The following is a 142,714-nucleotide window of genomic DNA, read 5'->3' as shown; positions in this document are numbered from 1 at the left end:
CATTTTGACTTAGAGCAATGTCTGAAGTCAGTCATTTAGCTAATATGAGTAAACTTCCTCTTTACTTCCTTTATTTGTTCTACGGCTGTGGATTCCAAACTGTTCCTGGACAATTTCAAATATTAGCAAACAAGACTATATTTATTTTCTTTGAGTGTGTACCTATATATATGCATGCTAAAGGTGTTTGGGACACACACAGTTTACATTCACTGCCCAGAGAATGAAACTGAGTCCTAGAACATGCCTCAACATCTTTTAAGTTCAGAGACCCTGGCAGATGCTGAAAGAAACAACACTAAAACTTGAGATCTGACTAAGAGCCCAAAGCTGGATTTATAGTTCTGTATTGAGACATTACGGTTACTCCATTTTCCGTGCAACTGTGGATGACTTCAACTTTCAGCAAAGCAATGTGGAGCCGATTTTCTGATTTAAGACATAAAATTACTTCATAGAAAGAATTGACCCATTTATTCCTTTATCTAACCCTATCCTTTCTTGAACTAATTATTCTTTAGGGCAGGAAGGATTCTTCAGAGCAGATGCCTGGTGGTTGGGGGGTGGGGGTGGAGAGGAGCCTGGACTCCTCACCCTGACATTATTCCACCAATAAAGGAGAATATTTGTAGTTGAAGATTGAAATGAGGGGTCCTTGTTGTTCTCTGAGCTTGGTCGTTTTCTTGTCAACATTTAATTACCCGAACTAGGTAACATCATCAGTGCTAGTCTGATCACTAGCACTGAGAATCTTATCTAGTTTGGGTAATGAAATGTACAGTCAAATTTAAATTTCCCCTTAGCTGCTTTAAATATTTCCAACAATGAGAACAATGACATTGGGAGATCTAATTACGAAGCGGGCATCTTTTGCAAAATGGCTTCTTTTGTCTACCAAACTTAAACGTGACTCTTACATAATTCAATCTTTTACAATATATGATTTCAGTGGCATCGATTTCTGTATTATTTCCATATTTAAAGGAGTTTAAACTGTCTGTAATTAATGATGTGTCCTGTTTTTCATTCCTTCCTAGTCCCATTGCTTTATAGTGTTCATAGTGGTTTCTAAGTTTTCATAGTGGTTTCTTTTCCTGGCTCTTCTAAAAACATATTCGACTTTTGATGATTCAACATATTCTCTTTTAAGTATTAAAAAAAATGACTTTGCATTATCTGTACTCAAGATCTATGTTCTGTTTTAAAGAAGATGCTAATTAATATTGTAAGCAGGACTGGGCGGGAAGACTTGCATATGCTACAAACAATGGACAAAATGCAGAGCTTATGTAGACAGCCAGGCACAGACAAGCATAGTACAAGTAATTAGGAACACATTAGACTAAGAAAGAGTTCCTTCTTGATAGACTCAACATTAGCCAGAGGAAGAAGACAGGGCTTGCATACCATTGGCAGTTAATCCTAAATGATTCCAATGCAAATTGTATGGAAGTAGAGTGGGGGGAGGGATAACTAATCCTACCCTCTTGTGGTTTTCACAGATATGTACATTCAGGCTGAAGGGACCATATTTTTTGGCTGCACTTTTTAGCAAAAGATTCAAGAAGCGCTAAATGGTGTCCATGGATGTTTGAGAAATGAGGCTGACTTAGGCAGACACAAAGCAGAACAGTCCGAGTGCCAGCATGGCATCTGGCCTGAAAACTAATGTTACAGAACAAGAGCTTTAAGCTTTTGAAGTAGTAGCCCTGGTGCAAATAAAGTCATTAGAGGAGGGGGGCGGTTTCTGATAGGCTGTGGCTCTTCCATAGAACAAACTATAAGCTACAAGGTGAACTTGCTTCATTTTGTCCCCATAATAGCAATTATGTGGAGTAGATTGGACTGAGAGAGTGTCTGGCTGAGAGTCACCTCAGGCAACTTCTGTGGCTGAAGAAGAACCTCATTCTGGGACTCCTGGACCAGCATCTTAACCACAACATCACACCGGTTTTACCCTTATTGGCTACTGTTTCCTCTCTAGGATATATACAATTTTTGAGTGGGGTGCGGGACATGTCCAAAATGCTTCAGTGTTCTCAAATAACCCACGTCAAGAAGACAGACAAGACAGAACTGAAGGGAAAGGTTTCCCCGCCCCCCCCCCCATGGTGCATTTAGCTATATCTTTTTCTTTTCCTTGTCCTTTCAAATACACCTGAATCCCTAGTCTCTCAACTCATTAAAAGACATTCCATCCTAACTCAATTATTTAGAGTCAGGGATTTAACTCTAATCTATCATATATGGGTTGCAAAAATCTGGATGAACATTAGATGGCAGCAAAGGGTCATAAAAACTAATATTTTGCTACTGGTACTTAGTGGTAGTGAGGTCTGAATTTCGGCATCACTTTTGATTTCACAGCCTACTTCACCAGAACTCATCATTCTTGGCCCCACCAAATTACATCTCCCCAGAATGGCAACTCTTGTTTAATCATGCATGCTAGGACCCAAACTTTCCATGACATACAATAAATTAACTGCCTCAGACCCCAGATGTTAAAAAGATAGGAACTGTAGCAGCAGATAGCACAACTCTTCCTACATGGCCCTTCCTCCTGAGACCTCAGCCCTCACCCGTTCTTCTGAACAGATGCCCCAACCACAAAAAAACTGGATCGGCTGTCTGGAAAGTCTCCTTTAATGGCTTTATCAGCTAACTTGTGGCTCTCAAGAGCAGAGAGGCTGTTTTTCCACCATTGGACCTAAAATAACATTGGACTGTCAGGTCAAAATAAAATTGGGCTGCCAGATTGACTTCTGGGCAGAGAGCAGGAAGAAACTTTTTCTGTCCTGCATTTCAGAAAATAAAACACCCCAAGGAGTCAGATTTTAAAATCAACTCAACTGCTATGCCTCACTCTACTCTACCTCCACTTCCTGTGGTGTGATTTAAGTTCATTTATCATACTTTTAATTGGCCTAACTTGCTGGATTTTGACAAAGATGATTTAGATAGCACTTGTGAAGAATATATATAAATTTGTCGATTTGTTTGACTGAAGAAAATACAAATCTATATTTATTGCTGACTCCAATCGCCTTATGGACTTTTTGTGTGAAATAGAAATAAGTGAACTTATGATTTGGTAAGGCCACATTTGGAATACTGTATTTGGTTTTGGTCACCACGATGTAGAAAAGATGTGGAGACTCTAGAAAGAGTGCGGAGAAGAGCAACAAAGATGATTAGGGGACTGGAGACTAAAACATAAGAAGAATGGTTGCAGGGACTGGGTATGCCTAGTTTAATAGAAAGAAAGACTAGGGGAGACATGATAGCAGTGTTCCAATATCTCAGGGGTTGCCACAAAGAAGAGGGAGTCAAACTATTCTCCAAGGCACCTGAGGGTAGAACAAGAAGCAATGGGTGGAAACTAATCAAGGAGGGAAGCAACTTAAAACTGAGGAGAAATTTCCTGACAGTTAGAACAATCAGTGGAACAGCTTGCCTCCAGAAGTTGTGAATGCCCCAACACTGCAAGTCTTTAAGAAGATGTTGGATAGCCATCTATCTGAAACGGTATAGGGTTCCCTGCCTAGGCAGGGGGTTGGACTAGAAGACCTCCAAGGTCCCTTCCAACTCTGCTATTGTATTGCATTGTATTGCATTGTATTGCATTGTATTGCATTGTATTGCATTGTATTGCATTGTATTGCATTGAATTGCATTGAATTGCATTGAATTGCATTGTATTGATTTATGGTTTTTGTGATTAGGTAGGATAGATTATAGAAAGAAGAGTCGCAATATATTTTTAGAGAAGGAGGTAAATCTGTAATTGTACTTATAATTGCAATAAAGAAAAACAGAAAACACTTCTTTATATCTTCTTTTCTTCCTTTTCTGCCTTTTTTCTTTTTGCACTCAAGCTTTCTTCTTTCTTACTCTTATTTTAGTTTGCATAATTTTTTACTTGTTTTTAAAACTTTCAATAAAATTATATATTAAAAAAAAGAATATACTCTATAGGGCATTTGCATTATTGAAATATGCTAAGGATATTTCTTTTAGGGCTGTCAGGAAGACTTCTGGACAACATTCCAGATAGTTATTTCATAATTTACTGAAATCCATGAAGGTCACAGTGCATATTATAATTAAAATAACAATTTTATGGTGGTGCTCAGAGTGTCTTATCTGGACTCAATGTTTTGGTACGTGTGGTCTAAACATCCCGTGCTGGTGGTCCTCTTTAACATGCTTTTTGAAATGCTGCAAGACTTAATCAAGTGAAGCCTTGGGGTCATTTTGTGACCTCCAGAGTTGGGAATAAAAGCATGTGTCCTCAGTTCCTCCTTTGCAGTGCTGGTAGACAGAGTCTGCCTATTTCTCAGACATTCTCTACTTATTTTTCTTTCTTGCCCTGACATTTGTTGTCATTGGCAGTGATTTAACCATTAACTTGAGCCTTAAGGAACAAATATTAGCATATGATTTTTTTTGTTTTTCCTCTGATGAAACAAATAGGTTTTATGCTTATTTTCATATATCCAAATAAGGGCATGGATGCATGAAGTTCCTTTTCAAAATGCTTTCTAAAATGATACCTGTTAAAATAAATCTGTTTACCCAACTCCATTTAAGAAGCAAGCAACCTCAGTTATCTTGGCCCAGGCGAGATGTGAAATGGGCAATGATTCCAATTTATTTTTATCTCTCTAGCTCTCCGGGGCAGATTTAATACAAATGTGGCATAAAGGAGGGAGGAAGAAAACAATACAGGGAATAGAAATATTTATGAACATTTTGCTCTACATAAAATTATCAAGATTGCTGAACTAGAGATGATTCACCTGAGCAATAAACCATGAATAAAAGTTGCAATAATACCATATAACTATAATTTTGGAGAAAAATACAAAACTAAATTTCAGAGGCCTCATAGCCAATATGCAACTGGAATGACTTCAAGTCTCATAAATCCTAACATGGTAGCAGCCTGGGATAGTTGATAGTCAGGTTGCTTCTTTGTTTCCAATCTAATCTTACTTCCAGAAACATCCAAGTTCAGATGACATTTCATATATCGGCTACCAATTGCTCCCTTTCTGAGCTCTTGTGACTCATTAATTTATGTGGAAAATCAATGCTTCTGTAGCTATAAAAAGAACAGCTAAAATAGCTATGTTCATGGGAAAGTAAACCAGGGAAAATACTTTATTCATGCATCATCCATTATGTTCACAAACCCCAGGCACATTGTTGGTTAGTTCTGCATTAGTGTTATGTGCTGCATCTGTAACATGCCCAAGAATCTGTGGGAGATGGGCAGCTTAGAAATTGAATGAATGAATCAATGAATGAATCAACCAATCAATAAAATCAGCTAACAGCTAATTGAGCCAAATGAGCTTCAACTATAGGCAGTCAATGAAGACAATCCAAACTGAATGCACATAATGCTTGTATTAATTACAGTGTGATAGACAACCTGACTTTATGCACATTTGCCCAAAAGCAACGTTCAGTGATTTCAACCAAAGTTAGTTCAGTAAATACACATACTTGTAGTATCAAAGCCTCAAAAGGGTTTAGCCTTGTTTGGATTGTGCACATGAGGTCTGTTCCTGTAGCTTTCCCCAACCTGGTGCGTTCTAGGGGTTGGGACCACTGCATGCCTGCAAATGTCTAGCAGCTCTAGCTCATGCTGTAAAGGATCAGTAAAGGAATTACAAACTCAACATGTCTAGAGAATATTATGTAGATGGGAGAAAATTACATTATAGGATACTTTTTATTAAGTAAGCTGTAATTCAACATGACATCCAGGGGACTGGAATAAAAACTATCAGGATTTGTCAATTACTTTAGCACTAGATCATTTGGCTTCCAAAGAATTATTTCAGAAATAAGATGAGCAAAAACACTTTTCTTCTAATCTCTCAGTTCTCCTTTCTCAACTCCCAGAATCTGAGAAGGTGATCTCTTTCATCAAAGGAGCTGTAAGCAAAAAAGAAAGAAAGAAAATCTGCATCCACTTTCAGCATCAGCCTACTTTGAAATCAGATTCTTCATCTTGTATTTCTGACTCCCACTTCTCTTCTATGGAGATGGAGGAGGAGGAGGAGGAGGAGGAGGAGGAGGAGGAGGAGGAGGAGGGGGAGGAGGAAGGTATCTATTTAAGTACAAACTTTTTTTAAAAAATGAGGACCCAGGGATTTAAGTTTCCATCCTGTTTGTTCCAAAGGTACTTTTTCCCCCTGGTACTGAACATTTTTGTATGTTGTATGGGTTGCACTATTGCAGACAGACTGTGCACAGTCTCAGGTCTTTCCTAGACTCACACCTCCTACTTGAAGAGTAGGTGGCATTCATGACCAGGACAATCTTTGGGCAGCAATGTGTTGTGCACCAGTAGCACCCATTCTTGACCAGAAGGTTCTACTCTCAGTAATTCATGCCCTGGTCTCCTCCCAACAGGATCACTGGAACTATGCTCTGCATGGAGCTGGCCCTGGAGACTGTTTAACAGCTTCAGCTGGTGCAAAATGCAGCACAAGGGGCAGTAACATGTGCTCCAAGATAAGCACACATCACACCTCTGCTCCATGATTTCCTTTGATTGCTAGTTTGCTTCCAGATTCAATACATTTTGCAAGTAATAACTCAGAAGTCCTACATGGGCTTAGCTTATTTGAGGCACTGTCTCTGACAAGGAAGAGGGGGGAAATAAAACCCTGAGCAAACCAGGTACAGCTAGATTGGTCCCTAACCTTCATGCCTTTCAAAGGGTGAAACACGGGGTAGTGTAAGGTGACCAGACGTCCCGGATTTGGCGGGACAGCCACGCTTTTTGATACATTTTCCCGCGTCCCGCACGCTTTTTTAAAAGGCACGCTTTTTTGGGCGCTCGCAGCTCCCGCCCATCAGCTGCTAGCTTGCTGGGCTGGCTCATCGTTCTGTTCTATCTGCTACCTACAAATTTAAGCCAGCCCAGCCTGCTGCTCACTGATTTAATTGGCCAGGACTCCAGCCAATCAGTGAGCTGGCTGGGATGGAAAATTTTCCATCCCAACCAGCTCACTGATTGGCTGGACTCCTTAGCCTGAGGACGCCTGCACGAGTCTCCATTTTCCTTTCGTCTTTTGGGGTTGCAGCTGCGCTTGTTGGTGAGTAATCTAATCTAATTCTAATCAGAGAATTTTCCGCTCGCCGCGGCAGGAGGAGAGGGTGGGGCAGCGGCAGCCACCCGCACAGAACTTCCTCTTGCTTCCGGGGCTCCCGCCGCCCGGCAGAAGCCCCTGAAGCGCGTAGAAGTTCTGTGCGGGCGGCTGCTGCTGGCCCCACCTCTCCTCCTGCCTCTTCGTGAATGGGATCGCCGCCTCCGAGTGTGTGGGGGCAGCGGCAGCCGCCCGCACAGAACTTCCTCTTGCTTCCGGGGCTCCCGCCACCCGGCAGAAGCCCCTGAAGCGCGTGGAAGTTCTGTGCGGGCGGCTGCTGCTGGCCCCACCTCTCCTCCTGCCTCTTTGTGAATGGGATCGCTGCCTCTGAGAGCGTGGGGGCAGCGGCAGCTGCCCGCACAGAACTTCCTCTCGCTTCCGGGGCTCCCGCCGCCCGGCAGAAGCCCCTGAAGCACGTGGAAGTTCTGTGCGGGCGGCTGCTGCTGGCCCCACCTCTCCTCCTGCCTCTTCGTGAATGGGATCGCCGCCTCCGAGAGCGTGGGGGCAGCGGCAGCCGCCCGCACAGAACTTCCTCTCGCTTCCAGGGCTCCCGCCGCCCGGCAGAAGCCCCTGAAGCGCGTGGAAGTTCTGTGCGGGCGGCTGCCGCTGGCCCCACCTCTCCTCCTGCCTCTTCGTGAATGGGATCGCCGCCTCCGAGAGTGTGGGGGCAGCGGCAGCCGCCCGCACAGAACTTCCTCTCGCTTCCGGGGCTCCCGCCGCCCGGCAGAAGCCCCTGAAGCGCGTGGAAGTTCTGTGCGGGCGGCTGCCACTGGCCCCACCTCTCCTCCTGCCTCTTCGTGAATGGGATCGCCGCCTCCGAGAGCGTCGGGGCAGCGGCAGCTGCCCGCAGAGAACTTCCTCTCGCTTCCGGGGCTCCCGCCGCCCGGCAGAAGCCCCTGAAGCACGTGGAAGTTCTGTGCAGGCGGCTGCCGCTGCCCCCACCTCTCCTCCTGCCTCTTCGTGAATGGGATCGCCGCCTCCGAGAGCGTGGAGGCAGTGGCAGCCGCCTGCAGAGAACTTCCTCTCGCTTCCGGGGCTCCCTCCGCCCGGCAGAAGCCCCTGAAGTGCGTGGAAGTTCTGTGCAGGCGGCTGCCGCTGCCCCCACCCTCTCGTTCGTGCAGAGAATTAGCCTCGGCTGCTGAAGGGATCGGGCCGCCACTTTAACTTTCTCCTCCTCCTCCTCCCCTTCTGCCCTCAGCAAGAGAAACGGCAGCCGGGCCGGGGAACGGACACTTTGGCAGGGCTTCCATAGCGCTGTGGAAGCCCTGTCAAAACGCACGTTTCCCGCCTCGGCTGCTGAAGGGATCGGGCCGCCACTTTAACTTTCTCCTCCTCCTCCTCCCCTTCCGCCCTCAGCAAGAGAAACGGCAGCCGTGTCGGGGAACGGACACTTTGGCAGGACTTCCGCCACGCCCCCAAGGACCGCTGACCTCGCGCCGCCGCTTTTTCTTCTTCCCCGGCCTTCCCAGTTAGCTTACTTGAAGCTCCAAGGAGGCGGGAGGAGGGTCGCAGGAGTGGAAGTGGGGGGAGGTCTCCCCGGCCGGGAACAGCTGAGAGGCTGCCGGCCCCTTTCGCAGAAAAGTTAACTTTTCTTGGCGAAATCCTGCCCCCCCCCCCCCCGCGTGGTTGAGTGGTCGGCTGTCCTCTTCCCGTAAGCCGCCCGGAGTTACCTGTGTGTGAGGTGGGCTGCCCTATGCATTTGCGTGTGTGCGCTGGAGAGAGAGTGAAAAAGAGAGGGAGAAATAATTATATTAATTAGATAGATCAGTCTTTCTCCACCTTGGAGACTTGAAAGTGTGTGGACTTCAACTCCCAGAAAGGGAGTTGGGAGAAAGGGTGAAAGGAGGAGAGAATGAAAGGAAGATGGGAAGAAGAAAGAGGTAAGGAGAGGAGGATGGAAAGGAGAGAAAGAGGGGGAGAGAGGGTAGAAAGGGGAAGAGGAAGAGCAGGAGTAGGAGAAAGGTAAGGGAAGAAGGAAGGGAAAGGAGAGCAGGAAGGAAGAAAGTAGAGAAGGGAGGAAGGGAGAAAAGAAAGGGAAAATAAGTTGGTGTTATAACAGGAGGAAGGGATGGTAAACAAAGCAACCCAAACTGTATATTATAACCTATTAAATGAAATAATAAATGTATAAGAATGATAAATGTTAAAACACTTGTAACCAAATGACATGCTATATGTGATGATGGGTTTTTTTCTTTTTGTTTTGTTTTGTTTTTATTGTTGTGGGTATGTGTCGTCTATGTAACAAAAAAAATAAAAAAAGTTGATAGGCAAGAGGAAGGAGGAAGGAAGGAAAAAAGAAAAAGAGGGAGAGAGGAAAGAAGAAAAGGTGGAACTAGAAAGGAAAGAAGGGAGGGAGGGAGGGAGGAAAGGGGAAGACAGGGAAAGAGCAGAAAGACAGAGAAGGTGAAGGTAGATAGACAGAAGGAAGGAAGAAATAGGAAAGGAGGGAAGGAGGAAGGAACAGAAGCGAAGAAATGGAAAGAGCAGAAAGACAGAGAAGGTAGATAGGCAAAAGAAATGAAGCTGAAAGAATGGAAGGAGGAAGGAAGAGAAAAAAGGAGGAAGGGAGTGAGTGAGGAAAGAAGAGAGGATGGAAGGAGAAAGGAAGGAAGAGAGGGAAAGAGCAGAAGACAGATAAGGTGAAGGTAGATAAGCAAGAGGAATGAAGGAAGAAGTGAGGAGTCTCGAGGAGGGGGAAAACATTTAGTGACCAAAGTTACAATGGCATTGAAAAAAGTGACTGATGACCATTTTTCACACTTAGCGACCGTTGCGACCATTTTTCACACTTAGCGACCATTGCAGCATCCTCATGGTCACGTGATCAAAATTTTGTTTGGCAACAGATTCGTATTTATGCTGGTTTCAGTGTCCTGGGGTGACCTTTTGACAAAAAAATTTTTTTTAATCAAGCCCCCCCCCCCCCCGTCAAGGGCGTCCCTCTTTTCCAATCTGAAAATCTGGTCACCTTAGGGTAGTGGGAACATGACTGGAGATCCAGTTATGGTCTGGAATCTGCCAGATGACTATACTGATTGATCCACAACTTTTACTTGTCTGCTTTTTACATTTTTCCTTTTTAACTGGGGTTTTTAATTGGGTTTTAAAGAGGGTTAGCATATTTGTTATTGTTTTATATATATTGTCTATTTGTTTTGCTATATGACTGTTTTTAATAATGTGAGCCACCCAGGGAGTTATGAGATAATAGTGTGAGATGGGCAGCCATATAAATTAAATAAATAAATATTCCTTAACAGAATTTCCCAAATTCTTGTCTGTGCCTGTTCTTTGCTCTCATTTTGGCCTTCTGGGAAGAATCCTGACAGAGCACAGCCTCTCAGGCCAAACCACACATTCTTTTCCTGTAAATTAGGTGTGTGTGTGTGTGTGTGTGTGTGTGTGTGTGTTGTATTTGTGCTGATAAATAAATAAAGGGAGACTAGTATAGATCTATTTCAAGCTATTTAGCTCTCATCAGCTAGCCATACCCTTACTGGGATTCAAACCTGGGCTGTATTACATATTAGGCAGATGTATTAACCACTAAGCCACAGGCTGTCCTCCATTATCAGCTGAGCCAGGGAGAAAGGTATATATTTAAAGTCACAACCCCTGGTATGACCAAATATGGGAGGAAGTTCACTACTTCCATTCTCTGTCCATCAGCTCGTCATAAGAGACTATCCAGACAGAAACCCAGTATTTTTTTTACTGTTGCCTTTGTTACACATTTGTGTTGTATTTGTGCTGATAAATAAATAAAGGGAGACTAGTATAGATTGTAGCACAAATACAACACAAATGTGTAACAAAGGCAACAGTAAAAAAAATATTGGGTTTCTGTCTGTCTGGTCTCTTATGACGAGCCGATGGACAGAGAATGGAAGTAGTGAACTTCCTCCCATATTTGGGCATACCAGGGATTGTGACATATATATATATATATATATATATATATATATATATATATATATATGTATGTATGTATGTATGTATGTATGTATGTATGTATGTATGTATGTATGTATGTATGTATGTATGTATATATATATGCGTATATATGCGTATATATGCGTATATATGCGTATATATGCGTATATATGCGTATATATGCGTATATATATATATATATATATATATATATATATATATATATATATATATATATATATATATATATATATATATATATATATATATATATATATATATATATATATATATATATATATATATATATATATATATATATATATATATATATATATATATATATATACACATTTACATTTATATATAATCACCAGACCAGGCAGTCATAATTAGTCCTCAGATAACAGGAGCTGTGCAAAAACTGGCTATTTTTGAGCGATGGCATCTTCAGTGTTCTTTAGTATATCTGTATTATGATGTTTTAGAAACCAGAGTGCCAGTTTATACGAAGAGAAACAGCTGGCCAGTCCAGTGCAAATCTTAACATTAGTAAAATATAGATGTCTTATTTTCCCCCTGGAGTAGCTTGCCTCTGACAAGGAAGAGGGGAAAAATAAAACCTTGAGCAAACCAGAAGATGAATGTTTCACAAAGCCTTCCTCCCACCTACCCACCCACCCACTCACCCACTCTGTTACATCCGTGTTGAAACTGGCAAGCAATAACAGTAGAAATCCAAACACTGTGACGAAGATCATCCCCCCTCTGGGATATTTGCTTCCTTGCAAATCTAATACTCTTTCCTCAGTCACATCTGGAGTACATTTCTCCTTTCATGCGTAAGACCGTCAACAGTGATTAGGCCTGTTGGTTGTTCTGCCAGATTATAAGCATCAGCAATGGTTGAAGTGGAAATAATGTTGCCTCTCTGTCATATCTTTATTAAAATGTATATATCCATCACTTATTAAATCAGTCTTTGTGATGACATGCTTTTTTTGGGGGGGGGGGGATCTCTTGGGATTGGATCTTGTGGAGGAAGCTTGAAAATACTTATCACTCTATATTCCTTTTATACAGCTAAGTTGGTGAAAACTGATCTGTTGATAGATGCCTTTGATATGAAGATGGTTACTAAGAGTAGTATAAACTTCAAGGGAGGGGAAAAAAGGAATCCAACAGCCGTATAAAGGCTGACTGCTCCTTTGAGGCAAAGATTAGGAAGCAGAAATTCACATAATTTGGGCATGTGGTGTGAATGAATTATGTACTAGGGAAAATGATTATGCTGACAAAGTTGAGAGAAGTTAAAGTCAAAGCCAACAAATAGAATGGATCAGTGGGTTCAAGAGAATCAATGGCAAATTCCTGGAGAAGCTGCCGATATTTTCTGGAGACAATTCAGGATGGTAAGTCATGAAATCATTAAGAGTTAAATGGTATAAATGGTGATTATTGTCTATATATCCATGGATAGCAAATACAGATAGTCCTCAATTTACAATTCAGTTAGTGACTTTCAGAGTTACAAACAGCACTGAAAAAAGTGAGTTATGACCACTTTTCACATTTACAACCATTGTAGCATCTCCAAAGTGCTTGGCAACTGACTCATAATTATGGCGGCTACAGTGTCCTGGGGCCATGTGATAATCTTTTGTGACCTTCTGACAAGCAAAGTCAATGGGGAAACCAGATTCACTGAACAGCCATGTCACTAATTTAACAACTGCAGGGATTCACTTAACAATTGTAGCAAGAAAGGTCATAAGATGGGGCAAAACTCACTTAACAAATGTCTTGCTTAGCAGCATAAATGTTGGGCTCAATTGTGGTCGTAAGTCAAGGACTACCTGTAGACAATATTGTTATTACATTTTATCCCATCTTTTTATGTGTGAGCCAAGGCAACGAGCATAGCTAACAACTCCTGTCTCTTATTTTCCCCACAACAAAACAACAACCCTTTGAGTTGGATTGAGTTGTCCAACAGCATCCACAAAGTCACCAATAGTTTTGTAACCCTTGAAAACCCTGTTTTCATGTCTAAAGCACACCTAGAAATCACCATTGCATAATTTCTAGGTCAGCACCTTCAACACTACAAAATAATAAGTCAATATTTAATATTGATGATGAGCATCGTACCAGAATAAACTGCCCTACATCTCTTAAAGGGTCTCTTAGTAACGCCTTAAGATGTACTTACCTCATTGCACATTGTATGATAGAAGAATCTGATTCTGTATCTATTTTTCTCCGCTTAGTATGGCAAGCAGGACCTCCATGTGTGAGGCCATATAATCTTTATTATTTCTGGCCATAATTGCTTCCATATATCCACATAGTTGGAAGAAGTGCAGCCTGCCATGTGGAATCATCTAAAGTGCTGGGATATGAAGAAAAAAAATAAACAGTTTTTTTTTAATATCCGGGCTTTGTATCTTCCCCAATTTTGTTTATGCAAGTTAATGAAAAGAAGGAAAAGTGGGAGAGGTAAAACTATTTGAAAATCGTGGTGCTAATGGAAAGTATGAGTTACCCTTTATTTAAGAAAATTGAAATGCAATCTGGAAATACTTTCTTCCACTTTCCCACCCCTCAATTTACTAACTGCTGGTGTGGTCTGCTGTTAAAGGTGAAGCTTTGCAGTGCGATAGAAACGCTATGCTCAGCCCACAGCTTGGTCCCAAAGAGCTATCTAAAAAGGTTTCAAAGAAAAGTGTGGTGTGGTGTAGTGTGTGTGTATGTGTACACACACACACACACACACACACAAACAAACACACACTCATCCCAAATCTCTTCCTCTACAGCTTTTTCATTTAATGAGCATATAATACTCTGACCCTGTAGGCCTGTACCAAACTGTTCACAAATGTCAACTGCAGAAATAACAATAGGGATGAGAGCAGAGCTGGGGACAATAATTCTTTTCCTAACCTCAGCTAAAGCTAGAAACAATGTGGGGCTCCAGGAAACCCTATCAATTGAATTTTAAAAGATACAACTTCCCAAAAGCAGTGGTTTCCTATTGTTTTGAGGCAGAAAGCCCACAAATATATATAATAAGATTAACACATAAGATTACAGTATTAACATTTTTAAAAGGGAGGTAGGAGTTGCATCACCCCGCTTTAGAAAATCCTGGCCTTGCCCATGTAGTTCATGTGGTTTTCCCAACTTTATCCACCCTCCCATTGTACTTCCCCACATAAAAATCCTCTGCATTCAGAAATATGCATACAGAAGTTTACTCAAACTTTATTGGTTTGTATTCCAATAAAGTCCAATGTTTTAGCCCCACAGACAATAAAACACTGAAAAATTTAAAGGCATTAAGTATTATAAACTGGCTAGAGTCATTCGTAAGATATGTGATTAGGAGCACTCTGTCCAGCAGCTCAAATGATAAACAAGTTCCCAATTCCGCAGAATACATCCATTTAAATATAGCTACTCTTTCTGAGCCCATAGGACTCTTATATTAAGATTAAACTTACATAAGATGCTGATGCATTTTTTGTTAAATTGAGCTCTTTACTGTCTGGATTTTAAGAGACAGATGATTTAGAAATAATACTGTGTGATGAAATGCATTACTGTGTATTTTTCCAGGCCAGAAACATATCAGTTTCTTTGAATGCACTATGGGAAAGTTGAGATACAATCCTGATTTCATTTTGGTCCATTGGTTGCAGCAAAAGAAGGTTCACGTGCAAACTATGCCCTTTTGAACTTATACATACATGAACTTATAGCTAGGACCATATTATCTAGGGAAAATGTGATCAGGGCAGGGATGGGCCTTAGTATTCAGCAGTTTTATAAGTAAATTAGTTTTGTTGAAAGCAACATCCTCTACAAGTTACTATGTTGTACAACATTCTGTCTAACTCTTCTCCAAGGCAAAGTTACCCATGAAATTCATGCAATTATCTCCATATTTCCTTTGGTCTAACAAATATGTGAACTGCCTAATGCAGTTCTTTATATTGTATAGAAATCAGTTGGCTGATGCCTGAGGTCTGTCCCGAGCGGAAACATACTTCTGATAAATTCAAATCCAGTAACAAATATCAGATATCCTCTTACATAACCATAAAAATGTATGGCTCTCCACAACAGATGGTATCTGTTCAGTATCCAAGCTGATCTTGGCTGATCTCAGAAAGCTAAGCACAGGCAGGGTAAGTGCTTGGGTGGGAGACTATCAGGAGCTGCAGGCTGAACTGGGAAGTCAAAAAGGCTTCATCCCTAAGCAGAACTGTAGTACTCCTGTTAGAACAGCTAAAAACTTTGGAGAATACCCAATTTGGCAATGAGTAAACTAAATTGACAAACAAACAGATGTCTGCGGAAACTGGATCTCATATATTTTGACGTACGCAATCTAAATTTCAAATTAGTAATGAATACTTGGCCTCTAGCCATTATTAAAAATGTCAACAAATATGGGTGCTCTTAAGAATCACAGACCCGACTGGACTAAATTGGAATTTTCATTGCAGGAGAGAATAAAGCTATGCTAAACAGTCGATTGCCCACTGTCGCAATGAGAAGATGTAAATTATTTATATACTCTTGGGAGAAGATTCATAGCTTGTTCTCCTGCCCTTCTGAATTAACAGATACTTGGTGCAGTGCTTGGTAGTCTTGATAATAAACATTCATCATATGTTTACATAACAGCCATCTCAGGCCTGGGAACTGCTGATTCCTGCCTTAGCCCTGATGCAAATTGCTTCTTGACCATCCTTCCTTTTGCAGCTATCCCCACCTCCCATGGTTTAGGGTCAGTTGTTTAGAGATTCAGCCTCAGAAAACACAGATTTTCTGCTATTTCTGTTTTCTTTTGTTTCTTCTGTTGTCCAAGAAGAAACTTTTGCATAAGTTTGCTCCTTGTCAAGTGAGGACAATAGCTTAGTAGTATGGAAGTTCTATTGTTCAACAATTTTATGTTATAGGAAAAATGACAGTATAGGCAGAAGGAGCTGGGGAGAAAGTTAAACTGCTAACAATCAAGAAAATCGTCTGGAACTAAACCTGTTTCATATTTCGTATATAATTTTATGTGGATACATTTTGCACAAATGGTCTGGCTTTTAGTAACACTTGGAATCATCATCTTGATTAATATGAGCTGCTATTAATTGCTTAAGCAAAAATATACTGTTATCGAAGTATGTAATATTAACCCTCAAAATTGGTACTGATTTACAGATACATAAAGAAACTTCCATTAAGCAACATATTATAGTCTATTATATATCATCCTTGAACCATAACTTCTAACAATTGATCCATAGCAATGCTAGATATAGTTCACATTTAATTTAGGGTTATTATTCTGAATTGTACTCATGCTTGTATTTGATTGGTTATTATATTAAATTGTACTCATGCTTAATTTCTTCTGATGCCTTCTATTATTAAGTGGTATTACATTAAGATAACATGGAAGAAAGAAATGTATTCTAAGTAAAAAGTTTCAGCTGTGAATACCATAAACACATTGTCTATGCATTGGCTCTATACAAATGGAATGGCTCTAAAGACCTCTCTCCATGTGTGATATTTGTGGCTGGGCTCATGGGTTTGATTAGACCAAGACTTGATGTTGTGTTATAGTATTCTCATGACATTACTGATCTTTCACTGCTCTTCCACAGCTGAGCTGATTAATTTCTAGTTCAATTGCAGTGAAAGAACACATATTGCAAGAAGTGTTCTGCTACAAGGCAGATTTTCCTTTTGATGACAGCTTTCATCTCATTCAACCACTCCATTCTGAAGTCAAGGCATTGCTGCCTCTTGCTATTATTCACTGCACTTTTTAAACTGAGTACGTTTCCTCCTCTCTAGTATAGTCAAGGCATCATGATGGCCAGCCAGCACTGCATCACATTTTTGAAGCTATGTAATAATTACACACACACACACACACACACACACACCAAAATAGTGAGACTATGAGGAAGGAATGGGAATGGGAAGTTGACTTTGCAATCTTTTGAAGGTCATTGTAAAACACATGGGGAATACTGAGGGCTGGGCAGACAACACTTTTTAAACTGAGTACTTTTCTTCCTCTCTAGTATAGTCAAGGCATCATGATGGCCAGCCAGCACTGCATCACATTTTTGAAGCTATGTAATAATTACACACACACACACACACACACACACACACACACACACACACACACACACACACCAAAATAGTGAGACTATGAGGAAGGAATGGGAATGGGAAGTTGACTTTGCAATCTTTTACTGGTCATTGTAAAACACATGGGGAATACTGAGTGCTGGGCAGACAACTATCAAGATGCCTATGGAGCAGTGGAAGTGTGATTTTCAGGATTGATGGACAAGCTGGTGGCTATGTATAGATGTTTTAACCAAGAAGGGTCAGGCTTTAACCAGCTGTGGATCTTGGGCTCTCTGGAACCTTCTTGAGGAATTGCCTTGCTGAGCAGAAGCCTCATGGATACAGTTCCCAATGGTCTTGGAAGACATTTTATTGCTGAAGATATACAGTATATCTAGCTCATTCTTGCATCAGCACCAGTGGTGGGTTGCAGGCAATACACCCAGTTCGGGCGTACTAGAGCCTGCCCAGGGCACTGGATACCATTCCGGTATGGTGCTCCGGAGGGCCCATGTGCCCACCGGAGCTCACCAGTCTTTTAAGTCTTTGGTGCTTCCGCGCATGTGCACAGCACATACAGCGCCTGCGCAACGCTTCTCTGAGCAGCTAGAGCATTGTGCAGGCTCACAGAGGCGCTAAGATATATGTATGCGCTGCGCACTGCGCACGCCCATGTGGACACCACCAGGCTTGTACTTCTCATCTACATATTTCTCTGCACCAACAGAATTCATAGCCATTGAGGTAGTTGTCCATGTGGCCAAAAAAAAAAAACCACTCTAGTGAGAGGAGTCCAAGGCCAAGAGCACTGATAACCACAGTACAGGTAGTCCTTGACTTACAATCACAATTGAGCCCAAATTTTACGCTGCTGAGTGAGACATTAAAGTGAGTTTTGCCCAATTTTGCGACTTTTGTTGCCACAGTTGTTAAGTGAATCATTGCAGTTGTTAAGTTAGGAACTCAATTCTTAAGTGAATTGGGCTCATTGACTTTGCTTGTCAGAAGGTTGATCACATTGTTGGAAGAAATGTCCTTCTGGGTTCAGTTCCAAGTGGGGAAAAAGACACTGGAAACATGGAGGCTGCTTGGAAAGATGGTTTAATGGCGGACAGGATCGCATGGCTTGAGGTCCTGGAGAAAAAGGTGATCACATGCTTCCAGATGTTGAGTGAAGAAGAAAAGAGAGAGAAGGGATGAAAGTTCTTGGCTTTATACTCTCTGTTTGGCCCCACCTCCCTGTTTACTGTTCCTCTGTAAGAAATGTATTCTGATTGGTTGTCAGACTCCGATGGGGCAATGCAGGAACAACTCTTTAGGTTGTGCTTTGAGTCCAGGTTTGGTTGAGCATTGCTTCTTCCCAGGTGCCCTGTGGTGAGATGGGTAAAGGGCTAATACTATCATGCCTTCATCCCATCACCCTGGAGCTGAAGGGGAGGGATCTTTGTTATGTAGAATAGACCAACCCAGGCTTTTTAAATGGCCCATTAACAAAGGTGGGGGCTATTAAGGGTGAGTCTCTTTCCTGCCTAAAACATGTTTCCTCATTTCTTATCCAGGGAAATATAATATTCCTCCTTTTCAATATTTCCCAGGATATTTCATTTTTCTAGGAGAGGGTGGGTGCTAGCTTCCTACAACATGACTCTGGGACATCGTAACTACCATAAATATGAACCAAGCATCTAAATTTTGATCGCATGAGTATGGGGATGCTGCAACACACGGTCACAAGTGTGAAAAGCAGTCATAAATTCACTTGTAACTGTGAACGGCCATTAAATGAACTGTTGTAAGTCGATGATTACCTGTAAAAGCATCAGAGAATTAGTGAAGGAAATGTTCAGTTCTGGCTACACAAGGAATGGCATTTGAGGTATTGCCATTAACAGTTTTCATGTGAAAATTCTAACAATATATAACGACGAATGCTTAAATTCAAGTCAGCCATGCTTCCTTTCAAACAGCTTGCATTACACCCACCCACATGGCTGCAAAGACTAAGTACTGTCATCTGTCTTGGATACATCATCTTCACCCACCAAATGGTTTCTTTCAGGATAGAGAAAGGAGGAAGGAACATTTGGTGCCCTCCTTCCCATCCCTATCCCATTCATAAAAAGATTAAGTTTGGAATAACCAACCAAAGACTTCGGGACTGCCCATGTGAGTGACCCACAGAATTGTCTTCAATGGCTCTGGAAAATTCAGCCTCTTTGGATGTCAGTTCTTGCTTCACTTCATGTCTCTTACCTTGCTTTTGTCTGCTTTTTATCGTGCTTTGCCAATTAAATGTTTTGATCTTAGTGATTGTTTAATCAACATCACCTTAGATCTTTGTTAGGTGATTTGAGTGGTGTCTGTACTTGCTCTGATCTGGATATAGGCATTGTATAGACATGAGCAGCATGCTGATCAAACTGGAAACTACAGTACCTGCATTAATTTTCCAATATTCTGTAGCCATTAAATATGTTTAATCTTTATTTGGTTACCAGGGGAATTGCTTTTTGGGTTCCCTTTCATCCACTTTTAAGTAACAAGATAACCCTACATAGGAGCTTTTTTAGAAAAGTAAGAATTTTAGGTAACTTCTTTGTGAGAAAATTGTGTGGAATGTTTAGTAAAAGGCAGTTGGGATTAATACAAGAAGTTCTCAAGTGTAATTATCCTAAATCCCCCTAATTAAAGGAATGACCTGTCAGCAAATTATTCAACCCTTTGGGCAATATTCAGATCTACTCCATTTGTAACTGGCTCCGAGTATGTAAATATTTGCTGCTATTTGCAGGAAGCAGTTGTGGCAATGGGAGTTGTTAAATTTGAAACAGTTCCAGTGTAAACATCTTCCCCTAATATTCCATTAATCATAACCATGCTATTGTTTGTTGGTTACTGGTAGTCCTGCAACTTACAACAGTTTGTTTAGTGACTGTTCAAAGTTACAACATCACTGAAAAAAGTGACTCGTGGCCATTTTTCACACTGAAGACCGTTGCAGCAACCCCCTGGTCACGTGATCAAAATTCAAATGCTTGACATCTGATTTATATTTATGACGGTTGAACTGTCCTGGGATCATGTGATCCCCTTCCACAAGAGCCGAGGTGGCGCAGTGGTTAGGGTGCAGTACTGCAGGCCACTTCAGTTGACTGTTATCTTCAGTTCAGCGGTTCTAATCTCACCGGCTCAAGGTTGACTCAGCCTTCCATCCTTCCGAGGTAGATGAAATGAGGACCCAGACTGTGGGGGCGATATGCTGACTCTGTAAACCGCTTAGAGAGGGCTGAAAGCCCTATGAAGCGGTATATAAGTCTAACTGCTATTGCTATTGCTAACCTTTTGACAAGCAAAGTCGATGGGTAAACCAGACTCACTTAACAACCGTGTTACTAACCTAACAATTGCAATGATTCACTTAAGAAATGTGGCAAGAAAAGTCGTAAAATGGGGCAAAACTCAGTTAACAACTGTCTCGCTTAGCAATGTAAATTTTGAGCCCAAGTGCAGTCGTAAGTTGAGAACTACCTCTTCTGTATATCCAGCTTTTCCTTTAGAAGTTCAAGGTAGTATCTCTTTCCTCCTATCTTTTCCCATACCAGCCCTGTGAAGTAGGCTGAGCTGAGAGGCAGTCTGTGGCCTTAAAAGTGAGCTTCATGGTTTAGAAGTGTCTTTTCCCTGGGCCTTTCTGGACTTTAACCTTCCATTGTATAGTGCAGTGTTTCTCAACCTTGCCACTTGAAGATGTCTGGACTTCAACTCCCAGAATTCCCCAGCCAGCATTCGCTGGCTGGGGATTTCTGGGAGTTGAAGTCCAGACATCTTCAAGTGGCCAAGGTTGAGAAACACTGGTATAGTGACAGTGCGACTAACCAGGAAGAAAAAACTACAGGAAGTCCTTGAATTACTATCATAATTGAGCCCAGCATTTATATTGCTAAGTGAGACATTTGTTACCTCAGTTTTGCCCCATTTTTCAACTTTTCTTGCCACGGTTGTTAAGTGAATCGCTTCAGTTGTTAAGTTAGTAACACGGCTGTTAAGTGAATCTGGCTTCCCTACTGACTTTGCTTGTCAGAAGGTCACAACATGGGACCACATGGCCCCAGGACCCTGTAAGCATCATAACTCTGAGTCGGTTGCCAAGTATTTGAATTTTGGTCACATGACCATGGGGATGATGCAATGATCGTGTGAAAAATGGCCCTAACTCACTTTTTTCTGTGCCATTGTAACTTTGAACGGTCACTAAACGAACGGTTGTAAGTCGAGGACTACCTGTACCTTTTTCAATTCTGGAAAAATCTATTCTTAGCCAAGCTTTCATCTGTCATACAAGAAAATACAAAACTATTTGACTTCTTTTGATTCCCTCAACCAATTATTTGGCAATTATTTATTTAGCATGTCAGTCTGGCCCCTTAACCTAAGAATCTTTATTGGAGGAAGCAGAACGTGATCCTCAAAACTCCCTCTGCTTCATTTCCCAAACAACTTTCCAGGCCCACATCTATCGCACCTGACTGGCACACCGCAACACCATTTTGTTCTGTTTAGACCAGTGTTTCTCAACCTTGGTGACTTTAAGTCCTGTAGACTTCAACTCCCAGAATTCCCCAGCCAGTCTGGGGGATTCTGGGAGTTGAAGTCCACAAGACTTAAAGTCGCCAAGGTTGAGAAACACTGGTTTAGACAAAAACAAGTGGAGGAAATTGAGTTGGGTTCAAAAAAATGATTTTACTTGTAAGAACAAGCATAGAAAACTATAGCATAATTATAAATAAATTGTTATCGGTACCATATAAATTACCTGGAAACATACACTAAAAAAGATGACCGCCTTTCTAAAAAAAATTTCCATTTAAAAAGATGATATTCCAGCAGTTGATCAGTGATAACCACAGCAAAAGACAAATGCTTCAGAAGAAAATCAGTGCAATGGCATTTTTTTTATTCCTGATATGCAGCCGCTGTTGATTTAGAAAGAGAGGGAGAGAGGGAGTGGGAGAGAGAGAGAGAAATATACTTTGAAAAGAATTCCTTTCTGGAGACAGAAGCTGGTTCTGTCATTCCCTCCAATAACCTTGAAAGGGCCCATCCCTTGCACTCGGAAAGAACTTCATGCTTGGAATTAAGCAGTGCATTTTTGAATCTAGCCCAGGCAGGGGCACTTCCACTCCTGACCTATGCAGACTTCCTCATTCCAGAAGACCAGCCTGCGGGAGGCTAACAGGTTTTACTCTTTTTTTTTGGTGTGGTGGGGGTGGTGGAGGGCAATGCAAGTAGGAAAAGTGAACTGCTCTTTGTAGTATCACCTCCTCCGACACTACAAAATTTCAGGCTGCTCAACTGGAAGGAAGTCCCTAGTTTTCTAAACTGTGTTCTAGGGAACCTTGAGAGACTTTGTGAGAGGCTAAGATCAAACAAAAAGTTAACTCAAATGCAGCCAATTTTCTTAATTAGCTTTAACTCTTGGTCAGAAATTTGTAATTTTTTTTAAACCTAACAAGTTCCCTGGCCTTAACAGGTTTGAAAACGCTTGTCTAAAGCAACAGCGCCATCTATTGAATGCATTTTTATAAACATTACTGATAGAACTGGAAAGAACGAACCTTGGTATTTATCGGTGAGTTTAGATTGTTGTATTTAGTAACATTTCACAAGAGAATTCTTTCATGGATAGTCTTCTGTACTGATTAGAAATAGTTATGTTTATACAGGAAGCAAAAAAGTTGCAGATCTATCTCTCAACAGAACAGTTTAAATTCTAGTTGCGTTTGTCTGCTGGACTAGTCTTCTTTTGCACTGTTTGGGTCCCAAAAGCTTCCTAAATTTTACCTTACTACACAAACTGATAAAACTATGGTTTACTGTTTCAGTTTACAGAATAGGCCCCGGGTTCACATACCATGCTAGGTCAGGTAACTCAATACAAGTTGCTCCCAACTAGTGCGAATTCAGCTTCTGCTTTGAAGCGCAAGAGATTAGGACTCCTCATGAAACAGCTAATTGGGGCAATCATCTTAAGAGAACCAAATGGCAAGAATATACACAGTCTCTTTAGAACAACAACCCCCCCCCAACCTATTGACATAATTCTGAAAATCCTCTATCCAAATTTCATGCTAAGTGGACAAATTAAGCTGTCCATGTTAAAAATCATGAAGAGAAGATTCTGTCCTAAAGAGAGGCATCTACCATACCATTGTTTAGTTGTCTAATGTTCATAGAGCCGAGGTGGTGCAGTGGTTAGAGTGCAGTACTGCAAGCCACTTCAGCTGACTGCTATCTGCAGTTCAGTGGTTCAAATCTCATTGGCTCAGGGTTGACTCAGCCTTCCATCCTTCCGAGGTGGGTAAAATGAGAACCCAGATTGTGGGGGCAATATGTTGACTCTGTAAACTGCTTAGAGAGGGCTGAAAGCCCTATGAAGTGGTATATAAGTCTAACTGCTATTGCTATTGCTATAAGGGAAGGCTCTGCACGCAGATATTGCCACAAAGTATCAGCCAGGTTTTAACCAAACAACTGAAGCAGGGCCTGCCACAAGCCCTCTAGAAATGCACGACCTGTCCTGACACACGGACAAAAGGGGTGGGGCTTTTGGGACCTTACAGTTTTGCCCTGCCCTGCAGACAGTGCTGGGCATCCACATACAGACTGTTTTGGGACTGCAGTGCAATCATCTACTAGGGAGGCCTATTTGTGGAGACTTCCCCTGGCCATGTTTCTACTCTCAGTGCATAGATGGGACCTCAGGGCATTTATTTATTAAACAAATTTAGATTTAATAGCACATTTTTATTGTCTCTTTTTAGGCAAGACTCTCCTCTTTCCATATTCAGCATAGGGAAATTGCTGGTGGCCTGGTTACTGTAAAACAAGACTGCCCATCTCATACACTCATTCTTTTTTTCCCCAAGCCACATTGTTTATAATCAATCAGTTTCTGTATCTTAAACTGCAACATCCTTTCAGGCCTATAGTCTTCCATCGTTTTATTTATAGGCTGCCACTGAACTCAACAACATTCTGTTCAAGGATACTAACATTTTTGGTGTGAACCTCTATCCAGAAATGTGCATCTTCTCCGTAATTCCTACCATCAACTCTGAATTGTTGTTACACCAAATAAATATTTGAACCAGTTTAATTCCAATTATATCATTGTCCACTACGTGTTGGGAGAAGGCTAAGGTGAAATCAGCATATTGTTCCCTGTGTATGAAAGCACACACACAAACAGCAGAATTCAGATTGCCATACAACCAACAAAGTTTTACCAATTCACAAGTGTCTTGTAAGATGCCTTGTTCTACAAGATGTGCCATAGCCCTAATGAGAATTATGTTTTCTTAAAGTAACAATATGTGATTCATGCTCCTATTTTAGGGAGTAGGAAGGGCAGACTAAAAATGTTCCATATCTCAAAAAACTAGGAACTGATTAGACTCCCTATATTCCAAACAATCTCAGGTTTATTCTGATTTAACAACATACTTAAATACTATTTCTTGTACACAACTTTTATATGTATGTATGTTTCTTGAAATGCAAATTTTGTTAAATCAGCACAATGATAAGAAAATAGTGGAGATGTAAAAGAAATAGGAATCAATATTCATTTCACAAATTTGTATTCTAACCTGGATCGCTGACACATTATTTGGGTACCTTAAAGGCCAGTGCTTTTTTTGGCAAATGTTCCTTTTATCATCCATTTATGCAGTTATTGCCATTACAAAACAAGCAAACCTAAAATGCAGGTCTACGATCTCTTTGAGAATAAAACCTATGTTTCATTTTTACTACATATATACCTGCCAAAACAGAAACCTGCATAAGGTTTCGAGTGTCCTTGTTTATTCAGGTAACGTCAGTGAACTAGATAGATGTTTCATCATTGCTTTTTGTAATAATGTAATAGTAGTGTTCTGAGGTAGTGAGCTGGAGAGATAAACGGTTTTCTTCTTGTTATTCAGAACTGAGCTGACCAGAGTTTTGAAGATTCTTATGACAAAGAAAAGGAGCAGCACTTGGCTGATGAGATCATCAATTCTATAAAGTCCTTCGACAAATGTGGAAAACAGAAAAGATCTTAAGAGATCCAAGTGTGAATTTGAGTCAAAAGTCAGTGCCGAGTCCGACCCAAGACATGAGTCCGCATGCAATATTTTCCTGGTGCAAGCAATTCCAGAGTCAGCTCTGTTATGATTGCTGTAAGACCCCATACACGGTGAGGACCATGCAAGAAGACAGGCAATGTGTAGTGGTAGATACCATCACGGCAGAAGTGGGTGTAGCCCTGGTTCTTTTCTTGTAGCAAGTGGGAGAAAGACAGTGTGAAGACAGCCTCAACCTGTAAATTGAACAACAAAGATTGAGTGGAAGCATAACTTGTCCAATTTAGTTATGAGCAGGGACGTGCAGTCAGGGGAGGCAGAGCCTCACCACTGTCATCATGAAAAGGAAAAAAAATGTAAAAGGAAAAGGGCAAGAGCTGAGGTCAGGCTGAGCTAGTTGCTGCCAGAGTCACCGTGGATGACTCTGCTTAACTGTTTAAAAAAGCCTCTACAGGAGGAGGCAGGAGAACGACGTGCCTCATCTAGTCTGACTTTAGGCGTTTTATGATCTCTCGAGCAGAGTTAAGCAAGGGTTAAAAGCCTAAAACTTCCTGACATAGGTGAGGCACATCGTTCTCCTGCCTCCTCTTGTAGAGGGCGCTTTTTTAGAGGCTTTTTTAAATAGTTAAGCAGAGTCATCCACGGTGACTCTGGCAGCAACTAGCTCAGCCTGACCTCAGCTCTTGCTTTTTTCATTTTACATTTTTTTTCTTTTCATGATGACAGGCAAGAGCAGAGTTGAAATCCTCTCTGAAACAGCTGGAAAAGGTATGTGTGGGTCAGAGGGAGGGGAATTCAAACTTCATCTTCAAGTGTAGATCCCTCCCCAAGTGTAGTTTGATTGCAGGCAGAGCCACGTTGCCTTTTCAAACACAAACACACACACACACACACACACACACACACACACAGAGCTGGATAAAACTATATAAGCCCAGCTTCACTGATTACAAGTTTGAAAAGGCAACGTGGCTCCGCCTGCAATCAAAGGCTCGGATCGGAAGGCAGCAGGGGAATGGGGGGGGGTATGGCAGAGGAGCTGCTTTCAAGCCATTGGAAAATATATCCAATCCAACTTCTGTATTTCTGTTTGTTTGAGAGAGTGAGTGGGAAGGGGGTAGGAGAGATAGTCCAATCCAACTTCTCTGTGTGTGTGCGTTTGAGAGAGGGGGGAGGGAGGAGGGAGGGGGAGGGAGAATAAAAAGAATGAAGGAAACCTTTTAGCAAAGGAGAAAAACAAATGCTGTTGCTTTAAATGACTGAGCATGCCTGGCTGTGGAATTCTGGGAGTTGAAGTCCACAAGTCTAAAAAAATTTGAAACCCACCACTGTGTTAGTGCCTCACCAGCCATAAACCTCACCGCACGTCACTGGTTATGAGATAACTTCTCTTTCTTCAAAATCCTTTGGATGTAATTAGTTCAACTCTCAAATTGTAATATTGGGGAAAAAGAGGATCAGAAATAAACAGAAGCAAAAAAGTGGGGGAGGCTCAGAAATAGAAACATCTGGTATCAAAAAGAAAGAAAATGCTGCATCCCACCCATAAGATTCCGACCACAGGCCACTTATGCTCCACTCAAGAGATTACTTCCAAGGGAATTAGTGCTTAACACAGGAAGAAATTGCCACTAGAATATCACTAATTGTCTGAGAATTTTCTTTCACACCCATCTTTCTAGAAAAATATATTGAATAAAAATATGTGATACACTATGTCACTGTGTTCCAGTTAATATTCTGATTCACCTCTTGGGGGTTAGGTTTCAGTGTCAGGTTCTCCAAAGGTCCCAGGTTTGCTAGTACAGGAGCCACCATCATATTAGTCTGGGGGAAAAAAGGCAAAATTAAACAGATATTAGTCGTTCACTATTACATGCTTTCTCAAAGAAAACCATAAAGGAAAGCATATCACAGGTGGCATGTTAATCCCCTAGCCCAGCCTTTTCTGTTTCCTGGAAATTTTCCATTTCTCTCATTGCAGACAGCAATTACAAAAAAAAACTCTGCCCCCCCCCCCGATTCTTGCACGAAACAGCATATCCATCATAATTCCACGACTGAAGCCTATTTCAAAGTTCATCTTATCACTGAAGATAAAGGGCTACATTAAGAATTACCCTATCAGGAACAGGCCTCATGATTCCCCAGACACAGTCCTCCTTTAACCGTATGCCCAGCTCTTCATGGGTCTCCCGCAGTGCTGTGGAGATAGCATCTTCGTCAGAGTCATCACGTTTACCACCTGGGAAACTGCAAAGACAAATACGTTATTGCGCAAGGGAAGTTTGGGATGGAAAAACTTAATTAAGATCACCTAGCATTGAGAGGGACTGGAAAAGTTAGAAAGTTTCCTGGACATCTTCTGGCTCAACCACTAATGTTGTGCCAAGTTCTTCAATGAAGGTACATCCTGTTGAATTGCCATCCTACTTTTCAAATACCCCCCCCCCCAGCCTATATTGCTATTAAACATTTGTGTGCCAATTTCTAATGTTTCTAAGCAATGCTTCCCTGTCACTTTCTTTAGAACAACTCTAGAACAATTAGGTCTTGCCTTTTGCACGACTCATATATCTGGAGACAACTATTGTTCCTCTTCTCTCTCTTTAATCTTCTCTAGAGCCGAGGTGGCGCAGTGGTTAGAGTGCAGCACTGCAGGCTACTTCAGCTGACTGCTAGTTCTGCAGCTCGGCGGTTCAAATCTCACCGGCTCAGGGTTGACTCAGCCTTCCATCCTTCCGAGGTGGGTAAAAAGAGGACCCGGATTGTTGTTGGGGGCGATATGCTGACTCTGTAAACCGCTTAGAGAGGGCTGAAAGCCCTATGAAGCGGTATATAAGTCTAACTGCTATTGCTATTGCTAACTGCTCTATACTCAGCCTTTCAACTGTTCTTTAGAAAACTTATGAGGTCCACCAAAGACAACAAGAGGGGGTTAATGACTCCCATCTGCGTATTCTGCAATTTATCTTTGCATTTACCAAGGAGGAAGATTAAGTTGTCAAGTACCTGACTTCCCCTTTGTATAAACCGGTCAGAGTGCTGGAACGCAGAGTGTACAGGATCGCTGGGTCCCCAGCCACAGAGCACAGAGATACCAGCACAGCTGCCCCCATATTTTCTTTCTTGTACCGGCTGGTGGGTTTTTCTAGCAGCCCTCTGCACCGCTGCTCGTTTTCCCAGGATAAATATCTACGTACCAGACCCACGCTGGCTATGGGCATACAGAGTGTACGCTTGCAGAGGTAGTGCAGAGACTGAAGCATAGTGCCCTAAATATTGGGGGGGGGGGAGAGAGAAAGGGAAGAATTTCACCTGAATGGCACCCCACACCTTGAGACTCAGTGAATTCCTTAAGCCTCATCGCATGGTTCCTAAGGCTAATCCCAATTTGTTGTGCAAGGGAGGCAGGGAGGGCTAAAGTTTGGAATCCAAACACAAGGGTCAACATTTCATCTCCCTTGTCAAATCTGGACCAACTACTCTTGGTCGGCGACAGTTGCTTCTTGTCATGTCAGGAAACAAGCACAAAGACCCGGAAAACACACAGGGAATTTGACAAGCCCAGAGCAGGCAGGAATTTAAAATCCTCCATAGTCAGAAAATGAGAACTATTATAGGGTGGTTAATCAAGGGTGCAGGTCTTGGGTGTTTTTGTTTTGCCTTATCAGCTTTACCCAGGGTTCTCCATGAGAGCTGGACATCACCTCCCATTATCCTTGGCCAGCCAGCCTGAGATGGGAGCCGTAGTCCATCCCATCGAGGAGATGCCGGGGCTTCTGAAACCGTCCCATTCAAAGTCTCCAGAAGAAAAGGGGGGGCAGGGGAAAGGAGGTTCGTTCTTTCGAGAGCAACAACCAAAGGCATAAGACGGTCGTCGGTCCGCTCCCACAGTTACCCGCAACTACCCGGCGACGCAACCAGCTACTCAGAGCAATCAAAAACCCAGCCGAGAATCCCAGTTTACAGTTCTTCCTATTAGCCTCGTCCTTCCCCTCAACAAACATGGCGGGACTGAAAAGCTTCCCAACCTCTGCTTTTCAATAAATGGGGGTTGGGGGTGAAGGGCGATGTCAGTTAGGGCATACTTCCGCCAGGCAGAAATATGGAAAGCGCCATTCTAACCTCGTAGAAACGTTCCTCCGTCAAAAGAGGAAATTTTTCGCCGACAGAAGCTTAAAAGCGACAGCCGAGAACGCCGCCTCCACCAATGAGACGGGAGAATGGCAAAAGCCACGCCCCAAACTGAGAGCCTGGGCGGTGCAGCGAGAGCTCCCTCGCCCCTTAAGAGACCTTGAGGGTGGCTGTTAGGATTTTATGGCCGGAAAGGTTAGAGGGCTAAACGGATCTTTAAGGGCATCTTTAAACCATATTTCAATGATTTACACAGGAAACCTTTTTGTGCTGACATACCCTGACAAGTTTGAACTCCACCCAATATACATATATTCGTAGACTATGGGATGAAAAAAGATCTCAAGGTTGATGCTTGCTTTTATGAGATTTAAGACAATCATCAAACAGTAATTCTAAAAATCCTTACTTTAGGGTAGGTATTAAACCACATGAAGCATCAATGACAAAATGTAAAATTTATTTGGGGTTTTCTGCCCTGGAATTAATCCCCAAAATGATGTGTTTGCCACCTTGAGTTATTTGTAAAAGTAATAAAGGCAGCATACAAATAAATAAATGCACCCAGACTTGTCATAATCATTTATCTATAAGCACAAATAAACTAATAAATAGCCCACAGAATCTCTTGTAATAGTAACACCTATTATTCAGGAAGTTATTTTAAGCATGCCCGCTAGTCTTAATGTTAGACAAAAATTGTGGTCTATTTACTATGGAAAAATATGTAAAATAATTCAAATGCCACCATGGCTGAATATAACGATGTAAAGTAGGTAAGAGGGCAGGTCCCAGTTTAACATTCCTAAGTGAGGTTGGAGCCCTGATATATAACACTATGTTTTACCCCCTAGGTTCTCCAAAGATCCTGTGCTTTTCTCTTCTCACAGTGGATGAAATAGGATTTTGTATTACAATACGGCATTTAAGCAATTTAGAGGCCATTGAACAACTCTAGGTGGCATAGTTTAAAAACCAGTATAGAATACCAGAAATCATAAGCAGCCCAAACTACTCCATTTTGTCCCTTTTAATTTCTTCCAAAGAGGCAAGAGTACAATAATTACATAATGTACTAAGCCATGATTACACTTTTGGCTTTTGAGCATAGTATGTGAATCCTGAAACTACGTTGCTCAAAAAGCTAGTTCAAGAAGTTATGGATGAAAGGCATCTTTTATTACACTGCACTACTACTTTCTTACTAAGCCTCCAGTTTCTAAAGATGACTGATACTGCTCATCCAACAGCATGAAGTTATTTATTCAGTCAAGTCCAACCCTTCGCGATTCTCTGGGTCAGGTTTCTTCACACCTTCTGATCTTGCACTACTTCATTGAGTTTTTCTATGCTACAGCTGGTGTCAGCTTTGATAGTATCCATCCACCGTGTTTTCACAGCTTGGGTTCTTTTTGCAGCTAATTCTTCCAAACATAATTGCTTTCTTCAGTAAATTCCCCCATGACATGGCCAACTGCACATCCAACTACATATGCAAGTCAAAAGTGAAATATATCTGCAGAGCCAGATGTGCTGCATTAAACCATTTCATCCTGATGTTTACTACTTTAAAAAATTTAAAATATTTGCAAATTATTAGTACAATCAGCTTTCCATTTTATCTGCACATTTATAAGTCTTGCATAAGAAGAATTAGGAACAGGAAAGTAAAGGTTTAGATGAGTTCATCAAAGTTGTATTTATGTACTATGGAATCCTGACTGGTCATTTTGGACAATTATTTTCTCATGAATTCATATAGTTTGTAAAGACTTCTTTGCTTCATTTCATAATCAATCACTCCAAGTAATATATAAAGGCAATTCAAGGCCTCAGACACAGGATGTTGCTGTGCTTGTTCTGTGAGATGTTCTAGAACTTCCTATGTGGTTTGACTCCTAAGTTACTTTCATGGGGCATATTGTATTCTATTTCTAATGCTATCCAGAGTCACACTTATGAATCAGATGGCCATATAAATCCAATAATCAAATAAGATCACATCCAGGTATTCACCTCATTCTCCTTGCTGTAAGAAATTACACATATCAGTCTAAAGTATTTAATAAATTGCCCAAGAAGAAAGCAAAAAAGAAAAACTGGTAGTTGAGGCAGGTTGTCACAAATAATAGAAATTAAACTCTGTTACTGAAGCCCAAGCAAAGGTAGATGTGGGCTAGAAAAGATTATTTGAACAGTGTAACTTCTTTGAGGTGGGCATTATAACTGTTCATCCAGATGACTGCTTTTTAGATTCATTATATTGCCTCATCCGTTCCTCCAGTTCTGGACGGAAGTGACGAATTAGACCCTGTAAAAAATCAAGCACAGGAGTTACCCATTAAATACATCTGTAGCATTCCCCGTACTCCAACCTGAGGCCTCCCTACAAAATCATTTCATTTCTAGCTCTCTGTCAAGCAAATTGCGTGATTCTTCAGTACATTCTGAAGTAAAAAGGAAATTACCTGCACAGGCCAAGCAGCCCCATCTCCCAGGGCACAGATAGTGTGACCTTCAATTTGTTTGCTAATTTCCCAGAGTGCATCAATTTCTGCCACTTGTGCATTGCCTCTCACAAATCGCCACATGACCTTGTTCATCCAGTCAACACCTGTAGGAAAGGAATCAACATTAAAAGTGGAATACAAAGCCTCATGAAAATCAGCAAGGCAACACAATACTTAATACAGAAGTGTAAATTGATTTTGCTGCCCAGGTTACAGGTCTTTTTCCTGACCTTGGATTGTCAATTTCCCTCCTCAGGGATTTTCAGATATCTGTTTCCACTATATTTTAAATAACAATGGGATAAAAAAAATAATGTGAATGTTTTTTCACACTATTTTTTCAATCCCAACCCTAATTCAGAGAATTGTGGGATAATTTTGCTAATACTTCAAAAGGTTTGAATAAGAACACTCACCTTCTCGGCAAGGTGTGCACTGCCCACAACTTTCGTGCTTGTAAAATTCAATTAGGCGGGCAATGGCTCGAACTATATCTGTCTGGAGAGAAAGAGAAGAAAATGAAGATACATCATATGCAAAACCCAGAGAAATAACTCTAGGGAACATTGCTTACCGATTTGTCCATGACAATGAGAGCTGCTGTCCCAAGCCCAGTCTGTGCCTCCACTAAGGCATCGAAGTCCATCAGAACTGTCTCACATACTGACTTGGGGATGAGCGGAGTTGAAGAGCCCCCAGGAATCACAGCGAGCAAGTTATCCCAGCCACCTCTAATGCCGCCTGATCAGAAGGCAGAAACACACCATGAGGCCTGGCTCTTTAGATGATTGGATCAGGTCAACATACAAGAGGAACAAAAGGAACTAAAAAGCTGATGCCACTAATATAGGTATCTAAATTAAAGTGACACCTCATTCTTTAAGGTGAGTAAGTCACTCTCACCTGCATGTCGTTCAATTAAATCACGCAATGGTATTGACATCTCCTCTTCCACAGTACAAGGGTTATTGACGTGGCCTGAGATATTGAAGAGCTTAGTGCCAGAGTTACGCTCACGTCCAAAGCCAGCAAACCAGGTACCTCCTCGACGGCAGATTGTAGGTGCTACCGCAACTGTTTCCACATTTGCCACTGTGGTAGGGCACCCAAACACCCCTAGAGAAAGAAAGAAAATGGGTTAACATGAATAACGTTTCTGAACAATCTTAAGATGAAAAAAGGAGAATGGGCACAAGAATAATTAAAACGGGAGTTTTAGTACTATTAATGGGATATTTGGTAGGGACTTAAAAGTTATTTTAGGCTAAAAAAAGTATGTTGATGGCCTTATATATAGATAGACAATGAGAGTCTCATGTTGACTTGAGGAAGCATATTAAAAATTAACACACATACACACACATACGTAGAAGGAGCATTTAAAATGCCTTACCTACATCTGCAGGGAAAGGAGGCTTGAGGCGGGGTTTGCCCTGTTTGCCCTCAAGGGATTCAATAAGTGCAGTCTCTTCACCACAAATATAGGCACCTGCCCCTCTTGCTACAAAGACATCAAAGTCGTAGCCAGAGCCACAAGCATCCTTGCCCACCAGTCCTGCTTCATAGGCCTCCTTAATTGCCACCTAATAAAGGAAGATAGCATTAATTACTACAGCCAAAGCCCAAACACCAGTGACCTTGATTTCTGACCATAAAAAAGGCAATCTAGAAGACAAAATTAAGGTAACCACAAGAGACAGCAGCTTACCTGCAAATTTGATGCTTCATTGTAGAACTCTCCACGTATATAGATATAGGCAGCTCGAGCCCCCATAGATCTTCCTGCGACTAGGCAGCCCTCTATTAGCTTATGGGGATCATGACGCATAATCTCCCGATCCTTACAAGTGCCTGGTTCCCCTTCATCTGCATTCACTACCAAGTACTTAGGCCTGAAACACAGAAATAATTACATTCATCAACAAGAAGAAAAGCCTCTCCAGCAGTATGCGCTCCAGTTAGTAATGCTATCTAATCTATTAACGTTTACAGTCTACATAACTAATCTATCCAGTCAGGATCTTCACTCAGTCAATGATCATAGTGTCCAACTTCAGCCGCAAGGAAATCAAGGCTTAGGAAACCTGAGCATACAAGTATACATCCTAAGTATTACTGAGGAAACTATATTTGTATTTCTGCAGCCACAGGAAATGATAATATTTTAGCCATATAGCAAAACTGAAAAGAGGTGGATTTTGAATAAGAGCACACACAGAGATATTTAAAGCTGACTTTTCCAAGTACAAATCTCACACTCCATCTATCTAGCTAGTCAAACTAGCTATCCCCCTTATAGCAGCTCTTCTGGATAAGAAGTCTATAAATCTGGCTGCTTCACAGAGCCAATCATTCTAGAGAACACAACTTTTTTTTGAAAAAGAGAGAAGAAAAGATGGGTTTAAAACTTTTGAAATAGATATAAATCATTCTTCAAAGTTGAGATGCACAATTTTAAATATAAAAGACTGAAATGGAAACTACAGTTGCAAATTCTAATTAATAATAAATGGCATTCCAACCCAAAAGTAGAAGGAAAAATTATGGCTTAAACTGGTTCTGCATAAGAAGACAATCAGAGTCTAACGTTTGAAACTACAATGTTCATAATTAGTACCACACCTGCCATCTGGAGGCTTATTCATAAAGCTCCACTTGAGGCCAGTTGGAAAGCCAGCTCCTCCACGACCTCTCAGGCCTGAAGTCTTTATTTCATTCAAGATCCAATCAACACCCTTCAGCAGGATTTCCTTGGTTTTATACCAGTCACCTCGGCTCAAAGCCCCTTTCAACCTAGAGACAAAAAAGAAAAAGTCATGCATATTAACTCCATTTTGTAAATAAATTTAGAGCTGCTTTTCCCATCTGGGGTTGTTCAGGTATCTCAGAATATGATAACAGTTTAATGTAGTGGTTAAGATACTGGACTAAAAACTTGGAAGCTGCAAGTCTTCCTTTCAGCATGAATATGATTTAATCATGATTTTGACCCAGTTGGTCTCTCTTGGCCCAACTCACCCTACATTAAGGGTTCTTAATATAGAATATAGAAAAATAGGAGGCAAGAGCATTTTGAATCTATCTTGAGTTGTACCAATAGGTCCAGTATCTAAATACAATGGGATTTGGAAATGTTTGTAACTAGGAAATATATCTTCCTCTTGTAGATGGAGTTGTGAGTCTTCATTTCTAACCACAATAATGAGAAAATGATAAAACATGCATTGTGATATCATGACATGAGCCTTGTCCTATGGTATATGTAGCACAAGTAAGTAAAAGCCATAATTTGCATCACACTGCATGTTTCATTGCTTATTCTCTTAGCCCCTGTATGAAAACCGATAGTTACAGAATTAACAAGCATTAGCCTTCACTTTGCTATTATAAAACAATGGTAAACATCTAAGAAAATGCAAGAAAAATAGGTTTTCCTTTAGCTTTTCATCTCTATTTTTCTTAATTCACTCCCCAAAGTCAGAAGAGACTAAAAAGAAGCAGAAAGATGTGGGGTTGAGTAAGACTTCCAATTCTATCCATGGTCATGCTGACGCCAAGCACATTACTGCGGATTTTTCTTCTCTATTTTCTATTTTAGGCAAAGAAGTAGAAGCCAGGACATGACAATATCCTGGCACTTTTTTCCTTTACAATAATAGTAAAGGGAAAAAAGTAGTAGCTGCACAAATAAATGCACAATCACAAAATTGTGCAGTGCCAAAACAGCAGAGAAATTTGATTGCCAAGATAGCAATTTTGCAAGCAACCAATGAATACACACAACTAGAGAAATTTAAAACAATTACAGTTGTATTTAAATAAACCACAACTGTTAGATAAGTAGAAAAATATTTTTGCCAGCCTACAATTTAGACACTAGTTAAATGTTTAAGCCACCATTTCCTTCATAACCTTTTTTCCCACTAACTAAAAAAGATTTGAAAACTGTGTATTTTCCTGTCAGCAAGTAAAATATATTCTACATTTTTGTTTCTTACCTCCAATCATGACGTCCATAAAGATTAGTAAAAATGCGGTCCTCATCTTTGAGCGGACCAAACTGAGTTTTCTTTGGGGGTGCCTGTCAAACAAAAAGAAATAGCTTTAATAGTTTTTGATAGTTATACTACAAAAATAGAACAAAAGCAAGAAAACGAAAGGGGCAAACATATCTCTTTCCAAAAGCTAAGCACAGAAACTGAGCCATCTTCATTATATGCAAGGAAAAAGCACTCTCACTCTCCCCCAAGAATATATATTTTAAAACAGGAGTTCATGCTAAACATAGAAATAACTAAAAAGCATGCTGGAGGAACCGATGAGGTCCAAAAAGCAGGACTTTGGAGATCTCCATCATCCATACTCCCTTCCCTTATTCCTCTAGTTCAATCCTGTTTTTGAATCTGCAGCACAACATTGAACATAATGGTAGTTCTGTGGCACACCGGAAAATTATGAAAAGCATATAATATTTTTAAAGGTATAAGACATGTTTTAAGAAGTTAAAACTATTATACTAATATCTGCACTGTGCTGCATATACGGATCACACAGAATATGCCCAGCACAAAAAGAAGAAAAAAATAACATAAGACAAAAATCTCGAGGCACACTAGAAACAAGCCCATGGCATGCCTTTGCGCTGTGGCAAGCTAGCTGAGAACCACTGCTGCAGTTGTATAAGTCCCCATCCCTTCTCCCCTTTCCCTTGTTGAAAAAGAAATAAAAGAAGGGCAAGTAGAAGTCACCGATTCCGGAGCAGCGGCGGCGGAAAAAAAGCGAGTCTGGGTGCAAATCGGACGGAGGCGCAAGGTCTGAGCCCCCAACATAGTGGAGAGCGAAGGGGGGGTCTCCCCTGCTGCAGCTCCTAACCTCGTCACCTTCACCTGTCGGGCGCAATAATAATACGTCACGATGTTTCTCTTCGCTCTTCCCGAAAGACCAGAGGCGGGGCAACTTCCTTTGGCGTCTGGGATCATGGGAATTGTAGTTTAAGTTCCACAAGGCAGTGCACGCGATCTCCAACCCGTGTTTAAGGCCGAATAAATGACAGACTGCAGCGAAAGTTCGGGGGTTTTTTGGAGCAAGAAGTGATGGGTGTGGAATAAAGCAGTATATGTGCGTCGCATAGTGGTTGATAAAATATATTTATAATTATTATAAGGGTAAATTTTCCTCTCGGATTTGTTTGCAACATGTATGACAATATTTAGGATCCTTAAAAAAAATTATCGGATATGCAAGGGACTATTCCGATGTCTATTTTCAATACAAGGAGTGAGATTTCACATGTTAACTATTAAAGCCCTATGTGCTTAAGACAGAAGTTTGTAATTAAAAGATTGCAATAAATTAATGTTTGTAGCAAAATCAACCATCTTTTACTAGGTACTGGACATCTTTCCCATCTAGTCTTGGTTGTTGCAGTCAACTGCACAACCTTCTGGAGCCTTTTCAAATGCAACTCATAGTAAAACTTGGATCATATAGTTAGCTGGCTTCTCTTTGTCAGGTTAGGTCAAAGATTTTACAAATTTTAGGATTCCATCTGTGAAGATGGCTGGACACACTTTGATAGCCTGCTTGTGAAATTGTTACATAGTTATGTAAAATAATCATTGCAGTCGTAAAATCCTACAGAATATTTATTATCTATTGGATTTTCATAGGTGGTTAGCTGGGCAATAGTCAACCAGGTACTTTAAGAACGTTCATAAGATAGGCATGACTAAAGATGCAGCAATTTGCTATTTTATCCAATTAATAATGGACTGTTTACTGCTTCAAATATGTTGTATGTATTTTGCGTATATGTATTTTATGTAACTAGTCATTGGGCTATACAGTGGCTATAAATCCCACATGCATGTTGTTAGATGTCTCCAGTTTTAATCAATATTGTTTATAATTTTGTGGATTTACCATTGTACATATTCCTATCTTCTAAAATGATATAATAGTGCTTTTTTCACAAAAATGTCCTCTACTGGCTTGCTTTATTTACTTATTTTAGTTAGTTGGTAAGGATTTATCTTGCTCTTCAACCAAACATATTCTTAGAATGTAAGTATAATCAATTTTTTAAATGCTCATAGGTTTGCAGTCTGCAGCATCATGGCATGGCATGAAGAAGAAAACAATTTCATTTTGAAATTAAATAATATATAATTCCAGAAACTGTTTTCTATAATTTGTTCTCCTTAAATATGAAATGTTCTGATTATGCTTCTGTCTCTATCTGGTACACAAAGGACCACAGATTCCGGATCCCTCCGTTTCCATTAGTTCCACTGGTGCTTGCCTTTGCCAGTTTACCTAGTTTTCAGAAAGCTGCTAATCTGCTCTGCCAGGGAGGATTACATCACTGATCTCTCTGATCCTGTTGATTCTTGGTCCGAGAAGGATGATCCCATTATATTGGAGTGTGCTCTAGGATAGCAGTTGCATGGAAGTGCTCCAAAATTCTAAAGAGGGATCATCAATCATACATAGAACTTGAATCCCCATTTATAGAGAGGCCAGGCCAGCCATTAGACAGTGAGGTACCTACCTCAGACAAAAGATGCAGGGAGGCATTACAGCAGTATCTTCAACTCCACTTGACTCTCCTAAAGCTTCTCTGTTCTATGAGCATTCCCATCTTTCAGAGCTAGTACTGCTGCTTGCACATTGCTAGCCCGGGTAGCAAGAAGCTAGAGCAGTAGTGGGTTTCAAAAAATTTTCGAACCTACTCTGTGGGTGTGGCCTCCTTTGTGGGAGTGGCTTGCCGGCCATGTGTGTTTTCTCTCTCTCTCTCTCTCTCCTTCCTTTTGTCTCTCTGTCCCTTTTTCTTTTTTTCTTTCATCTCTCTCTCACTTTTTCTTTCTTTCTTTCTTTTTTTATTTCTTTCTTTCTTCCTTTTTTTCTCTTTCTCTGTGTGAGTCTGTCTGTCTGTCTGTGTCAGTGGTGGGTTTCAAAAATTTGACGAACTGGTTCTACCGAACTGGTAGGAACCCACCTCTGATCTAGAGGCTTGCATTACCAATATCTCAGGCAGTATGGCTGAAAAAAACACCAACCAAACACCTAACCAAGTAAGCAAAAAGGACAATTTTGATCAATGAATGTGAAGCATGACCATATGATACACATTGGCGTATGGAGAAATGAAGTGGAAAGGTACTGAATGACAAAAGGGGAGGAGGGGCTTATGCCCCCCCCCTTTTTGAATTGTGAGCCGCCCTGAGTCCCCCCAGGGAAAAGGGCGGCATACAAATAAAGGAAACTAAACTAAACTAGTACACCCTTCTCGAGTAGAGTGAAGGACACAATTCTACTGCCAGTGTTGAAGGTAAAGTTAAGCTGTTAGTATCTATTTAGCAGAGGAAGACCTTTCTGTCCACTGTCTCACATAGCAAAATGTCTTGAGCTCCTAGTAAAAGTAGCTTGTGATGGTAATACAAAGATTAACAAGCATGCCCATGATTTTCAGTGACATCATATAGAAGTCCCTCCCTATTTATATGTTCAAAAGATAGGAATAGTATCATTTAAGAGTTGCATGTGGCCCTCAACCATATAGTGGCCCTGAGTCTAGCATCACCCTACTGAAATTCATTTACAATCCAGCAATTTATGGCAGAATTGATTCCCCCCCCCCAAAAAAAAGGGGCTAACATTCATTTCTCCAGGACTAACTTGCTTACTTTTCTGTAAAATTACCAACATAGAAAAATAAACAAGGCTTTGAGTCCCGTTCCGTCACCCCCACCCTAGAAGACATTGTCATTCTCTCGTGCTTGTATCCCTAGAGACGATTTCTTTTTTTAAAAAAACAAATAATGGCTCCCTTGTAAAAGAAAATATTTAAAATTGGAGTTAAAATCATATTTCATCTATGACAAATCAGAATGGGTCCCCTCCTTTAAAATTTCTTATTAAATTTATATGCTGCTCATATCACCCTCCAATGTGACTCTGGGTGGCCTACAATACAATACATATAAAAGACCATTTAAAATTACAAGAGTTAAATACAGGCAAAAAATGTGGGGATGAAGTAGTGTCTTCTCTGTCACTGCACTAACCACCTTTAGCCTAGAGCATCCCCAAGCCAACTAGCAGAACCAAGTTTTAAGGTCTTTCTAGAGAGCCAGAAGGATTGAGGGGAGTGGAACTCATCTCCACTGGCAAGATGTTCCAAAGGGCAGAGGCCACAGCAGAAAAGTCTCTCCTCCTATCTAGACTTCACGGCTGAAATTCCTTGGCTGATGGAGTGTGCAGTTGGTCCCCTTCTGCTAAAACAGGAGTGGGCAACTATGGCAACTTTATAACCGTGGACTTCAACTCCCATGGCTGGCTTAGGAATTCTGGGAGTTGATGTCCACAACTTGTAAAGTTGCATAGCTGCCCACCCCATGCTAGAATGAATAGGGAAGCCTGGCCCCTTGGGGTGAGATGGTTCTTCAGATATCCTGATTTATTAAAAGAATTCTGGTTACAAGTCTGAGAAAAGCTTTTTTTCTTTTCAAAGATACATTTGCAGAATAGGTACAAGGTATGTATGATGAACTTATATAAAGAAAATACCTAAGAATCTCAAGCAGAATAGCAATATGACCTATTTTAAATGTATAATAAATAGAAATAACTTGATCCAACACAGAAAAGAGAAGCGACTGGGCAATGCACCCGTTGAAAATATGGAAGATATGACAAGAATGTTTGATGAGGCGGGGCAGAAAATGGTTTGACACTTATTTAATAGACAACTGTCTGAAAATAAGTTACCTTAGAAATGGTTGCTGAAATTATTTTAATCAAAGTGACTAATAGGATATTTTCTCCAATTTGTAGTAGAGTTCAATATCAGATCCTGATAAAAACAAAAAAAATCAGCAGTTTTAGCAATCTTTAATCCTGAAATGCAGTGTACACCATAATTTTGGAACTGTAATCTTGGAACCTGAAATGCAGATTACTGCTAAGAGAAATGTACGCTGCTAGTAAGAGAGACCAGAATATATTTAAAGGGGGGGGGAGTTGACTGATTTATGAGGAACTGTTGACTTAAAAAAATGCATCGACTGGATTTTGATTCCAATGGGAAAAGAGCATGGGTGAATGATACATTCTTACTCCTGTGTCATAGCCACACCATGAATCAGTCTTTGCAGAACTGCATTTATTCTTTTTTAAAAGTGTATCTACCATTGCCATTAATAAATGCTTTAGCATTATTGCTACTTTAGTACAACTAAAAACCAAATGCAAAACCATCTTTTCTGGACTGTAAAAGGCTTCCATCTCCATGGTTTTCGTGATTTTCCTTCCCCAGCAGAGTGACAGAGGCCTTTTTAAAAACTACGGTAGCTTTATTAGATCTCAAAGGTACAAAACTACAAACTTGCATCCTAGGAAAGTAAATGGCTTCACTGCTTGCCATTCCCATTGATGAAGCGTTTCTTACGGGCATCTGATTCCAGGAAATTCTTGAGAAGTGGCCGGTCATTAAGGCGTTGCACGTAGCCAGCCAGCAAAGGCAAGGAAGCCAGGCAATTGGATGCCAGGACCAAATGAACATGTAGAATGTCGAGCAGATTATAGTCTGCAAAGCCAATCTGAAGAAGATGGAGAAGAGTGGAACCCAGCAACAGAAGAGAGCAATGGAAATAAAAAAACATCATTAACTTTGCAAAACAGGTTTAGTTTTGCATTTTTGTACATAACACGATACACAGATGTTCCACCCCACCTCCTAAATACATATCAAACATTTCAAGGACTACCTGTACCATATTTGCTAAATATCTATAATGGCAAAGCTGGCATTTTCTTCCACTTCCAGCTGATAGCATTTCTCAAAACTCAAGAAAGCAGTTTTAGAAATAAAATAAAATTGAGATTTCTCATATAGCTGGATTTCGATAATGTGTTCTGTGCTTTCCTGCAACCTACAGAATTATGGAATACTGAGATGAAATCACATAAAGGGACTTGAATCTCTACCTATCAGAACAACCCTGCAAAAACTAAACAGAATCTCTGTTTAAAAATGAGTTGGATTTCGCTGAGATCAAGGGAGAAAAATATTTCAGGAAAAAAAAACCCTCCAATTGTGTTTGTGGGGGGGAGCAGTCTGGCAGTCACTCGCAATGTGCTGATGATTCCAAGTGGAGCATATTTACGCATTTAATCTATTTGTATTTTACCCATACCTGAAGGTTGCTTTTTAGGGGAACAAAAAAAGGGCTACTCGGTGGCATTCAATGGACACAATGAGGGCAGCAAAATACAGTATGATCTTTTTTCTGCCTATTTCCCCATAGTGTAAGCTTGAATATAAGATCTTATATAACCACTCTTAGACTTAAGATGGGTTTTCCTTTGCTACTTCATCTCCAGGAACATCTTGGTCTACTAAGGAACTGTAAGAGGGATGGACATTCCAGTGTAATCTGATCAAGTGCCATAACCACCTTATTTAAAGTGGAAAATCAGGGTTTCAATCAAATGATCCATCCTGCCCATGGGAAACTCCCCAGTTGTCCTTTGAAAATCATCTGGACTAATTTAAGTTTCTCCAGAGGAAGAAAATGGGGGGGAGGGGGATATACAGTGAAACTCCATAGCAACCAGAGAATGATATGTCCATGACAAGGGGCGGAGTCAATGTCCCTCATTTCAAATCATATCATATCTACTCCAATATATCACCCCTTACGCATGTCGCCCCCTCAGTAAGTTGGCAAGATCCGTGGTAGCCATGAACCCTTGGTCTGCATCAGGGGTGGGTTTCAGCTGGCATTACTACTGGCTCGCTCGTGTGCACGCTTTGTGCATGCATGCACAGTTCAATGGAAATTGTTCTGCGCATGCGCAGAACTAAAAAAAAGATGGCGACTGGGGAACTAGTTCGGAAGAAGCGGGGAACCAATTTGGCAGTGTCAGTGGTGGGATATGAATGGTATGCCCCGGTACGGGTGTACCGGTGCCTGCTGGGAGTACCAGGTACCATTCCAGTACGGTGCTCCGTAGGGCCCGCGCGCCCACCCTCCTTACCTATATTTGAGCCAATCGGGGCTTAAGCGCATGGTACGTACAGAGCCTGCACAACGCTCCATCGAGCAGCTGGAGCATCGTGGGCAGTAAGTAAGCATGCGCTTGCTGCGTGCATTTGGTGGACGCCCAGCCACGTTGCACCATACCGGTTGCAATGGGATCTGGAACCACCACTGGGCGGCGTGGCCAGCCTGGCTCGCTGCCAGTTCTGTGATCCACACTGGCATTGCACTATTGGGTCGGCTGAACCTGGTTGAACCGGTAGGAACCCACCTCTGGTCTGCATAGACCACTCAATAAGAGAAGCCATGTCAAAATTACCCCCAGTAAATCGTCTAGGAAACACCCCCTCCCTCCCAGGAATAAGAGCAACCCTGGCAGGAAGAGGGAAATCAACCTGCTCAGGGTTGCTCAGTTTTCACTCACTCATACACAAATATGCTCAGAAAACATGAGGGAAAGTAGAAACACATACACTGATGCATCATGTTGCTTTATGTCACAGAAGAAAGCACCAAACCTGGTATGGCCTTTGCTGGAAAAGGCTTTGAAAAGTAAGCACCCGTGGGGGAGGGGGGCTTTTTGTCCTTATTTTTATAACAATTCTGTGGGACTGCAGGAAAGCACAGAACACAGTACAAAACCCCAACTGTCCGAAAAACCTTGATTTTCCTTTTTTTAAAAAGCAGCTTTCTTGAGTTTTAAGAAATACTATCAACTGAGAGTAGAAGTGGGATTCTAAATGTATTACTCCATTTATACAATAAGGACGAGTCGGTATTCCCTCTTTATCTAAAATCAAGATTAATATAGACAAGACAAAGCAGAAGCCTGCTGTTAGCACATTAGCAATACTTGATTGCTTTAGCTTTGATTTAATGGCTGGCATGAACCAGACAGCGGTGGCTGCAATATAGTAAACTGCTGTGATTTTATTAACAGTGAACACACATTAACAACAATGTATGAATTTCACCCCAGAGTAATTGCCTCCATCTCCGGAAGACCATTAATGGCCAGTCCAGATGTCTGTCTTCGACAGGAAGCTGTGATGGTTTGATTACCTGTTTGCCTACAATGAAGCCTTTCCCTCCATCGTTCTCAGCCAAGAGCTTCTCAAAAGGGGCCAGCTCAGCTGGCAGGGCCTCAATGTAAGCAGCTTTGCCAGATTCCTGTGAAAGAAAAACAGTCAGCTCTTTCCTCCCCCAGGTCTGCCTTTCCCTCCTGGGAGAAGAATTAGGGTGAAAGGAATGCACTAAGACATTTCTACCAATAATGCAAAATGAAGGATTCCGTTTGCTTGAGCTCTTGTTATTGGGGGGGGGGGGGAGGTAATCCATGCCTCGTTTTTAAAAAAAGGGTTTGATTGTTAGAGATGGCATGATCTCTTTACACCTAGGAGCCCATGGTAAAAGGAGAAACAGAACTCAGGATCTTTCTCACCTGACATATGTCTTTGTGTTCAACCAACAAGGATAATTTTATCCCATCTGTCCAAGACCTCTGTAGGTGGGAGGCTTTTCTAATCTTCATTTATTTCTTAATAAATCTAGTTTTTACTTCCAATATAATAGCAGCTAGCATTCACTAGTCCCATAATGGCGAACCTATGGCACACATACCACAGGTGGCACGCAGAACCATATCTGCCGGCACGCAAGTCATCAGTTCCAGCATGATTTTTTGCCAGGCACCTGATTTTCGGCCTTCTGGAGGACTGAGTGAGGTTGTTTTCATACTTCCCAGGCTTTAGGAAAGCCTCCGGAGCCTGGAGAGGGTGAAAAATGGCCCAAACGGGCCTACCGGAGTTTTTTCACCCTCCCCTCCAGAGGCTCTCCTGGAGCCTGGGGAGGGAGAAAACAGCCTCCCACGTAGGAAGCTTGAAGGCGAGCAGTGCAGCGCACGTGGTGGGAGCGTGGGGTGGTTGTGCATGCATGTGCATGTGGAGGCACACTTTACATTGAGTGCTGGCATGCATACATGCTATCGTGCGCATGCCCTCGCATTTTTGGCACCCAACAACAAAAAGGTTAGCCATCACTGCCCTAGTCACTGGGCTGAGTCCATACTCTTCATAAAATGCACATTTTCCCCTTTAATGGACCACTCCACCACTTAGCATTCTTTCAACCCCGTTGATCAGGGTTTCTGATTAATCCAAACCTCTCTTGCTAATCATTGGTTCTCATGTTCCACTTGCCTTCATCTTGCCTTTTCTAGATGATGTGCTGCCTATTGTTATACCTGGCTAGCTGATAGCCCGGTGTTGCCCTGGTATTTGTTCCCAATCCTGTATTAGACAGGAAAAGCAATGAATTATAAGTGCGGAATGGGCTGTCCTCCCTCCTTCCATTAAAGTTGCCGCATTTCCTGAAAAGGCGATGGCAAGAGCAACTTCTCCGTGAGCCCTGATTTCAGTGACAATTAAATTAGTTAAAAATGTTTTTCCTCTGCCCCCAGAAGCGTCAATAAAAATGAAATCACCGTGTTGAAAATGTCCAGACCAAACGTAATTTCTAAGGTTGGATTTTCTCCCTTACCAGAGGAAGCCCCCTTGTGGAATACTGTGAAGCCATTACCACAGCAATTCCACTGCACTGTACAGTAGAATCCATTTTACGGCAGTACAGTAGAATCCTTTGTAAGGCACAACAGGCTGTATCTTAACAGAACACCCCCCCCAAGGGGTTAGGGGTGTCTTACCCCCACAATATTTTTTTCCAGAGAGTAAGTCTCTGTGCACGCATGCATAATAGTGAAAAAATTGCTTCTGCGCATGCACAGAAGCAAAAAACAAGATGGCGCCACCTATGGCACCGCCGATAGAACTGATTTGGAGGCATGCGTGGCCAAGTTACTACCTACTTGTCTGAATCGGTCTGAACAGGTAGGTACTCACCTCTGGTGCCAAAATTATGCTGGAACACACACATACACAAATAGCTGTATGTATGTATGTATGTATGTATGTATGTATGTATGTATGTATGTACGAACAGACAGACAGACAGACAGACAGACAGACAATTAACCTGTTGCCAAGACCCAGAATATGCCACCAAGGGTGCATTGCCCCCAGGTTCTTCCAAAAGCTCTGACAGGGGAAAACCTAGCTGCAGCTCCAGTCCAGTTTCCATTCTCAGCAGCAGCATTATCATATACCTCAACATCATCATGATCATCCAGGCCACATCCCCCCATCCCCGGCCTCACCTCTCCTCCCCCTACTCCCCCACCCACAGAGGACAACCACAACGCTGACCTGGCTCTCAATACAATTGAGCTTGACACCCCTGCCCTAAAAGAATTCACTGCAATCAGGCAAAGAACCTGGATGCTAGCGATGCTTTTTAATAGGAAACATCCCAACCATGGCTTCTGGCTAGTAGGAATCGAATGAGACTGTGGAGCTAACATCACTGGCACTTTTACTGGAACCCCTTTGGCTAAAGCTTTACCATCTGCAGTGGGGTAAAAAGTTCATCTGAACTAAATTAATCAGGTTTACTGTTACATTTTTTTAGATTGAAACCCAAATTAGCTTTTCCCAATAAAATCTACTTCTTAGATACTGTCAGAAAATCCCATGATTTGATCACCCTGTTGGTCTCAGAGAAACCAAGAAATCATTAAATAGGGGACTGAGCTCTCCATACAGCAGCTAAAAATAAAACCAAGGTCTCCTATAATCCAGCTTACATAGTTCTGGTAGATTAAGCGGGCATATTTGTTTCGCAGATCCTCCACACCATCATTCACCATGTCCAGCAGTGCTGCTTCCTTTGCATCTTCACCATAGAGTCCTATGGGGAAGGAAAGAAAGTGGCCAAGTCTAAAGTTAGAGAGGATCATCATAACAACGCTGATAACTAAAACTGCATTTTTCTACCATCACCGATATAGCAAGTTTAGACCAGGATTTTTCTAAATCATGGTTTGCTGAATAAACTACAGCAAGTCGATCTATAATGGGTGGAATTAAAAACAGACTTAGTCAAAAACAAATTATATTTGGGTTAGCATTGTATGGGAATGTAGTCAGAGACTTCATGCATCTAACATCTGGAAGACAATCTACAACTGCTAAGCATATATCTGATTGATGTATTTGGCCAAAGTCAGTTTTTATTTTATTATCGGTATTTATGCAAATCATAACTCTTATTCTCCAATTTTTGATGTATTTTTAGCCACATCTGATAATTGCCTTTTATTATATTTTTAAAAATTTGTTATGAATAATAAAATCATCTCCTTTTGTTTGTTTATGCTTTGAGTCAGTATTCATTCTTAGTGCCTGGAGAAATTTCTATAGTTTTCTTGGCAAGATTTAAGAAATGCTTTGCCATTCCATGCTTCCTTGGGCTGAGAAGGAATGACTGGCCCAAGGACACTGCTGGCTTTTATCTAAGGCAGGACAAGAGCTCCTGGTCTCCAGGTTTCTAGCCCAGTGCCTTAATAACTACACCAAACTGGCTCTATCTCTGTTAGCTATTAATTAAATTCCATTATATTTTTTTCTTGGTCTTTTAGTTAAGCATGTAGAAATCCATTGCGATCATCTCAAAGGCATGTTACATACACATAAGCATTTATGTAGACACAAATGCTCTAGCCCCAAAAGGCAACATGCCCACAGATTTGCCCATATATCCCACCGTGATTCCTAGCCAAGTGGCGCAGAATAGCATTTGACTGATGCAATATAAAATTCCCATCCTGGAATCTCGGCACCTGGCCAAAGGCCTGGAAAAGAAAAGAAATGAGAGAAAAGTGGTTAGTGATGGAGCATTCCATAGTATTTCCAAGTAAGTAAAGATATTGCTGAATAATACCTCCTCCAAGACCCAGTTAGTGTTGAAAATACCGAAGATAATGAAATTTGTAAACTAACCGGAGAGCCACAGGCTGTGCATCCTAAGACAGAAATCTGGTTAATGAAATTACCGTATTTTTCGGAGTATTAAATGCATTTTTCCCTCAAAAAAGAAGGTGAAAATCTGGGTGTGTCTTATACACTGAATGCAGCATTTTTGGCCTCCCGAAACCCTGCCCCCTTCACTAAAATGGCCGTGCATAGCCTTTAGGAGGCTTCCAGAGTGCTCCTTGGGGGTTGGGGAAGGCAGCAATGAGCGAAAAACTGGCCCGTTTTCACAAAAAAAGGCCATTTTTTGGGAGGTCTGCAGAGTGTAAAAACTTTTTTTTAATTTGCCTCTTCAAAATCTTGGTGCGTCTTATACTCCGGTGCGTCTTATACTCCAAAAAATACGGTACAACATTGGGAGCTGGAATGCATGCAAGAGCTCATTTTGCAAAAAGGTTTCTCTTCTAAACCCATAAAATGTATCTCAAAGCCCGCTTTACTCACACATAATTTCTTCAGATCTCCCTTCTTCCAAATCTCCCCATTCACCACATCCTCAGTCCACTCCTGTCCCTGGTCAGCCAGCAGCAGGCGTATGGCTTCTCCACGTCCTGAGACAAAAAAAATTCAAACATGGATAAACCTAGTGGCAATATTTATTAAGCACACTCAACCATAATTTTTAAGTATGGGTCACTGACTATAATTGTTTGGATTCACAAGATGCTAAGTTACACACTCAGCCCCCACATTTTAATTTTGCATGTTCTGTGATGAGAAGCAGTATTTTCAAGAAAACCTCATTGTCACTGCAATGAAGATGACATGTGCCAAAGAAATGGTAAGGAAGAAGTTTAAAATGAACAAAATTGATGCAGATAATAATGAGAGAGATTTATCAGAAAATGAAGCAGTTGCATGCTTGAGTCAAATATTGGAATGGGAGGAAGTTGTCTGTGAAGGATATTACAGCTTTCTATGGCCTCTTGAATTCAACCTCAGTAGATTCAGGGGAAGGTCATACAGCAATGTTTTTACACTGCCAACAAGCTAACTGTAAAAAAAAACAGCCCAATCAAGGAACCACCAAGGTCACTCCTACCAACACTAACAGGGCAATCCACTAGTATATAGACTGAGAGTAAACCCCACTCTCTACTAGAACTGATAATGTTACATAGTTTGGTAATGAAATGCAAGAAAACAACCAAACTTGGAGTACGAAGGTCCCCACAGTTCAATTCTGAGGAACAAATAATTCCTTCTATTGGTAATGTTTTATGTAAAATGTTGTGTTTTACACTTTTTCCTGTGAGTGTTTCATGTAGTGCACTATCCATTGCCCAGGCTGCTTCTTCATCCATGGAACTCCAGATATTTCTTTAAAATAGTAGTGTTCCAACAGAAAAATGAGAGGAACAGATTGATATGTAAAGTATGATTGAGTGAAGAAAGAAAGAAAATGTTGCTATTGGGATTTGAATAAGTACATTTTTTGTATTGTCATAAAATGAGGCATTCATTCTAAGTCCAAGACTTCCTCCTGATGGATAAATGTTCAGAATCAAGACATAACTACTTTCCAAAAGGAGAAGCAGCCATAGACGGCTTATATAGCTCAGCCTCTTTATACTTGCCCAAATGGTGCTTAATACCAGCTAAGCAAGCAAACAACAAAAGTTAAGGGATTGATCACACATTAACTGCAACCTCTGATGGCAGCCAACTCTGTCAGACTAAAATACACCATCTTCCAAATCATAGCTAAGGTGACTTCAGCAAAAGTGTCACACTTGGTTAATATTTGGATGGGAGTCCTCTGAGGAAAACCAGGGTTGGTATGGCAAAAACCATCCCAGAAGTGGCAGTAGCAAAGCACCTATCTTTTGCTTTCAAAAGAAAAATATGCCCATGAAGTCACAGGAGCCAAGTTACTCCTGGTGATAGATAGGTAGGAAACCCTATCTATTGTGCAGTAAATAAATCTGAGAAAATCATTAAACCAAACAATAAATTTGGTGGTGCTGTATGCTCAAAACAATCTAGAGACAAAAAAACCCCTCCTTCAGATAATGGTGAACTACACCTGATTCTTAGCCGAATAGCAAGATCAATAACTACTGAATAACAGCAGCCATTTCCCTCAGGCTTATTCTTCCATCTTCTCCCCAATTGCTTTGCCAACACAGAACATGAATTATATCCCATGGGCCTCAAGAGTAATTAGAATGCTTACCTGTTTTGCTGTCATTAATTTATTGTGTTTTTTAAAAGCTAATTTTTGTTGATATATTTTGTATTGGCTTGCTCATGTACATTACACCCAGAGTTGGTTAGACTGAGCAGGTGAACAAAAGCTGTTAATAAAAGCAAACAAGGAAGCAGTGGGATATTTTATTTTAACAATGTTTTTATTGATATTTTAATGAATATCAAACTAATACTCTGTGATATTATTTTCATGTGTATTTGAGTACCCCAGAGAATGTGTAGTAAAATTTGGGTTTAACCTAAATTGGAAACATAATATTTTGGACCTGAACTTGTATGTTTTGGGCTTGTTTGAATGTGGGTAGAAAAAGTGTTTAAATATGTGAACTACTAAACAATTACAACTTATTAAGAGACCTGCATGGAAGACATGTATTCACTTTCTGAATAGGAATTGGACTTTTATCAGCATCGTACAAAATCTAAACAGTATATCTCCATGTGGTTAAGATGTAATTTGTAATTTGAACTTTTTGTTTGTATACATTTAATTCAAAAATATTTTTCTTTGAGGGGGTCTTTGGTGCTCTCTGAGGTTGCTTGTTTTCTTGCAAATGTTTCATTGCCCAAACTAGGTAACATCATCCACGACATCAGCAGCAGATAATGAAACATCTGCAATAAAACAAGCAACCTCAGAGCATCAAGGACCCTTCAGTTTAACCCTGAGCAACAAATATATATTCTCTTTCTATTAATTTTTTTGAGTTTTTAATTTCTTCCTATCTGATTGTATATTTTCCACATTTTTATAATAAAAGCATTTTAAAATAAATATTGAGAGCTCCAACGATGAAGAATCCATATGATCTGCCTTTCCGCCCCTCAGGTGGTACCCAGAGAACATACCTTCTATATGGATATGGAATGTTAATACAACTGATTATGCAGCAAATCCTATTTAGTTTGGGGGGGGGGCATACATCTCAATAAATGCTCTGCAAAATTTTAAAAAAATATCTGCATTTGTTTTCTATCTATATTCAGTTTGATGAAAGTGAAACTTTTTCCCCGATGGAAAAATGGTAAAAAATTCATGGGTGGGTGCTATTTTTTTCCCCGTTCCCCAGAATATTACAGAAATCTAAAGCCAATCTAGATCAAACTGCAAAAGAAGAATTCTTGAGAGATCTTGAATAAAAATGGATGAGGAAATAGAGAGAAAAAGGTTTTTCAATGTTCCTTTGTTTATTATCTGAACAGTTTCAGTGCTGTTCAGAATGTATTTATAGTTTAGACAAAAAGTTACACCCCCCCCCCCAGGACTTAATGGAGCTAAAAACTCCTTTTCCTAAACTAAATATATCCTTTATTCTGAAATACATTACTGCTAATATTCAGGGTAGTATATGAAAGATACAGTGTTTCATATACTGCTATGAATATTAACAGGATTAAATAACTAAATGTTGCTGTTATATTTGAATGATAATGAGAAAATACATGTGTCCAACTACAAAAAGGACTCTGATATACTCCCTCCTCACATACTTTTTTTTTTGTAGCAAATAATTTTGACATTTTTGTCCTGTGTATTTATGGGGACTTCTCATGCTGCCTTTAAAGCTCAGTCTAATAGTGAAGGCATCAGACTAGAAAGTCAGAGACTGTGAGTTCTAGTCTCATCTTAGTTTAAAAAGCTGGTTGGGTGACCAGGCCAGTCATTAAATCTTTCAAGCCTAACCATCCCTCATAGGGTGGTTGTTGTGGTGGTGGGGAATAGGAGGAGAAAAAGGAGTATTAGTTATCGTTGCTGCCTTGAGTTACTTATACAAATAATAAATGTGGGGCGAATAAACCTCTCCCAGGGGGACTCTGCCAGGTTAAGCACCATGGGCAGCTCAGAAGGTTCCAAAACAAGACTCCAAGCTGGTCAACTGGGATGCAACAAAGCCAGCCAGAATTCTTCACTTCCTGGCAACAGCACAATATACCCCCCCCCCCCATAGATGATCAAAGTGATCGGAGAGAAACAATAAAGCCCTTGTAAAAACGGCAGTCTGTTTTGCAGGAGGAAACCAGCAAGGAGACGAATAGAGCAACTGCTGCAAATCAAACACATTTGCGAGTTTAGAAAGAGCTTTGAAGAATATTTCAAGCTTCGTCCTATTGGCGAAGATTTCCCCGCTCTCCTTCCTGCAACGTTATTTTAAAAAGCTCCCCCACCCGAGATGCGTTTCTCAGTACTCACCTCGCACAGGGAAGTAGGTGAGAGTGTACTCGCCAGGCACTAGGAGGAAAAAACACGAGAAGGAAAGAGGATTGTTACCGCAGCACCCGCTAGAGATAATAAATTAAACGCACCGCGACGGCATGCGTTTAATTCTGCCAGGAGATGGGGGCCCCCATTGCATCTCGCGTGTGCCCATCACCCCAGGAGGGGAAGGAGAACCAGGCCAGCGGTACAGAAATGTGGGGATTACTCACTGTCGGAAAATCTGCGGTTCAAGGCACACAACCAAAGCAGAGAGCGATTGATCGAACAGATCCTCTAGCTAGCATCTGCACAAAGCAAAGCTCGGCAAAAGTTGCTGAGTCACGCCCCACTAGCTGGCCTCTGGACTAGCCCTTCTTAAAGGGGCAGGAAGAGGGAAAGGGCTTCTTAGACTTGGCTTCTTCCTTATATCCGAGCCTAAGTTGGCCTCAGTTTAGCCGCTAGCAGGAGTCAATGGCAATCTTTTGGGTCGTCTCGAACACTGGAATGTGCCTGGGAAAACGATGATGCCTAAATAAACGGGGAGTCGATTGTCTTTTGGAACACGGCGCTGGCACTGCAGCGCGATCGTTTACAGACTCGACTTTTGCTTTTTTAGAGTCCAAGTTGGTTCACAACGTCGAATAGTAGGGTGTCCCTTCCCCTTTTCCGGGAACTGCAATTAGTAGAGAGAGGAGCAACAGCTGGAGGAAATAGATTATAAATCACAATCACATAACATACAGCTGAATGCTGTCAAACCTGAATGCTGCTTCCAATTACAAAGTAATGGTTTGGGCAGCAATTGTGTCTGATAGAAGAAGTAATGGGAAACTACTGAAGTGTTACCTTGTGCAAAATAAGGCCAGAAGAGACTAATAGAGGATAAAACTCATAAATGAGAATCACTCATAGCTGAGATTAAGAATGCAAAGGATGAGCCTTAAACTGGCTGTTCCCTCAGGCCTTATGCCCTGATGTTGCATAACCTCATCTGATCACGGTTACTGGGGGGTGAGTGGGTGGGTGATTGGTATGTTGCTTCTGCAGTTTGCTTTTATTGCTTTGTCAGCTGTCCAGAGTCACTTGACCAGTATGTGATCTTAAAAATCAACCCTTTTTAAATTTTTAAATGAAGGAATAAAAGAAATGTTCCCAGATGGTGATTTTGAAATACAATTGTCAATTGAGATCTTAATGTTACAGTGTGTTGAAACATGTTTAACTGCTTGAGAATTGCATCACATGCACAGAAAATATGCATGCATCATTCCAGCTCTGAAACAAACCAGTGATTCAATTAGATCCTTATTCTATGGAAGAAGTGTATGCTATAGAGTATATAGACATTTTACTTTGTGCTTGTTGGTCATTGATCTAGTTGTAGTTTTCTATTTATGTCAGAATATTAATTATGGTCTGCAGTTATAGTAAATCATGCTTGAAGTCTCACCTCAACCTAAAGGCAAGGAATATATCCTTTTGAAATTAGTGGCAACCTTTGTTTTAAGAATTGTCCAGTGATAACCATGCTTAAGGACACTTACCCAGAAAAAGTGAACTAGTACCCTTTAAAAAAAGTTTTTAAATTTATTTTACAAGCAGCTAAAAGTCTGGGGTAGTCTGCTTCGATTCTAGGAATAGGGAGATACATAGAAAGGGAAAGTCGATCTCATCTCATCTCCTTTATTCCAAAAGAAATTCCCATAGCTTTGCAGCGGCTGCAAAACCACAGCAGAGCACAGCAAATTCGGCAGCAAAGGTAGCTCTTTACTGCTGTAGCCTGTGCTGATTTCTTGAGGGACTAATTGCTACTTTACCATAAGCCAGGTGCGGGTTGTGCCACGCACTGGTCACTCCCACTCTCCATTTAGTGAAGGGAAAGTTGCATTATGTCACGTGAGGACAATGTGTCGTGGGTTTGACACCCTTGCCATAAGCTGATCATTAGTCTGGATTCAAACAACATACCAAGTTATGCTCAGCTGTTTTTCCAAGAAAAAAAAATGCTTAATGGCATTTCATCTATTCACAAGGTTATCATCTTTCCAGATTTAGATTACACAGTAAATCCAATCCCTGAATGGTTTAGAGCAGAATTTCCCAACCTTTCCGGCTTTGCAGACTGGTGGGGTGGGGGATGGGGCTAGGGGATAGTTCTGTGCAAGTGCATGCAGCTCCATTTGCACAAGTGGCATGCACACTACTCATCCACTGCTAGCGCAAGTGGGGATCCATGTGCATGCTTGCCTGCTGTTTCCGTGGCCTGGTTGTAAACACCTCAAGACCCATTAGTGTACCATGGTGCAGAGATTGAGGACCCCTGATTTTGCGCAGGAGTGAAATTCAGCAGGTTCTGACAGGTTCTGGAGAACTGGTAGCAGAAATTTTGAGTAGTTTGGAGAACCAGCAAATGCCACCTCTGGCTAGCCTCAGAGTGGGGAGGGAATGGAGATTTTGCAGTATGCTTCCCCTGCCACGCCCACCAAGCCACGTCCACAGAACTGGTAGTAAAAAAAATTGCATTTCACCACTGGTTTAGGGTATCATGTGAATATGATAACAGAATATCCTGGGCAGCTGGAATGTCGGTATAGTTTCTCTCTTTCAGTCTTTGCCTTTGGAAATTCCTAGATGAGTCAAAAGCTTCTTGTATATGTTTTTGCTTCAGATCTTTGCTCTGGAAAGAAAGCACAAAGGGAAAATATATAGAATATGAGCAAGAAAGATAAACCTATAGAGGAAAATGAATAGTTGCAAGAGAAAACAGAAGTGTTGGACCAAAAGGCCTTGCAAGATTCCCTGGAATCTAATGTCAAAGTTTACAAGGTTATGTCTTAGATTAGAAGAACCTCTGCACTCCATCTCCTAAAAGGCCAGTTGCCATAATCAGCTATACAATAAACAAGAATACTTTACTAATGGGAATCAAGAAACTGTAAAGTCAAAATTACCCCCACGTTGCAGCCCTCTATAGGTAATCCTTGACTTACAGCCATTCATTTAGTGACCATTTGAAGTTTGAACAGCACCGAAAAAGTGACTTATAACTGGTATTTATACTTACAACCATTGCAGCATCCCCATAATCATATGATTACAATTTTACTATTGACCAGAGTTGACAATACAAAGAGCAGTGAATGGGATGGATTGCAAAGAGAACCTCATGGGTGAAGGGAATGAGTTACAACACACACACACACACACACACACACAGAGAGAGAGAGAGAGAGAGAGAGAGAGAGAGAGAGAGAGAGAGACACCACTGAGATCCATTTTCTCAACTTTTGAAAAATGACTACACTTGAGTTTTTCTGCTTTACCTACCATTCCAAAGACCAGGTTTCAAACTTCTGTCCCTCCACTAAACAGAGCAGTGCCCCATGCCATTATATTATGGCTCTCTGGGAGAAAATAAAATGATGTTACTGGGGAATTCTCAAGAACTGTAGGAAATGGGTTGTACCAGTCTGTTGTGGCCAAGAAATGCCAAGTTGATCCTACCCCCTACGAGTTACCCAACTCTGCTGTCAACAGAATCGTTGGCAAAACAGACCCAATTTTACATACTGGTACTTTGAAACTGTTCTTTTGAAAACTTCAGGAATTCTGCAACAGGAAGGACCCAAGTAAAAACGCTGTACATTGAGATGAGTAGAAATAAAGAGAGAGGTAAGATTATCCTTTAACCTTGATTACAGTTGTGTTTTTTTGTTGTTTTTTTTAGAAAAAAGTATTTTCCATGTAACAGATTTGCACAAAGACAACATCTGTTCCAAGGTGCATCTATTCCCTACAGGAATGAGAAAAGGTTAAAAAAAAAACTGACTACACTTAGTTTCTTTGTCAGTGTTTAAATTTCTGGAGATTATTATCTCTCTGCAATCTTGGGCAAACTAGAATTACTTTGTGTTAGAGGTAATTCTAAATAGAGAAGATTGGGATCATCTTGGGATCCACTTAAACTGAAAGCCTTATCTTTTCTATATCTTTATCTATTCATTTATCTAAAATGCTGGCTTCCTTGCAGCCCTAAGAGTTCATTTTATTTTCCCCCCTCTGCCACTGAATTTTGTAGTTAAAAGATGTCTTTATGCTTTTTCTTTTCATTTTTTGAAAATAAGATTTGATTTTATTTAACTGTGGAGATATTTCTCTATCACCCCACAAAGGAGATGAGCCAGTGGTGAAATTCCTTTTTTTTTTACTACAGGTTCTGTGGACGTGGTTTGGTGGGCTTGGCGTGGCGTGGTATGGCTTCAGAGGTGGGTTCCTACCAGTTCGCACCTATTCGGTAGAACCGGTTCGTCAAATCTACCGAACCAGTTAGAAGAGGTTCCACCAGTGGACCCGGAAAGCAGGCCACACCTACAGAAGAGGTTGCAATTTTTTTTGAAACCCAGTACTGGTCCTTGGATATGATTATTCTACATTATCATGCTCATATTTATAAAACTCAGTGCCTCTGTGAAAGGTAAGGATGACTACTGCGTTTGTGGTGCAATCAGAACATTGCGTGTGTTGAAGTTGTTGTTTTTTTAAAGATGCCTTTTAAAAAACAAGTTTACATCATATTCTTATGCATGCCGGTGCTGTGTGTGAGGTAATTTAAGGTGGTTCTGACAAGTGTCGTCGGCATCTTCATATCTGGTCACATGGGTGGCAAGCCACTCCCATCCGGTCATATGGGTGGCAAGCCACTCCCACAAAGGAGGCCACACCCAGAGAGTAGGTTTGAACAATTTTTGAAACCCACCACTGTATAATGGCTTGGTGGCCGTGGCTTGGTGGCCGTGGCAGGGGAAGGATACTGCAAAATCTCCATTCCCACCCCACTCTGGGGCCAGTCAGAGGTGGCATTTGCTGGTTCTCCAAACTACTCAAAATTTCCACTACCGGTTCTCCAGAACCTGCTGGATTTCACCCCTGAGATGAGCAAAGAAGATCTGATTTCTCCAATCATATACTCACTGATTTAAGGATAGGATGGGGCTATAGGGTTTATTTTATTTTTATTACGTTTTCCTTGGTAGTCAGATGCCCAGACTGCAGGTACCCTATCTTTGCATACTTTGAGAGCTGCTGGAAGGGGGAAAGATGCCAAGTATAGGTAGTCCTCGGCTTATGACCAGAATTGGAATCAGAATTTCTGTTGCTAAGTAAGGTAGTTGTAAAATGAGTCATAGCCAATTTTGTTACCTTTTTTCCACAGGCCTTAAGTGAATCAGATGACCATTAAATGAATCTGGCTTCCCCCATTGACTTTGTTAGAAGCTCACTCGGGAAGGTGGCAAATGGGGATCACATGTCCCTGGGACACCACAATCATCACAAATATGTGCCTGTTGCCAAGCGCCCAAATTTTGATCACATGACCTTGTGGATTCTGTGATCATTGTAAGCAGGATGACTCGTCGTAAGTTAATTTTTTCATTGAAGTTGTAACTCTGTACAGTCCATAAATAAATGATTGTTAAGTGGAGGGCAACTCCCTTGAAGGCAGAATGTGGCATAGAAACCACATAGAAAGGGAGGAAGCTGTGGGTGCCAGGTCTCCAAGTACTTCGGGGACACAGGGCTTGAGATCGCTCAGGTCTTTCACTTTATAGTTTCAGCCATGCTGGTACACCTACAAATGCAGATGGGACATGTGTTTGAGATGGGATGGTTGTCCCGAGTCCAGGCCACTGGAGTCCCAGCAACACTGGCCTACAGTATTTACAGGGGTGGGTTCCTATACTCAGTTCACTGAATGTGCGCTTTGCTGGCCGCACATTGCTGGTACATGCGCAGTTGACTAAATATTATTCTGTGCATGCGCAGAAACATGTTGGCAACGGCATAAGAGATCGGGAAACTGATTCGGGGGCATGGCAAGCCTGGGTTGCTGCCGGTTCTGCGACCCAGGCTGCAATTCCACTACCGGTTCAGCTGAACTGAGCTGAACTGGGAGCAACACACCTCTGAGTATTTGCCAGCTGTCTGAAGAGAAACCAAATATGGAAAGAAAGACCAATCATAGTTCAACACCTCTGATGAAAATTTTGCTCTACTGCAGTGGTTCCCAAACTTGGCAACTTTAAGACTTGTGGAGCTCTGCTGGCTGGAGAATTCTGGGAGTTGAAGTCCACAAGTCTTAAAGTTGCCAAGTTTGGGAACCACTGCTCTACTGTAATGAAAGACAACAGGCAAGCAGGGTGAGAATCTTCTAGTTGCCACAGTTGACAGACATCACCAGGTCAGATCTGAGAGACACAGCCAAGTGTTGTGACAACCTTACTTGAGCTACTTGATTTCGATCTCTTTCTCCCTGACCTTCCTTGCAAAATTGTTGTGACGGTAAAGGCCCTAAGGGGGAAAAAGGGGGAGTGTAAAAAAAAACAGATCTAGGTTACAAAAATTTAGACAATCTCTAGATGGCAATGAGATTGACGTTTTCTCTATTCCTCTGCTGCCATGATACCGATTTTCGCAGCCCAGTCACCTAACCATAAATAACTGCATACGTATAAATATATATCTATGGATACATTATTCAAGCATATAAAGATGGATAAAATGCTTGACAAGTAGATATTGAGGACAGGATGCTCTTCAACAAGAAGATGTAGTGATGGAAAACCTTTGTCTGGTACCTAAAGCAATTAAAAGTACACAAATCCCGTCCCTGTAAATATGATAACAGTCTAGGTAAGAAAATAGCCCGTAGGGTTAGGAGAAATCTTCAATGTCTAAGCAATTGAGACTTGTTCTTTAGTTCTTTCTTTCTGCTCTTGATTTCTCTTAGATGAGCCACAGAACATTAAGACCTCATCCAGGACTTTTGGCATTGTCTGAAAGAGCTAGATGAGGTCTGGTTACTCCTGAACTGGAATGTTGCCAACTTTCCACTAAATAAATCATGAATGGTCTGCTCAACAGTCCACGTGGAGCATTGCCATTCATTCCCTTCTGCCATTCAAAGAGCCAGAAAGGTAGCCAATGCCACAGGTGGGGTCCAGCTTTGCTGAAATACAATCCGCTTTCTAAGCTGAGAGAGGGGATGGCGCATGTGTGAGTGAATCATAATGGAGAGTAAGGCTTAAGGGAGCAAATGCAGGTATGAGGATGGAAACAGAGACAGCAGAACAAAGAGAAAAATGCCCTGCAAATAACTAAAGATTATGCTGGTCTATGACCATAATAAAGATTTGCTTTGATTCCTGAACAGATGTAGCAAGCAGCAAGCAGGGGTTCGGAGATAGTAGTTTTATCAAAGACTTTCTTTTTAAAAAAAAATAGACTCTGCTAGCATATGATTTTATCTTATTCCCAGGGTATTGTTTCAGTCTCTTTTCTTTACTGCATTACTTTCAAAAATAAATAGATGTTATTTAAATGCCCAGGGACTCCATAGTGTTGCTCAAACCATATCCTGCAGGCATTGAGACCTCTTGGGTTTCCTACTTCAGGGAGTTGTTTTACCTTGTTTGCATCATTAGTGAAAAGCCAATCTGGACCGGGTCATATGTCTGACCTGATAAGCTCAGATTCCCTCTACATCCTCCGGCTTCAATCTCACTCCTTACAATAATAAGATGACTTGATTAGGTTTTGATGGAGAGCGAGGGTGAGCTGTGACAGAAGCCAAGGTCCCCTCCTACTCACATGGGACAGTCTCCAGCCCTGGGAAACAGAAGGGATGATCCAATCGAAGCAGGGACAGCAAAGAGAAAAAATGCCTGAAAGAATGGGGAAATAAGGGAGATCAGGGAGGGGAAGAAAGGATAGGAAACAGGAGAATGAGAGAAAGAAAAGGGAGAGAGAGTGTTTAGAGTGGGTAGGGAAAGTGATCCCACAACGAGGAAAACATTGCAGAGAAAAAATTAATGGGAAAAGGAGTGAAACAGTGGAAGGTATATGTAGCTGAAAGGTATTCTGAGATATTTGCATTACTTCAGATCTAGAAATATAACGCTATGGTAGTCCGGCTAGGAGTGCGTGCCTTTGGAGAGGACAGATGCCAGCAGAGTGGTCCACAATAGAATGGGCAAGCAGGTAGCATAAGGAACAGAACTGGAGCAACTGGAAACAGGTGAGAAAGAATTAGGAATATAGGTCAATGTCACATGGAATGTGCCTATGAGAATGGGAGCCAGAGAGGAAGGCCACGGCAGTGGGAAAGGGGGCTGGTCCTTGCCATAGATCATCTTCCCCAAAGAGGGAGTAAATAGCAAGAGCTCTAAAGGAGGATTATAGCTCCTTGCCAGTCTTCAGCATGTTCTTTTTCCTTCGGGAGACCCACCGGCTGAACAGTGAGACATCACAGCTGCAAGCATCTACTACCCGACATGGTGCTCAAAGGCAGTCTAAGAGTGGACTCTCCCAAAGGACAAGCAGTCGGTCCCATGAAGAAGACCGGCAATCCATGCAGCGGCCCAGGATCAGGAGCACTTCTTACCCTGCCTCAACCACTGCCTCTGGACCCCTCTCTCACACCCGCTCCCAGTTGGGTGATGGAGCAACCTTGCCTGCACCCAAGCCAGAGGACAAGCCATCGCAAGAGGCTGTCGGAAGGACCACCTTGGCTCACGCAGAAGATAAATGCCTAAGTATCGGGGATATGGAGCTTAGCCTCACCTCTGTCTTTGGGCAGGTAACTAAAAAAACTGGGAGCGGATGGGGGAGACCATGACAAGGAAGAAGAGTGGGCCACCCAGGAAGTGGAGGGGGGCTGAAAATCAGGGAATTTGTACTTCAGGTCCAATGGAAGAAAAGCTCAAATAAGAGAAATTCCCCAGGTATCAATATTCCACCTTCTATTATTGTAGGGTTTTTTATATTTTATCTTTTTATATAAAAAGAACCATTCCAGGCTTTCCCCCTCTTTTTATTTTTTTCATAGCTAGAAATCTTGTTTTCCTGCAATGTCCCAAGTTAGCTCAGGGTTTTTCAGCAGTTGCTATATTGGCTGGGGAGTTAACCATATATGGGAAGTCGTAGACTTGTTACTCATTACTCTGGGATCAGCTGAAGAAGTCTGGAGGCCAAGATCTGGGAGCATAGCAGAGGTGGGTTCCTACTGGTTCGGACTGGTTCTGCCAAGTAGGTAGTAACTCGGCCGGCCATGACTCCAAACCGATTCTATTGGCGGCACCTATCTGGTTTTTTGCTTCTGTGTATGTGCAGAAGGATTTTTTTTTAACCTACTGCGCATGTGTGTGTAGAGCACGCCCGAAGCATGTGAGCCACCGAAGCGCATTCCTGAGCTAACCGGCAGTAGAAGAAGCCGGAACCCATCCCTGGAGCATAGGCTAGCTATTACACAGAACAGACCACAAGGATACTTACATAGTGGAACCAAAATGTTGCACTGGAAGTGTGCTTTCCATTCTGCCATGGTTGTTAAAAGGCTTGCAAAAGGTCATTATTCTTTGAGAAGCAGATCATGGTAAAATATAACTCTGGACAGGTAGGCCTAATAAGACCTGAGGAATTGTATCAATTTTTATAATTTAATAAAACCAATGACAAAAGGGTGGTGGATTTGGCTGTCAGATCAACAATTCATGTCACAATTTTGCCTTTAAAATGAACAACATGACGCTAAGGCAAAGGGGAAAGTAGTATAGATGGTCCTCATTTAGCAACTGCCTCACACAGCAATCATTTGCAGTTATAACAGTGATGAAAAAGTGACTTTTCACCAATCGTCTCATTTACGACCTTTGCGGGTCTATAAAACAAAGGAAAGCTGATCATATACTCAGTTGTAGTTTCACTTAGTGACTACTTCACTTAAGAACCAAGTTACCAGTCTCATTGGGGTTGCTAAATGAGGATTACCTGTATTTAGCTACAGCACTAAATGGGCAATAGAGGGGCTGGATTCAGAAGACTTGTTAGACACTGGATTGACACAGTGCTGGTATGAACAGGTTGTAGTTTATCAATAGTACATGGCTCGTGGATGGTTGGCAATAGCAGGTAGAGAGTTAGAACACAGAATAACAGTTGGAAGGGACCTTGGAGATCACCTAGTCCAACTCCCTGCACAAGCTGGAGTGTCTATACCCGTGATGGCGAACCTGTGGCATGCAGAGGCCTCTCTGCGGGCACACCAGCCGTCACCCCAGCCTAGCTCCAGCGCACATGCACGCACGCCTCCTACCGGCCAGCTGGTTTTTGGGCCTCTGCAGCACATGTGCGAGGGGCAGTGCACATGTGGGGAACACATGCGCACATACATGGGGGGCAGAATGCATGTGTGGGGACGCTCGCACTGCATTTTGGTGGTTCATGTTTATGTGTGCACTCCCCCTGCACCCCGTTTTGGGCCTGGAAGGCCTCCTGCACCAACCTGGAAGCCAAAACAGGGCAACGGGGGGGGCTGTGCAAGGCGTCCCCATGTCCTGTTTTGGCCTTGGAAAGCCTGCTGCACTAACCTGGAAGTCAAAATGGGACAAAGTGAAGGTGGGGCGCATGTGTGGGGGACGCGTGTTTGTGTGGGGGTGTTCATGAGGGCACCTGCATTGCATTTTGGGGTTGTATGCATGCGCTTTGGGCACTCGGCACCAAAAAGGTTAGCCATCACTGGTCTATACTATTCCAGACAAGTGGCTGTCCAATCTCTTCTTGAAAACCTCCAATGGAAACCTCCACAACCTCTGAAGGAAAGGCATTCCATTGCTGAATTTTTCTGTTAGGAAATTTCTCCTTAGTTCTAGGTTACTTCTCTCCTTGATTAGTTTCCTTCTAATGGTCCTTGTCTTGCCTTCTGGTGCTTTGATAAATAGTCTCCACCCCCCACCCCCACCCCGTTTGTGACAGTCCTTCAGATACTGGAGCACTGCTATCCTATCACCCCTAATCTTTTTCACTAGACTAGACATATCCAATTCCTGCAACCATTGTTCATGTGTCTTAGTCTCCAGCTCCCTAATCCTCTTTGCTGCTCTTTTCTTCACTTTCCAGAGCCTCAACATATTTTTAATATTGTGGTGACCAAAACTGGATGCGGCTGCTACTATTGGCTTATTTTTAAGTGATTGTCCACTTGGACTCCAAGATCACTCTCACAGTTACTGGCATTGAACCAAGTTTGACCTAGTCCTACCTGTACAGTTGGTTTTTCTTGACTGTGTGTAAACCTTACTTTTCTCTACATTGAATTTCATTTTGTTAGACAGGGCCCAATGTTCAATTCTGTTGAGATCCAACTGGATCTTTAGCCTATCTTCTGGGGTGTTGGCTATTCCTGCCAGCTTAGTGTCATCTGCAAATTTGATGAGTTCCCTTCTATTCCCTCATCTAGATTGTTCATGAAGATATTGAAGAGTACTGGGCCTAAAACTGACCCTTGGGGAACTGCACTACTTCGTTTCCTCCATATGGATGTAGTTTTGTTGAGGACTACATGTTGAATATGGTTTGTCGGCCAGTTACAAATCCATCTGGTGGTGATGCTGTCTATTCTAGCTTACCAAGAATATGTTGTCAAATGCCTTTATCAAATGCCTTACTAAAATTTAACTATATACTATATGGCTTTTCCCTGATCATCTAATTTAGTCACTTTGTCAAAGAATAAAATAAGTCTTGTTTTTGATAAACCCATGTTGACAACTGATTATAACTTTACGTTTACTAAATGTTCAGAGATTTGTTGCTTGATTATCTTTTCCAAGATCTTTCCGGGTATTGATGTCAGGCTGATTGGTCTGTAATTTCCTGGATCTGGTCCCCCCCCCCCAATTTTTTTGATGATGGGAACCACATCAACATTTTTACAGCCCTCAGGTAGTTCCCCTATGTTCCAAGGACACTGAAGATATGGTTCAAAGGTTCTGAGTTCACATCTGCCAGTTCTTTCAAAAAACTGGGATGTAATCCATCAGGACCCTGAGTTTGAATCTACCTAGAGCTGACAGGTGTTCTCTTATCTTATTTTTGCTTATCATATTTTAATTTGCATTCCTAGCCTGTCTTATATGGTTTTGTTTTTGGTAAGTTGGTTTGTATTTTCTTTTTGAGTGAAGACAGATGTAAAGAATGAACTAAGCAGTTATGCTTTCTCTCTACTGCCTATTACTTTCTTGCAATTCATCCCATTAGTGGATCAATCAGTGTTTTTTTTCACTTTTCTTGTTTTTTATGTGTTGAAATAAACTTTTTTTTATTGTTTTGAAATTTGTTGTAAGTTTAATTCCTTCTGCACCTTAGCTTTCCTAAGTTCATTTTTGCAGGTTCAGGCAATTTGTTGGTACTCTGCTTTAGTTATTTGATCTTCTTTCCATTTTTAGTACTTATCCCTTTTTTTCTTTCAATTGGTCAAAAAGTTCTTTATGTATTCATGCTGGGGGTTTTCTTGGTTTTCTTGTGTTTTTTTATTTTCTTGGAAAGCCAGATTTACCTGCTTCATGCAGTCTAAAAATGGGGTGATATGTGAAGCTTCCTTATTGACGTCCCCTGGGGTCCTATGCTTCCTGAAAACCATATATCATCTCCTGAAAAAAACATATCCAAAATTGAACAAGCTCATCTAAAATCTGAATAAAATGACTGCACATTGAATTACTGATTGATCTGTTGTCTCAAAATCAAGTTAATGTATGTGATTATTTCTCATAGAACATGCTAACTTTAGGGCATTGCAAAACACACAATAAAATGTTATTTTTATGACATCTCCAAAAAGCACATATTCTTTCATTCTTTTCCTATACAAATACAATGGATACCAATACATCTGAAATTCTACTTTTTGATGAATAATCTAAGATCTACTGAATCAATAGTAAAGGATCCAACAATTAAGAAATGCGCCTCTGTAATCTTATGAGGAAATGACTTTGAGAGATTGGAGAAGAGATACTGTCTAGGGAATGATCAGATAAGAGGGGGCATAGCCCACAACTGCATAATGTGAAAAGACTTAGTAAAAGAACCTTCCTAACTTCTCAGACTGTAAAAGAGATGGTGGGAGATTTGTACTTTCAGACGTGCAAGATTCTGCTAACCTTACAATAGACTAGACTTAGTTCATCTGGTCATGTTTCCTGTCTGATCAACTTAACAAGGCTGACAGCCTCAAACTAGCCTTGGTAATGTAGCAATAAAGCCTATTTTATGAATAAAAATTATTCAGATTCCAGGATTTGTCTATACCTGCAATGATTAGAACTGAGAAGGCAATGGCTTTCTGTGTGACACCCTGTGGAAATGAAAGTCAGACTTTGAAGAAGCAAGATAGAAAGAGTACTGATGCTTTTAAATGTTGTGGTTGGAGAAGTTTACTGAGAAAACCAGGAGCAAATCAACCCAGATTTCTCACTTGAGGCACAAGTGATTTGGCTGAAATGATCATATTTTGGCTATATTATGTTTGCTCTTTTGAGAAGGCTATAATGCCGTGAATGTAATCAATGAATGTGATTGCTGTGGTATAACACTTCCACCCTTAAAGCTTTCTATTTTTTCTAATCTAAACCTGTGTTATATTTGAATTTTCAATAAGCTGGGGAAGACTACTTTGTGTTAGAAAGGCCTTAAATACTTAAACAAACAAGCCTGAATTTCTCTGCATGCCTTTATGACTCACAAAAGTTCATCAGATTGTATGACCCCAAATATGCTTTTAAAATAAGCTCTTGAGTTGTACCAATTTTCATAAATGCTACAATTGTAGTTTTATTTCTCACTGTGGAATTGTTTAGACAAGATATTGCTTTTCCATTTGCAATATCTCTGTCCCAATTTCTGTCCTGAATTAGTGTTATTTCTAACAGATGTTCAGCTGTAGTGAGAATGGCCTTGAGTTGAGTGTCTAAATACAGTGGATTTTACTAGCTCTTTCGGATCTTGTGCCAGTTGATACATTTGACTGACACTCTTGGTGATGCGTGTGCTACCTTGTACGCCCAATGATGCTGATAGGGCTACCACATCTATACTGAGTGGAAGTAGTCCATCCTTATTGCAAAGATTTCAAAATATAGATAATTGTCACAGAGAAGATTATAGCCACATATACTCTGTCAGAGAGATGGGGGGAGAAGTTTATGGGCCAGGGACTCTCCTGATGGGTTTTTGGAAGGAGGTAAGAGGAACAAACTATGGATAATGTTTTCCTTCCTGGGATACTGCTGCGCTCAGAGGAAGAGATGCCTGCTTGCCCCTCCATCCTCTGTTTCAGCACCATCTATTATTGAGTTTTGCATAATCCTGAGGATTATTGTACTATTCTACGCCTTTCCCCCTCCATTTACTTTCCCTTAATATTCTAGATATATTCAACAATAAAAACCCTGAAAATCCTCAAAGAGACTAAACCTCCTAGAAGAGAATCACTTGTTACTATAAAAAACCCACTGCCATCCGCGCCAGCTGCCTGCAACCCAATGCTCTGCTCTGTGGGATGGGGGGGCTTTAGAAGCCATGGGCAACTGCACCAAAACCCTTGGCAAGCGGCTCTCCAAGGTAGGGAGAAAAAGATGGAGGGGTGGGGGGCCCCTCCCTCATCCTGTTGCATTCCCATTTTTCTGTCTGGTTCCTTGCATGTGGCTGTTTCAGCACGTTTGTCTACTTTTCTTGTTTCACTATGTCTGTCCATCAATGTCTGGATTTCAGGCCTGAATTCTCTTAGAAAATACGGCAAAATGTCCCTATTTAGTGAGTGTTTGTGGAAAAAACTCTTTGCTTTGCCCTGTCTCAGACTAACGGGGCTTGAGGTATCACCCCAAGATTCTTTAGCTGTAAGTAAAAATTCTCCAAATTGTTGGAATATTTTACAGCAGAATAATTCAGGAGGCTGAAAATGGCCCTTTTCTTTCTCCATGTTTTAATCCTTAGTTTAACAGCCAGATCTATTTCTTGCATCCAGTGAGTGGAGGGAGTGAACAAGTTATAACCCAGGACCAGAAAATATTGGTTCATGGAAATGGGTCCCATTGTTTATGCTCACTCCCACATTCTTGCATTTGCTCAAGGTAGGTCATCTCTATTCTTGATGATTAGGTGAGAAGAACCAGCCTGTATCCCAGTATTTGCGTGCCATTTCTGTACACTGCTTAGACTATCAAATAAAGGAAAGGGTGACATTGAAAACAGAATGGAGGGGAAGAGAGTATTGTGAATTGTTCAGTGAAGGAAACAAAACGTATGTTGAAAAATTTTTTTTAGGTCTAATAGTAGAGAATCTATTTAGCTCAGGGCTGAATTTTTAGATTCTTGAAGTTCTCTTGGTTGTTTTCCTAGAGATGTTTCATTACCATGTTAGGTAACATCATCTCTAGGCTTAAGTTTCTGCCTGTTGTCCAGAGTCATGTTTATGTAATCGCCAAAGCACTCTAATTGTAACTTTTGAAAATCTTTGATAAAGAGAAGACATTCAACCAAAGCTAAACAAGAACCAAAAAAGAGAAACTGCCAAAAGTTTTTTAAATTTGAAAGCATGAGGGAGATCTGTACCCAAACTCTCATGAACAGGTCAGCCCAGTTTTTATCTCTGTCTATGTTGCTTCAGTATAGAATTGCGTAAATATGCATACTATATGATTTCATAATCTCCTTTTTGTCAAATTGAAATATATGGTTTGGTGGACATTTTTGGAAGTGTTTGGAAAATTGAAAGTTGTATGCTTATGTGGCAAAGAATATGTACTCAGAGTTAGGGCATTCTTTTACACCACTCATGTTTTAATGCTTTTAAGGAATATTTTACTACATAATTTAAAAATCAGTTTTACTTCTGTTTAACTTTTATATCTGATGCTGGATAGAAAGTATAGATGTTTTAATGCAACACACATGAAGGAGGACATCTGGTTAGGAAAAAAACATAGTTTGCTGAGAGCCCTGTTAAAGATTCATTGCCCTCCTTGCCAAACCACAATTCTTTGAGATTCAATCTAAAACTGTAGGGACAATATGTAGGACAAAATGCAGAGAGATTATTAGGAAAAATGAGCACACCTACTCTAAAGATGTTATTGTTAGGATCTATATTTCTGTGCTTGAGGCATTGGTGTATGCATCCCAGCATTATGACATTTTGGAAAGAGTGGAATATGTATTCTAAGTCTCCCTAAAATCCTGTGTATGTATTGAGTAGGTGCCGCGAGTATCATCTATGGCAGAGGTGTCAAACTTGGTGGCCCATAGGCTGGATGTGTTACGTGCTCACCACGTCCATGCCCGGTTTAGTGAAGGGGGGGGGTCACTATACGTCATGTGACGGTGCCGTAACGGCATGAGTTTGATACCCCTGATTTATGGTATTAGGAAATACACTTGCTTGTACTCCAGCATGGACCCTGCTGCACTGGTGTTATAAACAACACTTTAGACTCCCATTAAGGATTCACTGAAGGGTTGTGCAGATTGAAATATACTGTACCATCAGCTGGCTGACATCAACTGGCAGATGTTAAGGTATTTCTCAGCTGGTAATATTTCTCTGTCATTCCTTGTTTTTCTTTTGTATTCTTGTCCTTTTCCCCCCTTTCTTTCTGTCTGTTCTTTCCTTTCCATTACATTCTTTCCTTTCCTAAAATTTCCCAAGAGTCAGGAATCTTAAACCCTCGGGCATGATAGGATAGGGACTTTAATCAAACATACCTAATTGCAGGCTATTGGGAAGGAGAATAAGCAACCTTCAGAAGCTCTTGACTCCCCAACCTCTTCTAACAGCAAGCTGGATGAAATAGTCGATGGCAAACAGTATCCATCTTTGCAGAATTACTCAATGCTGCATGGCTTGGTGGGGCCAGCCTGTATCTTCTTGCGTCAGAGCATCGCCATCTCATTGAGCGTACGTACTCTGCTTCTCCTGTAGCTGCCACCATATCTCCACTTTCCGCAATGACCCTCTGCCCTGCTGGTATGATTCTTACCCTCTGTGGAGTTCCCCCACTGCTCCATTATGAATTAGCTCAACCTTCAGAGTTTTCTTGCTCCCTTGGAAATCCCACTTAGCACCTTTTTCTGCATGCAAATTATAAACCCCTGGATATATAAAAGCGTCCTTCATTGCCCCTATGTCAAAAGCTCGGAAACTGGAGAGATTAATTAATAATTAATGAGGCTATATTGATATGCAGCTGTTTCATGCACATTGTGTTACTGCATGCCTGACAATTCCATAATATTTACTCCATGCCATAAAAGAGGAAAGTGAGGTTACTGGGGTTAGATGCTAAAGCAGTGTTTCTCAACCTTGGCAACTTGAAGATGTCTGGACTTCAAGTCCCAGAATCATTCACTGGCTGGGGAATTCTGGGAGTTGAAGTCCAGACATCTTCAAGTTGCCAAGGTTGAGAAACACTGTGCTAAAGGTTACTTGCTAATTCGTGGCAAAAACAATCTCCCATTTTGAGACTCCACAATGAGCAGATCAATCTTTTAATAGCAGCTTTGGGGCTATCCTCCAACTAGATGAACCCTTTTAACATATTACCATACTTTACTTGCTCAATGTCAGTGTCCACAAAACACCCATTTTCAAAAGGAACTACAACCCATGACCAATTGGGTTATCCTTCTTTCCACTTATAATATAGGCTGGCATTCTTTCTCTCCCCCCACCTCAGGATTCCCAGAAGAACCCTGGGAAAATGTCCTCCTTCACCTTGGCTAACCCACGTATTATCTGCCACTTTGCTAGGAGGAATGGGAAAAAAGACTGTCCTGAACTGTGATGTAATTTGCACCTGTGCTCCTCATCCTGGTGTGTCCCCAAGGACCCCTCACTCTACGTTGACCAATAGCACCCCCCACTGCCAGCCCTTCTTCACCAGCAGACATCTGATTCGCTCCTCATTCTTCCTTCACCACCCACTAAGAAATTTAAATTTCAGCCTTGTTTCCAAAGCATCCAATCACCAATCTCCTGTCAGGCTTTGCTGCCAATTGGATGCAAAGGGTATGTCCCTCTCATTTTTCCTTGCATCCTATGGCTTTCAGGAATGTGTAGTTGGAAATAACAATCACAATGACTGTGGCAATCAGCAGCAACACTACAGTGGCAACCGCTTTGCTAATACAGCTGGTGAAAGATCCTTGAAATTTCAATTACGTCAGAATAATGGATCCTGGATTCTGCATGCATTCTTTAAATTAGCCCATCTCAGGTACCTTAACTCAAAGCGTGTTGCAAAATGTCCTCCTTCTGATTCACTGTTTTGCCCAACTGAAGGTTACAAACAGATGGGGGAATCAGACATCAAAGGCCTTCAAATAAGCATCAGTTGCAAACTGATTCTTTTTTTGACTTTTTACTGGCTTCTATTCTTGTTCTCTCCTTAGGACCGAAAGCTGCGAACAGAAGAAATTGAAGGTAAAATGAAAAATACGGTACTTTCTCATAATTATTTTTTAGGTCTTTTCAAGCTCGGCTAGGCTGCACTCTGCTCTGAAATCTAGGGCCCTGCAGGCAGCTGAGAAGGTTCTTCAAAGACATGTCCAGAAACAGGAGATAAGCTGGTAGCTGAGGGCAGCCTAGGGCTTGACACTAGTGATGCTCCCCTTTTAATTTTGATATGCTCCCCCCTGCTTTGAAAAACAGTTCTTAATCCTTGACTGAATTCATTCCATAGTGTTATTTAAGGTATTTTTATCTTCCTCTCAATCTACCTCTCACCTCCAAAGGAGTCTCAGAACAGTCCACAACAGTTCCTGCAGAACTGAAGCTGAAGGACAAAAAAAAAAAAAGCTTACCAGATAACGCCAGGCCTCCTTCATCTTTCTTCTCTCACTGCTATTAGAAGGATGTGGTGGAGGACATAGGAATCACCATCCTGTATGGTAGTGCATTTTTGCCATTTTTGCTGTGAAAAGTTTCACAGTTCTAATTTTGTATAATTTTATCATTTTGCCTGGGTTCATGAGCTTTTTTTAATATATATACTGAGATTACTTTTAATGGGAAGCAGATTAAATCAATGGTACAGGTAATATAAATAACAAATATTCCTCAATAAATGTGGAGTGCAAAATCAAACACTATTTTGTTGCTGTAATGGAGGAGGTGTTACCCTTTAATGAATACTAATAAATTAATGATAATTTGGAAATTTTTTCTCTGGTATGAGGACCTTTCTCCCAGCTTCAGTCTTGTTTAGCTTTTTAAGAATTAAGTAATTGAAAGATCATGGTTATGGGTAGAAATGTTCACTGTGTATTTCACACCTGAAGTAACACACATTGCTGTCTAAAGGGAGTCTCATAAGACCTAGAATCTAAATCTTCATTAGTCAACCTGCCTGCTAAGAAGGGGGTGCTGCTAAATAAGAATTTATTGTGCAGCTACACTCTCTTGTTTATAAAACTTTGTGAGACCAACTGACATTCGCAATTCTCCCACTTTTCCCATCGTTTTCTTCTCCTGCAGAACTTCAGTTAAAGATGGCAATGTTGAAATAATAGCACAATTTTTAAAGATGAGGAAAGGAAAATACATCAAAGTGGGAAAAACAGTCCCAGGGAAGATCAGTTTTTTCCCCTTTCTAAAATGCTTATACTTTTTATTTAACAAAATAAAACTAGTGGAAATCTTTTTAAAATAAAAAAAGTTTGCTTTTCTATCATGAATCTGGACTCTGGAGGATGTGTAGGCTATCCATTATAATAAGACTTGTAATGATTCAGTTGCAATGGTGATGGCTGCATTGCTGAAAGATCTGTAAGACCAAGTTAAGGACAGATTGTTGTGAAGAAAATTATCTACGTGGTTGCTAAGAATAAGAGTTCACCGACTTAATTGTTTCTAGTCAAAATCAAGAATTATTGTTTAGTAAGATATCATCGGCAGAGAACCAGTTGCTAAATTTTTTCAATCCCAACCCTGCTTGCAAGTTGGACTTGGCCTCTCATGGGCCTTTTATTACCAGAGAACTAGGGAGGGTCCCATCTGAGATGCTTTCTCCACCTCTGTCTTTCCTTTAGATTTAGTTCTCTCTTATCAGACTGTTGTCAAGGCTGCAATTCCTCCTACTGTCTCCAAGGTTTTTCACAGCCCATTACATTAGAAATAAGATAAAAATACAGAGTTATTGAAAATACACATTTCAGTTTAAAAGGAACTCTCACTGAAAGAACTAAACAATTATATGAAGGGCTACATTTTGTCCCCTGGTATATGGGCTGGCAGGCAGGCTGCAACCGTGGACCAGAAGGTGGGGATAGGGGTTCACCTGCCTATCAGTTGTAATTTGTTATAATAACTTTTATCTTTTCAGAGCTCAAGGAGGCTTTTCGGGAATTTGACAAAGATCGTGATGGCTACATCAGTTATAAGGACTTGGGAGAATGTATGCGAACCATGGGCTACATGCCTACTGAAATGGAACTCATAGAATTATCTCAACAAATCAGTAGGTACCTTCTTCTATAAGTAAACCTAATGCCTAAGGAATACTACGCAATAAGGGGTGTCACATTGAGAAATGTCTTCAAGTTATGAAGGAATAATAGTTATAATCAAATAAAAGATTAATAATGATAATAATTTATACATATATATTAGATTGATAATATGAGATTTTATATAAATTGTGAGGACTATGGAGAGGATGCACAAAAGTTTTGTAACCAACCGACACGCTGGATGTAACTGGAAGATGTTTTTATATTTTATGTTTTGTTTGTGTAAGTTTGTCTTTAAAAAATAAAAATTCTTTTTAAAAAATAAAATAGAAAGAAATGTCTTCCAGTTACATTTAATATAGATTCTGGGCTTTTCCTCACCCTCCCTCTTTATTTTGAGTGCTGGAATTATAAACAGCAATACCTTTTGGCTGCCTCTCATTCTTGAATTGCTTTTACAGCACAGATGTTAAAACTGACGTTCATCTCTTGATCCCTCCCAATCTTTCATCCACCTTGTTATGAAGAGCATCCTTGAAATTATCTGCTACCTTGACTAGGAATATCTTAGGCTGACAAGTATTAATGGAGAGAAAACCAGAACAGCACAAACGTGACAGCCAGTGTGGTCTAGCAATTAAAATGCTGGCCTGGCACCGTAGAGACCCACTTTCAAGATCTTCCTTAGTCAAGAATTACTCAGATTGATGTTGAGCCAATCACTGCCTCTCAGACCAATCTACTTCAAAGGATTTTCAGGGTGGAGAAAAATGACAGATGGGCACAATATGTACAGATCTGTAAGCAACTAGATGAAAGATAGCATATAAATTAAACAAATCAATAGAACCCCACATCTTAAATCTTTGCTAGCATTGTGAACTGTACCTAGAAACCCATGGTAAGAAATGCAAAGTCTCCAAAATAGATGTCATATTATCCTGTCAATGACCACCAGTTAGCAAGCAATGTACCTGCATGTTGAACTAACTGCAGCTTTCAGGTGGTCTTTAATGGTAACCCCATATAAACCATGTTGCAGAAGTCCAGTTAAGTGGAATAAGTAAGAGTATATGAGTCATTGTAGAAAATCCATGAAACCTTTCGGGTTCTTTTTTCTCACCTCCACAGAGCATTACTGTTTTGTTTTGTTAGTGTTTAGACCAAGGTCACTTTTAAACCAGTACCATTTTCTTTCCCAAATCCCTCAAAAACTCTTTGAAGTCAATCCCCAATCATCTCCCCTTCTGCCAGCATTGAAATGCTAAGAATGGCAGAGAATGCCATGAACTGATCAGTTTTTCCTCAGGATGACCAGTAAGGAAAAGCCAAACAAACAAACAAGTAAAATTCAAACTGCTGAAATTCCTGGAATGAAATCTTCTCTCTCACACACACATTCCACTCAAATGAGAAATAGCTAGCCCTCCCAGAATGCTCACCTATCTGTTGAAAATGCAACCAAAAACATGGAACATACTAACATATGTGGTGGATATGCACATCTGCAAAAAAATATTGGAAAAAAAATTAAAGATTGACTAGAGGAGATTACTACACACCAAATTGCACTAAAACCTGAATTATTTTTGTTAAGAATTATAAAAGGAAATTATGAAAAAAAATATTAGATATTTAATTCTACACATAATTACGGCAGCGAGAATTACATTAGCACAAAACTGGAAAAATAATTATACACCAACAGAAGAAAATGTAATTAAAAAAAATATTGGAATGTGCAGAGATGGATAGGCTCATAAAAGAACTAAAAGAGAAAGAAGAATCTGAATATTACTCCATATGGGATTTATGATATAATTGGGTAGAGGAAAGGGGGGGAGCGGGAAAGCAAAAAAGAAAGGAAGAAAAATCAACAAATTAATAAACAACAACAAAACCGGAAAATGATTAAAAGATAGAAATATGAGATAGATTGTAGCAAATAAATATTATACAAAACGATTCAAATGTAGTAAAGGCTGTTATACATAAAATATATAGAATATTACATATAGAATGAAAAAAATGTATGAAATAATATAAATGCGCATATATATAAAGTTATAGTTATATAAGATTTATTTGTATAGATAAAAGAATCACAACAGATATGTAAAAAATGTAATGTGGTGCAAAGATGTGATGTTTGTACAAACAAAATAAAAAGTTAAAAAAAATAGTGGAACCAACTGTTGATGAAGAAATATCTTGGTCTTTTCCTAGTCATATGTATGCCATATGTATGATACTGTTGCTTCAGACTATAGGAAAAGCACAGAAAGTATCAGAGCATCACATGCTCTTCAACAGAGCTGGCTTTAAAGATTCAGTTCAAGAAAGGAAATGTCTTTGATGTCATTATGGTCATAAAATAATATTCAGCTTGCTTTATTACTATTGAATGTTAAAATAAAATTCCAATATAAAAAAAGAGAGAAATAGCTAGCACCCCCATTTCCCCATCCATGTGTTCAGTTTGAATTGTATGAATAGTCTGAATGTTGTTGTTTAAACAATCTGAACAGTTGCTAGAAAAGGAGCCACTCTGGTCTCTATGGCTTCTGTCAGGGGTGTCGACGGGTATGTGGGTGCCTTTGTGTGTCTCAAAAAAGTCTAGATGGCAGCCGCTGCTATGTTATCAAAATCTCACCCTGTGGAGACCCCTGGATTTTTCTGAAAAGATTGTGAATTGTGAGGCTGCAAGGGCAGCAAGTTAGCTATTTTGCAGCAAACTAAGGCACTTTTCCTAATGGGCTCGAACCATGGTGGTTGGTTGCTGTGCTAAAATGGGTGAATTCAGCCAAGATCGATCCATGTTGTTTTGACTTTTTCAAGACCATTTCAAGTATTCCCAGGAGTCCCGTAATCCAGGCAAAGCAAGTAGATGTGAACTGAAGAATAACGCTTTTTCGCTTCTTTTCTGCAGGGACAAGCAGACTGCAAAGCTCCAGGGGGCTATTTAGGTTTTTCTCCCCCACCTTTTTTTCTCAGTGATTGCTTTGAAACAAAAGATCCTTAGAGGATACCTGTTAAATGGAGGTGGGAGGTTTGCCTTGAATTCAAGAGAAGGGGTGAGGCAAGAATTTCCATCAATGAAGAAAAGAACTATGCACAAACAGATCGTTTCAAAGCATTGGAAACAGTAATACTACCCTTGCTGCAATTGCAGCTGAGCTGAAAATACTGGCTGAGCTTATTGAAAATAGACAATGGAATGGGATGGCAGGAGCCAAAACCGTATTCAAATGAGGATAGAAGCCTCACATTAAAGATGTCCTGAATGTGCAAGTGGTTATTCTAAGGAAAAACTACTGAATGAGTAGACTGTCTAACAGGGTTCAAATACTGATTATTTAGAAAGCACCTGAGGGCAGGACAAGAAGCAGTGGATGGAAACTAATCAAGGAGAGAAGCAACCTAGAACTAAGAAGAAAATTCCTGAGAGTTACAACAATTAGTGTAACAACTTGCTTCCAGAAATTGTGAATGCTCCAACACTGGAAGTTTTTAAATAGCGATTGGACAACCATTTGCCTGAAATGGTATAGGGTTTCCTGCTTGAGCAGAGAATTGGACTAGAAAACCTGCAGGGTTCCTATTATAGATTGGTAACAGTCACTTTACTCCTGTATATTTTAAATAAATATACAGAATACACATAAAAGGGCATTCTGTTGGAGGATATGATAGTTAGAAAAGTGAAATTCAGTTTCTCCCACTATGAGATGGCCTTGGCTCATGATATAAAACATTTAACTTTGTGTTGCCCTGTTTCTTCTGAACATGCCTTTATATGTCTACAGCTGGAGGAAAAGTGGATTTTGATGACTTTGTGGAACTGATGGGCCCTAAGCTGTTGGCGGAGACAGCAGACATGATTGGGGTTAAAGAGCTGCGGGATGCTTTCAGAGAGGTGAGCTACAGTTATAAGGATGAGAGGTAGTAGTATTATATGCATGCCCGCTATCTTCCCATAATACATTATGGGTGAATGTTAATAATGATTTACTGAATAAACCACATTTGGCTAGTTTCAGACATAGACTGTTGCTTACAAAACAATTCTGGATGAATTAATAGCAATAGCAGTTAGACTTATATACCGCTTCATAAAGCTTTCAGCCCTCTCTAAGTGGTTTACAGAGTCAGCATATCGCCCCCAACAACAATCCAGGTCCTCATTTTACCCACCTTGGAAGGATGGAAGGCTGAGTCAACCCTGAGCTGGTGAGATTTGAACAGCCGAACTGCAGAACTGCAGTCAGCTGAAGTAGCCTGCAGTGCTGCACTCTAACCACTGCGCCACCTCGGCTCATCTTATTAACACACTAAGCCATAAATAATCAAATCACACTGAATCATGGAGTGGGAAAACCATATGTGACAAATTGCATGATCACATACGGTGAGCAAACAGTGGCTGGTTAACTATATATTGTAGATGTTTAATTTTGATTAAATTGTTGCTGCCTTGATCATTTCCCCCCATTATGTAGAATGTTGATTTTATTTATATGCCGCCCTTTTCCTCCGAAGGGGACTCAGGGCGGCTCACGACTCAAACCAGGGAAGGGGGGATACAGACAAAATTAAAAACGACACAAAACATGGTTTAAAACACACAGCAGTCATACCATTCGAGACGAGGGCAACGGTTCTTTAGCCCCAGGCCTGTCGGAACAGCCAGGTTTTAAGGGCTTTGCGGAAGGCCTGGAGGGTGGTGAGGGTTCGAATCTCCACGGGGAGTTTATTCCAGAGGGTCAGAGCAGCCACAGAGAAGGCTCTCCTCCGGGTAGTCGCCAGTCGACACTGGCCGGCGGATGGAATTCGGAGGAGGCCTAATCTGTGGGATCTAATCGGTCTAGTGGAGGTAATTGGCAGCAGGCGGTCTCTCAAGTACCCAGGTCCAATACCATGAAGGGCTTTATAAGTGACGACTAGCGCCTTGAAGCGTATCCGGAGACCAATAGGCAGCCAGTGCAGCTCACGGAGGATAGGTGTTACGTGGATGAACTGAGGTGCACCCACGATCGCTCGCGTGGCTGCATTCTGGACAAGCTGGAGTCGCCGAATGCTCTTCAAGGGCTGCCCCATGTAGAGCACGTTGCAGTAGTCCAGTCTAGAGGTCACAAGGGCGCGAGTGACTGTTGTGAGGGCCTCCCGGTTCAGGTAGGGACGCAACTGGTGCACCAGGCGAACCTGGGCAAATGCCCCCCTGGTCACAGCTGACAAGTGATGTTCAAAAGTCAGTTGTGGGTCCAGGAGGACTCCCAAATTGCGAACCCTGTCTGAGGGGCGTACTGTTTGACCCCCCCAGCCTGAGAGATGGAACACTTGGCCAATTAGTAGGAGGGAAACACACCAGCCACTCATATGAATATATAATGAATATTATAATGAAAATTATAATGAATATTCACAATTTTAAGTTAGGCAGTGTCAACAACCATCAAATGATTTAAATAATTGGTATGCGTACTTTCAAGATCAATGTTTCATCAACCTAAAAAAAAAAGAATCAAGTCAAAAAATGAGAAACTGACACCAGAAATTGTGTCCTGGATGTTTCATTTTAGGTTCAGCATCAAAGTGAAGAGTGAATGGTTTAGTCATTGCTAGATGTGCCAAATAATACCAAGGACTCTGAAGATTATTCTCATTCCTAAAAACAGAGGCCCCTATTACTCATATTTTCCTCCAGCTTTACATAAATAGAGGTTCCACAAGCAGAAGTAAAAAAGAAATACCCCTGTTATTCCTTAAGGATATATGAGATTATTCTTATTATTTAAAAAAAACATCTAAGGCTAACTTGTAAAGGAAACAAATCTTCATTGTTTAAATTAAATTTCTCTTACTATGTAAAGCATCTTTGAGTAACTCTCTTACACTTGATATACATAGATTCTAATGTGATATTTAGGCAAGAAATAGCTTTATCATTATATTTTAGCTTTTTGACATGTTATTGCATAAGAAACCTTCAACCTACCAGGTTTTTCTCTGCAGAATTCTGAGGAAAATTCAGGAGTATTGTTTTTTTTCAATTTTTCATCCTTGACTAAGAAGCATATCCTCCATATTTTTAACTATTTATTTTTGACATTCTTCTAGGTCATGCTAAGGCCCTACCTTTAAACTTTCCCCTGTTCCTTAGGTAAAACTGATATAAGGGCATATTCTTTATGTATTAAAAGAATTCTTAGTAAAACCAACAAGGCATTGCAGAAAACCAATAGAGAAACTAATCAAATACTTGTGAAATTAAGAAGAATCCTCCTTAGTATTCTCTGTTTTACTGGAATCATATAGGAAATAATGAAATGCTGGACTCCAAGGATGTTGTATATTTGGGGTTTCATCAAAAACAAGTCATGAGTCTGCAGACAGAAAAAATATTTAGTGTAGTTACTGGGAGCCATTAAGAATCATCCTCTTGCAACATGCAGAAACCTACAAATGTTTATTTCACATATACTGTAGCTGTCAAGCTTTTGCTTGAATACCAAACCCCCACCGTAGGGAGGAGGAACCGACCAGGTGGTTCCGCCCCAGGCGACTTATGGACCCTCAGAGGTTCCAGACGGAGCTTGGGGTTATTCCTGATACCCTCGCCCACAGTTCGGCGGAGACTCTGGCCGCCGCCTGGTACTCGGCGGCGTCGGAGTCTCTCGACCGGATTGCGCCACTACGGCCCCTCCGGGTCAGTGGATCCCGGAGAGTTCCCTGGTTCACCGAGGAACTCCGGGAGAAGAAACGCCGGAGGAGATGCCTAGAGCACCAGTGGAGGTCCGATAGGTCCGAGGCAAACCGAGCACTCTTAACTATCTGCACCAAGGACTATGTCCGAGCATTAAGAACTGCAAAAAGATCATATATTTCTTCCTTGGTTGCGTCCGCCGAGTCACGCCCAGCCGCCCTGTTCAGGATAACCCGCTCCCTCCTTAATAGGAGGGAGGCGGGAAACCCCTTGCAGGGTAGGGCTGAGGATTATGCTCAATTCTTGGCGGACAAAGTAGCTCGGTTTCGATCGGACCTGGACTCCACCGCAGTAGACCCAGCTGAGACACAGGAGGATCATTTGCCACATCAGCTCTGGGTTGAGTTCCAGGAAGTTGCCTCTGGGGATGTGGACAAGGCCATCCGAGCTGTAAGTGCCTCCACTTGTATTCTGGACCCGTGTCCCTCCTGGCTGGTGGCTAACAGCAGGGAGGTGACACATGGCTGGATCCAGGCGGTTGTCACCGCCTCCCTTCGGGAGGGGCACTTCCCCGCCGTACTCAAAACGGCGGTGGTGAGACCCCTCCTGAAGAAACCATCGTTAGATCCAGCCATTTTAAACAACTTTCGTCCTGTCTCCAACCTTCCCTTTATCGGGAAGGTTGTTGAGAAGGTGGTGGCCTTTCAGCTTCAACGGGCCTTGGAGGAAGCTAGCTATCTTGACCCCTTCCAGTCCGGCTTCAGACCTGGTTACAGCACAGAAACCACTTTGGTCGCATTGACCGATGATCTCTGGAGGGCCAGAGATGGAGGCTATGCGTCCATCCTGGTTCTCCTTGACCTCTCAGCGGCTTTCGATACCATCGACCATGGTATCCTTCTGCGACGACTGCGGGAGGTGGGAGTGGGAGGCACTGTTTTGCGGTGGTTCTCCTCCTACCTCTCGGACAGGTCGCAGTCGGTGTTAGTCGGGGGGCAGAGATCGTCCCTGAGGCCCCTAACATGTGGGGTACCCCAGGGTTCGGTCCTATCACCCCTACTATTTAACATATACATGAAACCGCTGGGCGAGATCATTCGGAGGCACGGTATAAAATACCACCAATATGCGGACGATACACAATTGTATCTGTCCGCCCCGTGCCAACTCAATGAAGCGGTGGACGTGATGAACCAGGGTCTGGAGGCCGTTAAGAACTGGATGAGTGTTAACAAACTGGTGCTCAACCCGGATAAGACCGAGTGGCTGTTGTGTTTCCCCCCCAATAATTTGGCTAATACACCAACGCTTAGGCTGGGGGGTCAAATTCTATACCCCTCAGATAGGGTCCGCAACTTAGGAGTCCTCCTGGATCCACAGCTGACTCTTGATCACCAGCTGTCGGCTGTGACCAGGGGGGCATTTGCCCAGGTTCGCCTGGTCCGTCAGTTGCGGCCCTACTTAGATCGGGGGGCTCTCACAACAGTCACTCGAGCCCTTGTGATCTCTAGACTGGAATACTGCAATGGGCTCTACATGGGGTTGCCCCTGAAGTGCATCCGGCGACTACAGCTAGTCCAAAATGCAGCCGCGCGAGTGATAGTGGGCGCACCGCGGTTCGCCCACGTTACATCTGTCCTCCGCGAGCTGCACTGGCTACCTGTTGGTCTCCGGGTGCGCTTCAGGATACTGATGACCATCTTTAAAGCACTCCATGGTAGTGGATCTGGGTACTTGAGAGACCGCCTTCTGCCGATTACCTCCCTAAATCGACCAATTAGATCGCACAGACTGGGCCTCCTCCGAATTCCATCTGCCAGTCAATGCCGACTGGCGACCACACGGAGGAGAGCCTTTTCTGTTGCTGCCCCGACCCTATGGAACGAGCTCCCCATGGAGATCCGCACCCTCACCACTATCCAGACCTTCCGCGCAGCCCTCAAGATCTGGCTCTCCCAGCAGGCCTGGGGATAGGCTCCTAATTACCCGCCCGAGTGTTTGATTGCTGAATGAAAGTTGGGTTTTATTATTTTTCTGTTGTTCACATAGTTTTGTTTTGACCTTGCACCTCCCCTCCCCTGTGGTTGTAAGCCGCCCTGAGTCCCCTCAGGGAAAAGGGCGGCATATAAATCCCAATAAATACCTAAATACCTAAATACATCTAGCAAACAAAAATTCACCATCTCACAGAATGATTGAAGTGTCAACATGCTCTTCTTGTTAACAAACTGGGTAGGGTTTCCCTTCCTGTAATTTAAATGCATTCTTCCATGTCTATGACTCTGGGATGAGAGAAAAATAGTTTTTGTGCACATTAACGTATTTTAGGAATTTAAAGTGTGTTTTCATTGTTTGTTTTCAAGAGTAACATTCACAGTTCTTTCAATCTCTTTTTATAGATTGAGTTTCTAATCCCCAATCATCCTCATGGCCCTGTTCTGAGCCTATTCCAAATTCTCTGAATCCTTCTTAAGTAATACTTCTTATCTGCAGCAGCTACCATAGATGTAATGAATGCTTTTTCAGGCATGATTTTGGTTTTGAATCTGCAAAATTCACATGAGTATACATTGTAATGTTGTTATGTGCAGCTGCTTTAAATGTCTGCTGTATGCAAGCCCATTTGGATGGGCAGGATGCATGTGTAAGGATGTATTGTATTATATTGCATTACATTGCACTGTCTCTACTACTTGTTTACTGACTTAACTTATTTATATCCTGCCTTTATTATTTTACAAATAACTCAAGGTGGCTGACATATCCAACACACCTTCTTCTTCCTGTTTTCCCCACAACCACCACCTGTGAGATGGATTGGACTGAGAGTGACTGGTCCAAAGTCACACAGCTGGCTTTGATGACTAAGGCGGACTTCAACTCATGTTTCCCTTTCTGATCTGGTGCCCTAACCACTAGACCAATTGCCATTGTTCATTAATCAGCTAAGAACAGAAAACAATACTGGGTTCAAATGAGACTGGAAAAGTATGAGAGGTAACTAAATGAACAGTGAAATAAGGTGTTTGTGTATTTTCTCCTTCCAGTTTGATACAAATGGTGATGGGCAGATCGGCATAGCTGAACTACGGGAAGCAATGCATAAACTCCTAGGGCAACAGTTGAACTACCAAGAGATGGATGAGATTCTCCAGGATGTTGATTTGAATGGGGATGGCCTTGTGGACTTCGAAGGTATGACAGGGAAAGTCCTTTGGGATGAAAATTTGTATTTTACAAATAGGGTAGGATGCCTGAACTGAAGCCGAGAAACTATTTGGAACTTGATATTGGGAAGGAATATATTGAACAGGCTGGCAGAAAAATATTGGGATTTACCAATTTCTGTTTAATACAGTCAAAAAGGGACAGTTTGAAACCTATGATTTTTATTTTATTTCAAAGCACAAACACTAACCAGAATACCTATATATTATAAGCCTAGCATGGCATAATTTTAAACTCAACTACTATAGAACATTTTATCTTTTCCTATTGGCAGGCATATTTCAATTGGAGAAGATAAACATGTGAACTCAATGATTGACTCTAAATCTTTTTTTTTAATTGAAAATTTTAGAAAAAAAACTTTTACAAATGTTTACCTCCCCACCCTGCCCTCCCCCCCCCCCCCGAATCCCACCCCCCCCCAATCTTCCCCCCTCCCGACTTCCCAGAACCAATACAGGGTATAAATCTTTAACAAAGATATTCTAAAAAGAAACTTAGTATCATCTTTCATTTGAGCTTTAACTCCTCTTTGATTGACTCTAAATTTTTACTCTGTGAAGATTTTTAAGTTAGTGAAAAATGGCAAAATCATGTTTTGCTCATGAAGCTCTCTTGCCTCTTGAAATGTATTTATCTTTCTTTCATTGTTTTTTTAAGGGTGGGTGTCCATTGATGCATATACATCTGTTTCTTGGTCAAACTAGTGTGTGATGAAATACTGTAATATTAGAAAAATGAGGTGATTTTTTACAAAATGAGTATCTATAGCTAACTAGTCCATTCCTACTTCTCAGCAATGTGTTTTTTTTTTTTAAAAAAAAAAGATAAATTCTTTCTTCTCTCCTAATGTGCTGACATCCTGGCTCTTCTCCATATAGAGTTTGTACGGATGATGTCTCGCTGAGAAAAGCAAGCAGCAATGTAAGAATAAAGTGCCTTGAGAAGGACAACTGCCATATATTCCAGCTTCAATCAACTCTGCCAGTGCGAGAGAAGGCAGCAAAGAATTTCCCGCATATCCTGTTTTCCGCCTGGAACCAAGCAGCTGTTCCTAAAATCCAGAGAGTTCAGCCAGCTTCAGCAACTTTAAAGATGTTGTGGACATTAACCAGAGGAATACCAGATTTCTGTATTAAACATGGCCATGAACATTAACTCCAACTTCTCATAGATTTCAGATGTCATCATATCTTGTTAACTGTTTGCTGTAACACTGAACTTCTATTTTGTTCATTCCAAGCAGGCTTAACCAACAAATCTCCCTAATTGTTCTTTGTGCATTTGTGAAAATATTCCAAATACCTCTGTTCTACTATAAGAAGGGCTGTTTCTCCTTATTTGTTCTTCCTCTAACAGCTGTTTTCTGTTTCAAAATATATTTTGCTTTCCACTGTGGCATAAATAATATTTCCTCATTTCTGATAGGCCATATGTCATAAACTCTTAGAAATGAAAGCAAAATATACATGTCCCATGATTACAATGCAAAATCGAATTGGTCGGTCACCAGAACCAGAGATTTACTAACTGGAGTTAAGAGTAAATCTCTGATCCCATTGACCGATCCAAATTCAGTTTTGTACCATAAACTCTTCTTCCTAAACAGGATAGAAATGCAGAGGTTGACTTATGGCCCAAATAGAATTATTAGGACCTAGATAGGCAACTGGTTACTCTTAATTCAGTTTTAATGTCTGAATAAAAGTGATGATACAAAAATGTTAAGTCCACAGGAAGTAGCAGCTGTGATCCAGAGGTATATCTATTTTGATGGAGCTGGAATGCTAAAGGATATAACTACAGTACTGCTTCTTTCGTCTAATTCCAGGACTTCCACGCATTCCATGAAAACATATGCTTTGTAAATTGCCCTCTACCATGCCAGAGTACAAAATACAAAACAATGGATGTCACAGGAGGACCAATTCTGATTGAATGTTAGAAAAAATATGCTAACTGTAAGAACAGATTAATAACCCAGAGGAAGGTAGACTCCCTTTTACTGGTTGTGCTCCAGCAAAGACAATGATTTGTATGAGATGCTGTAACTTGGATTCCTGCATGGAGGAAACTCAATGACTAAATGTCTCCTTCCGGCCTATGATAAAAATACATTAATCTATTTTATTAGTAACTTTGTATTATATTGGTAATTTTTAGTATTCTGGAGAACCCTAGAAACTCTTGGAAGCTTGCTAGAACTCCCATACAAAAAAAAATGTTGAACTAGCTTTCCTATTGTGTCTTTGAAAATGTACAGCCTAAGGGGAATGTAGAATGAGCTTTAAGATGCACTCAGACACCAGAACCCAGCATGATGCCCTAAATAAGTGCGCACCAAAATGTTTCACAATTTCAGAATGATTTCACAGCAGACAAATAAAAGTCTATCAAGATAGGGATTCCAGAGAAATCCAAATTAAAGCATTCCCAAAAGATGTATAGTCCTTTTCTGAATACATTGAGCAAAGAAAAGTAACTGCATTATCAAACTGTTCTTCCTGCTACTATTTTTATAACTATCAGAATCTCCCTCCTGTAACTTAAATTCATTTTCAATAACAATAGAAAACAGGTCTTGAATTTTTATATATGTACCATTTTTTATTTGATTATAAACTGAACAGTGTGAAATCTAATTTTATTTCCCACTGGTTCTGTGGGCGTGGTTTGGTGGGGGTGTCATGTGACTGGGTGGGTGTGACCAACTTTTTTTCACTTTTTAAAGCATTTTTTCCCCTGCCAGGGGAACCGGCAAAGAAAAAATGCTTTAAAAAGCAGAAAAAGCTTCTGGCTCACAGTTGTGTGGCTCACAGCTGAGCCGCACAATCCTTGGAAGCTTTTTTTTTTACTACTGGTTCGCAGAACCAAGGACAATCATCCCTACCGGTTCGGCCAAACTGGGAAGATTTCACCCCTGAAACTGAATATGAACTAGCAATATCATATTTGAAGTTTGTCATGTTGTCTCTCACCTTTTATTCTGAAAGCTAAGCATCCTTGTTCTTTCAATTCCTGTTCTTCAGATGTCATTTCTAGCCTTTCTCTGCTGGTTTTCTTTGAACATATTTCAGTTTATCTGAAACTTTCAGGGGAAATGCAGACAAGGGGAACAATTTCTTCCTATTACCTATAATAATTTGGTTATACATTTGCCTTTTTATAACCAGATGAACTGCAGGTTCATCTTCAGCTTCTAATCAACTGTTCCAAAAACTGCTGAACAAGTTTTATAAACAAGCCAATAATTTTCTGTTTTATAATTGCATATTTGGCTTTTGAAGTGAAGAATTTTGGCATTTGTCTCTGTTAAATTTCCTTCATTCTCAGCCCATTTCTCTAATCTGACAAGTTTGTTCGGAATTTTATTTTCTTTGGCATTATCCTTTCCAGCCTTGTGTCATCGGCTAATTTAATAAGCATTTATTCAGCCTACATATGCAAGTTACTAATAAAACAGTACTTATTTTACAACTTTTATTAATGCAAGTTGTTAATAAAAATACTGAGACCCAGGACCACACACCTTATTCCTGCCCCCTCAATACCTCACCTAGTTTGATGAAGAACCTTTGATAAACACTTCCTGAGTACAATTTTCAGATAGTTATGAATCTATTTGTTATGCTATTACTCCACATTTCTTCTAACTTGCTAATTAGAATGTTGTTCAGTGCTTTTATTGAATGCCTTGCTGAAATAATACTATGTCTACAGTATTTCCATGATAAATTAAAGAAGTTAATTGATCAGAGTTAAAGTTAGTCTGTAAGATTTCTTTTGGTAAATCCAAAGAGAGTAATTTTTATGTTTGCAGATAAAGCTTTTTATGATCTGCTCTAGAATCAATATAGCTCTGACTCGTCTATGATTCCTAGGTTTCTCCTTTTTCTCTTTTTTTCTGATTGTGTTTCTTTCAATATCATTAGACATACAAGTGAATGGCTGAAGTCTTAAGGAAAGAGTAATGAATAACATAGCCATTTTAAAATTTCTCATTATGCATGATTCCCAGTTACAGAAATTAAATTTTTGGACCAAATGTTGACACAGCACTTTGTTCTCTTTCCAAATGCATCCCTACTGTTGTCTTGGGGATCAAAATTATTCATAGGGCATCATCCTAATCTTATTCTAAATAGATTTTACATTAAAATGTTTCTGGAAATTGGCTTTTAATTTTTGTTGCATTTACATCGTCCATGACATATTTACCTAAACAAAGCATTTTTCCTCTATTATGCTTAACTAATAGATTACTGAAAATGAGTTCCAAGGGATTATGAATAGTAAAGAAAATATTCATATTTTATAGCCTAAATCAGTACAGTACAAAATTACACTCATTTTTTAAACAAAAGGGAACCATTTGGCAAATTTAGGCAATGGATATTCTATTGTATATAGTATTTCTATCTCTATTGCGTGTTGGAAGAGCTATTTTTAAATAAATGAACCTGCCATATATTTATATAACTTTAAAATACTTTCTTTAGCTTGGTGCTCTACAAGTAGATTGGATTCCAATCTTTGATTCTTAGGCAGCATTGGACTTGAAATTCAGACTCCTATGGCATTAACTACAGCTCCATGAAGAGTTTAAGCTTTATTTTTACATTGCTGTTTTCACTTCCCTTGTCAAATGAAGTTGCTGCAATGGTCACAAATGAGAAGATTGGTTTTAAGTCACTTTTTCAGTGCAGTTTTAAGTTTGACCACTAAACAAATGGTTGTAAGTCGTGGACTAGCTGTACCTCACTTTTATTCACAGGAAAAGGGGCAAATAATGAACTTCTATCAGGTGTAGGAAGTTTGCACCCACCCCTCTCCTAGAAAATGAAATATTCTAGGAAATATTAAAAAAGCAGAATATTATACTTCCCTGGATGAGAAAAGGAGAAACATGCTCTTGGAAAGCAACCCCCACCTTTGTTAATAGCCCCAGAAAGACTGGTGCCAATCTATCTACAAGGCAAAAGGCTGAGCCAGTTTACCCACAAAAGACCTTCATCCCCAGGACCTGATAGGATTAGCCCTCAGTCAAGATCTAAACCAGGACAAAGTCATTGAACTATAACAGGAATTGCCCAAAGCCCCTTCATTACATCATCCAGCAAGATTCAACCAAGCCTGGGACTCAAGACAACCAACAGTTACCCCTGCATGGCCCCATGGGAGTCTGACAACCAATCATAATACATTTTTTGCACAGGAACAGGAAGCAAGTTGAAAGTCCAAGAGAGGGTATACATCTCTCTCTCTCTCTTCCATGTGCTCAATTACCCATGATGTAAGTGCATAGCTGTAATTTATGTGACAACCCATCATGATTTTGACAATATTGCAGTTTGCTGCATGTTTGTGGATTGCCCACTCCCCATATGCCTACTGATGGAAAAAAAACTGTTCAACTTATTACCATAAGTTGAGGTTTTTACAGATGACAACAAAAATGCTATTTTTGTTCCAGAGTATGGAATCCATCATTAAACAACTCAGCACCTGAAGTGAAGCCAATTTTTAAACTGTTTCTTAACATAATTTTATACTCTCATTATCATCAATGTACAAAACTATAAAGGCAGTCATACAATAAAAATCGTATCCCTCAGTCCAAAGTAATTTCCTCCTTTCTTTATAAAGTATATCAAAGAAAAAAGGCAGTTCAATTGCCATTAAGGTTTGGAAGTCCACTGCAATGAAAATATCTGCACACTTGTCTGTGGCAGAAAGGCCTGGCACCTCACTGGGAGGAAAGTGTTGCAAAATATCCAACTAGTGAACCATACTGTATCCAAAGAACCTTGACCTCTGATCCCTGACTGTCTCAACCGTCTTGGAATAAAAATCCGTTTCAGGCATAGAAAATCTAGAAACAAAAATAAAAATGCAAAAGTAGGTCATGTGAAAATATAGGATATTAACGTTTTGGGTAACAGATCCCCTCCCAAAAAAGAATGCCCCAAACTTTTAGGAGGCAAAAAACGGTTCTAGGGGGCACTCTAGTACACGTAGAAGGCGGCCACACGAAGGCGCGGAGTAAAGAGGCCACTGAGGCCGCAGCGACTTCCTTCGGAGCCTGAAGGCCTGACGAAGGGACATCAAGTAGGCCACTGTTCGGGCCCTCTCGTCGCTATGGAAACGGACGGGACGGGTATGATAGTACGCAGTGAGGTCACAGGGGGAGGGAGCGATACACGTAGGCGCGAGATGAAGGCGTAATCCGCGGCGGCCACTCGCGGAACTCGAGCGCTCCGAGCGCGAGGGGAAGAGGAGCGAAAGGGGCCAGAAGGCGCGCGTGCTCTCTCTCCCAGGGTCCGAGAGGCCACCTAGAATCGTGGGCGCGAAAGAGGGAGAAAAAAAAGCGCCGCCGCTCGCTCGCGGGGTTGAAGGGTGAAGCGCGCGCGCCTCCTCGGGGCGCGAGAAAGATTTCCCCCCACTCGCCGGGGAACCAAGCCGGGACAGGCAGCTGAAGAGGCGTGGAGCCGGGAGGGGGGGAAAGGAGGGAAGACCCACGCAAGACGATTGGGTAGGCGGTGTTTAGGACGCCTCCCACCAATCAGGTCTGTCGGAGGGGGTGGGGAAAGAGTTTGCCAGCCCCGGAGGCGTGTGCTTTTTGTAGCCTCCCCTCCAATCGGAACAGCGGCAGTCGCGGCTGAAGCCGGAGCAGCGCGCCAATCGCGGCCCAGCCAGTACTAGAGAGCGCGGAGTCGGGGATGTCCTACAAGCCTATCGCGCCTGCCCCCACCAGCTCAGGAGCCGCCGGCACCAGCAGCAGCAGCGCCAGTCCCGCCCCCGGAGCCCCGCCGGTCGGTAAGAGCCCCCGCCTGCCCGCCCGCCTGCTCTCTTCCCGCGCCCGACCACGGGTGGCCGGCTGGAAGCCGAACGGGGCGGAAGGCTACACGGCGGAGTCGCCTGGGGTCAGTGGCCGGCCCTAGAGGGTTGCCTCACCTCCCTCCCCCCACCCCCTCCGCCCTTTTCCTGGCAGGTTTTTCCAGGGCCTTCCAGAGCAGCTGGATAAGACAAGAGGGCTCTGGGGAGGCCGATCACGAAAGGGAAGAAGGGAAAAAGCCAGGTTGTATTAGAGTAGGAAAGAAACAAAATGAATGTATACTTTAAACAAAAGTTGGGGGAGGGGGATTTAAGCCGATTAATATATATGTATGTGTATAAAATATGCGGGTGTCTTATCACACTGATTCCTTTAAGGTAAGAAAGGGGTGGCGGTTAAAAAGAAAAGCGAACCCGCCCAGAAAAGTGAAAAGTTAACTTCTGGATGGTAAAAGCAGGGGGAATAAACAGAAGGGAAGCTCAGTCTGCATCTTTGCAGAGATTTCTTGATTATATTCGGTGTGGTGGCATAGAATTTGCAGTTTGTGCCAAGAGTAGGGAACTCCATTAAACCCGGTTGGATTTCTGTTTGAGCAATATAGGGTTGCATAATATCAGGTGAATCACGTTTTGCTAGGTTAGCAGTTCACTAGAGTTTAATTGAAAAATAAGCACAAGTTACAATTTTACTTACAACTCTGGCTAACAAGTTTGAACATAGCATAAGTGGCAGTGGCCTGGAAGAAGCAATTTTATATACATGAGGAATGGAACTGGATCCTGGGGTTTGCATTTCTTGTCAGTTTTTCTGACTGAGTGTTTCCTAGGATCTGGTTACCATGTTTAGAAACGGAAATTACTTTTTTCCTAGTACACAGACTACTAACTCTGTTCTTTGTATATATCTTGGCCTGGGTACAGAAAGTTCCTGGAGGTATTAGCTATGCTGATACCCTCCACCGTGTTCCTATGCTTCTTTTGACATACTTGAGTCTGTTATATAGGTTTGAAGATAAATATTGGAATGAATGTATGTACATTCTTGAAAAAGATTGAGATTCACTTCCTCATTGTATACTTACAGGATGTTAATTATTCATAAATAGGTGTGTAAACTAGAGCACAACAGGAAATTGTTTAGCTCAGTGATGAAGTATGTTCTTTGCATAAAGGACATTCAGGTTTTAGGCCATGATGTCCAGTTTGATTAAAAAGATAAAAACTCATATATAAAATGAAAAATTAGTGAAGAAAAAAATAGAAAAGAAACAATAAGAATGTAGCAACAAAAAGATGTGTGTGTCCATTTTTCAAAAATATGCAATATTTTGTTTTCCTATTAAGTTAAATTTAGTTCTTTAATTGTAATCTTTAGTCCCTTCTAGTTCCCTCTAGTCTAGTGTAACCTTCAAGTCCCGTCAAATCATTTTTCAAACAAAAACATTTTCCCATGGGAACACTTCTTACAACTAATTTCAATTTTTTTTCCAGATTTATCTGGACCCTTACACTGTTTGTAACTTTCCAAAACCAAAGTTCTTTTTTTTAAAAGATTTTTTTTAATTTTTGAATAAACACAGACAAACAAAACACAAAAAACACCACAAAACCATCTTCCATTACAAATTGTAGAAAGTGTGTCAATTGGTTACAAAAAACTTCCGTGCATCCCTTCCACAGTCATAACCTACAATTCATATCAAGTTAAATATTTTAAATCAAATATATTTATATATGTTACTATCATCATACCTCAACCTTCATTTGACTATAATTGTTTTTATGTCCTTTTATATAAAATATTCTAAAATTTAAAGAAAAACCACATAATGGCATTCTGTTAACTGTTTCCATTATCATCCGGTAACGTTACATCTTTATGACATGTTCTAAATAAAAAATTGATTATATTTAATAACAAAGTTTCTAAACCTCCTTTCTTAATCACTATTTACAATTTATATCCAATGTCCTTTTATCAAACCAGTACATATATATGCATTATTTTTAACTAAATTTGACTTAATTTTTTATTATAAGCTTTCATATATAACAGAATTTCTAAACTTCCTTTGATAGTCACCATTTGCAATTTATATCAAATTTCCTCTTATCAAATCAATACATATGTATATATTATCATTAGCAATTATTTATCTAACTATATCCATTATCACTTCATTTTTTACATAATGTCTAAATTTGACTAATTTTTTAATATAAGCTTTCATATATCAACCTGTGTCTTTCCAGTAATAGTGCGATCTTATGTCTTTTGCCATTTGTGGGATTAGTCTTCTGGTTGTTTCCTTAATCAGATTTGTATGGACTTCTCTTTGCAGCTTGTTGCTTGTTGCATATCTTATATAATGTTGAAACCCTCCATCTGCTTCTTTAATCAGCTTATCTTTGGTTATCAATAGTGCTTTTGACAAAATTTATCTCCTTAGATCCATCAATTCTTTTTTTCTCTTTCTATACCTTGAAATCTGGGGTAGAGCTCCTGTCCATCTATCTCCCCTTTCCATATTCCACTCTTTCCATTTCCAACCATGCTCAGTTCACAGTTTGTATCAACAATTATCTTGTCTCTCTGTTCATTTTTCCTTTCAGTTTTTAGGACTCTAACCTCCACTTTTTACAATTGATAAACATCTTCAATTTTTCCATCAAATTTTACTGTTTTCCAATCTGTTTTCCAATCTCTTCTCTATTTTCACTGTTACTTCTAATAATTTTTGAATTTCAAATATAATCTTTTGCAATGTTAAGGTTTCTTTTTGATATTGTGCCATTCTTCCAACTGGTAAACACTGACACTCTAGCATTCAAAACTTTTTATTAGATTTGACACAAGTTCATTTATAATCTTTCAAATAAGGCTTTGTTTCCATTTCTCTCCAGCTGCCAATGAAGCTCCCAAAGAACATGCTCCCATGCTCTTCTCCTTATCACTCTCTATAAACAAACTGAAGAACCTTGAAGTGCAAAGTCAAAATGATCAAAGTGAAAAAAGAAAGGGCAATGTTTCCAGGACTCAAGCCTCCAGCCTGCAAGTGGCAGTGTTACTTCGTTTCCCTCTGATATTACAACCCTCTTTGTATTTGTATTCCTTTTATGTCTTCATTATATCCCAGACTAAAAAAAAAACAAAATTCTTAAGTGAAAATAGAAAAAAAACACCATCCAAACCAGTATTATAAAGATAAAGAAAAAGATTTTAATCCATAGGTAAAAAAAGAAGTAGAAGAAGAAAAACTAATCCGTTCACTTTAAAAAATAGGAAATATTTGCAAAAATTCCATCCATAAAATAAAATTTTAAAAAGGATAACACTGTTTAATTTAGCTTTAATTTTATTTTGAGGCAGTCTCTTTTATAACAATAAGATTTCCTCACCAGATGGACACCGCTTTCCTCCCGTTCCGGAGCTGTCCGAACTTCAGCAGCTTTTGGCTGCGCTTCTGTTGCCGGCAACAAGAGATTCTCTTGGATCAATCAGGGACTTTGTGGTGTCCCTGAGATCAGCAAGACATACTCCTCCCTGTCACCATCTCTTCGGGACGGTTTAGGTCCAAACAGACCATCCAGCAGCAAAAGTATCGACTGCGATCTCGGAGCTCCGAGATCACACGTTGTGTTGTTGCGACGTCAGCTCCTGTCTCCTAAATCAAAGTTCTAATCACCCATTTACTGTTCCAATATTTTTTTAAGTCCTTAAATTTGTATTTAGATTTTATTTTGCTAGGGATTAAAAGAAATTCACCTAGTGTTGTAAAAAGGGTCAATTCAAAGAATCTTAATAGCTGAAAAGCAGTTAGCAAGCAATTTCTGAAAGTAATTAGAGAAGGAAGTATGGAAACCCAGTGTCATTAAAGTGCAGACCATGGTTTGAGCAAAGTTGGCTTTCCCTCGATTCCCAGGGCTGGAAACTGCTGTCTTGCATTCTTATGAGAGCAACTATCTGGAACAATTGTGGGTGATCTTAAGTCCTCTCTTTATCCAGAAAGGAATGATAAAATGCTGGTGTTCTCACTGTCACTTCATTCTGCTAGCAGAACAGTCTTTAGTTTGCCATTTTTTTCCATGGAAGTCTTCTTGAGTTAGATTTTAGATAGCAAATTAAATTATCACCCACACCATGGACAATCATAGGCAACCAGAATAATACTGTTGGATTTGAGCAATCTATCATGTAAACTTAATGTATTCTAGTCCATGCATTAGATTATTAACTGAATTTCCTACATGCTTGTATTAGATATATGCAGAACACTAATAGTTTCCAAAGAAACGAATCAGCAGACTTTCACTTTATAACATTTTCCTTTTCTAATTCTTATATCTTCAATTCAGGGAAGTTAATTGCATATCTGTAATTACTGTGCTGATATGGTTGTATAAAAAGCTTGTAAGTGATTTAAAGTGCTAGACATTTGGTAGAAACCCACTGCCTTTATGCTAATCAGAAGTATATGGATGCCATCATTATTGGATAGTGTTAAAGAAAATTGTATATGATATTTATAACAATTTTGAAAGGACATTTCTTGTGAAGAAATCAGTATTAAACCAACATCTGCAATAGTTTGCTTCACTTTGTAATAGCCATAGATGAATCATTTGCACAAATTAAAAACAGCAAGTGAAGTTGTTCAGAAGAGATATCCAAATTGTATGCAATCTTGGTAGGGGCCAACCTCAAGTAGTTATTTTTCTGGATTCTCCTGATCAAAGTAATTTATAGTTTTTTTATAGTTTATTATGATTTATAGGCCGCCCTTTTCCCTGAGGGGACTCAGGGCGGCTTACAGTACATGGGTTGCTGTCCTACTCCTTTACTTTCTACCGCACATTAATTTCAAATGATTCATAGTCTAAAAACATACCCTTTATAAGTGGCATAATGATACCCATTTTTCTCAATTAAGGACTCTGTATTTTCAAGTTTTCTATTTTTAGAAACTTGTCCTGAGTTGAATAGTTTTAGTAGACCATAATGTGATATAGGAATGATGAGTAGTTACCATTTATGTGTATATTTGTACTTTTTACTTGTTATTTGTCTATCATTTTATTCACAGGATTACTCATAAAATACTGAAATTATGGTCTACTTTTAGAGTTTCAGGCTCACATGGTTAGGATGAGAAAAGCAAGATGAAGTTGACAGCCAAGAATAATGGCTGAATTCAGATCAGTATAGAGCAGCAAGTTCTCAGTAAAAACCCATAAAATTCTGCTTTAAGTTATATATTAGGCTGCCGGAAGTTGAGTTAAAACCCACAAGCTACTGTGGTCAAGACAGAAAAGCCAGGGGGAAGTTGTCTGTTCACATTATAAATATCTTTTTGCTACTTCTGCCTCCATTTCCTAAAGAAGGCTTGCTGATACTTCCAAGAGATTTTATTCATTTATTTATTAAATTTGTAACTTGTCTCAGATAAGCAAGGCAAAATCAGTAGTTCATATAACTCCAGCAAAAACAAAATGTACACAAATAACAAGTGTGGGAAAAGGGAAGGGGGGGAAGGTGGCAACCTCATATAAAGTGAATTGCAGGAGTCAGCCAGATGGTAATGAAGATATGAATTAGCTGAGTCCCTCTGCACAAGGTAAAGGTGACAATTAGTTTGTCACTCAAGATAAGATTACACTGTCAATATAATATTAGAATCTAAAATAAGAGAGAAGATAAGGTGAAGCCTAAAATTAAATTTCTTTTCTTTCGATCCTAACGAAGGAATCAAAGATATAAAACATAATAAACATGCAAGAACAAGTATTTTATTCAAAGACTGGTAAAATAAGTTAAAATAAACTAATAGCTGCATTCACATATAAGCAGCTTTTTAAAAATGTATGTAAGTATATTTGCATTTTTAAATAAACTTTCTAGGATTAGAAAGAATGTAAGCTACATACAGTTGTGTAATGTACATAAATATTAACCTTGGCTTGGCAAGATGTGTACTAATCCAAGGAAATTCTGTTTTGTTAATGGTGAAAACATTAAATGGTTTACACTTTCAAGAATATAATTTTTTTTTCAGTCTCATTGTAAACTTGACCACATTCTCCAAATTTAAATTTGAAACAATTTAATCATAAAATGCTTAATATTCAAATAATGGTACTTATTCTAGGGAGACTATCAAAAATCTTCCATACAAAATTAATATATTTTAACTAGATGCTGATTATAAAAATCCTTTTGTGGCTCCAGGTTTGGTTTAATCTTTTCAGCTTCTGAATATATTATACTAATTCATGCATTTTTGAATATTAAAAAATATTTCCAAATAAGTGCCCCAAAGTTAAAGTAACATATTCAGATATATTGTGTAATTCTTTGTTATGTATTTATGATAGGAAGAAGAAATCATGTAATTATCATTTTCCTTTAACTCATGAAAAATTGCAAATTGGTTAATCACATCCTTGAGTTTAAATGAATGTTTTGAACACCAAAAACCAACTCTTTATGTAACTGATTGAGGTCTGGTGACTGATTTCCAAGATTAAATAATATATTGTTTTTCATCTATACAAAAATAGTTACACCCAATTCCCTTTCCCCTATTTTAGATTATAGACGTTGCCATAAAACTCTTCAGTTGTGTGATTTATGACAACTGTCCTGCATAATTGTTCAAATAGAAATGTTGTCATTTGAAAATCAAATTCCCATGAGCAGTTCAGAAGGCCTATACTGTAAATCTGATTCTGGATTTTTTAAAAACAAAACAACCTCTTAGTTTACTCAAAACAAACCCTTCCATTATTGTCTTAGTTGTTTCCATAAAGAGAAATAACAAAATTACAGTATTACCCCCTTACAAGAAGTCCATGAGCCCCAAGAATTTAGATTAAGCAGCGAGCTTAATGCCATCACTTATTTTTCAGCTACCAGTGTTCCATCCCCATCTGGTTCTGTCCCTGGAACATCTGCCCCCTTTCGACCTCTCTTCAACGATTTTGGGCCCCCATCTATGGGCTACGTTCAGGTGAGCACATAAGGATGAGAAGGGTCTTGCCCATTGATGGAAATAATGGAAGAAGGTTCCTGTTTTTGATTTCTGCTGTTGATCTTGCAGGCTATGAAGCCACCAGGTGCCCAAGGCTCCCAGAGCACATACACAGATTTGCTTTCTGTAATTGAAGAGATGGGCAAAGAGATACGACCTACATATGCAGGTAGCAAGAGTGCTATGGAACGACTGAAGCGAGGTAAGAAGCATCCTCATCATAGTATATGAGTACAATTACTCACTTTTGGGCAGTTACTCAAATTTGTCCTGTCAGAGACTGGCACTAGTTGAAATTTCTCAGGTTCCTTATAAGTTCGCATATATGTGGCTGACTTTCCCAGAAGTTCTGCAAACTTACCTCTTCTCAAATACAATGTTGCACAGTGATTAACAGATGGCTAATGTGGCAATTTCCATTTAACTCTTCCAAGTCATGACTTTTGAGTTTGTAATTGTTAGTTTAAAGTTCTAGTCTTCCTCAGGAAAGAATGAAAAGAACTCCCCAACCCTAAGGCCAGAGCTCAGTATTTCCAGCCAAATCAGTTCTCACTAGTGCAAATAGCTAGCCACAGTAGGAACAGGTAGAACCTGCTAGATTAGAATCTATACCCAGCAAGTATAAACCTAGCTTGTAGGGAAACGTTGATTTGTTTCTGCAAGACAGCTGTTGTATATATGCAATATGTTGTATAACTGCATTGCTGCCAGTTAGTGCCTGTACTTTCTGATTTATTCAAACCCACATATCTGCATTTTGCCTTACATCTTCTGATTGATCTTGAATTTAATTAATAAGATATATACGTTTTATATGGAAGATACTACAGTTGCAAATTATGTCACATTCTTTGTGGTTTGTGTTGCTACTTTGAAATCCATTATTCAGCATATCTTACTCCTGTGACTTTCTTTCTGCAGGTATTATTCATGCCCGGGCCCTAGTAAGAGAGTGTCTGGCAGAGACAGAGCGCAATGCCCGCACGTAACACTCGCTTTCCTCTTTGCACCACCCTTGGAGGATCCTAGCACTTTCCAGCTACTCAACATTTTAGAATCTGGAGTTTTCCCCTTCCTTTCAAATCTTTCTACCAATCAGTGTCTCAAGTCTTAGAACTGTGATCGCCTTCAAAGACCTTTATACCAATTGGCATCTAAGAATCTGAAGTATCTCCACTTGCATCACAGAACTTCCCGTCAATTGGCATTTTGGGAGTATATACAGAAAGCGTCCGTTGTCCATATCCTTGGTTTACTAGTCGAAATAATTGCTGGTGACAGGTTCTTTATCTTTATAAAATACATGGGGTTTTGGAATAAATAAAAATCTTTAGAATTTGGATTATCTCTTCTTCACTGTGCTTTTCTATTTTTTTTTAATGTGGTGAGGGAAATATTCTCTACCTCACTAAAATATTCCTGAAGGGCATGTACTGCAAGATATGCTTCCTTAGTAAAGCAGTATGAGGCCCTGTCTTCCTCTTGCAACAAGAGTCTCAACCAGCGATCATTGAGCCTGTATTGGAAAACTTGTAATAAAATGTTTCTACTCCTGTATGACTTGTTTTTGCTGTTATTGTATCAATGTTAGGAATACACCTATGTTAACATTTCATTTCTAAAACATTTTTTTCCAATAAACTAGGTTTCTGCTCTTCCCATTCTCATTGGGGCGAGAAGCTTTCATGAAGTAGTTTCATCTATTTGAAGTTGGATTTTTATTTCTAAAGTATTTCTATGCCCCTTCAACCATTCAGATCTAAGTGGCCTTAGAAGGAGAACACAAATTGCTAATGTAATGTGTTGGTTGTTATGTATATTATAACCATGATGAAACACCATCATCCATCCCAAGCATATTTTCAACTCACTACTTGGTTCTCAAATGCACTTTGAAAATGCCACATTTTGCAAAACTTTCTAAATATTAGGAATGACAGTAAAACTCTTTATTTCTGATATCATACTCCACAGCAAAGGAACTCCAATGAAAATGCTTGATCCAATTCCTCTCTTACCTCATCTTAGTGGAGGTTAGGACTCTCAGTACGCACTCCGCCAGCCTGACTTGGACATGCAGATTTTGCTTGGATATATGGTGTTGCAGATAACCAGGCCACAAGCTTAGAGAGAATTCCAGTAATCCAAAATAGGAAGTGACATTGACCTGAGCATGCATTGGCCTGGCCATGTCTCCCGTGGCAGTCAAAGCTAGGCAAAGGATCTCCAAGGCACAGTTTTTACTTGTGCCAATGGGAATTGAAAGTCCAGGAGAATCCCAGACTGTAAACCAGCTCTTCCTGGAGCAACTACTCTAAACGTGCTTGGCTTATGAACTGGGAATCACCCAGATTTTATTTAGAATAATTTCTTGGTGCCCAGGGAAGAGGGTATTAGTTGTAAGGAGGCCTAGATATTACTAGTGAAGCATGGGACTATAAGATTCAGTTGTGCTTCCTACAATATGTCTAGAAAGTATAAAATACAAGGGTGTTTAAACCTTCCCTTTTCCCGGTGTTTCCTTTTTTAGAAAAAGGATAGTTCATAGATGGTTGAAAAATAATATATGTCAAGAAGAGTAGTAGTTCAGGATGAGGAATTGTAGAAAAGTGATTGAGTGGGATGTATTAATCCCCTCCTACCTGCTGATCCTTTGCAGAGGAACTTTTTTAAACTATTGTTGAGATAAAAAGTATATGTCTTTAGATGTAAAATGTACTTCAGCCCTTAACTGCTATCTCTGAATATCATACAGAGTTGGCCATGGGGGAAAAAATGTGAATTTTTTGGTCGGAACCCAATTTGGTCGTGGTCAGAAGTGTTCGTGACCAGAGGTTCTACTGTACATAGCTCCTCTGAAGGAGATGGGCGGTCAAGAAATATTAAATAAAATGCAAAGCCCCACATGGCACTCCACAAGCTCAAAATATAGAACTGCAAATCATCTTTTTTGTCAGCAGATCTTCTGAATATATCAGGTATCAGTTGGATATCACGGGATAGATTTACCCCACAAATGCCCTCTAAATCTGAAATGTAGCATTAATCTGTAAGATTTTATTTTTGGAAATATCCCCATAAGTAATTGTTAGTTTAGCAGCTTAAATACGAGATGCAAAGTCAGAAAAACCAGTGAGTTTGTTCTAAAGAACAGTTGCTTTATACAGACCTATGAAATAAACTGAAGGTGGATGAACTATTGCAAAGTATAAAGAAAGGACACAAACTTTCCCCCAAAATCTTATTACTTTTGGAATTAGGTTGAGGTTCACACTTGTTGCTGAGTATTTTTAAATAATAATGATGGTATTGAATTGACCTCCCTATGTTGTGAATTTTTTAAAGAAATGCTTTGTTAAAATAAATATTAAGATGAAGTTAATAATGGAAGAAATTTGACTTCCAAATCATACCAAGGTGTGGAATTAGGAAATGTGTGGAATTAGGAAGAAGCAAAGCTTGCAGGTGTGTCATATATTTAGGCAAAGAAAGTGTATATGTTGTTCTTTTTTTAAAAAAAAAATCTGAAGCTATGTACAAAAAGGAGGATATAAAAACTATTGAAAACATTTTAAAATCTTGGCAAAAACATCAGTAAATGTGTTTACATTTCCCTGAGGAAGAAAAATGGTCCCTGCCCCTTTTGTATTCTGACACCATCCATCATTAGCTTCAACCCCATTAGAGGTTGGAAGCAGCTATCGATTGGGGGGGGGAGATTTTTCACTCATTGCAGTTGCTTTCATTTTTAATTATGGAGACACCAAGATTTAATTTCCATCCTGCTTTATGATCCTTAGAACAAAATTAATTCTATATACTCTTGCTGGTCTAATGGAGGGAAGATGTAGTGAACCTTCTATCAATCGTTCTATTGTTCTATCTATCATCTATCAATCTTCTTATTTTCTTTCTACCTACCTACCTACCTACCTACCTACCTACGTAGATAATTGGTAGATAGAGATCTATCTATCTATCTATCTATCTATCTATCTATCTATCTATCTATCTATCTATCTATCTATCTTCTCTCTATATATACCTGCCTATTCTCTGTCTGTCTAACTATCTACTATCTCTCCATCCATCCATCCCCCCTCTCTATTTGTATCATCGCACACTATCATCTATCTATAAATCTACCTATTATCTATCTCTCTGTCTTCTAAATACTACTAAAACTCTTGTGTCTATAACCTTTCATTGAATGAAGGTACCTCCAATGGGCTAACTTACAGCATTCATTCAAAATCCAGGACCTATGACTCATGAAATTTAAATTTGGCCAAATTTGTTAGGGCTTCAGTGCTACCACACTGCCATCCAGAGGTTTAGTAAAGTGGTCTTGTCTTAGCCCTCTGGAGGCCAAGTAAACCAGTCTCATTATTGGCTATTGGAGATTAAACTAGCAGGAAATCAGATGTCACTCCTGCTCTCGTGGCTATTTTGACCATGGTCATTCTGCTTCTCTGTTTAGGAAAGGAAATATCCCTGAAATGACCCAACAGTTAACAGGTCTGCTAGCAGCTTCTCATATTTTTGATCAATAGGCTAACTGCAGAGATGAGTTCACCAATATGCTATCTAAAATGTATTAACTAGATTGTAATTTAGGATGTTATATGAATACTACCAATTAAATATGCATATGAAAAAATGTGAAAAAATACAAATCAGATTGGTCTATTTCCGTGTAAGCTATACAGTATTAAAATCTGGAACTGAACTAAACAGAGCGGCAGAACTGGATACAAATACAATTGCTGAGGTTTGTATTTAAAACACGAACATTTATTTATTTATGCCTTTTATATTCTGTATCACTACATTCTGCAAGGATTCATGGTGGCGTACAATTAAAACCTTGAAGAGTAAAGACAATAGAACAACAAAACAGTAAATCAGCATGATATGCCAAGAGCAAAACAAATAAAATCACAGGTACATCAACATTGCTGCAATTAATATAAATAGGCATTTCATGACCAGATGTTGCTCTCTAAATACCATACAAAAGATTCTATTTTCACAGCTTTACTAAAACTCAGGAGCAAAGGCAGGCAAGAAGCTGTTCCAAAAGATGAGCACTACGACTTAAAAACCTCCAAGTACTCCCCATAATGTGCACCTATGTTGATTTTTCTTGAAACAAATGCTCCTGCAAATACCCAGGTTCTAACCAGGTATAGCTTTCTAGGCCAAAAGCAGAACTTTGAATTGTACTTGGAACTCTGATGCAGCCAATGCAGTTCTCGTAACACATATATTATACGTTTGAAAGTGAGTCGCTTTATTTTTTATAATGTTATTTACTTTACATGTCTTTCTAGCCCACCCAATTCCAAAGAATCTTAGCAGATTATAACATATCAAAATATAAAAGCAATATTTGTAATAAATGAATTGGGATTAAATCATATTGTAAACCAATCATCCTCCAGGAGAGACAAAAACAAGCCTAACTGGAGTAATTTTCTTCTGTTTAATTGTGCCCAATTTGGAGGCAACGTTTTTCAGAAGTGGCTTGTCATTACTTCCTTCCTAGGGCTGAGAGAAAGTGAGTGGCCTAAGGTCATCCAACTGGCTTTGTGCCCAAGGTAAGATTAGAACTCACTCTTTAGCTTGATGCCTTTGCCACTACGTCTAACTGGCTCTCAAGTAGAGTCAAAGGCCCAGTGAAATGAAATTGTGTTTGAAGATGTAGGAAATTAAAATCCACCCCTCTCCTAGAAAAATGAAATGTCCTGGGAAATATTGAAAAGGCAGAATATTATATTTCCCTGGATAAGAAATGAAAAAAAAACACATATTTTTAGGTAGGAAACACTCTTAATAGCCCCCACCTTTGTCAATGGGCCATTAAAATGCCTGAGCCAGTCTATTCTACATAACAAAGATCCCCCTTCATCTCCAGGGTGATGGGATGAAGGCTTGATAGTATTAGCCCTTTACCCATTTCACCATGGGGCACCTGGGAAGAAGCAATGTTCAACCAAACTTGGACTCAAAACACAGCCTAGAGAGTTGCCCCTGCATGGCCCCATGGAAGTCTGACAACCCATCAGAATGCAAGATCAAAATCAAAGGCCGAAGAGGGCATAAAACCAGGGACTTTCAGCATCTCACACTCTTTTCTTCTTTACTCAACATCTTGAAGCATTGTGATCCCCCTTTTCTGTTCAGGAGCTCATCATATGATCCTATCCAACATTAAACCATCTTTCCAAGCAGCCTCCATGTTTCCAGTGTCTTTTTCCTCACTTGGAACTGAACCCAGAAGGACACGTCTTCCAACAAAGATCTTTTAACTGCAGCTTGAAAATAGTGTTTGAAGGCTGCTACCCCATATAGATTATGCTGCAATCATCTAAAAGATAGGTGACAAGGATGAAGTCACACCCACAACAGAAGAATGATTGTTGAAATTGTTCCATTGTTGATGGAATTTGTAGAGATGGCTAAATTAACATATTTAATTCAGAGAAAAAATAATTCTACATTCATGGTTGACTGGAAACCCTTTATGGATTTTTTTGAATTAAATGGAAAAATGCACATGATTAGAAATGATTAGTAGCTTTGATGATTACAAAAAAGATCTCTGAATGATAGAAAAAGGTAAGCTTTTTTGCAATTATAGAGTAAGAAATAATTGTGTAATTGTATTTATATTTGCTGCAAAAAAAATCAAAGGTTTTTTGTTTCTATTTCATCTATTCTCTTTCTACACTTTTTTCTTTATTTTTTCTTTGCTCTTTTACTTTGTATTAGTGTTTAACTCTTTATTATGTTATTTGTAAAACTTTTAATAAAATATGTTAAAAACAAAGATAAGTCACAGAAACCAGAGTCTCCTTGTTTTAGAAAGGACACAACTGGTGCTGCAGCCAAAACCAGTCAACCTTTCTGCATTCCCCCCCAGACCTATCAACAATAGCCAAGCATCTAGGTCCTAGGAGTATCTCTTTTGGAGAGAACTTACTTCCCTGTTCAGAGACACTACTGAATCAGCTAGAATGCCATAAGGTTGCTGGACAAAGAGTAACTTAACCTTGTACTTTATTCTTTTTCTTACAGCTTCCAGACAAAAGGGCACCATATCATTGTTTCAGTTCTGGATTGTAGTGTGCATCATCTTCATATCAATGACACCTCACTCCAAATCAATGGATGACATAACTTTATGTGCATGGTGTATTGGGGGAATAAAAAGAAAAATGCTATGGCATCTATGTTGGAGAGGCCAATGGACAATTATCCATTCCTTTCACTTTGGAACCACCACTCAGGATGAAACCAAATCATTATAAAATAGGCTCTGATTTCCAACCCTTTGACTGCCCCTTGTAGGCATTGGGGAAGAGATGAAAGAACAAAACTATGATTCATTGTTATCAAATGTTACCGAGAAATGTAAACGGATGATATCAGGCCCAGTTTATGATCAGCAAAGCACAATCCAGCTAAAGTTCAATTCTTTATTTGTCATATAGACAGAATCTTGCCAGATTAAACCAATATTACCCTATTACCTATAACTCTAATGGATATATTCTAGGACAGGGGTGTCAAACTCGATTTCATTGAGGGCCACATCAGGATTGTATTTGACCTTGGGGGATGGCCAGAGTAGGTGTGGCCAGGGTGGGCATGGCCAGCTCCACCTCACTCATGTTGGGGCACCTGTGGCAGCCTGAGCACTGTCAGCAAAAACTGGTTCGCAAGCTCTGTTTTCAGCTGCGATGGCCTCCTGCAACCCTCTGCCAGTGAAAATGGAGCTCAGGAGGGCTGCCTGTGTGCTGCTCTTTTGCTGTTTCCAGGGTGGCCCTGCGGGCCAGATTTAAGCACCCTGCAGGCTGGATCCAGGCCTTGAGTTTGATTCAGGCCTTGAATTTGACACCCCTCTTCTACGAGATTCTAGGGCCGTGATAGCGAGAACCTGTGGCACACAGAGCCATTTGTCAGGGCACGCGAAGTGTTGCCCTGTTAGCTGGCCAGCGCGCACATGCGCACATGACTTTGGCTTTCTTTTGAGGTTGTTTTTCACCCTCTGGAGGCTTTCCTGAAAGTTCGGGAATGATGATTTCTGGTTTATCCGTAGGTCTGTTTTTTTGCCCTCCAGAGCCTTCAGGGAAGCCTCCTGAAGGCTCCGGAGGTTGAAAATCGGCACTACGGACAAACCAGAAGTCACCATTCCCGAACTTCCGGGTTCCCCATAAGTCCATTTGCCCTCCGGAGGCTTCAGGGGAAGGCGAAAAAACGGCGGCAAAAGCGTGTGTGTGTGTGTGTGTGTGTGTGTGTGTGTGTGTGTGTGTGTCACTGATCACTCATAGCATTATGGGTGTGTCACGCTGGCATAGGACAGTGGTCCCCAACCTTTTTATCGCCGCGGACCAGTCAGCCTTTGATAATTTTACCGTGGCCCACTGAGCGCGCGCAGGGGTGGGGGGGCGTTGTTCGCGACGACACATTGATTGTTTATATATCAGATTGTTTTGATTAAACAACTTTTATTTTATTGTATTTAAACATGCCTTACAAAATAAAATACAATTACATAAATATAAAGTGCAAGGCTACGCTACTAGCGCTGTCTACGCTAGCCCTACGTAGCTGCGCAGGCGCTCTTAGGTTTTTTTCAGGAATCGGCCAGCGCTGAAGCGCTGAAAAGGAATGAGAAGGGCGGCGCTGGACACAGGGGGGCGGTGGGCCGCTGGTGACGTCAGAGTGCCACCAGCGGTCCAGTAACACCCCTTGTGCCAGTTAGCCCTAATTTGCATACAGAAAGAAACTATGGCCCCCGGCCGCTGCAGCGATCATGGCCCCCGGCCGCTGCGCGGCCCGGTGCCAGGTACTCCACGGCCCGGCACCGGTCCGCGGACCGGGGGTTGGGGATCACTGGCATAGGACACCCCTGTGCTCCCCAACTTTTGGCACGGCAACCAAAAAAGGTTTGCCATCACTGTTCTAGGGAGTGGCTATCCGAAATCTTTCCCTGATCCAGCTCTGGGTTGTCTGTGTCTTGTCTCACGTCACCTCCCTCTTTGGAATGTGCTCTCTCCTTCCTGGGAAACTGCAGCTTCACTGTAGTTCATCATACCACCTCCCCCTTCACAGGCACAATTCAGGGATACATCTCCAAATACCAATGCAAACAATGCCATTTGAATCCAATGCACAAGTCTGAAATATTCCCTTCCCCCCAGCCTCTCCATAAATATCGCCTAAGAGATTCAAACCTGGATAAGAGTAATATGGCCGGATTCAAGTAACGTCTTTTCAGGATAGCCCATATTACTATCTTGTTCAAGGTAGGCTTTGCCTCTTCTCTTAATGAGATACTCACATACACACGCATACCCCTAAAATCCAGCTGATCACTCACCCACTTGCTTCTTAAAGAGCCTGGTCAGCCATTCCAGTTTCCATGTAATAAGACTCATACTTACTAGGCACCTATCCTTAAAGATTCATGAAATCACTCATTGCAATACTCTACCTCTGTTACCAATATAAATTTGACACATTCAGAATTAAGATCTGAGTGGATTTAACTAGTTTCACAAGCAAAATGTTGCCTGAAAATTTTGCAGAATCTGGTTTGTAGATTTTGCTTTAATGAGATACTGACATAAGACCACAAGATTTATTATCCTATGATCCTACTGACTAGTGATGGCAAAAAAAGAGGGAGGGAGGAAGGCCAGTACACTTCTTCCCTGAAGCCATGTTGTACAGGAACAAAACTAGAACTGTTTTATTTAAATTTCATCCAGTATAATATGTTTTTGTTCTTAGAATTTGCTTGCCATCTTGTGTATTAACAAATATTTGAAAAACAGTTGCAAATGTCTTTTCAAAGGATATTCAAAAAATATAAAGAACACAATGTATTTTTAATTTTGATTGATTGATTTACTTTAATCAATTTGTAAGGCTGCCCATTTTACAATAGTGATTCTGGAGGCTGGCATAACGTTAAATGCACAGACACAATAAACAGTCATGTATACAGTATAATGGCAACTGAGAACAGCATAAATCATTAGCAAGTGACTGGTTAATCTCACAAAGCCAATTAAACTCCCAATCCCCATCCCCAGGAAAACAACCATGCTTTTAAGCTTCCGGAAATGCCAGCAGAGTTGGAACCAACTGAATCTTAGGCAGGATTGTGATGTTTTTGAGGGCAGGCACTCTGACAGAAAAGGCGCTCTCTAGGTCCTGCAAGATGAAATTCCTTAATACACAGGACCTGATACATGCCTTCTATCAGATTAAATGGGACAGGTAGAATCAATTGGAGAGAAGTGGTCCCTCAAATAACCTGGCCCCATGCCACATACAGCTTTATAGATGACAACCAGCACCTTGAATCACTCCTGGAAGCATACAGAGAATCAGTGCAGTTTGCAGAGCAGAGGTGGGCACAGAGATGTGGACGCATTGCTGCATTCTGGATGGTCTATGTAAAGCATGTTGCAGAAATCCACTTGAGAGCTGATCAAGTATGAATAACACTGAGTAGGGCCTTCTGATCCAGAAAAGGGCACAATTGGCACATCTGTTGTATAAAAGCTCTTCAACTACAAGAGCTGAGAGTCGAGAATAACCTCCAAACTGCACATTTAATTTAATTTAAATGAACATGTCCGCTGGCCTCACACAGTAATCCTAGGCAGTTCACAGCAACCAATAAAAACAGCAACTGTAGTCTAGTTTCTCCTCAAATCATATACTGTACATCTCTTGCCTTAAAAACTATCATACAGTTGCAAGAAAAAGTATGTGAACCCCTTAGGATTACATGGAGTTTTGCATGAATTGGTCATAAAATGTGCTCTGAACTTCATCTAAGTCACAACAATAGACAAACACAGTCTGCTGAAAATAATACTACAGAAACATTAGATGTCACCATGGTTTAATTGCACATAACATGTAAACATTCACAGTGCAGGGAGGAAAAAGTATGTGAGCCCCTAGCCTAATGACGTCTCCAAGAGCTAATTGGAGCCAGGAGTGAGCCAATCTTGACTCCAATCAGTGTGATGATATTGGATGTGTTGCTGACAGCTGTTCTGCCCTTTAAAAACACACACCTGTTGTGGGTTTACTGGTTTCAAGAAGCACTGCCTGATGTGAACCATGCCTCGCAGAAAAAAGCTCTCAGAAGACCTACGATCAAAAATTGTTGACTTGCATGAAGCTGGAAAGGGTTACAAAAGTATCTCCAAAAGCCTTGATGTTCATGTGACATACTGTCTACAAATGGAGAAAGTTTAGCACTCTTGCTACTCTCCCTAGGTGTGGTCGTCCTGTAAAAATGACTGCAAGAGCACAGTGCAGAATGCTTCATGAGGTAAAGAAGAATCCTAGAGTGTCAGCTAAAGACCTATAGAAATCTCTGGCACATGCTAACATTTTTGTTGACACATCTACAATAAGGAAAACATTAAACAAGAATAGAGTACATGGGAGGACACCACGGAGGAAGCCATTGCTGTCCAAAAAAAATATTGCAGCACGTTTGAAGTTTGCAAAAGAGCACCTGGATGTTCCACAGCACTACTGGCAAAATATACTGTGGACAGATGAAACCAAAATTGAGTTGTTTGGGAAAAACACACAATACTATGTGTGGAGAAAAAAAGGCACAGCACACCAACATCAAAACCTCATCCCCACTGTAAAACATGGCGGAGGGAGCATCATGGTTTGGGGCTGCTTTGCTGCCTCAGGGCCTGGACGGATTGTTGTCATTGATGGGAAAATGAATTCCAGAGTTTATCAAGACATTTTGCAGGAAAACGTATGACCATCTGTCTGCCAACTGAAGCTCTGCAGGGGATGGGTGATGCAACAGGACAATGACCCAAAGCATACAAGTAAGTCAACACAAAAATGGCTTCAACAGCACAGAATACGCCCTCTGGAGTGGCCCAGTCAGAGTCCTGACCTCAACCCGATTGAAATGCTGTGGCATGACCTTAAGAGAGTGAGTCACACCAGACATCCCAAGAATATTGCCACACTGAAACAGTTTTGTGAAGAGGAGTGGTCCACAATTACTCCAGATCGTTGTGCAGGTCTGATCGGCAACTACAAGAAACGTTTGATTGAGGTTATTGCTGCCAAAGGAGGCTCAACCAGTTATTAAGTCCAAGGGTTCACATACTTTTTTCTCCCTGCACTGTGAATGTTTACATGTTATGTGCAATTAAACCATGGCAACATCTAATGTTTATGTAGTATTATTTTCAGCAGACTGTGCTTTTCTATTATTGTGACTTAGATGAAGTTCAGAGCACATTTTATGACCAATTCATGCAAAACTCCATATAATCCCAAGGGGTTCACATACTTTTGCTTGCAACTGTACCCTTCCTGACAAGGTGCCAGAACCATCCATTTTGTTGACTATCTAACACTTTTCCATGCTAGCTGAATACTTGGTAGACAAGTATTCTTGACCTTCTGGAAGGTTAAAAGGGTAGAGGCCCTCTCAATCTCAGGTTAGAGGCTATTTCAAAAACCCAGGTGGCTACAGAAAATCTGCCCTTCTGAGGTTCCACGATGACAGAATTTTAGAGGTGTGTCCTCTTTCTAACCTAGTGAGATGGGCAGATACCCCCAAGGATAGGCAGTCCAGCAGAAAACTGGCCATGTACCATGAAGGTGATCATCAGCACCTTGAATTGGACCTGGAAAGCAACTGGCAGCCGGTGCAGCTCGCACAGGAATGATGCAACATAGGCAAATTGCAGAGTATCCAGAATGTGCCACTGTGTTCTAGAGAAGTTGCAGCTTCTAGAGCAGAGCTGTGAAACTTGCAGCCCGCGGGCAGGATGCGTCACATGCTGGCCATACCCACACCCGGTTTAGCAAAATGGGGAAAAGTCCCGGTACATTACATGACGCTTCTGTAACGATGCGAGTTTTACACCCCTATTCTAGATAGTTGTATTTTTAGTCATGCTTGCAGGATTCTGTCACAATATCTTGTATCAATATAGTTCTAGTGAGGAGCCTGTTTCCTGATTTCAAAGGTGTGACATCAGTCTTGCAAGCCTGAATGCATTTTCCCTTATATCCTGGGGAATCAAGGAGTCCGATTGTGTCTTTTCCAAACATATTCCATTTCTAAGGCTCAACTGATGTTTTTGAACATGTTGTAACAAGCTCCATGTGGTTTCTCCAACATTATCTCTTTGACTGTATGTAATATCTGAATAGCATTAATCTGAGATTTTATTTATTTATTTTGCTAACAGATGTAACAGATAGTCTCATCATGTCAGGCAGTCATGCTTAGCCAACTACCGGTATGGCTGCTGTCAGAAAAAACTCAAGAGCCAGACCAGTTCATACTTTTGATAGATTACCGGGAAATCACAGACTAGATGAGGAACTGGAAAACGCCCCATAAAAAAAGCAATGAAAACAATTTCCCTACTGTTGCCATGATAATAATACGGAGTTGACCAGACCCCAAGCTCAACCTGAGGAAGAATTTATCCTGACAAAAGCTGAAGTTCCACCCAAAGGCTAGCATAATTAAAGCTGATGTTTCTTGGTCTTATTTCATTCCAGTGTGTTGCAGTAGGTTGGAGTCTGGAGATGCTGAGTGTTTGACAGGGATCCATTATTGGGGAAATTAAGCAGACAGTAAGGTTTCTCTGTAAAAAAAAGGTGAAGAGGTCCCTTGAATGTAGGTCTAATACAAATATATTTCTGTTCCAGTTGCTATTTATTCATCTCTCCCTCCCCCCTTCCGCGCCTTTAATATAAGTAATTCAAGGCGGCAAAGGTGCCTAATACTGCTTCCTCTTTTCCTCACAAGTGGATCGGATGTGAGAGAGAGCGCACGACTGGCCCACAATCTCCCAGTAAGCTTTCATGCCTAAGGTGGGAGTAGACTTCAGTTTCCCGGCTGTCTTAAGTTCAGCCACGCCAAACACAAAACAACCAAGCTTATTTGAACGGTTTCGAAAAAAGGTCTCCGTTCTTCGAGTCCTTGATGTCACCGGGATCTGACGTCACTGGCGTTTCCGTGGTAACGAGCAATGAAGTCACAGAAGGATGGGCGGGGAAGAGCGAGTTCGCGCGCTCGGAGGTGCCGAGACTTTGCAAGTTCTGGGTCGCAGTTTCTATGGAAACCTATGCCCCCGCTAAAAAAAGGAACTAGCCAGCGGGAGGCCTCACACTCTGTGAATGAAGTGGGGGTGGGTGGGGGAGAGCCCCGAGTGTTGGGGACCCGGAGGCTGCACTTGCTTCCCCAGCCAGCTCCTCACTTGCCTGATGCCGGCACAGGCGGCTTCCCTCTGAACTGCAGCCCGCTCCCCTTTAATCTTTCCTTCCTCCGATCCTCTGCTCTCTCTCTCTTTCTCTCTCTCTCTCAAAGGCAGCGAAAAATAACAATGGGGACCGACCGTTCGACCCCTAAGGATCAGTAGAGGGCCTCTCACTGAATGCACAGGAGACCGGCCGTGTCAGTATCCTTCAAAGCACACGGGGTCCAGACACAGCTCGGCCGGAGGCTTTGGTTGCCTCCGGCTGCCCGTCTCTCTCTCTCTCTCCGCGCGCCCACTTCGACGCTCTTTCACACGAGCAGCCCTGCCCGCTCCCCTCCCAATCGCACTCCCGCCTCCTCCTCTTCCTCCTTCCCTCCCCCGCAAGGACTGCGGCTGAACGCGGTTCTCCGCCGCGGTGACGCGAGAGGCAGCGGGCTGGTTCGGTCTGTCGATCCATCTATCGCCAGTCACTGGGACTTCCCCTCCCCGGCCGCGCTGCTTCTCAAGACCATGCTCCCGCCAGCGCAGCAACCGAGCCCTGACAGCGCCCGGGCAGCCCCAGGCAGAGAAAGGGCGGGTTCAGGGAGGGCTCAGTGAGGTCGGCGGTCTCTTTCCCTTCTCTCCCCACCACCCCCTCCCCGCCCCCCCGACGTCTTTCCCCGACGTAGCATACCGTTGCTTCCATCGCCGGCATCCCTACATCGAGCCACAGGTCTGGGCCCGGGAGGTGGCGCGTGTATGTGTGTGCAGGCAGTGTCGGTGTGCACGCGTAGCCGTGGGGCTGGGACGGAGGCTGGGGAAAGGCACGCGCTGCACTGGGTGGAAGGGGCGGGCGGGGCGGGACAGGAGCCCGGTATCAGCAGGGGAGGTTTTGGGACACGGTTTGGGCTGTAAGGAAGGGGTGCAGAATAACGCTTGCATGGGCTTTGGAGGAGGTGGCAAGAAAGGTGGGAAGGGATGTCGCTCCGAAGACGACGGGGATGGCCCTCTTTGGGCCCCGGAAAGAAATCAAGCAGCCCAGCACTTTTCCCCCTCCTCAGCGGCTTCTCATGGGGGTTGAAGCGGGACCCCCCGTGCCAGCCCACCCTCTTTCATCTCAGGTCGCCATTCTCCAAAAGCAACAGTCTTTCACCTGAGCAAAGGCGCCGGGGCTGAGGACAGCGCCTCGCGTTCTCTTTTGCTCCGATTATTCCAACCGAACAACGCTTTTCTGACTTTCTGACTGTGCTGTGGGTTGAATTTAGTTAGCGTGAACGGTAGTTTTTTTTTATGGTAATTTACTGCTGTATTGAATGTCTGGGTCGGAAGGAAGGTGTGTTTGAACCAACCATCGTTCAGCCATCAGGTTGCCATGTTTTATTTATACAGGGCGCCTGTGCCCGTTAATGGCTGCAAGGGAAGCATACCTTTAGTCACTTCAGTAGCGTCCAAAACATGGAAGTCAAGTATAAACTGCATCTTCTGGCTTAATTTTGTTCTTGTGGAAGTGGTAATTTCTTCTAATGGGGCAGACCTATTGAAACCTGAGCTTTGTGGATGAATTAGGCAAAGTTAAATTTGTGTTATTTTTTTGAGGCAAGCATGTTTTTGGGGAGAGAGGTGCTTCCTTTATTATTTTTAAAAAGTTAGATATAGACTATGAGGATAAATACACCAAGAAACAAACAAAAATACATAGCCTAATCTAAGGCTTTAGTGTGTGTGTGTGTGTTTACTCAGTGTGCCTCTTTCCTTCTCTTCTAAGTATGCTTAGCTTTGTATCCAAATCCTACATGTATGTCCTGAATAAGTTTTTAGGATGGAAGCTTACATGTATTTCCCTCTAAGGAGCTTTGCTTAATTGGTTATGGCAATTAGCAAGCTTTCCATCATGTGCTTGTAAGAATTTGGGTAACTCATTTGAACAAGATTACTTACTAGACACAATACAATGCATGTTAAATGAATATCAGGCTGAGTGATTTATGGCCATAACATGGGAATATTTTAGACACTATTTTAGAAGCTATTTCTGTAGAACATGACTTTATAAGGAGTTAGATTCTGAAGTAGTTTTTCTAATATGTTGTGGGAAATAGTGAATTTCATCTTTCATCTGCTTGTGCTGAAGTTCACCGTATATTACAAATGTACTGTAGACAATAAATGTTGCTTAATTTATTTAACATATTTTTCCTACATATTTGCTATTTACATGGAATGGAAAACATAGCATACTAATCTATGTTGTTTATTCTGTAAAGTCTCAACAGGTTTTGGCTTTCTTTTTTTCACATTCAGAATTTTGAAAGGTTTAATGTATTTGTACTTGGAAAGACGGTTTTTCATAGACACTGATACTGGAATACAGAGCATAGGGTACACTAACGTTTCCCAGTTAGTGAGTAGAACATACAACTTAATTGTTTACATTCTTCAGATGTATTTTCATAAAAACTCTGTAAACCCCTGTGTTGTATTGCTTTCAATTATGGCCACATCTAGTATAGTACTTTATTTTTCAAATGAGATACAGAGTTCCCAAGAATTTATAACATTCAATTGGTAAATTGTAAATTTAGTGGCAGTTCTTGCCTCCTTATTCCCTTATGAGGATAATAAGGCTTTTTGACTTTTCAGGATATGGCAGGATGTAATAATGTATGTAAAGTTATATGATTGCTTGAGGTATGTTACAGGAACAGTAGGTTGCAAGGGCCAGAGCAATTTGATAGGCTCATAAGGCAAAAGATATTCATGATAATAGCTCTCTAGGAGGGCTGCAGACTTTTTTTTCTTGAAAGTACTCCAGTGCTTTGAATAGATGCATGATGGGCAGAGATTTAGTAGCTTTTCCCTGCACAACACTGCTGAGCAAAGTTAAGCATGATTTAAATTCTGCATGGCATGCTGGTATAAGAGAGAAGGGGCGGTAGTGACGCCCCTTAAATCCCCAGAAACCTTGATTGCAAAGTGTTGCATAAACAGAATCATAGAAGTAGAGAATTAGAAGGAGGATCAGCATTGACACCACAACTGTATGCATACTTATCTAGAAACCTTGATTCTAATAAATTTGGCTAACTCTAAAGCCTTATTTTAGCAAGTTATTTACATAGCTTTAGCAGCTCCATGTTCTAGTCTAGCTGGATTGACACAAGCCTGTAAATCATAAAACAAATTCATACATCTTATTTAGCCAAGATTCATTTAGCCATTGTTTGGTGCACAAGCCATTATTAGCTGGCTTCATACAACATAATAAGCTATATAATTGGCTTTTGAAACTATGTTAAGCCAAAACCAAAGAAATTACATACTTCAGCATTTCTCTAAATGAACTCTTAAAGGAGGTTGTGAGATGAGAGGAGGAGGATCACCACAAAGTATTTTTTGTGCTGTTTTTGCACAAAAATTAAGTTTGATGCAAAATTATTCTGAATGCAAAGTAACCCTCAGTTCCACATCCCTCTATGAACTCTGAACGTTTGCTTTTAACACATTGCATTTGCCTTTTAGAGGAGGAGTTAATCATGCCTGGAAGGCATGAAGCTTCTATGCAAAATTGACCATCTGATCAAATACTCACTCTGCATAGGAAATTATCACTTCTGAGAGGAAGAGCTGCAAGACTGCAGCTAGAAGGAAATTGCAACAGTAAGGGGAAGGATTTACAAGCACAAGGCTTGGGGGAGGGGATGTGTGAGACTGTTATCTCAGAGTGACTGTATTAATTCAAAGAGCACCAAAAGTAGATTATAACCTGCCCATGTTCTGCAAGCTATAGCATTTTAAGAACAGTTTAAGAGAAGTAGTTTTGGGACAAGGTGGCAATCCCCCCCCCCCCCCCCACAAAATTTGGTAAATGAGAGAATGGTTTTCAAAATGGAATTCCAATTTCAAATGTTAGGCCAAAAAAAGCAATTCATTCTTCATGTTAAAAATAGTTTTAAATTGTATCTTTGTTTTTTTCTCCAAAGTAACCGTTTTTTTTTAAGTTAAGTTCTGCCACTGTTTTATTTGCTATATAGGTTAAAATGTAATTGTTATGTATTGTTATAAGTTTAGGTTTGTTTCTTGCCTCACCCAGTCCCAGTGAAAACATTTATTTACATGTGAGGGATGGCAGAATTTCTTTTTCTCAAATCATAATATGGCAAAGTTGGAAACCATTGACATGGTCCAGGAAGATATAAAAAAGTGTGAGATGCTATTATTTTACTCCCTTCCACATTCCCCTTTTGCTATGTTGAAACTCCCTAGCCTCTCATTTGCTTAAGAGTTGCTATGGAAACTTACCCAGTGGGTTGGAAATAAGGTCAAATGGGGATTTCTTTCCAGCTTCTCATTTGAGGAAGTAAGAATGTGGTTTAAGCTACTACTTTTGACCAGCAACTCCTTTCCATACTTATATAATGCTTCAGTTTGACATATGATGATTTTCTGATGATGAGAAAAATAAATACATGCCAATCTGGTTGATACAAAAAAAATATCTTTATGATAGAAATGAGCATTTAGGAAAAATATTTTAATTGGCTAAGCTGTGTTGTCCAAAACACAATTTTCTTAGGCTGTTTTAATGTTTTCTGTGATCCCGTTTTCATACTATGTTTTTAAGTCTTCCACAGCCACAAATAGGCATCTGTGTTGGCTGCATGCCTTTATTTACCCTCTACTGTGTCTCAACTCACAGGATCTGACAGTCAAGATGCTGATCAAAGAATATCATATACTGCTGCCCATGAGCCTGGCTGAATACCAGGTGGCCCAACTTTACATGATCCAGGTAACATCAATTTGGATAGATAGAGCAGGCATATTTATTTAACCAGATAGTGTTTTGGGGTTAACAGGACCAAAACCAAGCAGGTTGAGGGATGCAAAGAACAAAAGATATAAATTGCAAGCTGAAGATCTCTCTCTCCCTCCCTCCCTCCTTAGAAAAAAAGCCGTGAGGAATCCAGTGGCGAAGGCAGCGGGGTTGAAATCCTGTCCAACCGACCATATGATGATGGTCCAGGAGGAAGTGGTCAATATACACATAAGATCTACCATGTGGGCTCTCATATTCCTAGCTGGTTCCGTGCTCTCCTACCTAAGGCTGCTCTGCAGGTGGAGGAAGAATCTTGGAATGCCTACCCCTACACACGGACCAGGTGAGAGAAAGACAATAGGGGGCTGGAAGATGTGTTTGGCGTTTGCCAAGGTGGAACTGAGTTTCATACTCTTCTTCATAGATACACATGCCCCTTTGTGGAGAAATTTTCAATTGAGATTGAGACTTACTACCGACCAGATGCTGGAAAGCAAACCAATATCTTCAATCTAAATACCACAGAGCGCAGGCAAAGAATTGTGGGTAAGTTCTCAAACTGGCCCATTCCTCTCACTTTTAAGTTATCAGTATGTAGTATCGCATGAATGCTTCTATGCTGAGCAACTGATTGTCCAGGAGTGGCTGATCAATGATGGTTATCTGATGATATTTAGGGTCAGTAAGTGACTGAGGTATAAGTGGACATCTGTTTCACTCAGAGCATATAAAGTGCTGTGCTGTAAGGCAGCTTCACCAGCCTTGAGAATGCTTCACTCCATGTAGATGTTAGGAACTTTCACATTTTGAATTCCCAACCATCATTTCATTGTTGAAATCCAGTGCAGCTGGAGGACAATAGCTTAGGGGATGCTGCTGTTACACACAGGAGCGGAAGAACAGCCAGGCTCCTGGCAAAATATGTGCACTATGTAAGAGTAGTAGTCAGGAATGTAGCTGAGCATCTGAAGCAATTTTGACATAAGAAGGAACAGCAACTTGAGAAATCGAAGTATGATTATCTTAATTTTCTACAATCAATTACTTTTTATAAAACCTTTATTTACCCACAGATACTATTGATATTGTACGGGATCTCATCTCACCCAGTGAATACAAGATAGAGGAAGATCCACGATTATACCATTCGGTGAAGACAGGACGTGGACCTCTGGGAGATGATTGGCTAGACAGTGGAAATACTGGGCCTTTTATGTGTGCTTACAAGCTTTGTAAGGTGGAGTTTCGGTATTGGGGCATGCAGTCCAAGATTGAACAATTCATCCATGATGTAGGTAAGCATGATATCTTCTTTATTGCCATTCTTTTTCATCTTCCCTCAGCAAACAAAGATCCGTGGGAGTAGTGGATGGTTTGGTTTTTCCTGATGTTGAATTGTAACTCATAGCAGTTCCATCCAACATTGTAAATTGTAATAGTTTAGCAACATCTGGAGGGCTACAGGTCCCCTAACTCTGGCCTACTGAAGCTAGTTGATTTAGGCCACAATAATATGGAATAGGATGATTGATCCTGTATTTGTGCTGGCAGAGGCATGCTCTCTGCTAATTACAAGGCATTTGTACAATCTTCCAGCGTATGGCAACTCTAAATGATATCTCTGAAATTGGTGAGAAATTGGATTTTCTTCCTCTGTATTGCTGATTAACTACTGCTCTAGTTCAATTCTACCCTTTGGGGTAAAAATTCACCCAAAAGGTTTTAATGTATTGATTGGTTGCTTGGGAGATACTCTTGCTACTGTGACCTCAGAAGTATTAGTGGTAGTAACCATGTAAGGGAAAGACTTCAGACAGTCACAAGGGCTGAAACCAGTAAATTAGAGAAAGAGACTGTGTTGACAGCACAGTTGAAGGAGCAGCCTGATTTCAAAAGACTTCAGAAACATAGATGATATAAAATAATGGTTGCCAATTAAGCCTAATATTAGATTGGGGAGATTTGTTTAGAATTAGGAGATACTACGGGTAGAGCCTTAAAGACATTTATGACTATCCATGTAAATCAGCTTCTGACATGAACTGAATTGTCATCCAAGTTTGTGCAGCACTCTCAAACAAAAAAAAATGACCTACGCTGTGCTGTCTGCTCATCTAATCTGTGTCCCTGAATGCAGTAGCTGACATGTGGCAGATTATGAGGATGACAAGATGCCAATATAAATTGGATACAATAATTTTTGGTTGGATTTGAGCGTGATTTCTGGATTTCTGAAAGAGTTTAGATTGAAACAAATGTGAGATCTCTTCTTCAATTTAAACATATGTGATGGAAATGGTCATATCAAGTTAAAGATAAAGTTTTGTGATATGAAATTAGACAAAGAGGCTAAAGCACAACTGTCTAATGACATACTTGATGTAGTGAAGTGGTAGTAATGGGGTGGTACAGCATGTTTTGGTTTCAGGTGTCTGTAGAAGTTTAGATTCCTTACTTCACTTTTTCCACAACATCATTATGTGAATAATGTAGGTTGATTTAGAGACCCTGGTTTCAATTTAACTCAAGGGATTATCTCCATTCCTGACTATTAATTTGACATTGTCTTGTGATTTTAGCAGAGTAATTACATCTAGCAGAGCCCCACATCCCAATAAGATTAGCCCCACCCCTTTCAGCATTCCATAAATCCCTCAAGATGTGGTTATGTCATCAGCCCTGGGGGGAACCAGGGAGATTTATCAATGACTCCCTTGCTATGGTTTAATATCACCCCCTCCTTTTTGTTTGCCTTTTAATAGTTATTTTTATGTGTGACTGTCTTTATGTATTTATTATTTGGTTAAGTGCTATATGCTTCCCAAAGCCACTTTCACGTAAGATAGGGGGCTACCTAAATATCATAAATAAAAATGCTCATGTATTAGTTACAGGTAAATAAAATGCCAAAATGAATCTTGCGTCTTCATATGCAAAAGGAAAAAGAATTGCAATCCTGTTGGCTCCTTTTATTCTCTAAACTGAATTTTTCTTTTAAAGCTGAACTGGATTGTAATCTTTTAAGTTACTAAAAAGCATTGGAAGAAGCATTCACTAAGTAAATAATGTTTAATCTCTTTTAACGTATTGAGGAGCTGAAGTTATACCTAACCAAAGTGCGGTGTGTCTGGGCAGGGCTATTCCATCATGATTCCTGAATGCCTTCCCACTGTAGGTCTACGGAAAGTGATGCTGCGAGCTCATCGCCAGGCCTGGTGTTGGCAGGACGAATGGATAGATCTCACAATGGATGACATTCGAAGGTTGGAGGAGGAAACAGCTCGTATGCTGGCTCAGAAGATGGCTACATGCGTGGAACCTGAATTAGATCCTGGTGTGCCCAGCCCTGAGTGTCCAGCTGAGTTAGGTGGCCATGAGACACAGGACAGAGTGGATAGCCTGAGGGCTCCCGATTCCTCTCCCGATGACCCATTTGCAAAGCAGTGGTCATCTTCTTCTCGGTCCTCATACTCTTCTCAACATGCTGGTAAGTGACCACTGCAACAAATGGAAAGGAACTTTTAAAAGAATAGAACATAATATGATACTGATGAAAATACACTCTCGCTTCAGCGGAACGACAGTTGTAAGAAAGGATGAAATTCAGTAACATTTCATTCAAGGTTATAATCAGGGACTAACTACTCGTGTATTGATGGTAATGTTGGCTTAGGTTTTTTTTACAAATGATTTTTGTCTCTTCGCTTACTAGTTCTTGACTCATTTGATTTTTGACTCATTTGAAATACTTCACTTTATTTGCATTGTGCAAAGGCATGGCATTATGAATATTGATACATATAAAGATTAGTTAGGGTGTGTATTAGAGTATCAATTATAGCAACCATTGTTTTTGTTTTCCTTTGTAATTTTTTTCTTGTGTTTGGAACTTAAAGAAGGAAAAGAATTGAGGAAAAGGTGAAAATAGATATTGATATACAGGGAAGAAAGTTCTGTTGCAGAATAGTTTTTTGTGAAATTGGTTCTATTAATAATTGTAATCTGACCTATTTCCTTTTCCTACTCTTTTCTTGTCTGTAAAAAAATTAAGGACTTCCTGCAATTTTCTGCAAATTCAGAAAATTGAGATAGTAAAACAAACTTCATAATAAGATACTATTGATTTCAGTGATCATAGCAGAGTTCCTGTTGCTGCTGAGAATGACTTGTCTTTACCCAGCTGTCTTGGTCATTATGATTTCACTTGATATGTCTCCACTGCAGTTGTGGTGTCTACACACAGTTTATCAGAATGGCGGATGCAAAATATTGCACGGGACTCTGAGAACAGTTCCGAAGAGGAATTCTTTGATGCTCATGGTTCGTAATACTGAATAGAGTAACATGATTCTACATTGTATTTTGTTTCTGAGAAGACTTGAGTTCAGACTCATTTATAGATGACAAGTAACTACTTTTGGTTCCAAGGCTTGGGATTCCAGTTATGCAGAAGCAAACCTGTAAGAACTAATTCTTTGTGTATGTATTGAGGTTTATATGGATTTATATGGTGAGGGAATGGTCAAAGTCTCTTATCCTTACTCTTTGAAAAGAGGTAGCATGTCCATACATGAAAAGATGGTTCATAGCTTAGTTGTTAAAGGTACAAGGGGGTCTTTTTTATGTGTGCATATGTGATCAAGTGTCATAGGAAATATAGGAAACTACCTTCCATCAAACCAACACGTGCCCAATCCATTATTATCAACAGGTAGATCAATAACTTTTAATAATTTCAGATAGAAATCTTTTTGACTTCTATTTTGTGAATCCCAAAGGTTAATTCCAGCGTTTAAAATTTCTACTTACAGATCATGGATTCTAGTAGAATATGTATAGGTGTACATATATGTATAAGCACATATATTGAACTGTGGAGTTCTTGATGCTCTCTAAGCTTAGTTGTTTGCTTGCAGACATTTCATTACCTACCGAGGTATCATTAACAATGTCTGTGGGGATTGCTCTTTGTTTACATATAGTAGCTTGCCCTGCCAGTTCAGTTGTGTGTGCTTTTTCCTTGGTAATTCTTTGATTAGGGTATTGTTTTCTGCCTGTTTGCCTGGTGTTAATCCTTATCTGGATTTTGGCTGCTGGAGAGGAAGTATTCTAGTCGTTTTGTTTTCTTCTTAGCATTTATAGTGCCTCTTTTGAATGTAAATGTGGTTTATCACTATGTATCTATTGGTAGCTGAGTTATCTGAATATCAAGCACTCTGCTAATCTTCTGTCTGTTTGTCCTACGTAATAGCTATTATAATCTTTGTACAGCAACCCACAGTAACCCAAATTCTCCATTACCAAAGTATCTCACAGGAGGAGCTATATAAGAATATTATTTCAGATGTAAATGCATTGCAGCAACACCAAAAAAAGAAACAGACCGCCTATACATCAAAATAGTCACACAACTTTGTTTAAAGGTGCCTGACCACTTAGCCCACTATAGCATAACCAGCAGAAGCTTCAAAAATGGGGAGCATTAGCATACATCAAAACCATCTCAGAAATAACCACCTGACAACCTTCTGTAGCATATGGCCCAACTACAGGTAGCCCTTAGGTTGGGACAGTAATTTTTACTGGAATTTCCATCACTAAGCAATATGGTTTTAAAACCCCATACAGAGTGAGTGCATCACTAAGCAGTAGCAATCTCTGTAGTTCCCATTGCCATTGTTAAGGGAGGATAGTGGGTTGTTAAGCAGGCACCACCTCTCAACTTCCTACCATCTTCCAAACAAACTCAGTGAGGAACCCAGCAGAAAGTTGTCAGGTGGCTTGCAAGCAGCCCAGCCAGTAGATAAGTGGTTGATGCCAGGTGAGAAAGGGAGCAAGGAGATGTATGGATAGCCGAGGAGGCCTGAGTATGATGGGGTTTGGGGTGGCTGCAGCTGCTGCCAGGAAGGAGGTTGCCAGGGTTTGTTCTGAGGCAGCGAAGCTTGGGGAGTGTATGCAAGCAGCAGGGAGGCACAGCGCAAATGCTGTGGGGCTTGGGATGGCTGTTGGTTGAGAAGGGTGGCTAGGGAGGTCCTGCATGAGTACAAGAAGGCTTGGGAACGGTGCATGAAAGGGAGATGCACCACAAGCTTAGGGAGGGTGTGTGGGTAAGCTGACATGAGCACAGGAGGCTGAGGCAGGATATGCAGGGTGGGGAGGCGTATCTAGGCAAATTGCAACATTCCTTTCCATCTTCCACATTCACTTTGTGGGCATCCAGCTGGGAAGGTTGCAAATTGTAATCATGTAATTGTGGAACATTTCCAACTGTCATAAAAGTGAGCCAGTTTCCAAGTGCCCATATGGCAATCATATGACTGTGAGATTGCTTAGATGGCCAGAACTTTGAGTACTGATTGTTATCACCTCTCATTCAGTGCCATTGTAACTTTCATTGTTAAACAAGTAGTTCTTTACCTAGGACTACCTGTGAGCCCTCCAAAACATCTTAAGAAAACAAAAAGACGCAATAGCCCAAGAATTAAAAATGAGTCATCTACAAGCTTCAATACAAGCACTATGATTGCTACTGTGTAGGGCAGATTAACATCAGACAATCAGGCAGAATACAATCAAGGAACTACCAAGGAGAATACTATACCTCAGTAAAACTGGCAAGGCAAACTACTGTATACACATAGGGAGCAAGACCTACAGTACTCTCACTGATGTTATTACCTAGTTGGGTAATGGAATGTCTGCAAGCAAACAACCAAGCTCAGAGAGCACCAAGGTCTCCACAGATGATATATTGCAAAGCTAGAAAAGAATTCTTCCTATGAATCTGGAGGACTGTTAGAGACATTCATCTAATGTGCCTTCGTTTAAAAATTATCCTTTCTTTCTTAACTCTGATTTTTAACCATGATGGGCATTTCAGTGTATTTGCAGTGACTAGACTGCATGTAACCCTTTTTCATTTTAGAGGATTTGTCTGACAGTGATGATGTGTTTGCAAAGGAAATCACTAAGTGGAATTCAAATGACTTCCTTGATACTCTGGAGCGACCCAATGAACGGGATGAGGTTCTAGGTAAGAGAAATACATTTCCATGACTTCTATGACTTCTGCCCTTTCTGACCTCTAGAGTCCGTTATTGGTCTTTTGCCTTTTGTCACCTTGCACTGAGTGCAATATAAATTTCCTTTGCAGTTGATGCGACTGGAGCAACCAAGTCAGATAGTGATGGTGCCCCTGTACCTGGCCCACCAGAGGTGAGGAAACCTATGCCTGCAACACAGCATTCCTATTTCATGGCCTTAAGTTATTGTGGCTCCAAGCAATCGGAGACGACTTGTGATGATTACAGGATCACTGTTGCCATATCCTTAGCCAATTTTTCATATCCTTGGCTGCAATACATGGCCACATTTAACAAACACCCCCCCCCTCCTGCCCGGGATGATACGCACTACCTCCATCAAAAGATCTTATCCTCATAGTGCCTTGTTGCCTTGTTTCCATAGGTTGGCTCAGAAGGGCTCTCTGGGACCTGCCGTATTCATGCCCTTTTCCTGATCCTCCACAGTGGCAACATCCTAGACCAGGGTGTGGGAGAACCAGGCTCCAAACAGGCTGATGTGCATACACTCACTGCTACCTTGGACTCAGTCACCCGACTGCACTTTCCTGAAGCATTGGGGCACATAGCATTACGCCTAGTGCCCTGTCCACCGATCTGCTCTGCTGCCTATGTCCTGGTCTCCAAGTAGGAAGCATGTGTTGTTGTTTTTTTTGAGTTGCTAAAGACTTGATGCGAGTAGTGCTATTTGGCTGTCTGCCTGAGAAAACAAGAATTGCAGGCACCAGGAGTATGAAGGGGCTTAATGAGGGCAGTGGTACCTGCTTCATCCATATTATTTTTTGTTCTGGGATCTAGAAAAAAATATGACACCTGATCTTTGCACTAGCTTGGGTATGGTAAAGTACTTGAAGTATGTGATGTACCACTCAGAATGAAGACCCAAGAAGGTGAACTGTGCTTTGGGCCAACACTAGAGACTTCTGGGCAGGACTTTCCAAGAAAATTATGTTTCATCTTTTCAGAATTAGTCTCTCTTTCTTCAGGTGCTCATAGCTCTGGATATTGGGCTAAACTCTTACTACAGAGTTTAATTTCAAATGATTGCTGGCCCGTGGCCATTGCTTAAGCTGTATGTGGAGAATGCCTTCTTTTGTCATTGACGTGGTAGATGATTGGTCTTTTAGTCCCCAAGCATTTTTTTTTAAAAAAAAGCATCATTGCGTGATTATACATGGGAGGTAGTTTCATAGCTCTCTACAAAGACATGCCTGTGTTTTAGATTGTGTCTTGATGTTCCTTTCAACTCGTCTTTCCTAGACTCAGCCCCTACAGCCACGATGGTGACAGTCTGTCCAGTAGCCAAGATCACATCCCACTCGCTGCTTTGCCTCTGCTTGCAACCTCCTCAGGCAGTTATCAGAGCGCCGTGGCAAAGGTCATTTCCCGCACCAACCAGGCTTATGCCAGTTTCATCCATTCCCCTGACGGCTTGGGCTTCTGTGGCCAGGTTAGATTGCTGGCAATTTTTAGAGCTTGCATAGGAAGTTGAAGGCAGAAATCTAGAACAGAGGAAGAAAGATCTTTAATTCCTATGTGCCCACATGATGCAGTGGAAAAGACATTTAGATCTGCAGCCTGTTCAGTTTTTTTTTTCTTTTGAAATAGAGCTGTGATGTTTATTGGAAAAGTAATTCAGAAAACACTGAGATAATACATTACAGAGATCCATTCTTTTTGCAACATTAACATTTGCAAATGTTAATTGATGATGATTGAGTCCACCATAAAAATCATAGCACTTGAGGTCTTCAAATCACTTATGATTTCAAGGTTATGTATTTCCCTATAACCATAAGGATTGGAGCCTATTCCCATATAATCATGCAATGGTTGTGCACTATGCAGAATTAGAAAAAATATTTTCTAATGTTAGAAATTAGAAAATTTATAATTTAGTAATTAGTAAATTAGTAATTTTCTAATGCCACGACTGGCTAGGGACTTCTTGGAGTTGAAGTTCACACATCTTAAAGTTGACAAGTTTGGGAAATGCTGCTCTAATATGCAGTATATTTTCCTGCTACTCCAGTCATAATCATTATAGAAAAGAGGTAGAATATATATTTTGGATCCTTTCTAGTTTTCTTGAAAATTTAGCAAGAAAGAATGCTGATGCCTTGAGTTTCTTCTATTAGCAATTCATCTTCATCTCTCCCAACAGGTGCTGCTGATTGGAGACTGTGTTGGGGGTATCCTGGCCTTTGATGCTCTTTGCCACAGTCGTGCTGGTGGATCAGGAAGTCATGGGAGCAGCCGTCGTGGCAGCATGGTCAGTTCCCAAGCCCTGGGATAGTTCTCCTTACCTGTGACGATGTTATCCTTCCGAATTGTAAAATGGGCAGAGGGATTACATACTGACGAGGTGAACTGAAAATAGATGAAGAGGAGAAATCTTTTCTTCTGACTTCATTTTAGAGATGAACTGCTCACGTATGTCTGCTCTAGAATGCAATGTAGTACATCAGTCAAGCGTCCTGTTTCTTTTTGCTGAGATCAACTGCAGGGGTGGGTAATATTTTTTTTGTAGCCAGGAGGCACAGCTGTTTCAAATTCTGAGGGCTGATAAGAGAGTGAGGGGCAAAACTTTGTCATGGTTACAGTTTGGTTTGCTAAAAGAGGCATCGTGTGGCTGTTGGAGTTTTATGCTGCTTGTTTTAGTGACTATTTCACCAATCATGGTTCAGCAGCTTGCTATTAAATTCTGGAAAAATAAAATTCTGGGTAATTTTCCTGAGGTCATGATTTACCCTTTTTGCCTAAAGAAAAGGCATTCTAATTGTCTGAGCAAAAGAGAAACTTCTCAACCTTCCATGTTTCTTTCCAGAATGCTGATCTCCTTTCTCCAGAGACTTCTATGGTACGAGATCCACTGCTCAAAAAGCCGGAACCATCGGGGGGAATTGGCCGTGTCAGTCCTGAGCCAGGAGTACTTCCTCCTACTCCGAAATATTGTGATAGTGTTGCTCCAGAGAGTGACTCTTTACAACAGCAGCAAATCTTGTCCAGGTGAGACATTAAGGAATCCAAGGTTATAAAGCCAAGATGACTTATTAGATATTGTTTTTCAGTAATCTGAGCTGCTTGTTTGCCAGATGAGAACAGGAGGTCAGCTGAATTGCTCTCAGTCTTCTAAAGAATTTCTCTAACCTTAAGTAGCATACTGTAAGGAGTCTGTTAAACTTTTCGCACTTAGAGTAAATGTAGTAAAATCATGGGTGCACAATCTAGAATCCTCAAGAAGTTGCTGAATCCCAACTCCAGAAGCGTTATATTCTGTAATGCTGACAAAGGTGGAAATAAAGAGAAGAAGAGGATGACCAGGAGCAAGATGAATGGGTACAGCGGCAATGGCTGCACCATTGCAAGACCCGAAGGTTTCGGGTTAGGGGAGGATCATCCTGAGAAAAATCTGTTTATTTGATCATTAGGAATTGATACTGACTTGATGGCATGTAATTAAGAAAAACCGAGAGTGGTAATTCAGCAACATGTGAAGACTTATAATACATGCTACCTTTCTCCCTGGAAAGGTAGAATTTTGGAAGACAGCTATTGTTATTCCTTGGTTGTGTAAGACGTTGCTGTGGTAATAATGTAAAGCTCACTGGAGTTGTGCAATGTACAGATCTGAACTAGGAGAGGTGCTTTGGATCCAACACAGATGCTCTTGCTGTGCTGGGTGGCTGTTCCTTAAAGTCATGCATTTTTAGGGCTTACACAGCTCATTCACACAACACTACAGTAAGTGTGACCCTCCTGGCTTCCCAGTATTGTTTCTCACTTCAGATCCAAATGCTGTATGTCTATAGTTAACAATAAGAAGGATGCTGGAAATTGTAGTTCAGTAACTCTGAATCAATTGGGCTGGAGAAGAAGCTTCTTCGGAATGCAACATTTCTGTCATTAATTTTAATTTCCACCCTATAAGTGCTGTACTTATTAAATTTCTTCACTTTCTTTTTACTAATTGTTATTGATTTTCTGTTTACCATCATGCATTCTTAGTTTCTTTAGAAATTAAAATAAATGGACAAATGTAATTTGTGGACTATTTGGACTTGGTTGGGGGCTGTTTGTATTTTCTGTCAGGGACATGATTTTACCCTCCTCTTGTCTTTAGTCTGCCTGCCTCAGAAACAGAAGGAGACCCTCGACGGAGCAGTAACTCTTCATCTTCGATGGTGGAGACTTTTGAAGGCCCTAACATGGTTGGGAAGCTGGAATTTAAAGTGTCTGGCTTTTTCTTATTTGGCTCCCCTCTGGGATTGGTACTTGCACTTCGTAAAACAGTAATGCCCGCCCTCGATGGTACGGAAATGTTTACTTCTTCCATCTTTCTGCATTTCATCACATTTTCTGCTTTTCTCATCCATTGTAGACAGCAGCAATCTACACAGTTGTTTATGTCTTTCAGTGGCTCAGATGCGACCGTCCTGCGAACAGATCTATAACTTGTTTCATGCTGCTGACCCCTGTGCCTCCCGCCTGGAACCTCTGCTAGCTCAACAGTTTCATGCTGTGCCTCCTTTTGGGGTCCCCCGCTATCAGAAGTATCCCCTGGGAGATGGCTCGTCCACTTTATTAGGTGAGGAAAAACGGTGAAGTCCAGGCACTAAATAATGGACTGGAAAGAGCTTTGGCCTGACCTGGTAGGGCTCTGTTGCTTCTTTTCTTTTGGAAATATGAAAGTGGAAGGCTGGGGCTGCAGCGTAAGGGATGGAGGATGTTTGAGATGTGGTTCTGCACTTCGGGAACTGCAGAACAGTGTCAAACTCACATTGCCACTGTGGTGTCATGTGACGTATCGGGACTTTTTTCCGCCTTTGCTAAACCGGGCATGGGCATGGCCAGCGCATGATGCATCCAGGAGTTTCAGAACTCTGATATATAAAGAGGAATTCTCTGGAGTCAGTCTCATAATTCAATAGAGGCGTTTGATAGAGCAGCCGTGTCCCTTTACCCCTTTGCTGGGAGGATGTCACATGTTTATATTATTTATTTGTAGCCGCTGTATTTCTATTCCTAAGTGGAAAGGCTCCCAGGGTGGTTTATTTAAGCTGACATGGAAAAAGGGAACAGAGAGGGACAAAGAGGAAAGCAAGCAAAAGGTCAACCACATTTGAAATTACAACTGGAAAGTGCTTGACTGTTTGGGAGGGAAACAGCTTAGGAAGAGAAGGAGTCCAATGGAGCTGGTCTTTCATCACTTAGTCATTAATTAGCCTTGCTTCCTATTATTATCCTGCAGCAGGGATATAATAAAATATTTTATCCTTACATAGAAAATCAGCATGGAACTGATGGCAATGGTGTGAAGTAGACATCTCTGAATAATAGATTTCTATTTGTAGGGAATGTTATAGGGAAGGACATAAAAGTTCTCATCTCTGGTCTGATGTGATAACCACCACTAAATTCTGCTGCATGTGCTGATTGATATGCGGGGCTTCTCTGCACTTGAGGCTAACCGAGACAGAAACATGTTGTGACAGAATCTGTATTGCTTTTAATGTCCTCATGACATTGCCTGCTTTGGACCCCAGCCCACGAGTGAGGGAGTGTTAAGCCCTTTTAGCTAGACTCATGTCAAAGAAGTGTTTTTCCTTTTATGCCAGATCTGTTCAGCGGGAGCTTCTTCTACAATTCTTCCGTATGCAAATGATCAACCAGCAACTTTTGAAAGGTTTTATCTGTCAGGCCCAAGGAGGAAGTTTACTTCCTTTCTCAGAATGTATATTGAGTCATTTATAATGATAGGAGGGGAATTTCCTTTCTGTTTCTTTTTTTAGCTGTCAGCAGTATAAATTTGAAACTTCTGAGTAGAAATGCGTAATTTATTTTAATTTTATTCCATTTTTTTCTTTTTAGAACTAATGTTTTAATTACTTTCCTGTGTAATTGAATAGAGGTAGATGGAATATGCATGTGAAAGGAAGTGTATGTGTGTGGGAGAACTTTTAGAATGCTGCATAAAGTAAGAGGAACTGCAGATGTGCTTTTGACTGGTGACCCCAGTGCTCCTGAGGAATCCTCTACATTCATCTGCCATGCTAAGGAGCCTGTCACGTTTGCCTGTCATGCATTCTGATGCCATGCTCTGTTGCATTGAGACAACTGCAGAGAGGAAGCTGAGCAAGGAATATTTCTTGAGGAATTGGAGCCTAGAGAGAGAGAGAGAGAGAGTGCTATTGTAGGAGAAAGTCCATAGAAACATTAGAGTGTTTATTATATTTACATATTGCATAATATTATACATATATTATATTAACAGGTCATTCACCAGCTCAAGACACTCCCTTCTCTTGTTTTCCTTCAAATAACCCATTGAAAGGGTTGGGCTGAGAGGTGAATGACTGGGCCAAAGTCATCCGATGAGCTTGGGAGTGGACTAGAACTGAGTTTCTCTGATCCTAATCCAGTTTTCTCCCCCACTACATTGCAGGATCCATGTCATGACTGAAACTACTGATATATTGTGTGTGTATGAGGGGTGTGTGTAGTGTACACGTACCGATTTCCTTTTAAGGAGTGGCAATCTTGTGCCACCTTGCTAAGTTAATTCCGCAAAAGAAATTACGAGAATTACAGTTCCAATACAGCTGGAAACAATGAATTTAGGAAAGGCTGGTGCTGCAGTACAGTAATGGAGGATTGGAAATATGCCATCATTGTGTTTATCTCTGCTTATGTTTCTCCTTGAACTAGCCGACGCCTTGCAGAGTCATTCTTCCCTCTTTGTGAGTGAGCTAGACCTTGTGACACCACCCACTCCAACAGGTGCATTTGGAGGCTTCTGGAAAGGAAATGAGGGAGCTGCAAGTGACAGCACTGCAACCAGCACCAATGAAGTTGTCAAGAGTGAGTTACTTGCTGCCTTTTTATACTAATTTCCTCAAAACCAGATTTGACTATGCATCTATTGTTCATTTTTGTCAGCTTAGTGGGCCATTTGGTATTATGAATCCATTTGCTGATAGGAAGGACTACCATGAGTTTTCTACGTTTAAAAAGCATTATTTTCTTTTAGATATTCTTATTTTTGGCAGGTTGAGTCCTGTTTTGATTGCTTTAGGTGTTACAAACAATAAATATTAGAAAATGTGTCATCTAGTTATTTAGTTGAAGTGCTGGAAAGCTATGTATCTTTACTGTGTCTCTCTTGTATCCCTGAGGCCGGTGTATAAAGCTGTTCTTTCATGTCAGCCGTTCAGAATGTTCCTTGAATAGATTCATTGACGATTCAAACAGAAATCTGAACAAAGGTTCTTGTTTCTGAGAAGCAAATGAGTACATTTTGCAAAGATTGCAAATTACTGTGGTGCCAAGAAAATACTTGTTCATTGAGTGGAAAACCCAAATTCCACAGTGTTGCCATAGCTTGCCCACACTGGGCCACTTTATGTCACTTCTGGAGTGCTCAGAAACATCCAAGGGCCATTATGGTGATTAAGAATGTAGTTCTGGGCAGACCTGGGCCACTTCAATTTCTGGCAGGAACAGAGTGTTATAAAACAGCTTTAAACGTTTCTGCGGACGTTTTGATAACTATCATCAAACTAGATATGATGTTAAAAGAATATTTGTATTAAGCATGTGAGGTCTGTGTGTTTCTTTTAAACCCCAGTCATTAGTTGGAGGTAGGGAGAGACGTGTATCAGAAATTAATCATTAAAAACAAGGCTATAGTTTCCATTGAAGTGGAAGAATAGAATATTGAATTGCTTTGCCATATCTGTACTAATGCTTAGAAATTAATGCTAATTGCACTTTTAGGCAACTGCAGCTTAAAATTAAAGATGCATTTAATGGCAAGTCAGGGGACGCAGTGGCTCAGTGGCTAACATGCTGAGCTTGTCGATCAGAAAGGTCGGCAGTTCGGCGGTTCGAATCCTTAGCACCGCGTAATGGAGTGAGCTCCTGTTACTTGTCCCAGCTTCTGCCAACCTAGCAGTTCAAAAGCATGTAAAAATGTAAGTAGAAAAATAGGAACCACCTTTGGGTGGTGGGAAGGTAACAGCATTCGGTGCGCCTTTGTCATTTAGTCATGCCGGCCACATGATCACGGAGACGTCTTCGGACAGCGCTGGCTCTTTGGCTTTGAAACGGAGATGAGCACCGCCCCCTAGAGTCGGAAACGACTAGCACATATGTGCGAGGGGAACCTTTACCTTTATGGCAAGTGCCCTTTGATCCTTGAGTCTTTTGTGATTTTTTTGGGAGCGGGGGCGGGGGGCAGGGGAGATAAATTGAAAAAGTATTCATCAGAGTGTTAGTGAAACTGTTCACCAGCTGCTGTTAAGCTGAGATTTCACTTAGAGTCACCTCCTTTGGCTATTACTTCCTTCTGCTTTTATTAAGCACATAGGCAACATTAACTTGCCGGAAAGAAATAGATGTTACAGTATTTGTGTTACCTTGGGAATGAGCTTTCTCACTATAGTTCTGTTCTAGCATATGTCACAACATGGATATGGTTTGCTGCTAGTCAGTATTGTTCCTAACCTTCTGGAGACGTCAACAATCTCCCACGTTGTAACTTTATTCATGTATCTTGATAAAAGCTATTGAAAAGACATGTTTTGCTGGCTTTTTAAAAAAATGCATTGTTCATTTCTGTTTTGTCAAACATTTTGAGGTCTTTGTCAGTGTAACGTAATGTTTCTATCTTGAGTGTACTAATATCTGCAAAGGACTAATTACTTTGATGGATCCACTATATATGTACTAATTTTTTATATAGCTTTATAAGATGAAAGATACGATGCATTAATGCACACCATTTCTTTTTCCGGGGTTGTTTTCCCTTGTATTTTGAATCTTTATATGGTTTTTGAAGGGTAAAATATAGAGAAATATAAGAAAAGGATGACCAATAAAAGCAGCCAAACCTGCCAAGGACCTTGTTATCTATTCTAGAGGAGAAAGGAAAAAAAAATAGGGACATCTTCAGGGGATTGTGCTAATATGATTTCTCCTTCCCTTTGGTCTAGTTCTGGATCGTTGGTGGGGTTCAAAACGCATCGACTACTCTCTCTACTGCCCCGAGGCACTCACGGCCTTTCCCACCATCACCCTGCCTCACCTTTTCCATGCCAGCTATTGGGAAAGTGCTGATGTGGCTGCCTTCATCTTACGCCAGGTGGGCTTTTGCAAGCAAGGTAGAAATTTACATGTGTATGTCCTGTGGAACTGGTTCCTTTAATGGCTTGATTTGACCAGAGGCAACTAAGGGAGCTTCCCTCAAAAGCAGCTTAAAGATGATCTGGGATTGTCTTTCAGGCCATCAATCAAAGAATCACTGTCCCACTGCCAGACTGCTATAGGTATTGCAAGAAAAGAAATTGCATTGCCCGCCTCTCTGGGCAAAAAGGAGAATGAAATAGATTGCTTGCATGCATATGCACCTAGATGCCTCTGTAATGCCTTGTTAAATGCAAAAAGGGGAAGAGTATTTCTCATGAAAAAATAAAGGAAGGAATTTTCTTTCAGTTTTTAAACACCCCATTATTGAGTTGGAAATATATGGGCTCATCTCTTGACCATGTCTGTCATCATGGGATCATAGAAACCTGAAACTTCCTTTGAAATGATGCAGGATCCTTTTTGAAGCGGTCTAAGGTAGAAGGCATAGAAATCTATGCTTTGGTGGCTAAATTTTATCTGTACAGGTCAGGTCTAGATGAGTTCTGAGACTCAGAGTTTAGCTGCTAAATGATGTGCTTAGATTTCCAAATGTCCTACACTTAATTCTTAGCATCTCCATCCAAAAGAGAAAGACTTTTGTTTGAATTCCTGGAGAGCTGAAACAGCACAGTCGTACAGGTAGTCCTCTACTTAAAACAATTCATTTAGTGACTGTTCAAAGCAGTCAGTGGCACTGAAAAAAGTGGCTTATGACCGTTTTTCACCCTTAATGACTGTTGCAGCATCACCATCGTCACGTGATCAACATTCAGCCGTTTGACAGATGGCATGTATTTATAACACTTTGTAGTGTCCTGGGGCCATGTGATTGATCTCTTTTGTGACCTTCCGACAAGCCACAAGGGGAAGCCACTTAACAACTGTGTTGCTAACTGCAGTGATTCACTTAACTGTGGCAAGAAAAGTCCTACAATGAGGCAAAATTCACTTAACAAATATTTTGCTTAGCAACAGAAATTTTGGGCTCAATTGTGGTCCTGTTAAGGATCATCTGTAGAGAATAACCATGGCCCAACTGCCCTAGGTTTTATTCCAGTGCCCCCTTCATAAGACACACGATACACATTCCACTCCATCCTGCTACCAGAATTTCTATTCCTCCTTCCTGTTTTCTAATTTAATAAAATTATAATTATCAGTGGAAATCTTTTAAAAATCATAATGCCTTTAGTATTTCCTCTTTTCTTGAATCACAAATGGGGAAAAAATTGCAGGCAGGAAAACGCTTACAGGGGGGAGGAGGACCCCTGTTTTGCTGCTTTTCTGCATACACCCACACAGTTGTGTTGGTTTCAATATGCATGCAATTTTATGTTTAAAGTTAGATTCTGCTGTGTATAATTGTAGGTGTATTATATACAGTAATTGCACAGTCTGTTATAGGGCATAAAACTGCTGCACAATCTCCCACGGCTCACAGAATTATAGCATTTTGCTTGGCTTTATTTTGAAGCCAACATTTGTTTATAACTCTACAGGTGTTCATGCAGCTATACATTGCAACAACAACCCCTCTACGTACTCCATTATGCTGTGCCTTTTGGCATCGTTGGGTATAATAAAACATCAATGACCTTTAAAACTTTGGCTGCTTCTCCCAAAATTTCAATTTTGTACATTGCTATGTGGCCCTTAATTTTGTATTACCCATTATAGATTAAATGCCACATTCATTAACAAGTGCCAAGTCAGCAAAAATTGCATTTGGAAAAATACCAGGAAGCAGTGCCTCAGAGATAATAGGGATCCCAGCACTATTCTGCCAAGGCTAGCAGAAGCATGGCAAAAGTGCTTGCTTTGTCCGCATTTGCAGCAATCTAGGTGCCGAAAGTTAAGGAATTGTTCCTTTTAAATAATGGCTACATATTAATGGAGGGCGAATCTGTCTTTTTGCCTGATATTTTTCGAGGCCTAGAATTTACAGTCTTTGATTGCAGGTGATTGAGACGGAGCAGCATCAAGTGACCGAGAATGAGGAGAGTTCGATCTACAGCCCAGCATTTCCCCGTGAAAAGTGGCAGCGTAAACGCACACAAGTGAAGATCCGGGTACGAACCTGCTGTGGCTTCCCTCAGCTTTTTTTGGTCTTTTTTGTTTTTGTTTTTTGTAGTTTTCAGGGCATGTGTTGAGGTCTGGCTGAGGTTGCTCTACTGGCTTTGTAGGAAGATACACAATCTGATCCTATTTATTTTCTGCTGATAATGTTCCTGAATCCATCACCAGTGTTGACCTCACATTGTTTGTCTTTAACTCCCCTAAACTTTAGAATAATCATTTTGATTCTGCAGGAATGACAGACATACTGTTGTTGCAGTTCAAAATCTGATTTTACTTAGATAATATTATTTGTATAATATATTAGGTTTTTGTTATTGAATGGGAGAGTTATTTCACTTTCATAACATCTTGAATTTTTCTAAATTCAGGTTTCGGCCCCTCAGCAAGCTGTATGGGATGTAATGGTTATGAGTACTGGCACCCAAAACACAAGCTCTTGGCAAATTAAATGTAGGGTCATATTGCTAAATGTAGGATGAAAATTCATTTACTCATAGTACATAAAAGGTGATAAGCTGCCTTCTCTAGTGGAATATAATGGTTGTTTTGTTAGTAAGGAAAACTCAATACAAGATATCCCTATCAATCCTATGGCAGCTGATTTTATTATTAAAGATAGCATTACATTGTTAATCAAATTGGCACACAACCAAGAAAAAGGAGACCCGTTCAGTCCCACAAACAATAGCAATAGCAATAGCAGTTAGACTTATATACCACTTCATAGGGCTTTCAGCCCTCTCTAAGCAGTTTACAGAGTCAGCATATCGCCCCCAACAACAATCCGGGTCCTCAACGTCCTTCTAAGGCAGTTAGAAAAACAGATAGCTATTATATAGTAAGATTCTCCTGCCCGCTCTAAATAACTCTTCGTTGTTGCATGAGTTCTGTTCATGAGTTGTAATTCAAGGTATTTAAATTCTCCAACCAGCTCTGTTGCAATCTCACTGCAGTCATCCATATCTTGAGAAATTCTCCCTTTGCCCAGTTTTGCAATGATGAGGTTAATAATAACGTCTAGCTTTTTGTTTCTCAGAATGTTACAGCAAACCATCGTGCCAGTGATGCGGTTGTGTGTGAGGGGCGACCCCAAGTTCTTAGTGGGCGCTTCATGTATGGTCCACTTGATGTGGTAACTCTCACTGGAGAGAAGGTAACCAAGGTTTTAATTCTAGGGTTGATTTACCAGGACAAATGACTGCATATTTAAAGCTGAGCCAAGACCATGGGATAGAATGTGGCCGCCAGAGGGATTCTTAGGTTTTTTGGGAAAACCTCCCTAGTTCTTTTGTTTAGGTAACCCAGACAGTTGCCTGGTTGTCAGACCTACCGTAGAACCAGTTTTCAGATCACCTTAATGCGAATTCCTCATTTCTCCAGGGTTAGAGCTGTGTTGAGGCCGTTAATGATATGAGCCTGGAGCTCATCCATAATATGAGCTAGCAGTCTAAAATCAAAGGGGGAGGTGTTGTTTGAAGGAAGCCATTCACATTGAAACTGTGGTAGACAGCAAGTGTATCCTAAGAGCAGGAAATAACTTGCAGGCAAAATGGAGTAGATGTAGTTGGAGTTGTAATATGAAAAGGCCACAGACCCTGGAGAAGGCAAAGAACAGATGTTTTCCAGAAGGACAGAAGTACAAGAAAAAGGTAGTAGAAATTAAGTAAAAGTTTAAAAAAATATAGAATTTTGCCTATCTCCTTCAGAGAAATGAATATGAAAAGCTTATAAGAATATGGATTTTTTAAAAACCAACTTAATGTGGGAGTGAAGGAAGGGTTTGTGTTCTGACAGCTGTAATTTAGCAATTTCAAGGTGTTATTTGGGGCTAGCAATGCAGTATAACAGTACATGCAATGAGGTGAACACCACCCCCTGATCTTTCTTTACAGGTCGATATCTACATCATGGCACAGCCATTGTCAGGGAAATGGGTACATTATGGCACAGAAGTGACAAGTGGTAGCGGGAGGCTTTCTTATACCCTTCCTGAAGAGAAGATGCTGGGCATTGGCATGTACCCTATCCGTATGGTGGTGAGGTGAATGCATGGTAGATCCTTTCCTGTGCTTGATCTTTTGAGCAGCTGCCTCTGTGCCAGATATTATATTGGTTGCCGCACTTGATTGTGGGATGTGATCCTCTGGACCAGAATGGTTCAAATTTGGCCTTGACAACTATTTAGTGCACAGGTTCAATTGTTACAATCCAGTTGCCTGCCAGTGAAAGTAAGCAACTGGTGGCTCTTTAGATGTTGCTGAACTGCAATTCCCAGCAGCCCCGATCAGCATGGCCGATGTGGGGGATGCTTGGAGGTGTACTTCACCACAGGATCTCTGCAGGTTTATAGTTAATAGTTGAACTGCTTGGCTTTTTCCTTCTTTGGTTTTCTACACTATAGGGGGGAAAAACACCCTCACTTGCTTCTATCTTCATGGCTTGTTTGAATGCAGAAGTTGAGCATTTCTGATTCTGACTGTGTAGGAATATTTGCTTTTGGGCTGACACTTTTCTGTCTCTCCACAGAGGGGATCACACCTATGCTGAATGCTTTCTGACAGTGGTAGCTAAGGGCACACCTTGTGTCGTCTTTAGTATTGATGGCTCCTTCACAGCTAGTGTCTCCATTATGGGCAGTGACCCCAAGGTGCGAGCAGGTGCTGTTGATGTGGTAAGGTAAGTGAATACCCCTCCTTAGAGACTCCTTGTATTTCTTTGAACAAACTGATTGACTGTTTCTCTTTCTTAAGGCCTCCAAAATCTGTCCCAGGGCTATAGAGAAATTCTTATATACATTACATTCCTCAACTGAGAAACTCTCTAGTATGTTTCCACATTCTGTAAATCTTTTTCTCCCAATATTTAGCCTAATTAATTTTTTCTATTAAGTGAAAATATTTTTAATAAGTTAACACAGTAACAGAAAAGCTATTTAAAGCACCAATTGGAAATAGTTCTGCTGTTTTCCTTCACACTTGCCAGCTTCCATATTTGTCCTTGCCAACATGCTGTCAAAATGGATTTCTTGGAAGAAGCTTTTGTAAAAGCAACTGGATGTTTTTTTCCACTTTAAAGTAGCATTCTAACCATCCCTGTTCTTTTTATGAAAAGGGAAGAGATAAGCATGTCTGCTCACTTTCTCAGCTTTAATAAACAGTCTGGTAGTTGAATATAGATAGTGTTTTCTATGAATCAGACTGGATTCATACCAACAATATAAGCATTTGTTACAGAATGCAGATTCTTGTTATTGTTTTCAATATCATTGCAGTTAACCCGCATCTATTCTCTGCCTCCCAAGTCCCAGCTGATTGGGAGGGAATAGGGATTTTGCAATAACCTTCCCCTGCCACGCCCACCAAGCCACGCCCACAGAACTGGTAGTTTTTTGAATTACCACTGCGTTGTAGCATCCTCAAGATCACATGATCAAAATTTGGACATTTGGCAAGTGAGTCATATTTATGATGGTTCAGAGTCACCTTCTGACAAGCACAGTCAACGGGGAAGCCAGATTCACTTAACAATTGCAATGATTCATTTAACAACAGTGTCAAGAAAAATCATAAAATGGACCAAAACTCACTTTAACAACTGTCTTGTTTATGGTAGCAATAGAAATTTGGGGCTCAGTTGTGGTTGTAAGTTGAGAAGTGTACCTGTAGTTGCCCTTGCTTGCTATAAGATATGGCTAGTGGCCTTTGAGGGGATTTGTGCAGACTCACAGTGGGAGGAAGATGGGCCACTCAGTAACTCTTCACCTCACAGAAACTTCTGTTGTTCAGTGTCAGTGGAGCCTGAAGGAAAGTTCTAGTGATAACTATTCCCTCCCTGACCTGTTGTGACTTTTCCAGAGGCAACGCATATTTATCATCAGTCTCACCAGTATTCTTTGAACATGCATTGATGGGCCCGTGGTCTGGTGACTCAACAGTGCGTTCTTTAAGGAACTAAGATGCAAAAAATGCTATAAACACAGCATGCCCTTTTCTTAAGCTTTGTCATAATTAGTTCTATCTTCATACTCTGGATAGGGGCAGGCAATTTAGATGTTATAAACCCTTTGCTAGGGTTATGGGAGTGACTAGGGTTGATGGTGCTAAGGAGAAGTAACCTGAAATATTTGGAGAACAATAGGTTTTTAGTTTGTTTTCCAGAGATAATTTATCTTTCCCTCTGCTTTTGTAGGCATTGGCAAGATTCTGGTTTCATGATCATTTACGTGACAGGGCGTCCAGACATGCAGAAGCACAGAGTGGTGGCTTGGCTTACCCAGCATAATTTCCCACATGGCATTGTCTCTTTCTGTGATGGCCTCACGCATGACCCTCTTCGCCAGAAAGCTGCCTTTCTACAGGGCCTTCAGCAAGAGGTACGTAGCCGCTTGTGTTCTTGCACAACCAGGAGAGGCATACAATGGAGATTCTACTCTGGTGTAACTGAGGGGTCTTGTGGAAGAAGCTGGAGAAGTGGAAGCAGGAGAAAGGGAAGTTAGGGAACAATGGTGCTGAAGTGGCATAGTAAAGCCCAACTCTCAGAGGAACAGCTTTCCCTGGTTTTGCTATAACATTCTGCGGGAGAGGCCCCATGGCCTTGCTTATCTGGATGGCATATGGGAGGGAGACTTTTCTCACATACACAAGTCAGGCTGTGTAACTCTGGAGGTGGGTTGGTTCATAATAGATCTGAAGCATGTTAAGTGTAACGTGTAACGTCTGTGTAACAGTGCATTAATTTCACCAGGTCTTGAGTGGCTAATTACTGTTAATATTCATTTTAATTTATGGATTTGGTACTTTATGTATTTTAATTATTATTGCACTTGTGTATTTGAATAGGAAGGGCCTAACATTAATTCTAAAATGTCTTTGTTTATTTCTTGTAGGCAGAGGTCACTATTGTAGCTGCATATGGTTCCACCAAGGACATCTCAGTTTATAGCTCTTTAGGGCTCCCTTCATCCCAGATCTACATTGTGGGTCGGGCTGTGAAGAAACTGCAAAGCCAATGCCAGGTATCGAGTTGGCTCAGCTACTGCCCTTCCCAACTAACAGAGGGACTGAAATGTGCAAGTGCCACATTTTGATAAGCTCTTCCCCACCCGCCCCCGCGCAGAGGCTGTGGCTCATTCAGAAATGGGTGGGCCGGGTAAAAGCAGGCATTAACTGCCTTAATCTTTTTCCCTTGCAGTTCCTTTCAGATGGCTATGTTGCCCATCTAGCCCAGCTGGAAGCGGCATCCCTCGCTCACTCACCGAAGGGAACCACAAGGCCCACCTTGGGCAAAGGCAGTTATGGCTGCCCCGCTCCTGTCGACTTCCTGCGCAAGCAGAGCCAGCTGTTGCGCTCCCGGGGACAAAGCCAGGTGGAACGAGAGGGAACCGGAAGTGCCCAGCCCCGAGCCAAAATCCGGAGTGTCAGTCTGAAGCTGGAGAGTGAGGAGTAAACCCAAGAGGAAAACTCTCTGCATTTTCTTACTTGCAGCAGCTGATGCTCTGATTGGGCCTGTAGAGGCCACAGATGGGAGAGAAAGAAGCTAAAAACACCATGCAGATAGAGAGAGAGGGAGGGAGAGAGAGAGAGAGAGAGGCTCTGCCTTGTCGAGGCCAGAAGCTGGCAGACAGTGCCGCTAGGACGAGGAGGAGAGAGCTTCTGTACAATCCCAAAGAGTTTTCCATTCCCATTGGTCCCGGTTCTTGGCTTCTGTTTGTGGTCTTCACTGACCTACAGTGCAGCCAGTGTTCCTGAACTCATGCCCCCTAGGGATGGGTGGAGGGGAAGGGCGCAATGGGAATCCATTCATATTCTCCCCTTATTTAAACCGTGCTATGTTGTTCGTGAATTCCTTTTTTTTTTTTTTTCAGAATGTGAGGCCTGTTAAGACTGGGTTATATCCATTCTCCCAGCCTGTTCATAGGTGAGGCAGTGGCCCCCATAATTTCTCAAGTCTTCCCACAACCCTGTCCAGTTTAAGGTAGGGTGGATGGTTCAGAAAAAAATGCCTATATCTATATATCTATATATCTCCATATATGGATTCCAGCATGGCCATTTCACTTCCGAGGCTGAGCGCCTTGCTCCAGCCTCTACCTCATCCTGCCTATACCTTGTTGGTCGTTGGATATCTGCATGATACTGCCTTTCTGTGCATGTATTGTGTCCGGAATGAGAGCACAGGAGAGTCAGGTTTAAGGATGAATCTGTACTTCCTTTCTGGACATTTGGGGTGGGTGGGTGGGTGGGGGATTTGCTTCACAGTATCCGAATTGCTGAGAAGTAGAGGCGCGGAAAGAAGAACCCTGCTTTGGAGGACTTAATGGGAGTTTTGCGTTCTTTCAATGTGTTCACAAAACAATAAAATTTAAGAATTAAACATTGTAAATGTCTTGAAGCAGTTGGGATTTCTAGTTCAACATTATTTTAGGTAGAGATGAATGTTCCAAAATAGGAAACTAAATTCTGCCCCACTGATTTAAGTCTGTGTGTGTTTGTGTGTAAAACATTAAAGCAATAGCAAAAGATTGGAATTTAAGGAGGAACTCACTTTCACTTCTCTTTCATTCTCCACTGAAATGGGAAAGGTAACAACCATTCCCAGCCTCCCCATGCATACTGAGAAAAGGAGGGACTTTTCTCTATCAAAGCATATCTAAACTTTGCCCAACCTGGTAGCTGCTGAACTGGGTGTGGTGGAAAAGTGCTTATCTATAATCTGTTTTGCAGTTCCCCAACTGGAATACGAAAAAGAAAAGATAGGTTTAAGTAGTGAAGTCCCAATTTTCCAATGAAATATACAAACATATAGCAAATGTATGATTGTTGTGGTATTGCAAAAGCTGTATTGGAGAAAATTATTAGCAAAATGTAAAATATATCCCCCCCCCTTTTTTAAAGGAAGCTGAGATATAAATTTGTAGAAATTAAATGAGAAACTCAAAAAAATCTCAACCAATGAATTTAGGTACCGCTAAGATGGGATGAATGCTAACTGAAGTAGATGCAGTTGCCAGTACACACACACATTCATGCACATAAAATGCTGTACCATGACACATAAAATCCATGTATAAAATATGCATGGATCAATAATGCAATATTGACTGTCAGCACATTCAACAATAAAAATAACATTTCTTGGCAGAATGTCTGGCAACATATGGCCTTTGTTTTTATGTGCTTGGTTTGCTTTCTCATATTCTAACGTCTGCTTCTTTGTTAGGAAAGCGTGCCATGAGGTTTCATATAAAGAATTCCCAATTTTAGTACAATCTGAAATGATTTCTCTGTTTACTCAGTATGAGATTCATTTAAATGTTTCAGTTTCAAGCAAGGTTAATTGTTTCCCCCTTTGAAACAGTCAACTTTAGCTTGTGTTGTTTGCTTTTTGACATGCTTCTTGGACCTACTATACCTCTGCATACCTTTCCCTAGCATTCTGTACCAATTCTCAGGTAAAGACCTGTTAACCAGGAAGAAAATATGTAGCCAGTCTCCATGAAATAAAATGTAAAAGGTTTTTGAGGGGGAAGGGAACACTGTGACTCACCTTTTCTACTTCACTGCCTGCCTGCCAGTCCCTCATTGTGGTTTCTGATATTCAACCATTTGGGCTCTGAGTCTCTGCAGCATTGCATGATATGATCTTCCAGAGGTCAAATAGTTTTGTTGGCACAACTTTCAGAAAATAAAAAATAAAAAACCCTCAGAAATTAAAGCCAAGAAGCCATGATTCAAGCCATAAACCATGATTTGCAATTAGATGAGCCCCTTATTGGAAGGTAAAATAAGGGATAAGTCCTCATCACAACATTTGCTGCACTACTAATCTATTTCTAGAGCTTGAGCTAATACTAGAACAAGCAAAAGTTCATTCCAATCCTGACATTTTTGGAGATTAAGCAGGTATCCTACTTTCTTCACAGTAATTGTCTCTGAAAACAATCCTATGTTCTTTGTCTCTGGGAAAGGACGGGCAGGTTCATCATTCTCCGGAATCTCAGAAGAGCCATTTCCAATTTTTCCCAAGTAAACTAAATTAGCTCATGCGGCTATAGAAAATTTCTGGAAGCTGTTATTTCTGCTAAAGAAGGTAATAAAAAGAGCTGACCAAACAGAGTTGCCAGGCTTCTGCACCAGGCATATTCACTATTTTATTTTAAATCTTTAAAACTGTTTCCCATTAAAAGTATTAAATTTGGCATAAAGATGCTTAATTGTACTATATAGTGGTTTAAGTGGATTTCTGGTGGAGTCACTGAAAAGTGCAGTTTGATCAAGGAGGCAGTGAATAAAAGGCAGCTAGGATGATGGATTCCAGCCTTATAATTCACATTCATCCTGTATATGAATTTTGTTACCATGAAGAGAAGAATGCAGTTGAAACATTATTAATAGACAACTTGCAGTCCTGGGGCATAGAAAGAGAGAACATCTAATCTTTTAGCAAAATATTCTTTTCCACAAATAATCTCTGAAGTATGGGCAGGTATCAGTATAAAACAGCATAGAATATAGCCTTTATTTCTAGGGAGATTTGCAATCATTCAGGTCACAGTTTTCCCAAAGGTGCTTTTTCCAAAAGGGAACCTGGATTTCGTGTGTGTGTGTGTGTGTGTGTGTGTGTGTGTCTTTGAAAAAGTTTCACTTTTCATCCAAGAATCCTCTTCAGTTCTGAACTAAAGAAGTTTCTTGGTTGAAAAATGAAACGTCCAAAAATAAAAAGTCCACTTGCCTTTTTGTT

At 40.8% G+C, this 142,714-nt stretch overlaps 6 protein-coding genes across 15 annotated transcripts; 3 read left to right on the top strand and 3 right to left on the bottom strand.

Annotated features, from left to right (window-relative positions):
* Positions 1-24,965: 24,965 nt before the first annotated feature.
* On the bottom strand, positions 24,966-29,565 carry NUDT8 (nudix hydrolase 8). 2 transcript variants are annotated; one of them, XM_014062997.2, is made up of 5 exons: positions 29,513-29,565; positions 28,397-28,659; positions 27,505-27,637; positions 27,134-27,211; positions 24,966-25,620 (listed from the first exon to the last, which is right to left on the bottom strand). In XM_014062997.2, the coding sequence occupies exons 2-5, from the start codon at positions 28,651-28,653 to the stop codon at positions 25,393-25,395; spliced, it is 696 nt and encodes a 231-aa protein (XP_013918472.2). In that variant the 5' UTR covers positions 28,654-28,659; positions 29,513-29,565; the 3' UTR covers positions 24,966-25,392. The 2 variants fall into 2 exon arrangements, with proteins under 2 accessions (XP_013918472.2, XP_013918471.2); XM_014062996.2 differs by lacking the exon at positions 29,513-29,565 and adding an exon at positions 29,065-29,263.
* Positions 29,566-31,569: 2,004 nt separating this feature from the next.
* Positions 31,570-36,939, bottom strand: NDUFV1 (NADH:ubiquinone oxidoreductase core subunit V1). Its single transcript, XM_014063019.2, has 10 exons — positions 36,780-36,939; positions 36,030-36,112; positions 34,654-34,824; positions 33,740-33,923; positions 33,425-33,614; positions 32,935-33,147; positions 32,606-32,772; positions 32,448-32,529; positions 31,990-32,135; positions 31,570-31,832 (listed from the first exon to the last, which is right to left on the bottom strand). Exons 1-10 carry the CDS (start codon positions 36,858-36,860, stop codon positions 31,752-31,754), a joined length of 1,398 nt encoding a protein of 465 aa, XP_013918494.2. The 5' UTR covers positions 36,861-36,939; the 3' UTR covers positions 31,570-31,751.
* A 4,240-nt stretch (positions 36,940-41,179) lies between these two features.
* GSTP1 (glutathione S-transferase pi 1) lies at positions 41,180-52,780 on the bottom strand. 2 transcript variants are annotated; one of them, XM_087714576.1, is made up of 7 exons: positions 52,634-52,772; positions 52,398-52,436; positions 48,440-48,546; positions 47,730-47,817; positions 46,771-46,874; positions 44,136-44,243; positions 41,180-41,630 (listed from the first exon to the last, which is right to left on the bottom strand). In XM_087714576.1, coding segments are annotated over exons 1-7 (636 nt in total). In that variant the 5' UTR covers positions 52,635-52,772; the 3' UTR covers positions 41,180-41,441. The 2 variants fall into 2 exon arrangements, with proteins under 2 accessions (XP_087570702.1, XP_087570705.1); XM_087714579.1 differs by lacking the exon at positions 44,136-44,243 and having other exon boundaries at positions 52,634-52,780.
* A 13,950-nt stretch (positions 52,781-66,730) lies between these two features.
* On the top strand, positions 66,731-86,474 carry LOC106546195 (calcium-binding protein 2). 2 transcript variants are annotated; one of them, XM_087714562.1, is made up of 7 exons: positions 66,734-66,860; positions 69,010-69,192; positions 70,686-70,716; positions 72,617-72,751; positions 76,550-76,659; positions 82,494-82,641; positions 83,556-86,474. In XM_087714562.1, the coding sequence occupies exons 1-7, from the start codon at positions 66,819-66,821 to the stop codon at positions 83,579-83,581; spliced, it is 675 nt and encodes a 224-aa protein (XP_087570688.1). In that variant the 5' UTR covers positions 66,734-66,818; the 3' UTR covers positions 83,582-86,474. The 2 variants fall into 2 exon arrangements, with proteins under 2 accessions (XP_087570692.1, XP_087570688.1); XM_087714566.1 differs by lacking the exon at positions 69,010-69,192 and having other exon boundaries at positions 66,731-66,860.
* Positions 86,475-88,881: 2,407 nt separating this feature from the next.
* On the top strand, positions 88,882-98,093 carry CDK2AP2 (cyclin dependent kinase 2 associated protein 2). Of its 4 annotated transcripts, none has more exons than XM_014063010.2 (5): positions 88,886-89,490; positions 92,413-92,560; positions 96,415-96,515; positions 96,606-96,738; positions 97,458-98,093. In XM_014063010.2, the coding sequence occupies exons 2-5, from the start codon at positions 92,506-92,508 to the stop codon at positions 97,523-97,525; spliced, it is 357 nt and encodes a 118-aa protein (XP_013918485.1). In that variant the 5' UTR covers positions 88,886-89,490; positions 92,413-92,505; the 3' UTR covers positions 97,526-98,093. The 4 variants fall into 4 exon arrangements, with proteins under 4 accessions (XP_013918484.1, XP_013918485.1, XP_013918489.1 ...); XM_014063012.2 differs by having other exon boundaries at positions 89,468-89,597; XM_014063009.2 differs by lacking the exon at positions 92,413-92,560 and having other exon boundaries at positions 88,882-89,490.
* Positions 98,094-111,231: 13,138 nt separating this feature from the next.
* Positions 111,232-140,195, top strand: PITPNM1 (phosphatidylinositol transfer protein membrane associated 1). Of its 4 annotated transcripts, none has more exons than XM_014063004.2 (24): positions 111,232-111,431; positions 115,509-115,601; positions 115,757-115,971; positions 116,053-116,174; positions 116,702-116,923; positions 118,804-119,115; positions 119,853-119,948; positions 122,554-122,661; positions 122,782-122,843; positions 123,096-123,337; positions 123,971-124,160; positions 124,875-124,982; positions 125,538-125,719; positions 126,834-127,021; positions 127,128-127,298; positions 129,419-129,571; positions 131,704-131,852; positions 133,855-133,965; positions 135,012-135,128; positions 135,868-136,016; positions 136,502-136,651; positions 138,164-138,347; positions 138,861-138,989; positions 139,166-140,195. In XM_014063004.2, exons 2-24 carry the CDS (start codon positions 115,524-115,526, stop codon positions 139,418-139,420), a joined length of 3,693 nt encoding a protein of 1,230 aa, XP_013918479.1. In that variant the 5' UTR covers positions 111,232-111,431; positions 115,509-115,523; the 3' UTR covers positions 139,421-140,195. The 4 variants fall into 4 exon arrangements, with proteins under 4 accessions (XP_013918479.1, XP_013918480.1, XP_013918478.1 ...); XM_014063005.2 differs by lacking the exon at positions 111,232-111,431 and adding an exon at positions 111,527-111,545; XM_014063003.2 differs by lacking the exon at positions 111,232-111,431 and adding an exon at positions 112,595-114,469.
* The last annotated feature ends 2,519 nt before the right edge of the window (positions 140,196-142,714 follow it).

This window comes from Thamnophis sirtalis, unplaced genomic scaffold (assembly GCF_051295495.1).
Source record: "Thamnophis sirtalis isolate CommonGarterSnake01/CBP01778 unplaced genomic scaffold, rThaSir2_p1.2 scaffold_1, whole genome shotgun sequence".
In the NCBI taxonomy this organism is placed as follows: Eukaryota; Metazoa; Chordata; class Lepidosauria; order Squamata; family Natricidae; genus Thamnophis; species Thamnophis sirtalis.
The sequence above is the reverse complement of the archived record's forward strand: the minus strand, read 5'-3'. Positions and strand labels throughout refer to the sequence as shown.

What these genes read in the sequence shown, in the direction of transcription:
- NUDT8 (XM_014062996.2), bottom strand. Translation starts at nt 29,091, where the DNA reads ATGTCCAGCTCTCATGGAGAACCCTGG. An exon ending in GCTCTCATGGAGAACCCTGG is followed by an intron (nt 28,660 to 29,064) that starts GTAAAGCTGATA and finishes CCCAATATTTAG; the next exon opens with GGCACTATGCTTCAGTCTCT. An exon ending in TGAGGCCTGTTCCTGATAGG is followed by an intron (nt 27,212 to 27,504) that starts GTAATTCTTAAT and finishes TTTTTCCCCCAG; the next exon opens with ACTAATATGATGGTGGCTCC.
- NDUFV1 (XM_014063019.2), bottom strand. Translation starts at nt 36,860, where the DNA reads ATGTTGGGGGCTCAGACCTTGCGCCTCCGTCCGATTTGCACCCAGACT. An exon ending in AATAAGCCTCCAGATGGCAG is followed by an intron (nt 33,924 to 34,653) that starts GTGTGGTACTAA and finishes TCTGTGTTTCAG; the next exon opens with GCCTAAGTACTTGGTAGTGA. An exon ending in ATGAAGCATCAAATTTGCAG is followed by an intron (nt 33,615 to 33,739) that starts GTAAGCTGCTGT and finishes TTCCTTTATTAG; the next exon opens with GTGGCAATTAAGGAGGCCTA.
- GSTP1 (XM_087714576.1), bottom strand. An exon ending in CCACTTGGCTAGGAATCACG is followed by an intron (nt 46,875 to 47,729) that starts GTGGGATATATG and finishes CCTTCCCCATAG; the next exon opens with GACTCTATGGTGAAGATGCA. An exon ending in GCTTCATTGTAGGCAAACAG is followed by an intron (nt 41,631 to 44,135) that starts GTAATCAAACCA and finishes CATCTTCTTCAG; the next exon opens with ATTGGCTTTGCAGACTATAA.
- LOC106546195 (XM_087714562.1), top strand. Translation starts at nt 66,819, where the DNA reads ATGGGCAACTGCACCAAAACCCTTGGCAAGCGGCTCTCCAAG. An exon ending in TGCGGGATGCTTTCAGAGAG is followed by an intron (nt 76,660 to 82,493) that starts GTGAGCTACAGT and finishes TTCTCCTTCCAG; the next exon opens with TTTGATACAAATGGTGATGG. An exon ending in TGGCCTTGTGGACTTCGAAG is followed by an intron (nt 82,642 to 83,555) that starts GTATGACAGGGA and finishes TTCTCCATATAG; the next exon opens with AGTTTGTACGGATGATGTCT.
- CDK2AP2 (XM_014063009.2), top strand. Translation starts at nt 89,394, where the DNA reads ATGTCCTACAAGCCTATCGCGCCTGCCCCCACCAGCTCAGGAGCCGCC. An exon ending in CCCCGGAGCCCCGCCGGTCG is followed by an intron (nt 89,491 to 96,414) that starts GTAAGAGCCCCC and finishes CTTATTTTTCAG; the next exon opens with CTACCAGTGTTCCATCCCCA. An exon ending in TATGGAACGACTGAAGCGAG is followed by an intron (nt 96,739 to 97,457) that starts GTAAGAAGCATC and finishes TTCTTTCTGCAG; the next exon opens with GTATTATTCATGCCCGGGCC.
- PITPNM1 (XM_014063001.2), top strand. Translation starts at nt 115,395, where the DNA reads ATGTTTTCTGTGATCCCGTTTTCATACTATGTTTTTAAGTCTTCCACA. An exon ending in CTGCCTTCATCTTACGCCAG is followed by an intron (nt 131,853 to 133,854) that starts GTGGGCTTTTGC and finishes CTTTGATTGCAG; the next exon opens with GTGATTGAGACGGAGCAGCA. An exon ending in TAACTCTCACTGGAGAGAAG is followed by an intron (nt 135,129 to 135,867) that starts GTAACCAAGGTT and finishes CTTTCTTTACAG; the next exon opens with GTCGATATCTACATCATGGC.